Source organism: Glandiceps talaboti, chromosome 23 (assembly GCF_964340395.1).
Source record: "Glandiceps talaboti chromosome 23, keGlaTala1.1, whole genome shotgun sequence".
NCBI classification, from domain to species: domain Eukaryota; kingdom Metazoa; phylum Hemichordata; class Enteropneusta; family Spengelidae; genus Glandiceps; species Glandiceps talaboti.
This window is the reverse complement of record NC_135571.1, coordinates 14,510,471-14,654,649: the sequence shown is the minus strand read 5'-3', so window position 1 is coordinate 14,654,649 and position 144,179 is coordinate 14,510,471. Positions and strand designations below refer to the sequence as shown.

The following is a 144,179-nucleotide window of genomic DNA, read 5'->3' as shown; positions in this document are numbered from 1 at the left end:
AGTAATAGATTCCTGTGTATGGTTCTAGTAATAGATTCCTGTGTATGGTTCTAGTAATAGATTCCTGTGTATGGTTCTAGTAATAGATTCCCGTATTGTGGTTCTAGTAATAGATTCCTGTGTGTGGTTCTAGTAATAGATTCCTGTGTATGGTTCTAGTAATAGATTCCTGTGTATGGTTCTAGTAATAGATTCCTGTGTGTGGTTCTAGTAATAGATTCCTGTGTATGGTTCTAGTAATAGATTCCTGTGTGTGGTTCTAGTAATAGATTCCTGTGTGGGTTCTAGTAATAGATTCCTGTGTTGTGGTTCTAGTAATAGATTCCTGTGTGTGGTTCTAGTAATAGATTCCTGTGTATGGTTCTAGTAATAGATTCCTGTGTGTGGTTCTAGTAATAGATTCCTGTGTGGTTCTAGTAATAGATTCCCGTATTGTGGTTCTAGTAATAGATTCCTGTGTGTGGTTCTAGTAATAGATTCCTGTGTATGGTTCTAGTAATAGATTCCTGTGTGTGGTTCTAGTAATAGATTCTTGTGTGTGGTTTTAGTAATAGATTCCCGTATTGTGGTTCTAGTAATAGATTCCCGTGTTGTGGTTCTAGTAATAGATTCCTGTGTGTGGTTCTAGTAATAGATTCCTGTGTGTGGTTCTAGTAATAGATTCCCGTATTGTGGTTCTAGTAATAGATTCCCGTATTGTGGTTCTAGTAATAGATTCCTGTGTATGGTTCTAGTAATAGATTCCCGTATTGTGGTTCTAGTAATAGATTCCTGTGTATGGTTCTAGTAATAGATTCCCGTATTGTGGTTCTAGTAATAGATTCCTGTGTGTGGTTCTAGTAATAGATTCCCGTATTGTGGTTCTAGTAATAGATTCCCGTATTGTGGTTCTAGTAATAGATTCCTGTGTGTGGTTCTAGTAATAGATTCCTGTGTGTGGTTCTAGTAATAGATTCCTGTGTGTGGTTCTAGTAATAGATTCCCGTATTGTGGTTCTAGTAATAGATTCCCGTATTGTGGTTCTAGTAATAGATTCCTGTGTATGGTTCTAGTAATAGATTCCCGTATTGTGGTTCTAGTAATAGATTCCTGTGTGTGGTTCTAGTAATAGATTCCCGTATTGTGGTTCTAGTAATAGATTCCCGTATTGTGGTTCTAGTAATAGATTCCCGTATTGTGGTTCTAGTAATAGATTCCTATGTGTGGGTTCTAGTAATAGATTCCTGTGTATGGTTCTAGTAATAGATTCCTGTGTGTGGTTCTAGTAATAGATTCCTGTGTATGGTTCTAGTAATAGATTCATGTGTGTGGTTCTAGTAATAGATTCCTGTGTATGGTTCTAGTAATAGATTCCCGTGTTGTGGTTCTAGTAATAGATTCCTGTGTATGGTTCTAGTAATAGATTCCTGTGTGTGGTTCTAGTAATAGATTCCTGTGTATGGTTCTAGTAATAGATTCATGTGTGTGGTTCTAGTAATAGATTCCTGTGTATGGTTCTAGTAATAGATTCCCGTGTTGTGGTTCTAGTAATAGATTCCTGTGTATGGTTCTAGTAATAGATTCCTGTGTGTGGTTCTAGTAATAGATTCCCGTATTGTGGTTCTAGTAATAGATTCCTGTGTGTGGTTCTAGTAATAGATTCCCATGTTGTGGTAACAGTAGAGGTTCCTGACAAGACATTTGCAGCAACAATGGGTACCAAGGCCTCTTGGCCCACACTGGTGTTATGACTATGGAATTAGCCTGGTCTGCATGCATCTTTTTAAGACATCTGGATATTAGAGGTGGTGGTGGAAACATGTATATGTTTTTGTTTGTTCATGCTAGAGAGAATGCATTTGTTGCTAATGCCTGTGGATCTCTTCTCCATGACCATAGAGATGGTGCAATAAAGTGTAAATTTTATCAAAAGAATACAATAATCATTGTCTAAAACAACTATAATCTAATATTACATGATAATGTAGTGGTTGCTATGGTAACTTACCAGAAATCTCAAGGACCTTAATGTGAAACCTGGTGTCCTTGTAATATGGTCTACCAGTCTACCAGGTGTTGCTATGACGATGTCAGCCTGACTCATGTATCCATTACAGCTACAGAAGAATAAACAGAAATATTCATGTTACAATGTAACATATGAAATGTTACAATGTATCTATATGTTACAATCAGGTAGATATATAATGTTACAATGTATCTATATATACACCAGTATACATGTAGTATTACAATGTATCAAGTATATAATGTACATGTATCTATATGATACATGTTCTTACTCTGCAAGGCTGACTGACTGTGTAGGCTACTGGTAGTCTAGAGATGATACCGTGGTAACCAGAGCTGTATGCCATTCCAAATCTCCAGGCCATATGAAATGTGAATGGTAAGTGGAGCCCCAAACCTCCAGGCCATATGAAATGTGAATGGTAAGTGGAGCCCCAAACCTCCAGGCCATATGAAATGTGAATGGTAAGTTGAGCCCCAAATCTCCAGGCCATATGAAATGTGAATGGTAAGTGGAGCCCCAAACCTCCCAGCCATATGAAATGTGAATGGTAAGTGGAGCCCCAAACCTCCAAGCCATATGAAATGTGAATGGTAAGTGGAGCCCCAAACCTCCAAGCCATATGAAATGTGAATGGTAAGTGGAGCCCCAAATCTCCAGGCCATATGAAATGTGAATGGTAAGTGGAGCCCCAAATCTCCAGGCCATATGAAATGTGAATGGTAAGTGGAGCCCCAAATCTCCAGGCCATATGAAATGTAAATGGTAAGTGGAGCCCCAAATCTCCAGGCCATGTGAAATGTGAATGGTAAGTGGAGCCCCAAATCTCCAGGCCATATGAAATGTAAATGGTAAGTGGAGCCCCAAATCTCCAGGCCATATGAAATGTGAATGGTAAGTGGAGCCCCAAATCTCCAGGCCATATGAAATGTGAATGGTAAGTGGAGCCCCAAATCTCCAGGCCATATGAAATGTAAATGGTAAGTGGAGCCCAAATCTCCAGGCCATATTAAATGCGTTGTATGAAAGTTTTGTAAAGAAGGACCACAATAATATTATGTTTTGGTATGAAATGTCTCAATTGAAATAAGATACCGACTTTTTTCCTTATTTCAAAATTAACCATATTAGCATGATTTGACAAATTATGATGTCTGTGCCAGTGACTCCCACACACAAATTATGTCTGTTGCCAGTGACTCCCACACACAAATTATGATGTCTGTTGCCAGTGACTCCCACACACATTATGATGTCTGTTGCCAGTGACTCCCACACACAAATTATGATGTCTGTTGCCAGTGACTCCCACACACAAATTATGATGTCTGTTGCCAGTGACTCCCACACACAATGTAATATAACTTCAGCTTCATCAATTAATTACCGTTATTCCTTATTTCAAAATTAACCATATTTGCATGATTTGACAAATTATGATGTCTGTTACCAGTGACTCCCACACACAAATTATGATGTCTGTTGCCAGTGACTCCAACACACAAATTATGATGTCTGTTACCAGTGACTCCCACACACAAATTATGATGTCTGTTGCCAGTGACTCCCACACACAAATTATGTCTGTTACCAGTGACTCCCACACACAAATTATGATGTCTGTTGCCAGTGACTCCCACACACAAATTATGATGTCTGTTACCAGTGACTCCCACACACAAATTATGATGTCTGTTACCAGTGACTCCCACACACAAATTATGATGTCTGTTGCCAGTGACTCCCACACACAGTGTAATATAACTTCAGCTTCATCAATGAATTACTGTTATTTACGTGGAGGGTACAACAAAGGAATATTTCATGTTTTCTGTTTAAAGAAGATATACTTTGTGCTGACCTATATAGTCTAGTGATGTTACCATGATAGTACAGAAATACATAGTCTAGATATGTTACTATGGTAAACATAGACCTGTATGCTTATTGGGTCTAGAAATGTTACCATGGTAACGATAGACCTGTATGCTTATTGGGTCTAGAAATGTTATCATGGTAACCATAGAACTATAACTCATAATTAAACTTTAAATAATAAGCACTTACTATTTACTTGTCACCAGTGCTGTCTGTTCTTGAGTAAATGATTTGTTAGCACCTATTAATACCACCTTCAGATCAGTACCTTTACAGTAAATGTTGAACACTTGGTATATTTGCATTGCTAGATCTCTGGTTGGTAGAACTGCTAGGGCTCTCACATGGCATACAACACGACCCATTAGTGCCTACAATGTAATAAACCACACATCACCCATCAGTATCTACAATGTAATAAACCACACATCACCCATCAGTGCCTACAATGTAATAAACCACACATCACCCATCAGTGCCTATAATGTAATAAACCACACATCACCTATCAGTATCTACAATGTAATAAACCACACATCACCTATCAGTGCCTACAATGTAATAAACCACACATCACCTATCAGTGCCTACAATGTAATAAACCACACATCACCCATCAGTGTCTACAATGTAATAAACCACACATCACCTATCAGTATCTACAATGTAATAAACCACACATCACCTATCAGTGCCTACAATGTAATAAACCACACATCACCCATCAGTTCCTATAATGTAATAAACCACACATCACCTATCAGTATCTATAATGTAATAAACCACACATCACCTATCAGTATCTATAATGTAATAAACCACACATCACCTATCAGTATCTACAATGTAATAAACCACACATCACCTATCAGTATCTACAATGTAATAAACCACACATCACCTATCAGTGCCTACAATGTAATAAACCACACATCACCTATCAGTATCTACAATGTAATAAACCACACATCACCTATCAGTGCCTACAATGTAATAAACCACACATCACCCATCAGTTCCTATAATGTAATAAACCACACATCACCTATCAGTATCTATAATGTAATAAACCACACATCACCTATCAGTATCTATAATGTAATAAACCACACATCACCTATCAGTATCTACAATGTAATAAACCACACATCACCCATCAGTGCCTATAATGTAATAAACCACACATCACCTATCAGTGTCTATAATGTAATAAACCACACATCACCCATCAGTATCTACAATGTAATAAACCACACATCACCCATCAGTATCTACAATGTAATAAACCACACATCACCCATCAGTGCCTATAATGTAATAAACCACACATCACCTATCAGTGTCTATAATGTAATAAACCACACATCACCCATCAGTATCTACAATGTAATAAACCACACATCACCTATCAGTGCCTACAATGTAATAAACCACACATCACCCATCAGTTCCTATAATGTAATAAACCACACATCACCTATCAGTATCTATAATGTAATAAACCACACATCACCTATCAGTGCCTACAATGTAATAAACCACACATCACCCATCAGTTCCTATAATGTAATAAACCACACATCACCTATCAGTATCTATAATGTAATAAACCACACATCACCTATCAGTATCTATAATGTAATAAACCACACATCACCTATCAGTATCTACAATGTAATAAACCACACATCACCTATCAGTATCTACAATGTAATAAACCACACATCACCTATCAGTGCCTACAATGTAATAAACCACACATCACCTATCAGTATCTACAATGTAATAAACCACACATCACCTATCAGTGCCTACAATGTAATAAACCACACATCACCTATCAGTGCCTACAATGTAATAAACCACACATCACCCATCAGTTCCTATAATGTAATAAACCACACATCACCTATCAGTATCTATAATGTAATAAACCACACATCACCTATCAGTATCTATAATGTAATAAACCACACATCACCTATCAGTATCTACAATGTAATAAACCACACATCACCCATCAGTGCCTATAATGTAATAAACCACACATCACCTATCAGTGTCTATAATGTAATAAACCACACATCACCCATCAGTATCTACAATGTAATAAACCACACATCACCCATCAGTATCTACAATGTAATAAACCACACATCACCCATCAGTGCCTATAATGTAATAAACCACACATCACCTATCAGTGTCTATAATGTAATAAACCACACATCACCCATCAGTATCTACAATGTAATAAACCACACATCACCTATCAGTGCCTACAATGTAATAAACCACACATCACCCATCAGTTCCTATAATGTAATAAACCACACATCACCTATCAGTATCTATAATGTAATAAACCACACATCACCTATCAGTATCTATAATGTAATAAACCACACATCACCTATCAGTATCTACAATGTAATAAACCACACATCACCCATCAGTGCCTATAATGTAATAAACCACACATCACCCATCAGTGCCTATAATGTAATAAACCACACATCACCTATCAGTATCTACAATGTAATAAACCACACATCACCCATCAGTATCTACAATGTAATAAACCACACATCACCCATCAGTATCTATAATGTAATAAACCACACATCACCTATCAGTGCCTATAATGTAATAAACCACACATCACCTATCAGTGCCTATAATGTAATAAACCACACATCACCTATCAGTGCCTATAATGTAATAAACCACACATCACCCATCAGTATCTACAATGTAATAAACCACACATCACCTATCAGTGCCTATAATGTAATAAACCACACATCACCTATCAGTTTCTACAATGTAATAAACCACACATCACCCATCACCCATCAGTGTCTACAATGTAATAAACCACACAGGTTGAGTTTTTGAACAATATTGAACAATTTTTACATCATTCTTTTTACCTCTGAAACTCTTTTGAATAATTGTTTTATTTTTTATGTTTTCATTTGTATGTATTCCAATTCTCCAAACAGTTTGCTTTTTTCACTGTAGGATAAACCTGTGTCTTCTTTGGTTTATGTATTTTTGAAGATGGATGGACAGTACTTTATTTCATTTTATGTGAAGTGCCTCTCAACAATAATACACATATGTTTTTGAATTGGGCTTTATACAAATTTTGACTTCATCTTATTTAAACTTTAGGGTACATGTACCTGAATAACAGGAATAACAAAAGCCAATGTCTTGCCACTACCAGTTGGTGCCGAGACACACAGATCACTTGGTCTGAATCCAGCCACACCACATTGTAGACCATTACGAACACTTGACAAAATAGCAGGGATGACTTGGTGCTGGACTAAGAAACAAATAAAGATTAATATTAATTGAATATTGGATTGGTACATTATAGTTGTACAGATATACAGTATAGTTACATTATAGTTGTACAGATATACAGTATAGTTACATTATAGTTGTACAGATATACAGTATTGGTACATTATAGTTGTACAGATATACAGTACTGGTACATTATAATTGTACAGATATACAGTACTGGTACATTATAGTTGTACAGATATACAGTATTGGTACATTATAGTTGTACAGATATACAGTATTGGTACATTATAGTTGTACAGATATACAGTATTGGTCCATTATAGTTGTACAGATATACAGTATTGGTACATTATAATTGTACAGATATACAGTACTGGTACATTATAGTTGTACAGATATACAGTATTGGTACATTATAGTTGTACAGATATACAGTACTGGTACATTATAATTGTACAGATATACAGTATTGGTACATTATAATTGTACAGATATACAGTATTGGTACATTATAGTTGTACAGATATACAGTATTGGTACATTATAATTGTACAGATATACAGTATTGGTACATTATAGTTGTACAGATATACAGTATTGGTACATTATAGTTGTACAGATATACAGTATTGGTACATTATAGTTGTACAGATATACAGTATTGGTACATTATAGTTGTACAGATATACAGTATTGGTACATTATAGTTGTACAGATATACAGTACTGGTACATTATAATTGTACAGATATACAGTACTGGTACATTATAGTTGTACAGATATACAGTATTGGTACATTATAGTTGTACAGATATACAGTATTGGTACATTATAGTTGTACACATATACAGTATTGGTACATTATAGTTGTACAGATATACAGTATTGGTACATTATAGTTGTACAGATATACAGTATTGGTACATTATAATTGTACAGATATACAGTATTGGTACATTATAGTTGTACAGATATACAGTATTGGTGCATTATAGTTGTACACATATACAGTATTGGTACATTATAGTTGTACAGATATACAGTATTGGTACATTATAGTTGTACAGATATACAGTACTGGTACATTATAGTTGTACAGATATACAGTATTGGTACATTATAGTTGTACAGATATACAGTATTGGTACATTATAGTTGTACAGATATACAGTATTGGTACATTATAGTTGTACAGATATACAGTATTGGTACATTATAGTTGTACAGATATACAGTACTGGTACATTATAGTTGTACAGATATACAGTATTGGTACATTATAGTTGTACAGATATACAGTATTGGTACATTATAGTTGTACAGATATACAGTATTGGTACATTATAGTTGTACAGATATACAGTATTGGTACATTATAGTTGTACAGATATACAGTACTGGTACATTATAGTTGTACAGATATACAGTATTGGTACATTATAGTTGTACAGATATACAGTATTGGTACATTATAGTTGTACAGATATACAGTATTGGTACATTATAGTTGTACACATATACAGTATTGGTACATTATAGTTGTACAGATATACAGTATTGGTACATTATAGTTGTACAGATATACAGTATTGGTACATTATAGTTGTACAGATATACAGTACTGGTACATTATAGTTGTACAGATATACAGTATTGGTACATTATAGTTGTACAGATATACAGTATTGGTACATTATAGTTGTACAGATATACAGTACTGGTACATTATAGTTGTACAGATATACAGTATTGGTACATTAAAGTTGTACAGATATACAGTATTGGTACATTATAGTTGTACAGATATACAGTATTGGTACATTATTAAAAGTTGTACAGATATACAGTATTGGTGCATTATAGCTGTACAGATATACAGTATTGGTACATTATAGTTGTACAGATATACAGTATTGGTACATTATAGTTGTACAGATATACAGTATTGGTACATTATAGTTGTACAGATATACAGTATTGGTACATTATAGTTGTACAGATTTTTGTGTGCACATTTAACACATCATATGAAATAAGATAAGTGAGAACTTACCTGGAAAGAAGTGAGTGATCCCCATTTCTTGTAGCCTACTTTGGAGTTGTTTGTCAATCTGTGGTAGATCTTCAATCTTGCATTTGTTCTGATTCATGTCATTGTTAATGATTGATGGATGACTCAACCAATCAGGAAGGACTCTATGAACCTGTAACAGACATTAGTCAATCAGAAGGACTCTATGAACCTGTAACAGACATTAGCCAATCAGAAGGACTCTATGAACCTGTAACAGACATTAGCCAATCAGAAGGTCTCTATTAACATGTATTGGTATAGCAATTCTGAATTCAAGTTATAAGAGTAGTAAAGTTTCTTGACCCTAGAGTTGATGTCGGCAATTTTATGTAAGGTGATTGGATAACGATCACACTTGAAAGATGGCAGTTGAAGAACTGCTGTTCTCACGCTCAAACACGTTCCATGCTTATAGTAGTAACATAGAGGGATGGGACACAGCATTGAATATAAAAATCAGGATGCTTGAAATTGACCATGTGATCCATGAATTTTCTTTCCAAGGTCATTACCACCTCCTGCCCGCTTGTGGTGGTGAGATATGTGTTCAGCGTAGACTGTTTTTGTCTCAATGCATGTTGTAGTACATTGTGGAGTTTACGGGACATTGCAAGAGATTCCTGAAAGGCTCATTATAGGGATGAATCTCCGAAACATTCTTTTGCAAGGGAAATAAACAAAAACAAAATTGGTGACATCTTGCTTAAATCAAAATTTTCTGCTGAAGAGTTGAAAGCTGACCATTCTACAGATATTTATCATGTATCACATAAATATCATGGTACCATGGCAGAACTTATCTTCGGGAATTACAAGTATTGTCTTCATGTTGTTTATGTCTTTATTTAAATATTATTTCACTGTTGATATACACAATATTTGTTACTTCATGCCCTTGCTCAATATACATACAGGTATTGTCACATGCAGAAAATACAGCCAACTGTGAAAAGCCTGTATACATGTACATCAATTTATCAGCAGTGAATTCAAACCTGCAGCAATGTATACAATAATGTAGCAACACCACTGCTGACAGGCCTGTGGTTACAGCTGTTACAACCCTGTACAGTGCTGATACAGACTTGTACCACAGGAATGTTACAGGGTGACAGTCTGCACAGGACTGGTTCGACAAACAAATTTATACTTGTTGTGTACTGTAAACTTACTTGATCTGTCTTTGGCAGTTTTCTGTCACCTAATATTGTAAAGCCCACTACATCAGAGTCTTCATTATCTTTTGCATCATCTTCATCACCACTTTCAATTTCTGCTTGACTTATATTATTTTTTGTTGCCCCTCCCTTCTCTTCATCCCCACTATTACTTTCATCATCACTTGGTATTACAATATCTTTTAGATTTTCCTCATGTGAATCTTCATTATTTACATCACAAGCCTTGTCCACTTTGCTCTTGGTATCCTTTCTACACTTTTTGTGTTTTTTCCCATCTTTCATTTTACATTTACTGATATCTGTATTTGATGGAAGTTCATTTGAATCATTACTTTGTGAATGTTTATTCTCTTTTAGTGTGCTACTCTTGTTGTGTTCCTCTTGTATTAAATCTTCCTCATTATCCACATCAAGGTTTACTTGCTTCATTCTCCTAGACTGTTTTTGTCTCTCTTTCTTTCCTACATTTATTTCTTGATCTTCTTTCAAATCTTCTTCTTCACCCATAACAATTTCTTTCGTCCTCTTTTGTTTTTTTCTTTTCTTTGGAAGTGTACTGTCAGAATTATCCTTCCCATCTATCATTGCACTGTTCACATCTTGAGAGTCTTTATGTTGATTTCGTCTCTTTAGTTGTCTTGTCTTCACCTTGTCATACAGAGTTGATAAATGTGTTTCTTGCATAGTAGTCTCATCTTCAACATCATCGTCACCTCCCATATATCTATATATATAACAGATAGCATATAAAATACTTTCAGATCAAAGGAACACATTACAACTTGAAATGATATAATGTCCTCTGTTTGAGAATCAATTTTCACCACAACTGAACTGAACTCGCATTGTCAGAGGTTGAGTATTTTTTTCTTAATTCTTAATAGAGTTCGATAATCAACACCCCAGTTTAAAACTCTTGCCCACAAAAATTTAATTCGGCCCCTTTTAGATCGTAATCTATACTCTCATTTGCATAAGGTTGACCATTCCATGAACTGGGCAAAGTTACATGCACATTTCATGAATTGGGTAGTTTCACAGATTGGGTGTAACATATGTACATACATGTTTGTACCTTATACAACTGGTTGTACCACAGAGACCAACAAGATCAATAAAAGCAAGGATATACAGTAGATGTATATTTGAAGGATTTGGCAGCACAATCTTATAAGCAGCTGTGGACATGGAGAAGTAAATGACACAAGTATGCAAATCTTACAGCTTACAGCTGTTTTCCGTAGACCGAGCCAGATGAATTAAATAAACAATCAAGATCAGTGAGCCTAATCACAAGGTTTTAGGTTGAGATAGACACCATAATGATAACACACAAACATCACTTACACCTTGTGGACCCTTTATTTTGCATGAGAAATGAAATAATAGGTTTCCATTTGGTGTTTCTAAGATAAAATGGAAGCATTTGAAGAGTCCTGTGTGATTTATTTATTGGGAGATGTTCAGCAACAGAAATATCGTGGCCCGGGGTATCATTGGTGGTGGCAATAGCTGTTTCAGTGAGGAACGGCTAACACCACCGCAGTGGCAGTAGTCTCTCCAGTGAGGGCAGGCTACCGACACCAGGGTAGCAGTAGTCTCTCCAGTGAGGGCTGGCTACCAACACCAGAGTGGTACTACTACTAGATTTGGCCTTCAGAAATACATTTTTATCAGACATGAGTCACTATTTGCTATCTCAAGTGACTTTTACTACAAATTATTATTTTTGATTTTTATTACAGGGTACTAACTATAGTGACTTTTTACAAGTGGTTCTTGTTTATCATTAGTGATTTTTATTACATGGGACTATCTATAGTGAATTTATTACAAATGATTATCGTAGAACACGTGTACATTGTATACGACATGCCACTCACGACCAAACACCAAGAACGCACACACAGTGTCAGTGTGACAGCTGGCCATCTTGTACCGTGATAGATCCATGCTTCGAATACGTACGTACGCTCAATAATAGATCCATGGTACGCTAGTTCAAGACGAACTAAAATTCGCAGAATAAATACTACTTCGAATGAAAACACCAACAATGGTCCTCCTAAGTGAGAACATGTGCATCGTAGATTTCTTTCATGATTAAGATACAGTGGTATGAATCATAGATGTGGGAGAATCCAAAACGTTAACACATGAATCGAGTTTGATAATTGATAACAGTGCTGATGACTCTTAAAAGTCTTCTGATTGCCAGACTCAGAGTGGGGCAATCTTACCTGCTTATCGAAAACAACGCCATTTCAATGGTCTTGCTTTTAAAGTCTGTGACCGTACTATGCAGTGAGAGTTATCCAACCAAATAGTTGCTAGCACGCGTGTGTGAGGAAAGTCATGGAGGCAGCCATTGGTCAGTGCGCCCTCACCGCGTTATATGCTTCCATCCTCGTTCACAGAATATAGTATAGTATAGCATATTTTATTTGACAAGAAATAATGTAAGAAATGCATTATCTATTGTCAAAAACATACCGAAACAATAATAACAAAGATAATAGATAATTATAAATATAAATATATAAATAAAACACTAAACTACAGTATTGAATACAAAGATAATAATAATAATAATAATAATAATAATAATAATAATAATAATAATAATAAATTCTTATCAGCGCATTACGCAACAGCCTCAATGCGCTTTACAATACTGAGAAAAAAAAGGAGGAAAAAAAAGAGAAAAAAAAAGCAAAAAAAAAAAGCACAAACTTGATTTGCATAGAAATCAAAACCAAAACCAAAAACTTGACGTTCACTATTGATTATAATGAATTAGGGAGTGTCCAGATTTTACTTCCAGGGGGACCCCGGAGGATTTCCCCTTTTCCTTGTGTAAATTTTTCATGCCCCCTCCCTACAAAAGCTTGGGAAAAATTGACGGACCCCCTGCAAGTTCTCGATTTTTTTCCATGCCCCCCCCCTACACTTACATACACAAACACACTATACATACCAGTACCGTAGCCGGGGGGGGGCAGCTGCCCCCTGAAATTTTGGAAAAAAAGAAAGAAAATAAATCTACTTTTGAATGCATAGCGATGTTATTAAAATCGTTATTCACGTGACGATTCCTAGCATTCACTAATTAAAGTCAAAAGTGACGGTATACTGACACCTCGCTAATTATGTATCTCTATTGTACGCTGGCTTAACTTTGAATAAAAATGTGTCTAGTTAAAAATTGTAACTTTTTCGCAGCAAATTAGAAATTCTTTGTGCGGGAAAGTACAAAAGAAGTGCGCACATTTACTGTGCATTTTCCGCGAGTCACAGTAGTCTTGAAAGTCTCCTTCATTTGAAGATAGCAAGTCGCAATTATAATGTCAGCGAGTGAAACTCAAAAGAAAAGACGGAGAAAGTCGTTCAACGAGAGGTTGCCTGCTATGTTGCATGCAGTGACTCCGAAATGCGCTCGATCTCATTTACATCTTGTTCCTTATATTGAAACATTTCATACTGATAAAGCGGCAGATCTCTTTTTGGAATATTTGGAGGCCTGAAAAACTATTAATAAAACTAGGTGCGCAGTTTAACATCCACTCTTTGAAGATATTTCAATAATTGTGTTCGACGTTGTCTTTAATTAAAATGTTGTTTGATATTTATCTCATTGCACACTGACACTAGCGTTATTCCGCAATTCATTTTGAATCGCCAATTTGCTATGGAAAGAATGGCCCTGAATTTGTAAACAGAGCTGTACCTTCGACATCAAAATCCAAACTTCAATTTCCATTATAATGATAATGACGAAGAGAATTCACTGAGTTCACCTTGGGTTCCGACATAAACGAGGCCATAACAGTTTTGGGAGTTGGGTAAAGAAAATGATTATTTTGTTGTGTTACTTATTTGAGAAAGCACCATCTATTTGTTCACTTTGAATGTGGCATCTTTTCGGCAACTACTTTGGAAGATGTGACATTAGGTCAGAAAAAATGAAAAAGCTGTTCGACCTACCCATATATTTTTTCTGGTGATGGGCAATATATCCTCATGTGGGCTTCACATTTTTTTTTCAAAATTAAGGATATTTCTTTGTATTTTCTGAATAGTACATGTAACAATATACATTTGAGTCTATTCCAAATTATATAATATCTTATACAGTGGTTTACTTGGTTCCGATAATGCATACAAGCATGAATTGAGATTAAATTCAGCTGTTGCATATCCAATGTGCACTAAAAAGAATTGAACAAAAGACCATTGGAGTGGGGTGAGCAGTCACTGGGCCATCACAAGTCTGAAAGTCTTGAAATGTTTTGCTCTTTATTCGGGATTTTTTTTGAACCAAATTAAACTTTAGGAGAAGTCATTTACCAAGTACACATCCGCAAAATATCTTTCAGCTTTGCCACAACAAAATACACTTCCAGATAATATGTACTGGATAGCATAATTGTTTCAATTTTAGTATCTTATTGCCATATTCCAGCATTATAAGACTTTAAATTATGTCTATAGTTTGATATTTTATGCTTCTAAATGGCCTCCTACACTGTCTTATTTTCAATTTTTTTTTTACCTTTGGAGTTCTCTCCTTCCAATCAGTAGTATTAAATCAAGGTGATAATTGTCTCTCTCCCAAAACAAGATGGAAGGTGGCTGGCTAAGTACCGCCCTGTATAGAATAGAGCTAATTAGAGACATCTCCTTATGCATGTGAAATCCACATCTTGTGTAAAGTAATCTCGTTCGGGGTATTATTAATATTGTAGTTGGCTATCACTGATATTTTTATGCATCATTGTATCAAATGATTTTATATCTCCACTGCAGTGTAGGTGACAGAAGGGGTGGTTAAAATAATGCTTGAGTTTCATTTGGCGGGGCTTAACATTTTTTGAGAAGAGAGGGTGAGAGGAACTACACCATTTGTTTAACCGTAAATTGTGTACATTTCCTAACTGTAGCTATGCAGACAAATTGCATGAGATAGTATCAAGATGACTGAATAAGTTCTATCTAAACTCGACCTGAAATATTTTGCTGTCATTATATATGGTTTATTTTATCCTTGTCAAGCATTGTGAAAAAATGAAATCGACCTACTTACCCAATGTGATGGGTTAGGTTACCCGTTGACCAGCATTTTTGTATTTTTTCTGGCCTTACATATGATATTCAATTGCGTATTTAAAATTAAAATATATATTATGTAAATTGCATGCACATTTATGTAAATTAGCACCTTTCTAAATTTTTAATGCATGATTGCACCAAGACAAAGTTCTGCCCCCCCCCCCCCGGTCAGGTTACGGCCCTGCAAATAGTCGCTTCAAAATGAATTGCGGAATAACGTTAGTGTCAGTGCAATGAGATAATTATATCAAACAACATTTTAACCAAAGACAACGTCGAACACAATTGAAAGTGGATTTTCAAAGAGTGGATCTTAAATTGCGTACCTAGTTTAATAGTTTTTCAGGGCCACGAAATATTCCAAAAGGAGATCTGCCGTTTTATCAGTAAATGTTATAATATAAGGAACAAGATGTAAATGAGATCGAGCGTACCTTCGAAGTCACTGCATGCAACAAGGGAGTCGAGGGACCTCACGTTGAACGACTTTTTCCGTCTTTTTTTTTGAGTTTCACTCTGACATTATTGCGACTTGCTGTCTTCAAATGAAGGAGACTTTCAAGACTACTGTTAATCGCGGAAAATGCACAGTGTACGTGCGCACTTCTCTTGTACTTTCCCACACAGAGAATTTTTAATTTGCTACACTGCAAAAAATTACAATTTTTAACTGGTCACATTTTTATTCAAAGTTAAGCCAGCGTACAATAGAGATATAAGATACATATTAGCGAGGAGTCAGTGTACAGTCACTTTTGACTTTAATTAGTGAACCATCAATTTAAATCGAGCTTGCTAGGAATCGTCACGTGAATAACGATTTTAATAACATCGCTATGTATTCAAAAAGTTGTTTTTCTCTCTTTTTTCCCCTAAAAATCTCGGTGGGGGCAGCTGCCCCCCCCTATCCCCCGCAGGCTACAGTACTGACAAAGGCTGTCCATGTGTTACCATGACTTTTCTTTTCTGAGGTGAAAGTACATTATACAAGGTTACTGCATTCTCCATTCCTTAATCTGTTTCGTACTGAGATAATTGGGAACTTTTTTCCTTTAAAAAAATAATCTTTCAAACATGTTACAGTCCTTTAGCTCAAATATTTTTGAAGTAGGCATATGATAACAACATGTCTTTAGATATTCATGTCTGAAAATATTTTGTCATTGTTTTTCAAACTATTTCTCTATTTTTGAGGATACATAGACTTGGAGGCTCCTAATTTTTATCTCAAGACAAACACCTCTCTGATACACCAAAAGAAAATTACTGCCATTACTTGATTAATACACTACATGTAACTGTTTTTACATGATCAGCTGTCCAACTGAGTCTTTGATTTCTGTTCATTAGTGTATTATTTCCTTGATGTGTGTAGTTGTCTTCTTAATTACAGTTGCAAATATTGATGCGCATGCTATTTAATGAATGTACTAGTTCAGTCCCCTAACTGTACAATAAAAACTGACAAATTGAACAGAATGGCATTGAATAACGCTATAAAATGCAGTCTTGTATCATGTTCTTGTTTCAAGTTGATTTAGTTAAATATACTGTCAAGAGAAAGTGAATGTATATGAAACTCTAACAAGCCAAGCCACATTTTCAAGTCACAGAATATTCCATCAAGTGATATATTGGTATTGATATTTACATAGTGCATGTAGTATATCTGTGTATTGTCTTTTTTCGAAGATTTTTGTAAAACCCCGAAGTGTCGAAGTGTGTTCATTTACATTTTTGACTTCAATGTGGTAGCTCTCCTTGCAGATCTTGTGTATATGAAAATGTCATTTTCACCACCATCACTGTTATCATCATCAGAACCAATCTCTCCTTCAACTATATCTAAGTTTGAACTATCTGTATCATCATTCTCACTGTCATTATCACTGTCTTCAAATGACACATCACTCTCACTATCTCCTATCTTTATATTGATAATATAAATGGCATCTTACAACGTTAACTTTATCTCTTGCGCATTAATTATCAAATGTTTTTTTCAGCACACACTGCTACATTTCATCTATTCTTTTTCTTTCCCTCATTGAAGCAAGTGTCTTCCTCCGGAAACGCACAAAAAAACAGGAACATTACAAAAAGCGTTCTCTCGTCGAAGTCATAGCCATGTTGACAATGGTACAGTGCTGACATGACTGAGGGCACTGTTTTTATCCCAGCCTGGATGGAATTCGAAACAAAAAGCAAATGCAAACCAAAAGTTAATCCGGGATTAATTTGTTTACTGGGACAAGGTCATGGCCAAGATTTTCAGTGAATGTGAACCAAGTAATCTTCACACCAAGGGAAAAACCGTGTTTCCAGTCTGTTCTCTATAGTGGTCTGACTCTGAGATGAACTATAATATTAGCTCCATTAGAGGACTGCTAATCCTGCACGTCAAACACTGAGTAAACATTTTGACAGCTAAAGGGCATTAAAGTACTATTATAACTTTTAGCTGTCAAAATGTTGACTTGGTATTTGACATGTACAGGATTAGCAGTCCTCTACCGGAGCTAATATTAAAGTTTGTGTAGCGGGTTAATTTTAACATTTATGTTTACTAAAAGCAGATTGATTTCGCTATGTCTTCCTACCTAGATATTGTAACATGATAAATCTGGAAATAATTAATAACATCTCAAGTCGGCGATTGTTGGAGTCTTTGTCCATAAAATTTCGATCGTTACAAAAATTGCAATTTTCGACGTATAAATGATGACGTCATCATATTTTGCATACGAAAAAAAATCGCACCAAATTTCAAAAGAACATTATATAGTGAAGGACTGGTGTTAATTTCATAGTGTTGGGGAGACGCTATCTTGATTTTTAATGAATTCCTTGTGTGAATTGCTGCTGAAGTCTTATCAGTGTTGGATAGTGTAAGACAAAGGGGGATTTAGAAGGTGTGAATTGGGTTGACCTTTGTAGGTCAAGTAAAACCAGTCCAGGAAAGTCAGAAACCATATGTCTGGACATGGAAGTATAGAAGGGGTCTTAAGAATGAAATGCAAGAGACTATATGGCCCGGACCAAAACAGTTTGCCAAAATTACGAGGAGAACTTAATTACGGAGAAAAAGAGTTGTGGCGAGTAGTATTAAAATAAGTCATACTACTGCACCATGAATGGAATAGTGACTGCACAGTAGGGAGGGCACAACTATTACCATTCAAAAGAAACGGTAAACATTTTTAAAAAAGAAGAATTTTACACAAGTATTCATATGAGCATGGAGGTATAAGGGGAGAATGTTGTATGGCTTATTTGTTTCGCCGTGAACACTGCATGCTGTGTGTGTGTCCATCCGAATGTGTACACTTTTATCTCAGTATTATCATCACCTAGTCTGGCAAGGGGTGAGACAGTGTGTACTTTATCTTAATCTAGTCTAGCAAGGGTGAGATGGACTAATCCTGCTATCCTGTAAACTTGTCGGGCATAAGTACAATAGACACAATAAATATATTTTAGTAGATGGTAAATCCGTCTGCTACAAGAATTGGTTAAATGAAGGGATACACTATATAAAAGACTTGTTAGTTGAACAGGGTAAATTTCTGACGTATGAAAATTTCATAAACAAATATGGAGTTTCTACTGATTTTGTTACTTACGTAGGTCTTATTCATGCTATACCTAAAAGTTGGAAAGATCTTATTCTTGATGGTAGCTATGTATCAGAAACGAATGTTAGAGAACGAATTGCCGTCAGTGTCGGAAAAGGTAAAACAAAGGACTTCTATAAACTTTTACTGGACAAAAAATTCAGTCGCTCTATTTCGGAGGAGACATTTAGCAGTATGGACTATGTTAAAGAAAACGACAATATTATAGACTGGAAACAAGTCTGGGCTCTACCCTACAAAATTACAAATGAAGAAAAACTTCGTGTTTTCCAATTTAAGGTCCTCCATCGTATTTTGGCCACTAATGTTTATCTCTTCCGAATTAGGATACGAAATAATCACGACTGTAATAGTTGTGGTCAACAAGAAACCCTTGAACACCTTTTCTGGCACTGCGAGATTGCAAAGCTCTTTTGGAAAGAGCTAGAATCTCTTTTAAAAGGAAAGTAACAAATTATTATGTTAAGTTATCTTGTAAGTCAGTGATGTTTGGCCTTCCGAGTAGTATGACTGCGCTGAACCATTTAATCCTCCTCGGCAAATATCAATTGTACGCTAGCCGCTATACAAGAGTTAGACTAACTATACATCATTTTATTCAGAAAGTTAAGGAAGTGGTGATAATTGAACAAAAAGTCATGAGGGACAAAAACTTTAAATTAAAATGGAATAGATTTATGCCTCTAGTTTTATGAACATGTGAACTCGCACATCTGTTGTGTTTGTCTTTATGTCTGCTTTGCTTGTCTTTTGTCATAGTCCTTTTTTCCCTTTGTCTGTGATTGTTTTCATTGTGATGTATATTTAAATTACAAATAATAAAAAAGTATTAAAAGATTAAAAAAATGTACAATAGACACCGGTGGAAAGATAAACAACGCGGCTCCACCTTCTATTGTATACTTATCTGAATATCTCTACTCAATACATGCTGTATCATATGACATGGAAGTATAGCCCACATACTTCCATGGGTATGGTATGTACTTTATCTAAATATATCTACTCATTACATGCTGTGTGATATGATATGTACTTCATCTAAATATCTCTACTTATTACACGCTGTATGATATGATATGTACTTTATCTAAATATCTCTACTCATTACATGCTGTATGATATGATATGATATGTACTTTATCTAAATATCTCTACTCATTACATGCTGTGTGATATGATATGTACTTTATCTAAATATCTCTACTCATTACATGCTGTGTGATATGATATGTACTTTATCTAAATATCTCTACTCATTACATGCTGTGTGATATCATGGAAGTAGTTCTACTTCCATGGTGATATGATACGTACTTTATCTAAATATCTCTACTTATTACATGCTGTGTGATATGATATGTACTTTATCTAAATATATCTTCTCAGTTTTATCATCACTTGCGTTTAACTTATTTATTAATGATATTGGCAAAACGTTAGGGAGTGGTATATAATGATAACGGTCTTGATGGAGGTTCACTGAACCTATTGCATTTGTTTTTTACTGACGGTTTGTCTATTCCAAGTGACTCTAGCACTGGCGGACAGAAAAAGAGGCAAATTATTGACATTATGTCAGGTGGTATTGTGACAGTCAGCTTACAGTATCTCATGTTAACTACCTTGGCATTACATTCTCAAGTTCAGGACTGTGGTCGAAAGCAGATGGATATCTGGCAACTCAGGGGAAAAATGGCATTTTTCAAAGGTTAAAAGTCACTACACCAATACAAAAATACAAATGTTAACATTGGTATGAAAATTTTCGATTGTAAAATTCTCTCTGTTCTGATGTATGGCAGCGATATATGGGATTCCATGATGGAAACGAAATAAAAAGGGTCCATTGTTTCTACTGTTAATATGTATAGTACGTATACTAGTAATCTTGCTGTGCTTGGTCAACTTGGGAGACAGAATTTGTCATCACTTAATTAAGTTTCTTCGTAATAATAAGTTCAAACTCTTAAGGAGTGAGAATACAACATATGTGAAACAGTGTTATAATTACCAATTAGAGATGGCTGACAAAAGATATAAATGTTGGGCATTTAAGATTAAACATTTCCTGTTCAAATTTGGTGTTTGGATTGCCCTGGACTGTGTACATTAACGATGGTCTGATGGCCTAATAAAATTACTACTATTGTTATGGTGAATTACCCTGACTACCTCTAGACTGACTAGCACCTTAGACTCAAGTAGAGTCTGACAAAACACAGGTTTATATTTGCAGGGAATATTTATCCTGACAAATCACAGCAAATAATCTTCCAGTTTAAGTACTAATTCTGTGTTATGTTTCTCTAAGGTACATAAATAGCACGGAAGATTACCTTTAGTTTGAACTGTGGCTGCAGGTAATGCGTCTATCGTTGTTAGTGTTTCCGTAAAGGAAATGTGACAGTTTAAATACGTTGATCGTTTTCATAGCGTTATCACCAAACTAATTGGTGAATATCGTAATCTCTACTATATATCTAGCTCTCCAACAGTCTATATATCTTTATTAGGGATGATGATGCTGATGATGATGATGATGATGGTGGTGATGATGATGATGATGATGATGATGATGATGATGATGATGATGATGATGATGATGATGATGATTCCTTGTACTAGGTACATTTCCCGACTTATTGCCAATGCATAACTGTCACGACATGTTGTCAATGCATAACTGTCACGACATGTTGTCAATGCATAACTGTCACGACATGTTTCCAATGCATAACTGCCACGACATGTTGCCAATGCATAACTGTCACGACATGTTTCCAATGCATAACTGCCACATGTTGCCAATGCATAACTGTCACGACATGTTGCCAATGCATAACTGTCACGTCATATTGCCAATGCATAACTGTCACGACATAATTCCAATGCATAACTGTGACGACATGTTGCCAATGCATAACTGTCACGACATGTTACCAATGTATAACTGTCACGACATGTCTCAAATACATAACTGTCATGACATGTTGCCAATGCATAACTGTGATGACATAATTCCAATGCATAACTGTCACGACATAATCCAATGCATAACTGTCACGCATAACTGTCACGACATAATTCCAATGCATAACTGTCATGACATGTTGCCAATGCATAACTGTAATGTTGCCAATGCATAACTGTCACATGTTGCCAATGTATAACTGTCATATTGCCAATGCATAACTGTCACATGTTGCCAATGCATAACTGTCATGTTGCCAATGCATAATTGTCACGACATGTTGCCAATGCATAACTGTCATGTTGCCAATGCATAACTGTCACGACATGTTGCCAATGCATAACTGTCACATGTTGCCAATGCATAACTGTCATATTGCCAATGCATAACTGTCACGACATGTTTCCAATGCATAACTGTCACGACATGTTGCCAAAGCATAACTGTCACGACATGTTGCCAATGCATAACTGTCACATGTTGCCAATGCATAACTGTCATATTGCCAATGCATAACTGTCACCACATGTTGCCAATGCATAACTGTCACGACATGTTGCCAAAGCATAACTGTCACCACATGTTGCCAATGCATAACTGTCACATGTTGCCAAAGCATAACTGTCACGACATGTTGCCAATGCATAACTGTCACATCTTTCCAATGCATAACTGTCACCACATGTTGCCAATGCATAACTGTCACCACATGTTGCCAATGCATAACTGTCATGTTGCCAATGCATAACTGTTACGACATGTTGCCAATGCATAACTGTCATATTGCCAATGCATAACTGTTACGACATGTTGCCAATGCATAACTGTCATGTTGCCAATGCATAACTGTGACGATATGTTGCCAATGCATAACTGTCACGACATGTTGCCAATGCATAACTGTCATGTTGCCAATGCATAACTGTCACGACATGTTGCCAATGCATAACTGTCATGACATGTTGCCAATGCATAACTGTCATGACATGTTGCCAATGCATAACTGTCACATGTTGCCAATGCATTACTGTCACGACATGTTGCCAATGCATAACTGTCACATGTTGCCAATGCATTACTGTCACGACATGTTGTCAATGCATAACTGTCATGTTGCCAATGCATAACTGTCACATGTTGCCAATGCATAACTGTCATGACATGTTGCCAATGCATAACTGTCATGACATGGTGCCAATGCATAACTGTCATGACATGTTGCCAATGCATAACTGTCATGTTGCCAATGCATAACTGTCACATGTTGCCAATGCATAACTGTCACGACATGTTGCCAATGCATAACTGTCACATGTTGCCAATGCATAACTGTCATGACATGTTGCCAATGCATAACTGTCATGTTGCCAATGCATAACTGTCATATTGCCAATGCATAACTGTCACGACATGTTGCCAATGCATAACTGTCACATGTTGCCAATGCATAACTGTCATATTGCCAATGCATAACTGTCACATATTGTCAATGCATAACTGTCACGACATGTTGCCAATGCATAACTCTAATGTTGCCAATGCATAACTGTCATGTTGCCAATGCATAACTGTCATGTTGCCAATGCATAACTGTCACATGTTGCCAATGCATAACTGTCACATGTTGCCCATGCATAACTGTCACATGTTGCCAATGCATAACTGTCACATGTTGCCAATGCATAACTGTCACATGTTGCCAATGCATAACTGTCACATGTTGCCCATGCATAACTGTCACGACATTAAAATTTATAAACTGAAAGATGCTAATTCATTAGTACAATCCCAGAATCTCCTCCCAGCGTGAAAGAAGGACGATGACTTTGAAAATGTGTTCATTTCAGAAAATTCAACTTCAAACTCTGGAAAAAATGACGTTCCTTTCTTTAAAACTAAATAAAACAAATATGGAGGCTCCTTACCTTATCATGATGTATATGAAATGAAGATAAATTTGAATCCAATTAATATAAAAGTGACGTCTGCCAACAAAAATTACAAAACAATTGTGTTTTGATAATATTGTTTTAGTAATTAGGATCATCAATCGATAATTACATATATAAACAATTGATTCCAATCCAAGATAAAATGAAAGTATATCAAAACAGTCACGGCAATGAACATTTATGGGGAATAATCCAGCCAGGAATCAGCAGTTGGAGATCAGTCTAATGATATTTGAGAATAAACCACCATGATTTCTGCCACAGACAAATTGATACGTCTACCTTTGCCACTTACTAATTTCCAGAGCTTATTACGGCTCCTGGTTTGACATGTTTACACGACACTGTCATCTTAAGAAAGACGTCAAGGGGGTGGCAGCCATATGATAGAATATCTGACGCTTCAGCTTTGATTCGGGGTTGGCGGTTCAAAGTCGGTTTTATCCACAACATGCATAATACATGAAATCTGACAGTTTCTATGACAACAGATCAAATTGACAGTTAGTCTCTTGATGTGAACGTTACTGTGTAATATAATTAATAGGCCTACCATCCTACACCACTAAGGCTGGTATTGCCAACTGCAGCAAACAATACACGGTAGTTGAAGTAATCCGATCGCGTTTGTCATCGTCATCATGCCAAGTCTCTGTGGTGTATCGATTGAAGATTGAAGGGCCAGCTATAGTTGCCGTGACTGAGCGTACAGTACGAACAACCGTCTGCTATACGTAGTAATGCCACTATTTATGGATGATACAATTGTACCAGGCAGCTTTTATCACGTCAGAGTTTAACGCGTCAGTGTAACAACAGTTACATCAATATTATCTTCAATGGCTTAAAACCTGATTGCTGTCAAATCATTTGGATTGTGTGTACCTTTAGACAGTCTGTTAGGACCTGATGTATACTTATTTACTAGCTAAGCTATGTCAACGTCCAGCCATAGGTACATACTTTGTGGCAGCCTTGTTTTATTCATATGTTACTGGGCACCAGGTAAGATTATTTGAACTTTTCATTTCTCTATATTCCCTAACACACTTACCGGGGATCGTATATCGGGGTGACAACACAGAGTCACCGATGGATCACGTGCCGGTTTTTGACTACCCCTGTCCGTCATGTCTAATAACAACATATGGTATGTAGTAAAAAGCGTCATCTCATCAAACAAAGCATCGCATTTTTAAATGTGATTTTGAAAAAAAAGAAGAGTTTTTGTTTTTGAAAGGTTTTACGAGTACAAGGTGCTATACAATAAAAGCTCTGATAAAGAGGCAAATAGAATTTCCGAATTATTAAATGCGGTCTGTTATTATAAAGATAGGCTTGCAATCATTCAGGTTAACTAAATCAGAACACAAGATACTTGACAAAATTGTAACAACAACAACAACAACAACAACAACAACAACAACAACTGGTGGGATTATGACGATATTAACAAATCATAGAGTCTTACACTTTAATATCGAGAGTAAGCGTAAGTAAATTGTCGAAATCTTAAATACACAATGTTGTATGTTGTCAAATGCCAGAGTTTCGGGCAACATATGTCTTTAAGAGTGGACGACTTTGTACCACTCACCTCGAATAATATTGCAAATTATAATACCAATCCTCATAACATTTTACAAAGACGATTTCACGAGTAATACACTCCTTATAACTTAAATTTTATCAGTACGTAATGATAAATGGGAATTGCCAAGGTGACATCGTCGGAAATGTTATCATTTGAAGATGTAGAGTCGAAGTTGTCGATAACAAAATGAAAATCGTTCCATTTACAACAACACATTACCTTGTGTTATCGATATAAAAATCACCCCGATAGAGTACGCGCGCACGTTGCTTTCGCTTGGTTTGAAATGTGCAGGCAAGTATTGCTCTCTATTCTTTCAAATGCTAAGAATGGGCTGTTAGTGTCAATTCAAGTATGCAATATATTACACCACAGGCGTGCCAATTCGTATAAAGATGGGGATTTGGTTATCATAGATCACTCATGTCCAATGTCATTCTGATAGCATCTATTCAATAGTAAAGCATCTATTCAATAGTAAAGCATCTGTTACAATTGTGTTTGGTAATCCTATAAAGACTATTACACTGATTTCCAGGAACAGTAAAAGCTATTTTCTGCACAATTTGATGATTGTGTTTTATGAGTTGAAAGTGATGTCGTTTATATTTCGGACGGTGCTGTAAAGAGGGCTGAAAACATAACAATGTCGCCTAATGTTGTTTTTGTTAAGTAGCGAAAGTATTACTTGTCTAGTATTACACAACCAGTCCGTATTTGAAACAAACGTATTGAATAGACCTGTTGCTGGTTCCAAGATGCCTTGCGCGTTTCTCCGTATAACGCCATGTATCCTGTACGCATGTAGCGGGGTTTGAGCTCGCTACTCAGGGGGATGGGTGTTACCTAACCATAGTCTTGGTTTACCAATGAACCCCCCCCCCCCCTTTCCGTCATCTATGGCGTGGTCTTTGTTCTATAAAGTCGCTCACATTTAAAGCGGCCAACAAGTCCATTATTTTAGGATGAAAGTGTTATTATTTCAAATGTAAGAAAAAAAATTAACCGCAAACGTAACAACACAAGCAACGTCATCTCACGCATTGCATCTTGGAACCGGAAAATCAACTAGTGCGTGAATGTGATATTATCATGATAACTATAGATGTCACTGAAACCAACACCCACTCATTTTCACTTGTCAGTACAAATTGTACATTAAAATCTACAGTAAGTTTTCCCGCCAAAGTTTGTCAAATATTCATTATTGTTGTCTAACGTAATGACCTTATACTCAATTGATTTAGACAAACATAATAACTTTGAAGATTATATCAATAAAGCATAACTGGGTTTCAAATGATCTTAATTTTATAAATACTTTCATAAATAAATAGCTTGATAACATTCGATAGCATATTAGTTTGACATGTGATTTGGATTCTAGCTTGATAACAATCGATAGCATATTAGCTTGACATGTGATTTGGATTCTAGCTTGATAACATTCGATAGCATATTAGCTTGACATGTGATTTGGATTCTAGCTTGATAACACTCGATAGCATATTATTATCCTTCACCACCAGTGGGATGGAGGTTAGATATCCTTCACCACCAGTGGGATGGAGGGCAGATATCCTTCACCACCAGTGGGATGGAGGGCAGATATCATTCATCACCAGTGGGATGGATGGCAGATATCCTTCACCACCATTAGGATGGATGGCAGATATCCTTCACCACCAGTGGGATGGAGGGCAGATATCCTTCACCACCAGTGGGATGGAGGTTAGATATCCTTCACCACCAGTGGGATGGATGGCAGATATCCTTCACCACCAGTGTGATGGAGGTTAGATATCCTTCATCATCAGTGGGATGGAGGACAGATATCCTTCACCACCAGTGGGACGGAGGTTAGATATCCCTCACCACCAGTGGGATGGAGGTTAGATATCCCTCACCACCAGTGGGACGGAGGTTAGATATCCCTCACCACCAGTGGGGTGGATGGCAGATATCCTTCACCACCAGTGGGATAGAGGGCAGATATCCCTCACCACCAGTGGGATGGAGGTTAGATATCCCTCACCACCAGTGGGGTGGATGGCAGATATCATTCACCACCAGTGGGATGGAGGGCAGATATCCTTCACCACCCGTAGGATGGGTGGCAGATATCCTTCATCACCAGTGGGATGGAGGGCAGATATCCTTCACCACCTGTAGGACGGAGGGCAGATATCCTTCACCACCAGTGGGATGGAGGGCAGATATCCTTCACCCCCAGTGGGATGGAGGGCAGATATCCTTCACCACCAGTGGGATGGAGGGCAGATAACCTTCACCACCAGTGGGATGGATGGCAGATATCCTCCACCCCCAGTGGGATGGAGGGCAGATATCCTTCACAACCAGTGGGATGGATGGCAGATATCCTTCACCACCAGTGGGATGGATGGCAGATATCCTTCACCACCAGTGGGATGGATGGCAGATTTCCTTCACCACCAGTGGGACGGAGGGCAGATATCCTTCACCACCAGTGGGATGGAGGGCAGATATCCTTCACCACCTGTAGGATGGAAGTTAGATATCCTTCACCACCAGTGGGATGGAGGGCAGATATCCTTCACCACCAGTGAGATGGATGGCAGATATCCTTCACCACCAGTGGGATGGAGGGCAGATATCCTTCACCCCCAGTGGGATGGAGGGCAGACATCCTTCACCACCATTGGGATGGGTGGCAGATATCCTTCACCATCAGTGGGATGGAAGTCAGATATCCTTCACCACCAGTGGAATGGAGGGCAGATATCCTTCACCACCAGTGGGATGGAGGGCAGATATCCTTCACCACCAGTGGGATGGAGGGCAGATATCCTTCACCACCAGTGGTATGGAGGGCAGATATCATTCATCACCAGTGGGATGGATGGCAGATATCCTTCACCACCATTAGGATGGATGGCAGATATCCTTCACCCCCAGTGGGATGGATGGCAGATATCCTTCACCACCAGTGGGATGGATGGCAGATATCCTTCACCACCAGTGGGATGGAGGGCAGATATCCTTCACCACCTGTAGGATGGAAGTTAGATATCCTTCACCACCAGTGGGATGGAGGGCAGATATCCTTCACCACCAGTGGGATGGAGGGCAGATATCCTTCACCACCAGTGGGCTGGAGGGCAGATATCCTTCACCACCAGTGGGATGGAGGGCAGATATTCTTCACCCCCAGTGGGATGGAGGGCAGATATCCTTCACCACCATTGGGATGGATGGCAGATATCCTTCACCACCAGTGGGATGGAAGTCAGATATCCTTCACCACCAGTGGAATGGAGGGCAGATATCCTTCACCACCAGTGGGATGGAGGGCAGATATCCTTCACCACCAGTGGGGGGAGGGCAGATATCCTTCACCACCAGTGGGATGGAAGTCAGATATCCTTCACCACCAGCTAAACATCATGTTTAGTCAAACAACATATAATTAATGAAAACCACAAATTTGCAAGTTGGCTGCATCTGTATATAAGTAGTAAATTGTGATTTAAAGTGAAATTCATCAATAATGTTAGATTAGATAGCAATTGTATATGACAAGTGTAATAATGATTTATTGCTAATAATAATACCTCTTTTTATCTGTATTCACACAGTCTTTATTAACTCTGTCTTCTGGATTTCCAACAATATAGGAATATATATATATATATATATATATATATATATATATATATATATATATATATATATATATATATATATATATATATATATATATATATATATATATATATATATATATATTCCTAAATGATATATATATATATATATATATATATATATATATACATATAGTTTTGTATATATATGTATATATATATACACACACACACACACACACACACACATATATATATATATATATATACACATATATAGTTTTATATATATATATATATATATATATATATATATATATATATATATATATATATATATATATATATATATACATACACACACATATATATGAAAGAATATAATGGAACTATAAATATATATGTAACATCAAAAATGTGTTATACAAATTATAACATTTCACTTAGCCATAGAAACCTGAGGGGTATACAAATATTTGTTGCGAATTCCATGGCCGCTTACAATCTACATTGATGACTTCAAGAATTAAAGATTCGATACGTCAAGTCTGTCATCATACCAACAATCCACTCCCCACACACAGTTACTAAGACTTTGATATCGTCTTTATGTTGTACCAATGTGCTTAGAATACACTATACCAATGTCTTTAGAAAACACTGTATCAATGTGTTTAGAGTACACTGTATCAATGTGTTTAGAATACACTGTACCAATGTGTTTAGAATACACTGTACCAATGTGTTTAGAATACACTGTACCAATGTGTTTAGAATACACTGTACCAATGTGTTTAGAATACACTGTATCAATGAGTTTAGAATACACTGTACCAATGTGTTTAGAATACACTATACCAATGTGTTTAGAATACACTGTACCAATGTGTGTAGAATACACTGTACCAATGTGTGTAGAATACACTGTACCAATGTGTTTAGAATACACTATACCAATGTGTTTAGAATACACTGTACCATTGTGTTTAGAGTACACTGTACCAATGTGTTTAGAGTACACTGTATCAATGTGTTTAGAATACACTGCACCAATGTGTTTAGAGTACACTGTATCAATGTGTTTAGAATACACTATACCAATGTGTTTAGAATACACTGTATGAATGTGTTTAGAGTACACTGTATCAATGTGTTTAGAATACACTGTACCAATGTGTTTAGAATACACTGTATCAATGTGTTTAGAATACACTGTACCATTGTGATTAGAGTACACTGTACCAATGTATTTAGAGTACACTGTATCAATGTGTTTAGAATACACTGTACCAATGTGTTTAGAGTACACTGTATCAATGTGTGTAGAATACACTGTATCAATGTGTTTAGAGTACACTGTACCAATGTGTTTAGAATACACTGTATCAATGTGTTTAGAATACACTATATCAATGTGTTTAGAGTACACTGTACCAATGTGTTTAGAATACACTGTGCCAATGTGTTTAGAATACACTGTACCAATGTGTATAGAATACACTATATCAATGTGTTTAGAATACACTGTATCAATGTGTATAGAATACACCGTACCAATGTGTATAGAGTACACTGTATCAATGTGTTTAGAATACACTGTATCAATGTGTTTAGAATACACTGTACCAATGTGTTTAGAATACACTATATCAATGTGTTTAGAATACACTGTATCAATGTGTTTAGAATACACCGTACCAATGTGTATAGAATACACTGTATCAATGTGTTTAGAGTACACTGTATCAATGTGTTTAGAATACACTGTACCAATGTGTTTAGAGTACACTGTGCCAATGTGTATCAATGTTTTTAGAATACACTGTATCAATGTGTTTAGAGTACACTGTATCAATGTGTTTAGAATACACTATACCAATGTGTTTAGAATACACTGTACCAATGTGTTTAGAATACACTGTATCAATGTGTTTAGAGTACACTGTGCCAATGTGTTTAGAATACACTGTATCAATGTGTTTAGAATACACTGTATCAATGTGTATAGAATACCACCCCTTCTGTCGCCTTCACTACAGTGGAGATATAAAATCATATGGTACAATGATGACGTGATAGCCAACTACAATAATACTCCGAATGAGAGTACTTTACACAGGATGTGAATTTCACATGCATAAGGAGATGTCTCTAATTAGCTCTAACCTACACAAGGAGGTACTTAGCCAGCAATCTTCCATCTTGTTTTGGGAGAAAAACAATTATCACCTTGATTGCTACTGGTTGGAAAGAGACAACTCCAAAGGTGAGAAAGAATTGAAAATAAGACAGTGTAGGAGGCCATTTAGAGGCATAAAATATCAAACCATAGACACAATTTAAAGTCTTACAATACTTGAATATGGTAATAAAATACCAGAATTGAAATAATTATGCTATGCATTACATATTATCTGGAAGTGTATTTTGTTGTGGCAACGCTGAAAGATATTTTGCGGATGTGCACTTGGTAAATGACTTCTCCTAAAGTTTAATATGGTTCAAAAAAAAATCCCAAATAAAGAGCAAAACATTTCAAGACTTTCAGACTTTTGATGGCTCTATGACTGTTCAGTCCACTCCAATGGTCGTAAACTTTGGCTCATTTCTTTTTAGTGCACATTGGATATACAACAGCTTAATTTAATCTCAATTCATGCTTGTATGCGTCATCGGAACCAAGTAAACCACTGTATAAGATATTATATAGTTTGGAATAGACTCAAATGTATATTGTTACATGTAATATTCAGAAAATATAAAGAAATATCTTTAATTTTGAAAACAAATGCGAAGCCTGCATGAGGATATATTGCCCATCACCAGACAAAAATTGGGTAGGTTGAACAGCTTTTTCATTTTTTCTGGCCTAATGTCGTATCTTTCAAAGTAGTTGCCGAAAAGATGTCACATTCAAAGTGAAAAAAATGGATGGTGCTTTCTCAAATAAGTAACACAACAAAATAATCATTTTCTTTACCCAACTCCCAAAACTTTTATGGCCTCGTTTATGTCGGAACCCAAGGTGAATTCTTCTTGTCATTATCATTATAATGGAAATTGAAGTTTGGATTTTGATTTCAGCACATATCTAGCTATACGTGCGTGTTTGTCGTTGCAGCACATATCTAGCTATAGGAGTGTGTTTGTCGTTTGCAAACAGTGATAACAAACTGTGTTCAACCGTTTATTCTCGTGCAGACTGTGACAATTTCCAAGAGGATCTGAATAAAGTAACTGCGTGGGCTGAAAACTGGCAAATGTCTTTTAATGTGGATACATGTAAAGTTATGCTAGTTCGTCAAGTCAGTCACATAGTTACGCCATGAATGACAAACCACTGCATTCAGTAGCAGAAAAAAGGGATTTGGGTGTATTGATTCAGAACTCACTGGAAACCAGTCATCATTGTGCAGCTGCAGCTAAAGAAGCAAACAGGTCTCTGGGTATCACCAAACGGAACATTTCACACAAATCTCAATTCGTCATCATGAAGTTTATCATTGTTTAAACTCTTCAGTCAGACTACACATCGACTGTGCTGTCCAGTTTTGGAACCCACACTATAAGAAGAACATTGACCTTCTCGAGAAAATTCAAAGAAAAGCAACAAGGATGATACCAGAACTGAGAAATTTAAGTTACACAGAGAGACTGAAGGCAGAAGAAAGGAGGAGAGGAGATTTCATTCAAGTGTTTCATTTCATCAAGAGATTTGACAAAATTAAACCCAGACTATTACTCAAGCATAACCAAACCAACAGGACAAGAGAACACTCTTAAAAACGTGCAAAATCTACAGTCAATATGGATATCAGAAAGTATTTGTTTTCACATCGCGTCATATCTCAATGAAACAATTTACCAGAGGATATATCATACATGCCAAAACTGTTGTGGGCTGTAAATTTAAACTTGACCAGTACATGAGCACTACAAGGGATTATATGAGACTTTGAGGCTTTCTTCCCTGTCTTGTCATTTACAACCATGACAATCACGTTAAAAATCATGTTTCAGCACACATCTAGCTATACGTGTCTGTTTGCCGTTTCAACACTCTTCTCGCTATAGGAGTGTGTTTGTCGTTTAGCACACATCTAGCTATACGTGTGTGTTTGCCATTTCAACACTCTTCTCGCTATAGGAGTGTGTTTATCGTTTCACACATCTAGCTATATGTGTATGTTTGTCTTTTCAGCACACATCATTGATCGAGTATAGATATTGTAGTATACAACACAGTTAGTAATCAATGCCTCCATTGCCGTGTTTCCCAAATGCTAGGCAGGATAGATTTTGTTATGTGTCTCAGAGCTAACCTCATTCCATTTAGGATTGGTAAAGTTCGTTATGAACATTTATATATCTATAGTAGCAGATAACAATTATATATCTATAGTAGCGGACAACAATTATATATCTATAGTAGACAGTTAACCATTATATATCTATAGTAGAAAGTTAACCATTATATATCTATAGTAGACAGTTATCAGAAGACAGTTCACAATTATATGTATAAAATAGACAGTTAACAATTACATGTCTATACTATAGATTCAATCGTAATACATCCATAGAAGACAGTCAATGGTTCTATGTCTATACTATAGATTTAACCGTAATACATCCATAGAAGACAGTCAGTGGTTCTATGTCTATACTATAGATTTAACCGTAATACATCCATAGAAGACAGTCAATGGTTCTATGTCTATACAATAGATTTAACCGTAATACATCCATAGAAGACAGTCAGTGGTTCTATGTCTATACTATAGATTTAACCGTAATACATCCATAGAAGACAGTCAATGGTTCTATGTCTATACTATAGATTTAACCGTAATACATCCATAGAAGACAGTCAGTGGTTCTATGTCTATACTATAGATTTAACCGTAATACATCCATAGAAGACAGTCAATGGTTCTATGTCTATACTATAGATTCAATCGTAATACATCCATAGAAGACAGTCAATGGTTCTATATCTATACTATAGATTTAACCGTAATACATCCATAGAAGACAGTCAATGGTTCTATGTCTATACTATAGATTTAACTGTAATACATCCATAAAAGACAGTCAGTGGTTCTATATCTATACTATAGATTTAACCGTAATACATCCATAGAAAACAGTCAGTGGTTCTATGTCTATACTATAGATTTAACTGTAATACATCCATAGAAGACAGTCAGTGGTTCTATGTCTATACTATAGATTCAATCGTAATACATCCATAGAAGACAGTCAATGGTTCTATATCTATATTATAGATTTAACCGTAATACATCCATAGAAGACAGTCAGTGGTTCTATGTCTATATTATAGATTTAACCGTAATACATCCATAGAAGACAGTCAGTGGTTCTATGTCTATACTATAGATTTAACCGTAATACATCCATAGAAGACAGTCAGTGGTTCTATGTCTATACTATAGATTTAACTGTAATACATCCATAGAAGACAGTCAGTGGTTCTATGTCTATACTATAGATTTAACCGTAATACATCCATAGAAGACAGTCAGTGGTTCTATGTCTATACTATAGATTTAACCGTAATACATCCATAGAAGACAGTCAGTGGTTCTATGTCTATACTATAGATATAACCGTAATACATCCATAGAAGACAGTCAGTGGTTCTATGTCTATACTATAGATTTAACCGTAATACATCCATAGAAGACAGTCAGTGGTTCTATGTCTATACTATAGATTTGACCGTAATACATCCATAGAAGACAGTCAATGGTTCTATGTCTATACTATAGATTTAACTGTAATACATCCATAGAAGACAGTCAGTGGTTCTATGTCTATACTATAGATTTAACCGTAATACATCCATAGAAGACAGTCAGTGGTTCTATGTCTATACTATAGATTTAACCGTAATACATCCATAGAAGACAGTCAATGGTTCTATGTCTATACTATAGATTTAACTGTAATACATCCATAGAAGACAGTCAATGGTTCTATGTCTATACTATAGATTTAACCGTAATACATCCATAGAAGACAGTCAATGGTTCTATGTCTATACTATAGATTTAATCGTAATACATCCATAGAAGACAGTTAACAGTTATTTATCGATAGAAAGTTAATGATTAGGGCGTAATACGTAGCCATTTTTACTATGTTCAACAAGTTGGGCGTGATACGTAGCCATATTTACTACGTTCAACAATTAGGGTGTATTATGTAGCCATAGTTACCTAGCCTTCTACATTAGAAGAAGGGGGTACATGTAATTTTAATTTTTCTCTGGGATTCAAATTCGTTTGCATCCGCCTTTATGATTGTATATATTGGTAATTGAAAACGTTTTTGTCTGAGCCCGTTCTCGTAAGAAAGCAAAATTCTGCTAAGCTAGGCTAATTGGACACTATCAATCATTTGGCTTTTATGAAATGCCATCTGTTCCACAAGCACAAACTATATCTTAATAATAATAATAATGATAATAGTAATGATGATGATGATGATGATGATGATGATGATGATGATGACGACGACGACAGAGTTAGTGATGAAACCACTGTCGTCGTATGTGACTATCTACCTCTCTGAGGCGAGTGACTATCATGAGAAAGTGTTTGTGTATGCCTTAATATCTCTCTCTCTCTCTCTCTCTCTCTCTCTCTCTCTCTCTCTCTCTCTCTCTCTCTCTCTCTCTCTCTCTCTCTCTCTCTCTCTCTCTCTCTCTCTCTCTCTCTCTCTCTCTCTCTCTCTCTCTCTCTCTCTCTCTCTCTCTCTCTCTCTCTCTCTCTCTCTCTCTCTCTCTCTCTCTCTCTCTCTCTCTCTGTCTCTCTCGTAGAATTGACTCCATGAACAAAATTGTTCACTTAATTTACCTACCATATATTTAATTATGGTGCAGTCGATAGCCAGGCGAAATAAAGGGTTGTCTTCATTATGAATCCACACTACAGTTGACAGATGTAAATGCTACAGTAGTAATATGTGAGTCAATCCATATATGTATATTTATAAAGTTGTTTCATATAATGCTATCTGAATTTATTAGGTTTTAAAACTCATGGGAGTCAAGTTGTAATGTGACAGTTATGCTTTCAATGCGGTAATATCTTTACACACCTGGCTATTGATGACATAACAGGGAAAAATGATCATCTATTACTTGAACAGTATCATAATGTATGACTTGAGGCTTTGTCAGTGTTCAAGATCGCATTGCTAGCACGATAAAAGAGGCAAACAGACATAAGATGACGAAAGGTCTCATTCTATTTGGTTTATAATTCCCTTTTTTCAAAGTGTGATATATTGTTTATATGCTTCATCAATGACCCAGAATTAGAGCGGTTACTACACCTAGTATAACACGCAGAAGACCAAGTAAACAACCTCGCTTTCAGTGTGCACGTCACTTCCGTTGTAATTGTGTCACCCACTTTAATGACATGCTGTCATCGTCAGCATTGTAATTGCAGTTACAGTGGTGCTGATTACTTTTATTAGCCCCTTAGATATATCCATTTCACCTCACTTATTAGGACATCATTATAATTTGCTGACATCTTTTAGACAAACAGTCAGCACACTTGCGACTTCAATTTTTTTTATTTCAAAGCGTGACTTCGTATTTCATCTCTTTTGTGACGTTATAACACCGGTAAGTCTGCTGAACTTTGATCTGCAATCTTCCGTATACATTCCAGTCATCTAGACGAAGCAGGTGTTTTGTCAAATTTGAAATTGAAGTTTTTCTTCATATACTCATTCAAGAATTTCGTCTTGTAGTATTAAAGTCTAAATGTTCAGTGTACAGTGGGACTTTGTACCGTTGTTACCATGGTTGCCTAATGATACATCTATAGATAACAACATCTTATTGTGTTTTTTCCTTCGGTAAGGAAGGAGATACTTTAGGGGGATAAAAGTCTGTGTGTGTGTGTGTGTGTGTGTGTCTGTCTGTCTGTCTGTCTGTCTGTCTGTCTGTCTGTCTGTCTGTCTGACTGTTTGTGTCATCGTTTTGTCCAAAACGGCTGGCTCAATTTAAACGAAATTCGGCACACGTGTTCCTTATGGTAATGGCACGTACTGATTCGGTTTTGGTAAACGTCCCATGAATATTAATGAACAATTTACGTAATTAATGGTTTTCGGTAATTAGGCAAAATCTTACGAATGCACGCTTCCAATTCATAATAACTTGGTACTTACATTTGCGACACCAAAGTGCATCTGTCCTGAAAATATTATCGATTTCGCTTTTAGTTTTAATAAGTGATTAAATACACTCTCACATATTTATCAAGTGTAATAATCTATCATTTATACAAAAATGTATGTGGTCAATTCAAAATATGGAAAATAGACAAAGCCTACGAAGAAAATTGCCCAACACTATCATTCACTGTCTACATAAAAATCTATATTTCTATTCAGCAGTCTGTGTGTACCTCTGGGTTTCTATGTTGATTTGTAACGGTATTCCCAGCCTCGTACGACAAAGAGACAACTATAAAAAGTTCCAATTATCAGTTGAGAATATAAAGGTTGTGTTGGGATTTAGACACACTTTATGTCATAGACATTGTATAAAAAGCAAGGGAATTCATATGACCATGTTCTTTACAGACAGGCGAGAAGAAAATCCTGTTGCAAATGTGCCACCATTGTTTGTGCTTGGAATGGGCCTCGAGGAGCATGACCTGGGGTGGTCTTGTGGATATCAGTTGATTTAAATTAGTTATTCAAATAGATCTGCCTAACGAGATTGTTCAAAACGACAAGGTACAGCTCAGAAATAAATCGTCGCCTTTCTTTTGGTTTTGAAGTCAATTGCGCCTGGTAAATATGTGAGTTCTAAGCATGTTTGTCCTAGCGAGGTGGATTTTTAAGTGATCAGAAGTCAAATTATGGCATTTTTTAGGACATAAAATATACTACTCGCATTTGGTAGGGATCAGTCTCGACCCTTTGGGAGTAATATGGAAATGTAAGAAAACATATATTAATGCCAATAAATGATGATTGAGAGACAAGATGTGTCATTAAAGAAGGGGGGCAAGCTCCATGTGCAGGCGTCATAGCGAACAGTCATGTTGTGAAGCCAATCGCCTGTCTGAGTGGCCTCACATCATGGAAGGCGTGGTACCCAAGTGTTGTCAGTCACCAGCAGGGGGCATATACTGCAACCAGGGCGGATGGTTATTTGTTTTCGTTAACAAAATTAAGTGAGCCTGAGTGCCCTGTGATGTGACTGCCTCTCATAGCCCTGATCAACCACAATTACTTGTCTTTGACAACTGTCACTTGATTCCATATTTTGCCATTTTTACTTTCTCTCTAGGATTTTATCCATTGTTTACCATAACCCTCACTTCATCTGCCACGTTTGTGTGACTATATCCAGTCAGCCCTTTTGTATAATGTGACTTCTGCCACACTAGCCTTTAATTATTATCATCCACTATCATTTCTAACTGACAATTACCACTGGACTCCATGTCTGGTCATTTTCACTTCCCCCTTGCACTTTCTGTGGAAAAAAACCCGACCCTCTGTCTCCCACCTTTTCACATTTATTGTCAACCCATGCGATGTGCTCTTTGACCCCTTTCACTTCGCCCTATTTCGCATCAACATTCCCGCCAGTGTTCCCTCAAGTTGACACCTTGTCCACTCCCAACTTAGCTTCGCCTGTCCCTTTTCTTTACCCTATCCCAAAGCCATTCCCTAACCCCAATCTTGTCAGCCATTTTCCAAATCTAACCCCAACCCTATCCGCCACTTTGTGCCATGTGACCCCCCCCTCCTAGCCCTAAATATCCACTGTCACAGTTCACTGCTTCCAGTATCCGCCAACCTCCACATTTTATCACCACACTGTACACACACTCATCAGCCCTATTCATTCACAAACTTCGAGGTTGAGGTGAATTAAGTCTAGAACTTTATTTAGAATCCTAACCCTGACCCCTGCCCTAACTGATGTGGCAGCACTTGGATGCCAAATTCTCCATAAATGCAAAATTAGGCTATATAATGAGTGAAAGTATAATGTGACCCTCCCCTTGTCCAATTTTCTAAAATATGGTCCTTCCCCAAGAACCCATTTGTTCCCTTGGAATTACTGAATAGAAAGCTCCCTAACACACACAAGGAAGGAAGTTTCTTCCTTGTCTGTGCCTAACTGCTCGTCCATGGACAACCCCCAAGCATCGTGGTTTAAAGGTCAAATTATAAACACACAGGCTAAAGTACAATACAGCGTAAATATCAATGAAGGAATGCATGTCTGTCAGCACTAAGATATCTCGTTAATCAATTATGCCATTTGAAATAATAAAGCATACATCAACACACAGTGATTTGTCAAAATATGTCTATCGCAAAACATAAGGCATTTGATAATTAACTGATACAACTCGTACTCATCTTTTAAATCATATCAATTTTGTAATATTATATATCCCATAGGTTTGGATTTCATCAAACCATGCTATACATTGGATGTTACTAGATTCAATATATCACAAACCTTCAGCATGTCACTGCGATAGCCTAAGGCACCGTATCTTATTTAAGTTATTATATGGTTGAAGATTAAAGACGTTCTTGTAACGGAGTCAGTGCCAACAGCGACTGAAGGTGTTATAAAGTGATATATATATATATATATATATATATATATATATATATATATATATATATATATATATATATATATATATATATATATATATATATATATATATATATATATATATATATATATATATACATACATACATACATATGGACTTAATTCAAAAGAATAAGGATGTAATAAGAGTTTCATGCTTTGCAGCGATCTTCAGACGACTAAATTGGGATTGTCAAGGTCGATACATAATTATACAGTTAATGTTTGTATGTGTATATTGACAAGATGGTCGAACTAAACTATTCCTTACGGGGGTTTATTTCTATAGTTGGCGCGAGTATTTGCCTTCATGGCAACAATTCGAGACCAGCTCGGATTTTTTGTTCAGTAGCATACTCTTTTCAGCATTGATTATACAAGGTTTCTCAGTTGAACATAGGTTACAACGTCTTGTCTCACTTGTATAAGCAGCTGCTTGGGTGATGATATCTCACTTGATATTATATGGCTGGTTTCTTTCCTTCAAATTCCAAACTTGTCTGGATAGCTCTGTGCTATACTGTCGCTTCTTATAAGTAAATGTGTGTTTGTGGTTTGAGAATCATTGTTTAAATGTGTTCTCTGTTAACCCAAAGTATAGTTTTGTGTTGTTGTTATCTGGTCTGACTTGTGCCCTGTATATTACGTTGGTTGATAGGCAGTAGCCGTTGAGTGGACACTATTTGCGATCTCTACAGCTGCATGATTTATTGGGTTTTTGTGCAAGGTCTGCACTGACTGACTTGTGTGTTTTCACAATACTCGCCATGTTAGGCATGCAACTGTATCTTAACTTCAGATTTCCTTTGTTGAAGATCTTATGTACAGGTAAAGTATTTACATAATTCTTCAAAAGAATACACAAACAATACCTTGCAGGAAATCTTATAGTGACTAGTGAACACGTTTCTCTTGGTCACCTGTGACAAACGTTCACGTAATATCTAATTTGTTATGGTACCTACATCTCATTCTCCAAATCTTGTAAAATCCTAGTATCGAGCTTACACTACAATATTTGGAAATGCATTTGGAATTACTTCTATTTAGACCAGCTTTGATCAAACCATTTGTGACTTTATGATGTACATTTCCGAGACTTCATATGACAATAACTATTATTTCTGAACGAAAGCCTGTGATGTTTATTTCTAGTGAGAGTGGAAAATATTTGTCGAACTTCTTCTGAAAACACCATGGAATGTGTGCATCTAAGGGTATGGACACTTCCAACTAATAGTGCATGTTTGTCTGGTCGTTTATGCTGATGTTTGAAAGTTCTCATATCGGCATCACGCATTTCAGGTTTTAAAATATACTTAAATGTCTCCTTGCGAGGATATCTATTCGAGATTTTATCGAAGATTAAATAAACTATTCTATTGTGTCTTTGTTGGTATAGTTTCTGAAACTTCGTACATCCATTCATAATGCAGATGTGAGATACTGTTTCGGTGGGATGATTGCATATTTTACATGATTTAGTGTAAGATTCTGGATAGTATAGGGTCATAAGACTTTTGCACTGTAGGAGCGGTAAACGACCTCTCGCGACAAATGATCTCAGATTATCGTCAATCTTGTGATTATTGAGGTAAATGGACGATACACCATGATTTACTTTCCCTGACAGTGACACTCGAATCACTCTTCCCTGTGAATATTTCGCCTTAAACTCGGATTCATATTGCTGCAGCAGCTGCTATTCAAATGTTGTATATAATTTGCCAGGTGAATCGAATGTTATTGACACTTCCTCGTCTACTGATATTTCATAGATGTAATAATAATAATAATAATAATAATAATAATAATAATAATAATAATAATAATAATAATAATAATAATAATAATAGTAAACTTTATTGAAACCTTATCAATATTGCCAGATATCAGTACAACACAATAAAGTATAAAGAAAAATACTTTTATTAACCACACACAAAAAAGAGTAATTTCACAATGTGAAAATCAACACAGCATATTGGTTATACAGATAGTGATGAGCCTCTGAGGCCAGATGTAGTCAGAGGACCTGAAAAGTAGTAAATGTAATTGTCGAATGTATATCACGAGGCAGCTGGTATATTTTTGTTCAAATGATATTCTCGAATTTTGAATCCATGTTGAATAAATTTGTTTATTTCAACTAATGTATTTTTGTCTTTTACTTTAAGAATCTTTAAGAGATTCTCATTATCCGTGCTTGTACTAGAATATATATTTAATTTGTTAAAGAGTTCTTTCCTTTCATTTTGATATCCTGTACAGCGTAATAAGAAATGCTCCTCGTCTTCTATTTCACCTTGTTTACATACAGGACATGTCCTGCTTGATAAGGTGGTGTTTGTGTATCTTCCAGTTTCTATATGTAAAATATGTGCACTAATTCTAAGTTTTGTCATTGCTGATCTGTATTGTGGGTTTTTAATGTCTTCTATAAAATAGTTTTCAAAGTTCATATCCGTTTTAATTTGTCTATATGTACGTAATTTATTTTTATGTTGTTTGTCCTTGTTGTCCTTCACTGTGTCCATTATATTTTTGTGGAGAAACAACTTCAACTTTTCTTTAAATCTAGCAATTAGGTTTTCAATGTTGGAGTGGTTTGGTTCAGCTATCCAGACCTTATCCATACTCAAAAGTTTTAATGTTTGCTTCATTCCTGTGGCCCATGATTGTATTCCACTGGACTCCAGATTTTTACTCAGACAGTAAGCTTCCTTAGTTAGGTAGTTTCTGCTTTCTGTAAGATCTTTAGCCTATATTTTTGTATTTATCCTCTTCTTTAATCCTTCTGGCCAATTTCCTTCAAGATATTGGCCAGAAGCAACGACTCTTGGATCCGGTAAATCAACTAACCCTCAGCTTTTTTGGCCACATTGCCAGACGACAAGGCAACTGCCCAGAGAATTAACATACATACATACTGAGAATTAACCTTCAGGGTAAAATCGAAGGCTCCAGCAGACCAGGACGCCCGAGGAGCAGATGGATAGACAGGGTCATGAACCTGGTGGGACAACCACTTTCATTCCTGTACAATACAGCTGCTGACCGGAATAGGTGGCACGCCATCCACAGGATCACGAGCTGTCAGACATAACGGATGCGTACCTACTACTACTCTTAATCAAGGAGATGTGTTGACGCGTGCATATTTCATAGAGATTGACCCAAATTGACTTTGGCCAATTAACTTTGGAGGACTGCATTGCAATGTTGTCGGTGTTGTCGATAACATACCATGCAAAATTCGGACTATTATCGTCGTGTTGAACAGGTATAGCTTTTCGTTTCGCCATATGTAACATGAGTGAATATCGTGCTGCTGTAATTATTGTAATAATAATGTTAACATTGTTCGTAATGTTTGACTATTTCTAATGATATCATATACATACTAGAGTAGATATTGTGAACGTCATAAGGTTTATATAATGTTTTATGTTATGTTGTTAACTTAGTGTACATGACTTGTACATATTGTCCAACTATATGGATCATCCTATGTTATGTCATTTATTAATACAGATAATATAAGTTTTAATACATCGGGGGGGGGGGGGGTTTATCACCATGGTGATAAAACGGATATATGTTGACTCAGCCATTAATTTTATGTTGGTTTGATACACTTTACGATGGATGTCCTTTGTGACTTAGTATCATCACACATGATTACTCAAGAAACAACAATCTATCATTTAAATTGAACTTTGAATTTCCTCTCCATTAAACGAAGCTTTATAACCATGCTAAGTATACGAGGTAGTTAATTGACAACCATGCTAAGTATACGAGGTAGTTAATTGACAACTATGCTAAGTATACGAGGTAGTTAATTGACAACCATGCTAAGTATACGAGGTAGTTAATTGACAACTATGCTAAGTATACGAGGTAGTTAATTGACAACCATGCTAAGTATACGAGGTAGTTAATTGACAACCATGCTAAGTATACGAGGTAGTTAATTGACAACCATGCTAAGTGTATGAGGTAGTTGATTGACAACCATGCTAAGTATACGAGGTAGTTAATTGACAACTATGCTAAGTATACGAGGTAGTTGATTGACAACCATGCTAAGTATACAAGGTAGTTGATTGACAACCATGCTAAGTATACGAGGTAGTTGATTGACAACCATGCTAAGTATACGAGGTAGTTAATTGACAACTATGCTAAGTATACGGGGTAGTTGATTGACAACCATGCTAAGTATACGAGGTAGTTGATTGACAACCATGCTAAGTATACGAGGTAGTTGATTGACAACCATGCTAAGTATACGAGGTAGTTGATTGACAACCATGCTAAGTATACGAGGTAGTTAATTGACAACTATGCTAAGTATACGAGGTAGTTAATTGACAACTATGCTAAGTATACGAGGTAGTTAATTGACAACCATGCTAAGTATACGAGGCAGTTACTTGACAACCATGCTTAGTACACGAGATAACCATCAGATAACCATGCTTAGTACACGAGGTAACCAACTGATAACCATACTTAGTACACGAAGTAATCAACTGATAACCATGCTTAGTACACGAGGTAACCAACTGATAACCATACTTAGTACACGAGGTAACCAACTGATAACCATGCTTAGTACACGAGGTAACCAACTGATAACCATGCTTAGTACACGAGGTAACCAACTGATAACCATGCTTAGTACACGAGGTAACCAACTGATAACCATGCTTAGTACACGAGGTAACCAACTGATAACCATGCTTAGTACACGAGGTAACCAACTGATAACCATGCTTAGTACACGAGGTAACCAACTGATAACCATGCTTAGTACACGAGGTAACCAACTGATAACCATGCTTAGTACACGAGGTAACCAACTGATAACCATGCTTAGTACACGAGGTAACCAACTGATAACCATGCTTAGTACACGAAGTAACCAACTGATAACCATGCTTAGTACACGAAGTAACCAACTGATAACCATGCTTAGTACACGAGGTAACCAACTGATAACCATGCTTAGTACACGAGGTAACCAACTGATAACCATGCTTAGTACACGAGGTAACCAACTGATAACCATACTTAGTACACGAAGTAACCAACTGATAACCATGCTTAGTACACGAGGTAACCAACTGATAACCATGCTTAGTACACGAAGTAACCAACTGATAACCATACTTAGTACACGAGGTAACCATCTGATAACCATGCTTAGTACACGAGGTAACCAACTGATAACCATGCTTAGTACACGAGGTAACCATCTGATAACCATGCTTAGTACACGAGGTAACCATCTGATAACCATGCTTAGTACACGAGGTAACCAACTGATAACCATGCTTAGTACACGAAGTAACCATCTAATAACCATGCTTAGTACACGAGGTAACCATCTAATAACCATATTTAGTACACGAGGTAACCAACTGATAACCATACTTAGTACACGAGGTAACCATCTAATAACCATATTTAGTACACGAGGTAACCAACTGATAACCATACTTAGTACACGAAGTAACCAACTGATAACCATGCTTAGTACTCGAGATAACCATCTGATAACCATGCTTAGTACACGAGGTAACCAACTGATAACCATACTTAGTACACGAAGTAACCAACTGATAACCATGCTTAGTACACGAGGTAACCAACTGATAACCATACTTAGTACACGAAGTAACCAACTGATAACCATACTTAGTACACGAAGTAACCAACTGATAACCATACTTAGTACACGAGGTAACCAACTGATAACCATGATTAGTACACAACCGATAACCATGTAGGACACAAGATAACCATTTGGTAACTAAGTTTAGTACACAGGGTAAGTAACTGATAACCATACTAAGTAATCGAGGTTGTCAGTATCAAGTTCACTGTAAATATCAACTTTAGTATGAAACGGCTCGTAGTGACGTAATTTAACGAAAACTTGGACTTAAGCGTTGTAACTGTAAAGATGATAATATGTATTTCGTCAGACTATACAGAGTTCCACTATTTAGCAATTTAAAACAGTTGTCAGAGTGTGAAAGGTTAAATGGTAAGTTAGTCAGTACGACACTATCGTCTTGTGAGGTCACATATCCAATCAAATCATCTAAATCGCATTCTAGCAGGCATTAGCTTCGAACGAAATTGCTTATTTTCAGTAAAATAAGGCTCAGATGTCCAGGGTTAACACGACATACATATATAATGATAGCATATTCATGTTCACGGTTAGCACGACATACACAACATACGATAGCCTATTCATGTTCAGGGTTAATGCGACATTCATATCCAATGATAGCCCACACATGTCCGATAAACCAATTTGTTTTTCGCAGTGCCCCACCCCCTCAGCACACAAAACATTTCTTGCCTGCTTCGAAATGAACCTCAGGAATTTTCGTAGTTCCCCCGACCGTCCTGTCGAGTGCTACACAGAAATGTCATTTGTACAATTATGTGGAACCCTCTCGCATTCTGGAGATGTACAATTGTACGGAACACTACATTACAGTAATAATGGCAATCTATTTCAAAGTCGATATTCAATAAGCAGTATCTTTACAAATAGATGTTGGTTTTCCAATGAGAAATCTTACATTTGACTGTAACCTATACGTGGAGGTAGCGACCACGTTTTTCCCCCACTCCTTATTTGAAAACAAACAACTTACATCACTATGGTGGTTGGTGGGGAGGGGGTGTCTCCCACATTGGACACTTTTTTGAAAATAATGACATGTGGGAGGCCATTTATAGGGATAAAATACCCCATATACGTCTGTGAAATCCATAGAATATATAAATAAATATGTAGACCCATACATTTCACATTCTCTTAGCTATCAACTGCCTCGAATATAAATATATGGTAGGTAAATGACTGAATCAGATGCAAACAAATGTGTGCAAACGTACAAGGTAAGCAACTACTCCTTAGGGACTGGTCAGTTTCTTCGGCGGGGGGGGGGTGGATTGGTAGGGGGTCACCCTATTTTTGAAATTGGCAGTCATGCTGTTTTGAAAATTGTGTTCATTGTGTTTTGGATTGTGATGGAAGAAAAAATCCCTTTCTACAATGGCATATAGCCTTGTCTGAAATGTGGTACATGTAAATATTTGTTCTTGTCCCTGTTTCTTACATCAATTTTCATTATTACTTCACGTAAGACTTCAAACATAACTATACATATACATATACATATACATATACATATATTACCTAGCTACCACACTAGTTACAGAACATGTCATGTAAGTAATTAATGCCCCTATACCAATGACAATGTTACAGGCCCACTTTTATGTGACATTGGAAACTCATTTAAAACTTGCATTTACGTTAGCTTTTCGAAGCTTGGAAATATTATCTCAAAGGCTATGAATAACCAAAAAATTGCATTAATAGAAACAAAAAATCCTCCAGATCTGCCAGGGGAAAACCCCAAGGAATCCCTTACCCCCAGAGGTCACTCGTGCATTCAACCAACCAACAATCAATGGTATTAAGCTTTTCTTAAACACTTTCACCCTATGCTAATGAGATGATATTGTCTTTTAAAGATGTGAAATGTTTGCCAAAATAGTCTAAAATTGCCTTAAAATTCCAAATCTCCCCTACCAATGATACTACCATTAGATGTGTTGACCTTTATCATAATGGTGCCATTTAACTTTGGAGGTTATTGCTTGAAAGGGCCTGAATAGCCTAAAATTGGCTTTAAGAGTAATAAAACCTCCAGGACATCTGGGGGGAGACCCCCTAGGACCCCCCCCCCACATGAGGTGTACAGTCCAGTGTCAAGCTCTTCCACTCTTACTGTCAAGATGCTATCAAACTATATTTCAAAAATATTTCAACCCTATGTAGTTGTTTTTACATGTTTGTACTATCTTGTAAAGCTTGGAAAGTATGGTCTGAAAGTGTCTGAATGGTCTCAAAATTGACTTTTCAGAGTAAAAAAAATCCAGGACTTCTAGGGGGAGACCCCATGAGAGGTGTACCCCGGTACATATTCTCTTCGCAAGTCTTCCCGTACCTTTCACTGTCAAGATGCTATTTAACTCTTTTAGGAATATATTTACCCTGTGTAGTCAATAATCATATGATAGCTCTAGTCCTTTCCCGGGATCTTGTAAAGTATTTGCAAGATGGTCAAGCAGTCCACACAGAGTCACGATCAAAATTACCTATCATGTGAATATGATATGGGGGGGGGGATCACCATGTTTTAGAATTAAGTGACGGGGGGGGGGTCAGCATGTTTTCGGTTTTACAGATAGGGGGTCAGTGACTTTTTGTTGGCGCAATGGAAGAATCCACCGACCGACCCCCCCCCCCCGCTGGAGAAACTGACTGGTCCCTTATGTCCAATTTTGTTTGAGACAATAATTTTCTCCAGAGATATCTTGTTATTAAATAGATAAATGAATAAATAAATCACCTGCCTCATAAGAAATGCATGCCGTCCGCAACTAATTTGGCAAATGTACATTCTAAAAGACCAGGGGTTTCATTTGGTGAAACCATGTGCAAAATATTTTAGCCCCTTTCTAACCATTAGAATTTTCAAGTGTCCCTCTGTCTTCACACCACAAAATGTTTTCGTGGCCCTATTTGTCCTTTGGCACCCTGTCGTCAATTCTGCTAGTTCCTAACCGTGCTTTATATCTCGTAAGGGGATGTTATGTTACACTTCTGTCTGTCTGTCTGTCTGTCTGTCTGTCTGTCTGTCTGTCTGTTTGACTGCCTGCCTGCCTGCGTGTCTGTTTGACTGACTGCCTGCCTGCCTGTCTGTCTGTCTGTCTGTCTGTCTGTCTGTCTGTCTGTCTGTCTGTCTGTCTGCCGAGTTTGTGTTATGGTGTATGTGGGCAAGATATCTTTAAACCAGATTTAAATTGAATGCCTTCCGTAAGGAATTTCATGATTTATGCAAGAAATTTAGCTCTATATCTGTGATTCGTCAAGTCCCAATGAAAGTTAGTTGTCAAAAATGTTGTTGAAATACCCGCCACGCCTCCTATTCTCAGCACAGGAAAGGTTGCCATCCTCGACGTCACTCGGCTTTCGTGATCCCCTACATACCCGGGATATGGCATGTGCATGTTGAACTTCCTTCTGTCCCACCACGAGTTTACACATCACTACTCAAGGTTTTGTTGAGTGGTGCACCCTCACTGTACACTAATTATATAGAGGTCAATGTATAGGTCACCATTATTGATACATTGTCGCGAAAATTTCTTTGTAGGCTAGGCGCGGCTTCGTCTATTTTCCATATTTTGACCACACACATGATTTGGGTATAAATTATAGATTATTACACTTGATAAATATGTGAGAGTGTATTTATATCCTGAGATACAGAGCTAGATAAATGATTATGTACAAGCCTTGCAACAAACAGCGGTAGTTTGTTATCGAGAGAAATCGGAAAAGAACACGGTAAAAAGGAGACGGTTCGAGGTCAATATAATACTTCCTAAACTTCTAATCGAAAATCTAATAAGACATGATTTCTCTTTATTCATCTGCGCATTAGTGTGTGAAATTTGAAAATGATAAGTCCATATTTGACGAAATTGAAACGATGATAAATATTTCACCCGTTTGTGAACTCTGCGCTCATTGTAAACCTATTTTAAGGCCAAGAAAAACAAATGTTTTCTGGTGAGTTTGATTCAAGTTAAATACCCTGCCTCGGTCTTCTTTTTTCTTGTGTTTGTCCAGCCAATGCAGAGTGCAGATCCACGGGAAACACAAAATAAGGTTGGCACATACGAAACCCCTGAAAACAAAGTCTTTCTCAGTGTAGAACTATGTAGAGCACGAGTATAAAGTTGGCCTCAGATTCAGATTCAGGTAGCGTCAGATTGAGCGTCAGATAGCCTCAGATCCGAATACACTCGACGGCAGTGAAGCAGAATCCTTCCCTGTAGTCTCAACGGTATTATTTCAGGTTTGAGTCCGTCGAGTGTCTTCAGATCTGAGGCCACATGATGCTCAATATAACGTTCATAAGATAAAGCTACCTGAATCTGAATCTGAATTTGACGCCAACTTTATACTCGTTTGATCGATTAATTACTCAAATTGGTCATTATTATAATATTCATCGGATTATCATCAAAACCTAATCAGTTCTGGCCATTACCCTACAGAACGTGTCTATGAAATTTCGTTTGAATTGATGCAGCCGTTTTTTCGGAAATGGTGACACTGACACACACACACACACACACACACACACACACACACACACACACACACACACACACACACACACACACACGTACAGACACACATACTTCATCACTATATTAAGACCTTCCTTACGGAAGGTAAAAACTACTGCGACGATTCTAATGAAACTTGCTACACATACTGACGAGAAATTATAAGATTCTGGTAAACATCTAAGAAATAATAATTAGTCATTTGCATAAATTATGGTTTAGTAATTAGACTATACTTTACGAAATTATACTTTGAATTATACTTTTGCAACATTTGATACATACATCAACCGTTAGAAATCACACATGTCCTATAAACCCAGGTTGTACTGTTAATGGGTAATTTGAATAATTAATGATTTCCATTAATTATGCCTTATCTTAAGAATACACATTTCAAATGTCATGTAATTTGGCACATACATCATCCATAACAAATCACACATATCCTATAATGCCTGGTAGCATAATTTTCTAGTTATGACTAATTTGCATTATTAATGATTTTTCGGCAATTAGGTTATAGCTTTAGAAAACGAACTTCAACTATAGCAATTCAAACGTGTTTGATGTCGTTTTTAATTTAATTTCTAACTATGATATGTAATTTGCAAAAATAAATTTTTTGTGAATTAGGCAATACCTTTAGAATGCAATGTTTAAATTTCAGATTATCTAGTACATGCACGTTTGGCAAAGAAGTGAATATGTCCTTGCAAGCTTGTTCATATAGGTGATCATCTTAACGGTCCTTTCGCATAACCAATGATTTTGCATTTAAACAATGTGTGCAGGAGCAGAAATATATGATTTTGTCCTTATGGGAGGCATTCAAACAATGGGAGGCATTCAAATCACATTTACAAAATGAACCAACACTGGTTAAGTATGAGAACAGTGTGGTGTAGTCTGCTATTAACGAAGTGTATACAAGTACTAGTATGTACAAAGAATGTATATCTAATATTGTAGGTGTTTAACTCGTATGGTACCTTGAACACGTTTTAAAAATAAACCCAACCTGTTCTCACAGTAGAATATGAAGTATTAACAATTATGTAGAAGACTGTAATTCTTCGTTTTGTGATTTTTTTGCGAATCGAAAATGTAAGCCCATCAAACCATATACTCGATTTTGTCTACAGTAGCAAAGAAAGACATGTTTCTGCTAACTACAAGAAATCGGGGAGTGGGAATAGGTCACATTTGAAAACAATATTGAATAAACCGATTAACTATCAAGAACAGTGACTTAATCATACAGTTTGTGGACAACTGAGTATTTTGACAAACGTATTAAATGATAATGTATAAAATCGTTTTGTACTAAGCTGACCTGACCTTGAAACATTAATAGTATTGCACTGAGCAATCACATACTATTGACGCTCAAGACACCCAATCACAAGATTAGATGTGAGAAGTTATAGAACCTTCATAGTATAAAGGCATAAATCATCGCAGGTGCAAAACCAGCAATACAATTCTATGTATAATGATGCTAGTCAGCCTCGTCCTGTTCACTATAATAGGACCTATGCTGATAAGTACATTTCCACGTTTATCCACACCTGTTACATGGCCTTAATTGCATTAGTTGTGTTGCAAAGTGATGTAGCATATTATATAGATTACGGGTAGGTGATGGATCTTTCAGATTCAGCTCTGTGCCCTTGACAATGAGTAATGGCAGTTACTCAGATAAATCACATCGAATTTGTTTAAGACGGAACACGAAGCACGGTGCAATATAGTCAATGCTGCACAGTACTGGCCATAATCAACGATACACACTAATGAATAATAAACTACTAGATAACAAACTGCTTACACCGTGCAGCAATTACAAGAATCGATATCACATAGGTATAAACACAATTCTTCTTTTTTTGACCATCAGGCTATCTAGCTTTTAACCTTCTTGTGCCAGAAGATGACACTGTCTTGGTTGATATATAATAGGATATGACATAGAAAATGTAAATGACATGCTGTAATAACAGTTGGATCTATCTATATTAACATTAACAAAAATTGTTATTCAATTAATAGAAGATATATGATGTACATACACGATACGTTTATAGGTAGGTAGGTAGGTAGGTAGGTAGGTAAGTAGGTAGGTATGTAGGTAGGTAGACCAGAGTACGATATATAAACTCGGCTTGTGAATTGTTGGATCAACTCGCACAGGAAGTCAAAGTTTAACACGTCACTTATATTGTTATCTGTTCATTGTACACTACCATGTTACATCAAACACAAAACAGGGAGTTCATTGTACACTACCATATTACTATCAAACACAAAACAGGGAGTTCATTGTACACTACCATATTACTATCAAACACAAAACAGGGAGTTCATTGTACACTACCATATTACTATCAAACACAAAACAGGGAGTTCATTGTACACTACCACATTACTATCAAACACAAAACAGGGAGTTCATTGTACACTACCATATTACTATCAAACACAAAACAGGGAGTTCATTGTACACTACGTATACCATGTTACTATCAAACACAAAACAGGGAGTTCATTGTACACTACCATATTACTATCAAACACAAAACGGAGTTCATTGTACACTACCATATTACTATCAAACACAAAACGGAGTTCATTGTACACTACCATGTTATTATCAAACACAAAACACTAATTGCACAGATTAAATATAATATTTGCTGCTTACATTTCTTATCATTTAGTACGTCAATAATGTTACTTCTTTTCAAGTTTGGTCTTCATTCAATCCAAACATGTGCTGAAATTGTCAAAGACAAGAACCGTGTATAATTATGGATTACACTATTGTGGTCGTAAACTTTACACCGGTAACAGGAAAATCCGGATTGTTTGCAGGTCGGATACCAATTCGAGAAAAAATGGGATCATTACTTTATAAGTCACGTTTGGCCTTGTAATGACAAAGGAAATGTGAGCTGTGAATTTGTCAACACATACTTGATTAAGTCAAAAGTACACCATTCCTACACCTGTGTTATTTAGAAATCGCTCAAACCTCAAAAGTCTCCCCACCAATTTAGCGATATCCCTGTTTTTACTTCATTTACAGTGATGCAGATTATGTTAATGCAAGATAAACTCGTTAGCGTTCTATTGTGTTTGATTGTTGATATTTTAAAGTATCTCTACTCAGACAGAGTCATGATGCCGCTCTACGGCAATAATTTATGTAAATACAAAACAACCATACCGCTTTGAAAATTGCAATAAGTATGTACCATTTCTTCTGAAGATGGAGATAGATTTCAGCTTTTCAGAAACTTGGCTTAAGTGCTTATTTGTTGGTTGCTGCCAGAACCCCTTTATGTTAATTGATTTCATCGTTCTAGTGGATGTAATTGAAACAATGAAGTATTACATGATAATTACTTTCCCTGAGGACTACACATGACACTTAATACATATCATGGCATAGTTTGATATCTACAAAGGTTATTGTCTCATGATCATTTAATCCCTGGAAGCGAATGAATGGAAGAATGTTGTAAAGGTAAAGCCAATGTAGTAGTTAAAGCCTTTAGGGTGCTTGCTACAATGAGTATATGGAACAGCTTAATAGCGAAAAAAATGAACGAATGTGGGTCTTCGTTTATGTAGAGCTAACATAATCGTCTACAGTGCAAACACTACACTCGTATTATCAGCACTGTGTATAGAACTGAAATTTGTCAATATCTACAAAATAAATACCATACTCTTATTGCCAACACTAGTTGGCACGAAAGCATAAAATGGGTTAACTTTGACGAAGACCATTCTCTACAATTGTGTACTCTTTTTGAACAAGAATTGACATTTCTTTAACAGCTGTGCTTTGACCTTCAATATTTATTATCGAGCGGTGCTTTTCAAAATCGACGGTGTGGATGAACTGTCATACTAATCTCATAAACGTCAGTAAAAAACCCAATCGTTTGTACAGTTTTTACAAAGTTTCCGACCTTCAGACGTCATGAATATTTAAATTTTGTTAGTATAAGATATAACATTAACCGAATGGGTCACGTGACAGAATACAGAGTGTGAGGATTAATATCAGCTTACCTTGGAGTAAACCACGTGAATATCAATTAACGCTGTAATTTATGTATTTATGCCAAACTAAGGACACATCTTGACTTGACTAACGGCTTCATTTGTACACGAGCATTTGAACACTCTCTTCACGGCTGGTTATATGTCTTGAATTCTGAGTTATGGGTTTTTATAAATATCTTAGTATTGGCCAACATTCATTTTATCTTGACAACAGAATCAAATGATATATGACACAACAGCGTCTTTACAAGTTCTTGAGTTATAATTGAACATTGTGATAGGGATGAATACAAGCTGCTAGGGATTAAACCAATAGTAAAGATGGAGTAGCGATTAAAGGGTTTACAAATTAGAAGCTGTAACGTAGTCACAGAGTGCCTGCTACAACAGGCTAACGCCCCCAGTTGACCTCAGCCTGTGGTACACTATAAAACTGATCCTATAAACCTTAAAATATCAAACATAATCACACTACTTTTGACAATAACTGATGTGTGCATGTATTCATATAAGAAAGTAAGGTACAGCTTTATAACTCCGATAACCTAACCTGTACTGGTACTTTTACTGTACATGTAATGACATATACCCATAGATAAACTGAAAGCCGTACACTTGAATGCCATGATGACAGCCATACACCTGAATGCCATAATAACAGCCATACACTGTAATGCCATGATGACAGCCTTACACTGGAATGCCATGATAACAGCCTTACACTGTAATGCCATGATAGCAGCCATACACTTGAATGTCATGATAACAGCCATACACTGTGATGCCATAATAACAGCCATACACTGTAATGCCATGATAACACTTGAATGCCATGATAGCAGCCATACACTTGAATACCATGATAACAGCCATACACTGGAACGCCATGATGACAGTTGTACACTGGAATGGACTACCGTACACTGGAATGCCATGCTGAGTTGTATACTTGAATGCTATGATGAGAGTGGTGCAATTTAATTCCATGGTGTGATCAGTTGTACACTGGAATACTATGCTCAAAGTAGAACACTGTTCGGTGATTATGCAAATTCATTACAATTTGATGATAACAAGTGCTATTACTGTTACTGTTATTTGTTGTTATTACAAGGTACACGTGCTATTACTGGTATACATTGTTGATGTAAATATTAGTTAATTTCAAGTGAGTTATTAGCATAATTAATGATCATCTAATTTTGTGCATTCATTGGTGATAACCAATGAGCACGTATTCAATATAATCTGATGATGTAGTGTGTAATTCTATTGAATGATGTCTATATAAACGTCTCTCATTGATCTAAGTAATTTGGTAATATCTTACGAATGCAAGTTTTAAACCATCATTTATAATTTGGTACATACATTGGTGATAACAAAACGGACGTGTTCTATAAAACATGATCAATATAAATGATTCATTTCCATAATTATTTTACCAATTGTACAAGGATATGGGGATATCTTGTCTGCTAGCTCATAATTTTGTATTCTGAGTGTTTGTAGGAACAAGAATCTACAGACATACAGATTACATGGTGACAATGGTTGATTCTGATCTTAGAAGATAAGACATGATGGATGGGGCGATGATATCAATTGAAGTAGATTAATTTAATGAGTAAATATCGGAGTAATTTAATGTATATTACAAAATAGGAGAAAAGGATGGAGAAGTTCAGTGGTAGGAAATCCAGATAGATGATAGAGAACAAACAGGTATTTCTCCGTATGGTATAGTAATGGCGACCACTTACAAATTATAAACGGTACAGATCAATGTAAGAGTATACATCTGTAGTTAATTTTGGTTCTGTATCACAGGAAGACCATGTCAATACTTCAAAATCGGTAACAATTTACTCCTAACAAGACTTATTCATTGCCAAGAGGTTCTTTTTTCCTTCTTTTTCCATGACGAACATGTTGTGAATCATTTGAGTCCAATATGTATCTATAGGCGCCTTTCTAATATTGCTTGACAAAGATTGTGGTTGCTATGGTTTCGATCGGACTGATGGTTTGCAACTGCGAGGAAATCGTGTTTGATGCATTTGCAAACTATCAGACATAGGTGTAGAACGCTAAAGGTAACAGAATTTGCTGCGTAGACAGCAACGCAATAGCAAAAACCAGCTGCACTGAAAACAAATAATGTAGTAGTAGTAGTAGTAGTTGTAGTATTAGTAGTAGTAGTAGTAGTAGTAGTAGCAGTAGTAGTAGTAGTAGTAGTAGTAGTAGTTGTAGTAGTAGTAGTAGTTGTAGTAGTAGTAGTAGTAGTTGTAGTAGTAGTAGTAGTAGTAGTAGTAGTTGTAGTAGTAGTAGTAGTTGTAGTAGTAGTAGTAGTAGTAGTAGTAGTAGTAGTAGTAGTAGTAGTAGTAGTAGTAGCAGCAGCAGCAGCAGTAGTAGTAGTGGTAGTAGTAGTGGTGGTAGTAGTAGTAGTAGTAGCAGCAGCAGCAGTAGTAGTAGTAGTAGTAGTAGTAGAAGTTGTAGTAGTTGTAGTAGTAGTAGTAGTAGTAGTAGTTGTGCGATCATCATCATGTTGTCTGATATATATGAGTGAAACTCCGAGTTACAACCAAGAAAGAGTTCCAGAACCACCAAAACTATTGCGCTCTGCCACTGCGGTATAGAGCACTGTCTTAGCAGATTGATACTCACCGATATATATATATATATATATATATATATATATATATATATATATATATATATATATATATATATATATATATATATATATATATATATATATATATATATATATATGATGTAAGCCATACATAATGAAAATTGTAATCAACACCACTACGATCGATGCAATGTAAAAACATGATTGTCGGCACATTAAAATACTACTTTAAAACATTCTAAACTGAAACTGGGTAGATCGAAAACCTGTTGTTATGTTGTGTTATTCGCAAGTTTTTATAGCCACACAAATACTTTCAATAGAGAAACCATTGATTTGGTTGTTACACCGCTTCCTTCTAAACCACTGAAAAGCGCCGGTCGTAAATCATGGTGTAATGCTTGCAAATTACAATGTAGGCTCAATATGAGTATATGTATTGCAATCCCCGTCCTATGATAATGTATTCTGTAAACGTACTTGTCATGACTTGAAGGAGGTCAGAGGTCAAGATTTAAGCCAGGCTCAGTCACCTTGTGCTTACCTATGACAACATGAGCATGATTTATGTGTAAGTACAGGTTGGCTTGGATAACAAAAACTTATCTGTGATCTCCCAAAGCGTTTTTGAAAATGAACGATTGCAGTGATACGTTTGAATGCAACTGTCACTACAAACCCCATTGTACACACTTAGGAGAGAACTAGACTATGTTGTGATCGTTCATCGTGTGTTGACCACATCAACATGAAAGAGTCATATATCAGGTGCGATGCATTAACTGCAGAGTGTGAAGAATACAATGAATTCCTTGACGTAGCAAAGTGAACAGGATTGATCACAAAGATTGTATAGAATGACCTGTGACCCAAACATAATTATACATGACATTGTATAGAATGACCTGTTACCCATACATAATTATACATGACATTGTATAGAATGACCTGTGACCCATACATAATTATACATGACATTGTATAGAATGACCTGTTACCCATACATAATTATACATGACATTGTATAGAATGACCTGTGACCCATACATAATTATACATGACATTGTATAGAATGACATGTGACCCATACATAATTATACATGACATTGTATAGAATAACCTGTGACCCATACATAATTATACATGACATTGTATAGAATGACCTGTGACCCATACATAATTATACATGACATTGTATAGAATGACCTGTGACCCATACATAATTATACATGACATTGTATAGAATAACCTGTGACCCATACATAATTATACATGACATGGTATAGAATGACCTGTGACCCATACATAATTATACATGACATTGTATAGAATGACCTGTTACCCATACATAATTATACATGACATTGTATAGAATAACCTGTGACCCATACATAATTATACATGGCATTGTATAGAATGACCTGTGACCCATACATAATTATACATGACATTGTATAGAATGACCTGTGACCCATACATAATTATACCTGACATTGTATAGAATGACCTGTGACCCATTCATAATTATACATGACATGGTATAGAATGACCTGTTACCCATACATAATTATACATGACATGGTATAGAATGACCTGTGACCCATACATAATTATACATGGCATTGTATAGAATGACATGTGACCCATACATAATTATACATGGCATTGTATAGAATGACCTGTGACCCATACATAATTATACATGACATGGTATAGAATGACCTGTGACCCATACATAATTATACATGACATGGTATAGAATGACCTGTGACCCATACATAATTATACATGGCATTGTATAGAATGACCTGTGACCCATACATAATTATACCTGACATTGTATAGAATGACCTGTGACCCATACATAATTATACCTGACATTGTATAGAATGACCTGTTACCCATACATAATTATACATGACATTGTATAGAATGACCTGTGACCCATACATAATTATACCTGACATTGTATAGAATGACCTGTGACCCATACATAATTATACCTGACATTGTATAGAATGACCTGTGACCCATACATAATTATACCTGACATTGTATAGAATGACCTGTTACCCATACATAATTATACATGACATTGTAAAGCTCATTGATACGCAACCCAACACAGACATCGAAGAAGATGTTGATGACTAGACAAATGAAATGTTCTGTTCCACACACAGTTCACAGTCATGTGTAAAAGTACTAAGTTGCCGTCGGGGGTGGTGAGTGGACGCTCTCGGGATAAAGCTCGTGATAGGGGGAAGCCCTCAACTTGGCAGCTCGAGGTACACAGAATAGAAAGTTGGCACACACTGGATAAAACTCACACTTGGTTTGAGGTTCCATTTATCATGAATTTATTGCCTAAGGAGAAAGCACCTTTATACATCTAGATATATTAAAGTTACTAGAAACCTAATTCATACCTAAATAAGTTACAGTATCGGGTTGAACAGTTCCGCAGCACGCCAGCATTTCATGAATCTTCAGGATCATGACTTCAAGTGTCCGTGACAAGGGCTTCATCGACAAAATCAACCACGAACATCGTCGAAATCTCACTTTATATACCGTAGCTAACCTATTCCTAAGAAGAGCAAGATTGAACTTGAATTTCTAACTTTATGAACGTTAAGACATGTCTCCTACATTAGGACGCTTTACTCAATACCATTTCTATAGACCAGTATCATGTGGCGCCATCATGGCTAGAGTTAGCTTCCGATTGTATCTAATTTTCAAGCAAGTTCGAACAAACAAGTTTCCAAGATGGTAGTTGGAACGAGATTATCAAATATTGTACGATGGCTACATACTGGTGTAATAGAAATGATAGAATTATAACACATGTACCATTTTCGATGGTGAGCGTACAATAAGAAAGAGGGTTCAGAAATTCTTTATACGGGACTCCACAACATACTACAGCATATACAGTGTAGATCCACCACAGACAAAATCTGGAAGTGCAATGTTCACGGACTGTTTACATTGCCCTTATATACTGGGCTATATGTCAATCTAATATGCTAATATTCTGCAAACTTATTTGCATTTAACGAAAACAACTCAGCCACCTGGTATATGATAATTCACTACCAACTGATTTAGGGACCGGTCAGTTTCTCCAGTCGGGGAGGGGGGTGGGCGGTCGGTGGATTCTTCCATTGGGCTGACAAAAAGCCACTGAGCCTCCCCCTATCTGTAAAACCGAAAACAAGCTGAACCCCCCATCACTTAATTCTAAAACATGATGACCCCCCCCCCCCCCATATATCATATTCACATGACTTCTAAGTGCATGTGTATATATTTGTGCGAGTGGGTTTATTTGATGTAGACACAGGAGACAGTGTTTGCTATTTGAATGCTTACTACGGTATGATACTTTATTCACATATGTACAGATGGATATAAGGATCAGTTACACTTTGATGTTTAAGTCATCAGGACCACTTGGTGGTTGAATGTTTATTTGTGGATACTACAATGACATGTATTTTTAAACCGTGACTCCTAACTTCTTGACTAAATACTTCATAAGATCCCGGGATAGCACTGTAATTATTGACTACACAAGGTAAATGTATTCGGAAAGGATTTTAACAGTATATTGACAGTGAAAGGTAGGGGGAAGACATGAGGAGGGAATATATACACCTCTCGTGGGGGTCCAAGGGGGTCTCCCCCTAGAAGCCCTGGAGGAGTTTTACTCTTAAAAGTCAATCTTGAGACTATTCAGACACTTTCAGACAATAATTTCCAAGCTTTACAAGACAGCACCAACATGTAAAAAGCAACTACATAAGGTTGAAATATAGTTTGATAGCATCTTGACAGTAAAAGGTAAGGGGAAGAGCTTGAGACTGGGATATGTCCATCTCTTTTGGGGGAGGGGAGGGGTCCTAGGGGCCGGGGGTCTCCCCTAGAAGCACTGGAGGATTTTTACTCTTATAGCCAATTTTTAGGCTATTCAGACCCTTTCAAGCAATAACTTAATCCATGCTTTACAAGACAGCACCATCAAGTATCAGAAACTATTCTTTATAATTTACATAGGGTTGAAATATGTTCTTAAAAAGTTAAATGGCATCATTATATACATGTAGTAAAGGTCAGCACATCTATAATGGTAGTATCATTGGTAGGGGAGATTTGGAGTTTTAAGGCAATTTTAGACTATCATGGCAAACATTTCACATCTTTAAAAGACAATATCATCTCACATTAGCATAGGGTGAAATATTTAAGAACGGTTAAATACCATTATGACAGTAAAACGGTTGTTGGTGCATCTGACTGTTGGTTGAATGCATGAGTGACTTTTGGGGGTGAGGGAGTCCTCGGCAGATCTGGGTTTTTTTCTAATAAGGCAATGTTTAGGTTATTCATAGCCTTTGAGGTAACATTTCCAAGCTTTCTAAAGCTAACGTAAATGTAAGTTTTAAATGAGATTCCCATGTCACATAAACATGGGCCCGTACCATTAACATTGGCATAGTGGCATTAATATTGCATGTATAGTAAAGTCACCGGTATGTTAGAGAACTCTATTCTGTACAACGTCTACAGAATAGAGCAGTACGCGTTATTAAAGGCTTGAGGAAATTTGATAGCGTATCCCAATTCACTAATTGAGTTGAATGGCTTCCTGTTAAGGCGAGAGTGGAATTCAAAATCATTTTGCTTGTTTATAAAGCTCTGAACGGCAAGGCTCCCGTGTACATTGCAGATATGCTTGAGGGGGTTTGCAACTCCAGTTATAACCTAAGAACAAATAGCAGTCACAATCTCGTAGTTCCACGGTCTTATAATAAATTAAATGATAGGGCTTTTGCCGTATGTGGTCCGAGACTATGGAATTCCATTCCACAAGAGTTGAAATGTTTAGATGAAATGGAACAATTTAAAAGAGGGTTGAAGACATACCTGTTTAAAGTTTCTTACAACTTGTAACTGTTGATTTTAGCCATATGTTTCTGTTTTAAACACTTTTAGGAATGGTTTTAATATGCTATTGATGTGTATTATTATTACTATTATTTTTTTTTACAGTATTTCTTAAATGTCTCTTTTAACTTATCAAATGTCTCTTTTAACTTATTGTGCAGCGCTTTTGAATATTTTCTTTTAAATAGAGGAAGCGCTTTAGAAATGAAATAAATGTTCAATGTTAAATGGTCATACCTAGTGTATAATAGAAACTGGAATCTGATGAGATGTGGTGATCTGTAGTTTCAATAATATGTAGTATCCGAAATAGAAAGTGTATCAATCCATTTTGACAAGTTCATACTGACGAGTAGAACAATTTAGATTAACTTGTTTTATAAACTCTCTATGAATATTACCATTACGAAACCTTCAAGTTCACCTTCCCCCAAAGTGGAAACATTGATTGTGAAACAGCCAAGCATTTACATGACATGTTCTGTAACTAGTGTGGCAGCTAGGCTATACATGTATATGTATATGTATAGTTATGTTTTAACTCTTACGTGAAGTAATATTAAAGAATTGATGTAAAAAACAGGGACAAGAACAAATATATACATGAACAAAAGTTCAGACTATATGCCATTGTAAAAAAGGATTTTTTTCTTCCATCTCTATCCAAAACTCAATGAAACCCCCCCCCCCATCAACAATTTTCAAAACAGCATGACCCCCTACTTCTAATTTCAAAAAAACATGGTGCCCCCCCCCCCTGCCAATCCACCGCCCCCCCCCCCCCCGGTCGAAGAAACCGACCGGTCCCTTAGATACAAAGTAAACACTCGGTGATTGACATGCACATGTTTTGATTAGGGGTCAAGGGTCAATTCTAAGTCAATGCCCAGGTCAACATAACCGAACTCACTATAACCGAACTGACTGCCTATAACCGAACTCACTATAACCGAAATGTGTGTGTCTCTAACCGAACTGTCTATAACCGAACTGACCGTGTCTATAACCGAACTGTCTATAACCGAACTGACTGAGTCTATAACCGAACTCACTATAACCGAAATGTATGTGTCTATAACCGAACTGTCTATAACCGAACTGTCTATAACCGAACTGACCGTGTCTATTACCGAACTGTCTATGACCAAACTGACTGTGTCTAGCACCGAACTGTCTATAACCGAAATGTATGTGTCTATAACTGAACTGTCTATAACCGAACTGTCTATAACCGAACTGAATGTGCCCATAACCGAACTGACTATAACCGAACTGAATGTGCCCATAACCGAACTCACTATAACCGAACTGAATGTGCCCATAACCGAACTCACTATAACTGAAATGACTGTCTATAACCGAACTGAATGTGCCCATAATCGAAATGTATGTAGCTATAACCGAACTGTCCATAACCGAAATGTATATAACCGAAATGTCTGTGTCTATAACAGAACTGACTGTCTATAACCGAACTGTCTATAACCGAAATGTATGTGTCTATAACCGAACTGTCTATAACTGAACTGACCGTGTCTATAACCGAACTGTCTATAACCGAAATGTATATAACCGAAATGTCTGTGTCTATAACAGAACTGACTGTCTATAACCGAACTGTCTATAACCGAAATGTAGGTGTCTAGAACCGAACTGACTATAACCGAACTGTCTATAACCGAAATGTATGTGTCTATAACCGAACTGTCTATAACCGAAATGTATGTGTCTATAACCGAACTGTCTATAACCGAACTGACCGTGTCTATAACCGAACTGTCTATAACCGAAATGTAGGTGTCTGGAACCGAACTGTCTAAAACCGAAATGTATGTGTCTATAACTGAACTGTCTATAACCGAAATATATGTGTCTAGAACCGAAATGTCTAAAACCAAAATGTATGTCTATAACTGAACTGACTATAACCGAAACGTATGTGTCTATAACCGAACTGTCTAGAGCCAAAATGTATATGTCTAGAACCGAACTGTCTATAACCGAACTGTCTAGAACAGAACTGACTATAACCGAACTGTCTATAACCGAACTTCTATAACCGTGATGTATGTGTCTAGAACAGAACTGTCTATAACCGAACTGACTGAGTATATAACCGAACTGACTATAACCGAACTGACTGTGTCTATAACCAAACTGTCTATAACCGAAATACTGTCTATAACCGAACTGTCTATAACCGAACTGTCTATAACCGAACTGACTGTGTCTAGAACCGAACTGTCTAGAAATGAAATGTATGTGTCTATAACCGGACTGTCTATAACCAAACTGAATTTGTCTAGAACCGAACTGTCTATAACCGAAATGTATGTGTCTATAACCAAACTGACTGTGTCTAACACTGTTCAAATGTCATTTACTTGTCATGACAATGTATACTAGAAGATTACAAACTAATTAACACCATATTGAAAACAGCATCATTAGCTTCCATATCACTTTCACTAAGTTTAATTTCACAATAACCTTCAAACCCTGTTTTCAAAAACAATATATTTTAAATGTTTGGCGCACACTTATATGATGTATGTCGAGTCATTACTAGACGTACTTAAGCGAAAAGAATAACAAATTGATTCTCAATTTTAAAGTGTAGAGAATATTACCAATAGTTACACCTTGTAGAACATTAATGTTAATGCCCAATAGACTGCATGACGTCACCAAACCAAAAAGTAAGGTTGTCCATTGTGTATTCATAGTATTAGTCACAATGTCTTATCGTGGTGATGACTTCGATGCTTAGGACTATAAATATTTTAGTACACTCAGGATGGACAGGAATGTTATCAACTAAAGCATCGCAGTCAAGTGGGATTCACACATACCAATAGCTCTATCACCCTACATTGTAGCTTTAATGTATTCAACCCAATTCTGTGTTGAATTAGTTGTTGATTAACTTAGAACATGTGTTGTGGACACGGCTGTGATTTGACACACAACTCTCGCTTCAAGTTAAATCCTACATAATTAAAAAAAATACTGTCCAGTAATCTTATCATATCTTCGCAATAGACAGACACAGACACAGACACAGACACATACATACATACATACATACATACATACATACAGACAGACAGACAGACAGACAGACAGACAGACAGACAGACAGACAGACAGACAGACACACACACACACACACACACACATATATATATATATATATATATATATATATATATATATATATATATAATTATATATATTATCACGCTTCGAGCGATCTTCAGACGGTCGAAGCGTGAAACTCTGAGTAATGACTTATTACATCCTTATTCCTTAGTGTTTGCATCCAGCACTGTTCTCTCCAGCGAGAAACTTACATTCATATGAATATATATATATTATCATTATCATTATTATTATTATTATAAATAATTACCCTTGCATTTCTTTAATTCATTTTAGGGCGTATATTCTATTTATGTCGATAGGTTTTTGTACGTTACGTGTTGTTGCTTCATGGGCGCTCTCTTTCATTTTCTATTAAACTTTTCCGTTTCTGTTTAATTCAATTCAAGCTTTTTGGAAAAGCCGCCAATGTGCAGAACGAGTAGGACCATTTGTAACATTTAAAGAAGGAATACGAGTCGTCGAAATTCCAGCTGGTTTTCCATATGCTAAAATAACTCAGATGCTTATTCATTGTGTAAAGTAATGACAATAAACAATATATTAACTCTATAAATTAAAAATGTTCTCGAATAATTAACTCTCTCTTGGGGACCAATAAACTCTCTCTTGGGGACCCATATCGAGTGATTACAAAAAAAAACTATAGTGTCTCATTCGTACTGTCAGTTCTGCTTATTTCAACCTCTGTTTGTGAATAACTCAGCCGGGCAGTAAATGACAATGTTTTCATCACCCATCTTCCATCTGACCTTTTGATTACATTAGGTTCATCAGGTTTTCTGTTATGGGTCAGAAGTGACTTTAATTTGTATGTCAGTACCGTACTTCGGCATTGGACCATTAACTGTCAATCGACAGATTGGATAGTGTATAGCACCAAGTTCAAAAGTCCTGGTTGTAAACTATAGCATGTTGCTTTGTCATCTACGATGTATTCTCTTAAATAGTATATGGAACTATTGACGTGTATGTACAACACTATTTTCTTCTGGTAATTACGAATACCTCTATGTCTCTATTGGTGACACATTCAAAGTGACTTTTAGTCTTAAATTCACAACAAATTCAATACAATATCACGAAGGCTAATCAATATTGTGGATGACATGTATATGGCCATTCCTTGTAATGTTAGCTGCAAAACAATTATTGTATTGTGTACTGTTAATAATCATAACAAGACTATAGTCAGTTGCAGAGACAATAATAGATGTGTTATAGTAGATATGGTATAGTAGATGTGGTAAGAATAGAATGAGAGAGGTTAATACTTTTCGTATGATAAATATTTACCTGTGGTTTGAACTAGTAGCTACCGGTATTTGTTATCTCAGACCTTAGTTTGTGAAATCAAAGACAAGTAGTTACTTGTCTGTGGTAAAATCTATGCTTACTCTTGTATACTTTCAAACAGTGTTATATTATACATTGCCTCTCAAACTAATCAACTTTTAATAAGTGATACAGTAGAATTCTACCACTGGAAGTAATTGAAAATGACACAAACTAGAGTACGTACACGTATTGAATTATAAATGACACATGGCACTTTTGTTACAATGGTTTCCTATCTAGTATCCTCTCAATCACTGTACGTCACACACACACACACACTGTCTCAGTCACAATTCACAGGATACTAGTACACATAGCTATATGCCCCCCCCCCCACACACACTGTGTCTAAGTTACACATTGCAGGATGCTAGTTTATAACTATATATCACACACACTGTCTAAGTTATACATTGCATGATGCTAGTATATAACTATATAATACACACACACACACACACACACACACACACACCACTGTCTAAGTTATACATTGCAGGGTACTACTATATAGCTATTTAACAATGTGTTCACCTTTTACCTTATCTCAGGATAATAACAAACAAAATGATATCTGACTTTGCTTTACCTGCAGGCGTCGTTGTTCTGTGCCTCCTTGGAAAAGGTTATGTGTAACGTCACTTAAGATAATTATTTCATTGTACGTTACTTGGGAACTTTCATCACTTGAAAGGTTGAAAACATATCACGTGACCGTTCGTTGACGATACAGGAGTTCATAATGTAATTACGGGTGTATAAGACGCACAGGACTAATTGAAATTTAAATGGTGACACATCGTACAGTTTTCGTCGAGGGTAACGAGTAGATCAAATCTACGTATACAAATTTAGACCCTCCCCTGTTACCGGGTTAACAGCAAAACTGAATAATTTGATGTATATGTAAATAAAGCATTTCGACTTTAGGGCTGATTTTTTTTGTCGTTACAAAATCCTAATTATTAGTACATGGTCACAGATGGTTAATGCGAAAGATTTAGACAATTAACAACATTCAATCATAAAATACGCTGCCATTTGTTGCTAGTTTTTCAATTGTGATAAAGAATAAGTAGATACTCGTACTGAACAATATCCACTAATGATCGTAAATATCGAAGGAAGAAGCCATTTAGTAAAGTCGTGAGTCCTGTATGATTATTTGAGGGATGATTGAGATAGTATACCCTGCCTACGTTATTGAACACATGACACATGTCTTAGTTCAATTCTAGGGCCACTCTACGTAACACAGGTTCATATATGGTATGTATCACCACAGAACCTGGTCTTTAACAGACAGGTTATATAGTATTGAGCGCATGTGACATGTGAATCCTAATTGAGATCACACAAAAGACCCAGTCAGGAGACACAAGAAAAATCTATGTCAAACGGACGGCCGAGTCTATGTCACGTTTGTACGACACACACAACACCTGAGAAGTGTCTGTGTCACACACAACCCTGACACAGAAATTAACCAGGTGTGTGTCTGTGTCTGATTCACCGTGACTCAAAATTAACCAGGCTTGTTTCACCATGACATAGAAATTAACCAGGTGTGTGTCTGTGTCTGATTCACCGTGACTCAAAATTAACCAGGCATGTTTCACCATGACATAGAAATTAACCAGGTGTGTTTAACCATGACATAGAAATTAACCAGGCATGTTTCACCATGACACAGAAATTAACCAGGCATGTTTCACCATGACACAGAAATTAACCAGGTGTGTTTAACCATGACACAGAAATTAACCAGGCATATTTCACCATGACATAGAAATTAACCAGGCATGTTTCACCATGACACAGAAATTAACCAGGTGTGTTTAACCATGACATAGAAATTAACCAGGCATGTTTCACCATGACACAGAAATTAACCAGGTGTGTTTGACCATGACACAGAAATTAACCAGGCATGTTTCACCATGACATAGAAATTAACCAGGTGTGTTTAACCATGACATAGAAATAACCAGGTGTGTTTAACCATGACATAGAAATTAACCAGGTGTGTTTAACCATGACATAGAAATTAACCAGGTGTGTTTAACCATGACATAGAAATTAACCAGGTGTGTTTAACCATGACATAGAAATTAACCAGGTGTGTTTAACCATGACATAGAAATAACCAGGTGTGTTTAACCATGACATAGAAATAACCAGGTGTGTTTAACCATGACACAGAAATTAACCAGGTGTGTTTAACACTGAAATTAATCAGATATGTTTCACACAGAAATTAATCAGGTATGTTTCACACAGAAATTAATCAGGTATGTTTCAATCGGATATTAATCAGGTATGTTTAACACACAAATTAATCAGGTATGTTTAACACAGAAATTAATCAGGTATGTTTAACACAGAAATTAATCAGGTATGTTTCACACAGAAATTAATCAGGTATGTTTAACATAGAAATTAATCAGGTATGTTTAACACAGAAATTAATCAGGTATGTTTAACACAGACATTAATCAGGTATGTTTAACACAGAAGTTAATCAGTTATGTTTCAAACGGAAATTAATCAGGTATGTTTAACATAGAAATTAATCAGGTATGTTTAACACAGAAATTAATCAGGTATGTTTAACACAGAAATTAATCAGGTATGTTTAACATAGAAATTAATCAGGTATGTTGAACATAGAAATTAATCAGGTATGTTTCAAACGGAAATTGATCAGGTATGTTTCAAACGGCAATTAATCAGGTATGTTTCAAACGGCAATTAATCAGGTATGTTTAACATATAAATTAATAAAGTATGTTTCACACAGAAATTAACCAGGTGTGTTTAACACTGAAATTAATCAGATATGTTTCACACAGAAATTAATCAGGTATGTTTCACACAGAAATTAATCAGGTATGTTTCAAACGGAAATTAATCAGGTATGTTTAACACAGAAATTAATCAGGTATGTTTAGCATAGAAATTAATCAGGTATGTTTAACACAGAAATTAATCAGGTATGTTTAACATAGAAATTAATCAGGTATGTTTCAAACGGAAATTAATCAGGTATGTTTAACACAGAAATTAATCAGGTATGTTTCAAACGGAAATTAATCAGGTAAGTTTAACACAGAAATTAATCAGGTATGTTTCACACGGAAATTAATCAGGTATGTTTAACACAGAAATTAATCAGGTATGTTTCACACGGAAATTAATCAGGTATGTTTAACACAGAAATTAATCAGGTGTTTTTTCACCTGGACAAATAAATTAAACAAATGTGTTTCACACAGAAGTTAACCAGGTGTGGTTCATACAAATCTAGGTTTGTTTCATAAATGTATTAAACAGGTTAGTTTCACAGAGAAGTTAACCAGGTCCTAAATGTCTTCTGTGTCCTACAGAAGATAACGTCCTTGTCACACAAACAAGCAAGAGACATGTTATGTGCACATGATTCATGTTTTGTGGCTGATATGAGATGCAACATGTGTCCCAAACAGAATCTGGCCCATATCCAACAGGGGAATATTGGCACTGAAACACCTCTCTTTTGCACAGATATAACCTGGTGTTGTCACAAAACCTGTTTTAAGATTCTTGGTCCATGTCACAGGGGGGAGTGTCACATATATATCGAGGAAAGTGAGGTCTGCATCATACAGTGTTCTGATTTAAAGCTTATATCACAAAGGTCTCACCTTACAACGGAAGAAAGTTACCTTATACATACGACACATGGGACCTACTATATGTATATATTACCAACAACACATGCTGCTCTGAAACTCTCAGCGATTCACATGAAAATACGTTCTGCATTATGTCAGTCTATTACGGTTAATACAATTTGTTTGTGATTTGATGGTAACGTTATTTATGACGCTTAACATAACCTATTCAGTGATCTTGAATATTTCGACCAATTATCGGTAATTAGACAATGTCTTAGGAATACAAGCATCTATTTTATTTTATAATTTGGTGCATATGTCATAACAATTTCCGTGTGTCTTACAATGCTTGTCGGTGTAGTTTTAGATTGAGTAATTTGGATAATTAATGGTTATTGGCAATAAGGCAATTTGTAAGAATTTACTCTTCAATTTTTTATAAAATATAGTACATACTGAAAATGACAAAGTACACGTTCAGATGTAACTTTTTATTTTGAGTAATAGTCATAATTGACGATTTATTGGTATTTAGACAAAGCTACAAATTTCATATACATTGATGATGACAAAACACACACGTCCTCTAACGCCTGATGGCGTGCCTTTTGATTTTAATAAGTAATTTGCATAATTAACGATTGGCAATTAAACAATTTCTTAAGGATGGCGTCGTCACTTCACAAACTGTGAACTATTTCAGTTACTGCTTAGAGATTTTCTAGACAAAATTGGAAATATTTTGCGAAACTTACGTTTCATTTTAACCAACATAAGCTACCAGGAATGAGCTAAGATGAAGTTGATTGACCTCTGATGAGCCTTAAGATGATATGATATATGATATGATATGATATATGATATGATATGATATGATATGATATGATATGATATGATATGATATGATATGATATGATATGATGTGATGTGATGTGATGTGATGTGATGTGATGTAATCTTATATAATATGATATGATATGATATGATATGATATGATATGATATGATATGATATGATATGATATGATATGATATGATATGATATGATATGATATGATATGATAGGATATGATATGATATGATAGGATATGATATGATATATGATATGATACGAAATATGATGATATATACGATATGATATGATTTGATGTTATGTGATATGATATATTTAAGCAATAACCCCCGCCGAAGGCGGGTATACACGAGATTTTGGTACAATTCGCGACATATAGCACGAGCCGAATGGCGAGTGCTATATGGAGCGAATTGTACCAAATTCGAGTGTATACCCGCCTTCGGAGGGAGTTATTGCTATTATATTATATCAAAATGTGTGTCTATTTCTTCTAAATGTGATTCTGTGGTTATTTATATGCCCGAAAAGGTGAATTCGCACGTACAGAAAAAGATCGTCGGTAATACATCGTCGGGAACGAGCATATTTTAATGAGTGGATACGTTCATGTAGCCCCCACACACACTGCATGAACACAAACCATACACTGCATTGCAATGCATTGCATTGCATTGATAAATTACTTTATTTACATCATATAATGCATAACGAAAACGCATTGAAAACTAGCAACAAAGAAAACGGGGCAAGAGGTCAAAGAAAGTAACAATTTTGTTTGGATATTTACATAAGAACAATACAATCTTGTACACTGCTAAAAATAGATATCTCGGCATTGAATCAGTTGAATCGTAGAAAGCGCGAGACAGTAAGTCAGAGACGCGACGTTACACAGTCTACTTTAATTTAATGGATAACAAATTGAACATTGACTGAACCTGAAAATGTACAGTTTTGAAATAATCCTGACGCACCTTGACTGATGGTTAAAAGTTAAATCGGTGTTGCTTGATTCAACGCGTAACGAGAGTAGGACGCTGAGACGGCTCGTTGCATGGGGAGAACTTGTACCTTATCAGTGATGTTGAAGCCACTGATCGATCGTTGCTTTCGATCGCAAGGTCATCAGTGGAATTATTTGGACTACTGTAACCCAAACTATTGTACTGGATACCTGACACACCTTTACTCTGGGGAAGTGTTAACTTATTGGTATAAGAACGAACACATTCAGCTTGTATGTACTATTCATATGCTAGTTTAGGGGCCCATTTTACCACTGCCAGCCGTGGTAAAATGGGATTTTACCACAGTTATTATCCAATCAGAATGGCGCATAGTAGCATGATATAATATAATACATGATATATGGTAATGTGACATGATAATGTGATTTGATGCTATGTGATATGAATCACGGCATATATCCACATTGAACCATTTCTACATTAGTTTTATGCACATAGGATAGTGAGCGTGTAATTGATTGATTGATTGATTGATTGATTGATTGATTGATTGATTGATTGATTGATTGATTGATTGATTGATTGATTGATTGATTTTTTGGGTGATATAAAACGTTTTTTTCCTTCTGTCCCTGGCTAGTTTTCTCTCTATCAGCTATATATATTTCTCTCTTTATTGACTAAATATAGAGATCTTATCAACTTTTCTCTCATCTAAATTAAAACACCAGTAATGTCATAATTACCAAGGTATCAGTTACTACGACAGTTTGCTTTATCTCTTATCTTCTTGTACATTATCACACCAAACAAACACTCAATGATGTACAAACTTTTATACTAGTTTACCCATTACAAAGAAAACCGTGCTAGAGTTTGAGTTCTTGTAACTTTAAAGTTGCCGAGATATATATCTTATTACATGACATGGATAGTCCGAAGGAAAGCGTAGTTGTGAAAACCATTAGACATATTCTTTCTTACTTGACTGAAATACATCATGCATGTCAGGTGGGACACAATTTATATTTTAAAGGTCGAAGCTTGATATGACAAACATAATTCTTTGATTTCATCACTGCTGTTACGTCATCAGACATAAATGTTTTATGTCATTCGTCACTGCTGTTTGGTGATACAATCTCACTAGTTTGGAGGCCTTAGAGAGAAAACAATTTGAAGAGATTTTCGAGGAGATCTGCTCGAAGATAATATACCCGCATGTGAAGTATGCATATACAACAAAATAATGACAGAGCGGGAGCGTGGGTCATTATTTGCGACATATATCCTAATTTCACCTTCAGTGAATATATATCTAGAAGGCCCCGGAATGAGTCTTTTCAAATGCCATTATAATTATATGAAAAGCGTTGGAAATAAACCGCATTGTTACTATTCTTATACCCTAGGACGTTTTTATATCAAATATGTAGATCCTGGTATTGGCGGAAATTGTGGGAACGAGGCTGTACACCGAAATTCCACTCTTTTAATAATTAAATAATGTTTGTTTGAATACTAACAATCCTATGTAGGGTAGTTAGTTAGTTTCCATATTTTGACAAATGAAAAAACAACAACATTTAACCAGCTAGCTATGTCTTTCGACCCGTAACCCCGCCGGCCAGTTATGTCTTTCTACCCGTAACTTGGCTAGCCAGCAAGATATGTCTTTCTACCTGTAACCCGGCCAACCAGCTATGTCTTACTACCTGTAACCCGGCCAACCAGCTATGTCTTTCTATGATCTGTAACCCGGCCAGCCAGTTATGTCTTTCTACCTGTAACCCGGCCAACCAGCTATGTCTTACTACCCGTAACCCAGCCAGCTATGTCTTTCTACCCGTAACTTGGCTAGCCAGCCAGTTATGTCTTTCTACCCGTAAACTTACCAATGGCCAGCCAGTTATGTCTTTCTATCTGTAACCCGGCCAGCCAGTTATGTCTTTCTACCCGTAACCCAGCCAGCCAGCTATGTCTTTCGACCCGTAACCAGGCCTGCCAGCTATTAACCATGCCAACCAACCACGTTTTTCTACCTGCAACCCGGCCAGCCAGCTACTGTAACCCGGCCAGCCAGCTACTATAACCGGCCAGCCAGCTACTATAACCCGGCCAGCCAGCTACTGTAACCCGGCCAGCCAGCTACTATAACCCGGTCAGCCAGCTACTGTAACCCGGCCAGCCAGCTACTGTAACCCGGCCAGCCAGCTACTATAACCCGACCAGCCAGCTACTATAACCCGGCCAGCAAGCTACTGTAACCCGGCCAGCCAGCTACAGTAACCCGGCCAGCCAGCTACTGTAACCCGGCCAGCCAGCTACAGTAACCCGGCCAGCCAGCTACTGTAACCCGGCCAGCCAGCTACTATAACCCGACCAGCTAGCTACTATAACCCGACCAGCTAGCTACTTTAACCCGACCAGCTAGCTTGTCCTTCAGAACAAGCAATAATGACATCGATTAGAATCAGGATGACATTACCTCCTTTGTAATTGAAAACATTTATCGGTAAACATCGTCAACCATGTTCAATTCATTATTGCCAACCTTGGATTTGTAATCGCTTTAGTCAAAATTCACGTCGTGATAACATCAGAGTATCGTCTTGGGATAGTATTATTATCATTACAATCTATGGATAGCAGATACCAAAAGAGTAATGTCTAACAATAAATTCAACGCTGACTGATGACATATTCAAATACAGAGATAGTGTGTCCTTATAGCTGACTGATGACATATTCAAATACAGAGATAGTGTGTCCTTAAAGCTGACTGATGACATATTCAAATACAGAGATAGTGTGTCCTTAAAGCAGGCACATACACCATTAATATACTTCTTAATTGGTAGAAGTGATTACATCTAAAGATTACGTAGAATGGGATTTAAGCTGTACATGTTATTTATGGCCTGGAATCGCAGTATTCTAAATCTTACGTCATTGTAAAATTACAATTCTTGAGTCTTATTCTTAAATTGTTGCATTTTCAGACTTTCAATTGTATTACGTAGTATCAGCGACGGAGTGATGATTGACGATTCATAGCCCAGGATTACATGAGATAATCAACCTATACAATGAACTTTGACGGCTAACATACTCTAAATCTAGGTTGACAATCTCTACTCACAGGACCAGACGTTATCCCTGTAAGCCAAGGATACCATTCCTATAATAGTCGCTTCAACATTAATTTACAAAATTGTTATGCCATTTCGTGATCTGACATATTATTTTATTATACTACAAATACGTATTCTTTCAAATAACTAGACTACTCAACAGTCTGAGCATGTAATATCTGACTAAACCACTAACGTAACTCATATTCCTCACTTCAATGTATTTTTAACCAAATCTAAACTGAATGCCTTCAAGAAGGTTTGTTGTTCCTATATAGCCTTTGTTATCAACAACATATATACCAGATATTATGACATTTGAAGCATGTATTGATATGGTATAGGTCAAGTGTGTTTGTTATCATTGATATGGTATAGGTCAAGTGTGTTTGTTATCATTGATATGGTATAGGTCAAGTGTGTTTGTTATCATTGATATGGTATAGGTCAAGTGTGTTTGTTATCATTGATATGGTATAGGTCAAGTGTGTTTGTTATCATTGATATGGTGTAGGTCAAGTGTGTTTGTTATCATTGATATGGTATAGGTCAAGTGTGTTTGTTATCATTGATATGGTATAGGTCAAGTGTGTTTGTTATCATTGATATGGTATAGGTCAAGTGTGTTTGTTATCATTGATATGGTATAGGTCAAGTGTGTTTGTTATCATTGATATGATGTAGGTCAAGTGTGTTTGTTATCATTGATATGGTGTAGGTCAAGTGTGTTTGTTATCATTGATATGGTATAGGTCAAGTGTGTTTGTTATCATTGATATGATGTAGGTCAAGTGTGTTTGTTATCATTGATATGGTATAGGCCAAGTGTGTTTGTTATCATTGATATGGTATAGGTCAAGTGTGTTTGTTATCATTGATATGGTATAGGTCAAGTGTGTTTGTTATCATTGATATGGTATAGGTCAAGTGTGTTTGTTATCATTGATATGGTATAGGTCAAGTGTGTTTGTTATCATTGATATGGTATAGGTCAAGTGTGTTTGTTATCATTGATATGGTATAGGTCAAGTGTGTTTGTTATCATTGATGCATTTAGCTACTATATCAGACACATGCATTTTGTTATCACTGACACTGATGAATACACCATATAATATGATATTTGAAGAATGCATCGAACAATGGTGAATAATTAGTAAAGTCATTAATTATGGAAATGAGTCATTACGATTAAAAACAAGGTTTATATGATAAGTATACGTTGTCGTAGTTAGCATATGTACAAAATCATAAAATGTGCATTCCTAAGATATTGCCTAATTACCAAATATAACTGATAATGCAACGTACTCATCAAAATTAAAAGCTTCATCAACAAGCTTTATAGTGCTGGTATGATCAATGTATGTTTCCAATTATATGAAGCTTGAAATTTACATTTTTCATGTATTTCCTAATTACGTCAAATCATTATGCAAATATACTAAAAGTAATTAAAATTAATAGCTATAATCAATAAGTTTTACAAGACACATGCACTTTGGTATTCTTTATGTATGTACCAAATTCTAATTTATTGAATTTGTAGTTTGTATTCATGATATATAGTCTAATTACAGGCAATTTTTTATGCAAATGGATCATTAATATTCATAGAATGATCAATTCTGCTCATTAACATAATGAGCAAGTTTCATTCGTAGTTTCATGCAGTAGTTTTCGGAGACACATATACAAGAACAGACAGATAAAAGCATAACATAACCTTCTCTTACAAAAGGCAAAAACAAATGTTACATCATTGTATCATTTGCACATTCTTTCTAATTATGCAAGTGACGTTTCTCTGTAATACCATTTGCACATTGGCATTTTACGTCATAGATTGAGAGCTAGACTACATGGTATAGACTACAAAGTCACCTGTACTATGGTATAGACTATGGAATCACGTGTACTATAGTATAGACTACAAAATCACCTGTACTGTGGTATAGACTATGGAATCACCTGTACTATGGTATAGACTATGGAATCATGTTTACAATGGTATAGACTATGGAATCACCTGTACTATACTATAGACTATGGAATCACCTGTACTATAGTATAGACTATGGAATCACGTTTACAATGGTATAGACTATGGAATCACCTGTACTATACTATAGACTATGGAATCACCTGTACTATGGTATAGACTATGGAATCACATGTACTATGGTATAGACTACAAAATCACCTGTACTATGGTATAGACTATGGAATCACCAGTACTATAGTATAGACTATGGAATCACGTTTACAATGGTATAGACTATGGAATCACCTGTACTATGGTATAGACTATGGAATCACCTGTACTATAATATAGACTATGGAATCACCTGTACTATAGTATAGACTATGGAATCACCTGTACTATGGTATAGACTATGGAATCACCTGTACTATGGTATAGACTATGGAATCACCTGTACTATAGTATAGACTATGGAATCACCTGTACTATGGTATAGACTATGGAATCACCTGTACTATAGTATAGACTATGGAATCACCTGTACTATGGTATAGACTATGGAATCACCTGTACTATAGTATAGACTATGGAATCACCTGTAAAATGGTATAGACTATGGAATCACCTGTACTATGGTATAGACTATGGAATCACCTGTACTATGGTATAGACTATGGAATCACCTGTACTATGGTATAGACTATGGAATCACGTTTACAATGGTATAGACTATGGAATCACGTGTACTATGGTATAGACTACAAAATCACCTGTACTATGGTATAGACTATGGAATCACCTGTACTATAGTATAGACTACGGAATCACCTTTACTGTGGTATAGACTACAAAGTCACCTGTACTATGGTATAGACTATGGAATCACGTTTACTATGGTATAGACTACACAGTCACCTGTACTATAGTATAGACTACGGAATCACCTTTACTATGGTATAGACTACAAAGTCACCTGTACTATGGTATAGACTATGGAATCACGTTTACAATGGTATAGACTATGGAATCATCTGTACTATGGTATAGACTACAAAATCACCTGTACTATGGTATAGACTATGGAATCACCTGTACTATAGTATAGACTATGGAATCACGTTTACAATGGTATAGACTATGGAATCACCTGTACTATGGTATAGACTATGGAATCACCTGTACTATGGTATAGACTACAAAATCACCTGTACTATGGTATAGACTATGGAATCACCTGTACTATGGTATAGACTATGGAATCACCTGTACTATGGTATAGACTACAAAGTCACCTGTACTATGGTATAGACTATAGAATCACCTGTACTATGGTATAGACTACGGAATCACCTTTACTATGGTATAGACTACAAAGTCACCTGTACTATGGTATAGACTATGGAATCACCTGTACTATGGTATAGACTATGGAATCACTTGTACTATAGTATAGACTACAAAATCACCTGTACTATGTTATAGACTATGGAATCACCTGTACTATAGTATAGACTATGGAATCACGTTTACAATGGAATAGACTATGGAATCACCTGTACTATGGTATAGACTATGGAATCACCTGTACTATAGTATAGACTATGGAATCACCTGTACTATGGTATAGACTATGGAATCACCTGTACTATAGTATAGACTATGGAATCACGTTTACAATGGTATAGACTATGGAATCACCTGTACAATGGTATAGACTATGGAATCACCTGTACTATGGTATAGACTATGGAATCACCTGTACTATGGTATAGACTATGGAATCACCTGTACTATAGTATAGACTATGGAATCACGTTTACAATGGTATAGACTATGGAATCACCTGTACTATGGTATAGACTATGGAATCACCTGTACTATGGTATAGACTATGGAATCACCTGTACTATAGTATAGACTATGGAATCACCTGTACTATGGTATAGACTATGGAATCACCTGTACTATAGTATAGACTATGGAATCACCTGTACTATGGTATAGACTATGGAATCACCTGTACTATAGTATAGACTATGGAATCACCTGTAAAATGGTATAGACTATGGAATCACCTGTACTATGGTATAGACTATGGAATCACCTGTACTATGGTATAGACTATGGAATCACCTGTACTATGGTATAGACTATGGAATCACGTTTACAATGGTATAGACTATGGAATCACGTGTACTATGGTATAGACTACAAAATCACCTGTACTATGGTATAGACTATGGAATCACCTGTACTATAGTATAGACTACGGAATCACCTTTACTGTGGTATAGACTACAAAGTCACCTGTACTATGGTATAGACTATGGAATCACGTTTACTATGGTATAGACTACACAGTCACCTGTACTATAGTATAGACTACGGAATCACCTTTACTATGGTATAGACTACAAAGTCACCTGTACTATGGTATAGACTATGGAATCACGTTTACAATGGTATAGACTATGGAATCATCTGTACTATGGTATAGACTACAAAATCACCTGTACTATGGTATAGACTATGGAATCACCTGTACTATAGTATAGACTATGGAATCACGTTTACAATGGTATAGACTATGGAATCACCTGTACTATGGTATAGACTATGGAATCACCTGTACTATGGTATAGACTACAAAATCACCTGTACTATGGTATAGACTATGGAATCACCTGTACTATGGTATAGACTATGGAATCACCTGTACTATGGTATAGACTACAAAGTCACCTGTACTATGGTATAGACTATAGAATCACCTGTACTATGGTATAGACTACGGAATCACCTTTACTATGGTATAGACTACAAAGTCACCTGTACTATGGTATAGACTATGGAATCACCTGTACTATGGTATAGACTATGGAATCACTTGTACTATAGTATAGACTACAAAATCACCTGTACTATGTTATAGACTATGGAATCACCTGTACTATAGTATAGACTATGGAATCACGTTTACAATGGAATAGACTATGGAATCACCTGTACTATGGTATAGACTATGGAATCACCTGTACTATAGTATAGACTATGGAATCACCTGTACTATGGTATAGACTATGGAATCACCTGTACTATAGTATAGACTATGGAATCACGTTTACAATGGTATAGACTATGGAATCACCTGTACAATGGTATAGACTATGGAATCACCTGTACTATGGTATAGACTATGGAATCACCTGTACTATGGTATAGACTATGGAATCACCTGTACTATAGTATAGACTATGGAATCACGTTTACAATGGTATAGACTATGGAATCACCTGTACTATGGTATAGACTATGGAATCACCTGTACTATGGTATAGACTATGGAATCATCTGTACTATGGTATAGACTATGGAATCACCTGTACTATGGTATAGACTATGGAATCACCTGTACTATAGTATAGACTATGGAATCACGTTTACAATGGTATAGACTATGGAATCACCTGTACTATGGTATAGACTATGGAATCACCTGTACCATGGTATAGACTATGGAATCACCTGTACTATAGTATAGACTATGGAATCACCTGTACTATGGTATAGACTACAAAATCACCTGTACTATAATATAGACTACAAAATCACCTTTACTATAGTATAAACTATGGAATCACGTTTACAATGGTATAGACTACAGAATACAGAGTTTCGTAAATGTGAAATAAGCTAGTCACGTGATCAAAGACAAAATTCACAAAGAGTAATGATTGTCAGTGATCTGTGACACCATTATCCAAGCAAAAACAGCTGAGTGTTTTCAGAAAGTCGTTATGAATCGAAATGAAGTATCATGTAGGTAGATGACGAGAATTTTGATCCAAAGGGAATATAGTAATATGTCTCTTTGTAATTATTTTAGGAAACAACTTCCTATGTACCAGTTAGGGATTTCATCTCATTTTGGCAGAAGTGATTTTTGCATAATATATCTGTGACATATATAATAAGTTCTTTAGTTTAACAGATAACAACCCTGTGTATCATCATAACGAATAGGCAATGTTATTTGCATTCAACTGTAATCTTACACCGCAATAATTAATGTGCAATGTAAACTTGGTATGTTTATATTATTTATTACAGTTACTCCCCGTGCGTTAGAGTGTGTACTTAATAATAACATAGGCTGCTTGAAATTATAGCAATGATCCTGTAGGGTCAATGGAGTAACTAAGACTAGATTATTTATGGTTATCAACAATGTGGCAGATTGTTTACACACAAGATTGACTCATGTTTATAAATGAAATGATACATTTCCCATAATGCACAATTCAAAATGGCTAGTTTGCAAGTCGCCAATTACGGCAAAGGCGCAGAAGTTCAGAGTGTGTTATATTTTGACTTCGAGTGATTGCACACATACATACAACAAAGTGAGTTTGTGGGATACATCAAGACATCTACTGGTCAGTGTGTCATCCTTACAATACAGCCATTCTTGGACTAAGACTGTGAATAACAATGACCCGTTGTTAACACAAAGTAACGTCCTTTATAGGTAATTGCATAACCAAGCTCACTTAATAGAGGGACTAATCTCCTATCCTATCACTAATTTATGTATGTATGTATGTATGTATGTATGTATGTATGTATGTATGTATGTATGTATGTATGTATGTATGTATGTGTGTGTGTGTGTGTGTGTGTGTGTATGTATGTATGTATGTATGTATGTATGTATGTATGTATGTATGTATGTATGCATGCATGCATGCATGCATGCATGTATGTATGTATGTATGTATGTATGTATGTATGTATGTGTGTGTGTGTGTGTGTGTATGTATGTATGTATGTATTCATGTATGTATTTATTTATTTATTTATTTATTTATTTATTTATTTATTTATTTATTTATTTACTTGTTTATTTTATTTCAAATTTCATACATACACGTCGTATTCATTAAAACATTCACCACATGGTAAATATTTGTAAAAAGAATTCAGTGAATCTCTGGCCAGGGATATTTACATGTACTAGGTCAGTACAAGGGCAAATGACTGAATAGCCTAGCAGCTCAGTTGTCTATGCATGCAAAACATTGCATTTGACGAACGTAAATCAAAACAGCAAAGTAAGCTGTCGTTGGTGCTACATGAGGACAGATCCAAGAAGCTGCCATTTAGTGTATGTAAAGCCTGGGGATTATGGCACGAGTCAAATACTTAATTAGAGGGCTGTCCAATCAATGTCCATGCCATTTATCTTACAGTTCAAGAATAATAATAAATGTATCATCATTGATCAGTGTTGTTTTAGTAGACTAGATGTCTTAAGACGTCGTTGACATAGACACCACCATAGCTCTTATTCTTTCAAAACCCGACATATTTACCTCAGAATTGGAACAAAATTATAGGTATTTCATAAGTAAATATCGACCAAATATCACAAAAGTAGGTTACGATGTGTTTTATTTCTGAATTCAATTATGATATTCATCTAGATTTAATGCGATCAGATTTTGAAATAAATTTCGTCAGTATTCTTTCAAAGGTCACTTTGACTCTACCTCAGTCAGACAACCACTAGTGGTAAAGTACACTAAACCTATGTTACATAATGACAGACAACCACTAGTGCTAAAGTACACTAAATATATGTTACAAAATGACAGACAACCACTAGTGGTAAAGTACACTAAACCTATGTCACAAAATGACAGATAACCGCTAGTGGTAAAGTACACTAAATCTATGTTACAAAATGACAGATAACCGCTAGTGCTAAAGTACACTAAACCTATGTTACATAATGACAGACAACCACTAGTGCTAAAGTACACTAAATCTATGTTACAAAATGACAGACAACCACTAGTGCTATAGTACACTAAACCTATGTTACATAATGACAGACAACCACTAGTGGTAAAGTACACTAAACCTATGTTACAAAATGACAGACAACCACTAGTGGTAAAGTACACTAAATCTATGTTACATAATGACAGACAACCACTAGTGCTAAAATACACTAAATCTATGTTACAAAATGACAGATAACCGCTAGTGCTAAAGTACACTAAACCTATGTTACATAATGACAGATAACCGCTAGTGGTAAAGTACACTAAATCTATGTTACAAAATGACAGATAACCACTAGTGGTAAAGTACACTAAACCTATGTTACATAATGACAGACAACCACTAGTGCTAAAATACACTAAACCTATGTTACAAAATGACAGACAACCACTAGTGCTAAAGTACACTAAACCTATGTTACATAATGACAGACAACCACTAGTGCTAAAGTACACTAAACATATGTTACAAAATGACAGACAACCACTAGTGCTAAAGTACACTAAACCTATGTTACAAAATGACAGACAACCACTAGTGCTAAAGTACACTAAATCTATGTTACATAATGACAGACAACCACTAGTGCTAAAGTACACTAAACTGATGTTGCAATATGACAATTTGATTTCTATGGAAAAATACAAGTACCTGCGGCTTTTCCTACAACTTAGGAAAAACGATGCGTGTGAATATTTACAATCATAGTCTGAAACCTTAGTTGCTAGAATACTGTTATTGGCAATCAATATAATACACTGGTCTCCATATAAGGCCGATGGAGCTGAACATAACATATTTCATTGACTCAGAGGAAGCCAAACATGTATTTTACAATATTCCATTTTCCAACGTTTTGAAAAGCTGTAAAAAAAAAGTCGGTTTAACTTGTTGTATGTTAAGATGAGAAGACGACAATATAAACATATTGAATAGTCTCAGTATTAAATTATTGAATTCATTGTTTTTTTCTGTTTTAAGGAACCCTCGCCGTTTCCATATTCGGTTTCAATTACCCATCGCTCGCTTTTTCCATATTTGGTTTCAAGGACCTCTCGCTGTTTTCATATATGTTAGAATTTTGGGAAATGAGAGTAGTCCATCCACGTGATGTGAAGCACTAAGAAACATATATGAGACACGGTATTGCAATAGCAATATTCAACGTTTGAAATTGAACATATAGGGTGAAACATTACATATCATTAAATTTTCCCTGCAGGCAATATCAGTTATTTTCATAGTTCAGCTCATAGAAACGAAATGGTTAGGTTATGATATGAATATGGCGGGATAGGGGTATGTGTTTACTATATCTGAATGATTCTATGGCTCCGAGGTTAAACTTTACATTGTATGGGGATATTGATAGCTTTATGTCTATTCCCATCTATGGAGGTTACACTTTACATTGTCTGGGGATATTGATAGCTTTATGTCTATTCCCATCTATGGAGGTTAAACTTTACATTGTATGGGGATATTGATAGCTTTATGTCTATTCCCATCTATGGAGGTTAAACTTTACATTGTATGGGAATATTGATAGCTTTGTGTCTATTCCCATCTATGGAGGTTAAACTTTACATTGTATGGGGATATTGATAGCTTTATGTCTATTCCCTTCTATGGACATTATTATATCATGGTCTAACATTTATCCAGTTCAGATCTGCTACAGGTTAATTCTAACAGAAACACAACTGAATTACATTGAAAGGCGATTCTTAGACGAACATGCAATTTGTATAGACACAGCAAAAGATAACCATTGATTTAGTTTAGAAACATTAAATGGAATCTGTATAGCTTTATATTTCTGTAAACGCTTTGCAGTAACATATACGTCCAATGGGCGGGCTTATCATATCAATTAGCATATTGTTTTTCTTATTTTAAACTAACTAAGCATTTAACTACCTTACTAACTAACTAGCCAATTCACCAACTCACTCACTCACTCACTCACTCACCCACTCACCCACGTGTCTATTCACTAAATGTAAACGTATCTACACACTATTACATTTTGTAGCAAGTGGAAACATTTTAGTCATGCAAGGTTATATATTTGACATTGGATGTATAATCCTTATGTGTGTTGTTAGTTGAGCAATTCATCATAACACACATTAAGCAGACACTTCCATTCATTCATTCATTCATTCATTTATTCATGACTTGTATAGATTCATTTTAATCATTCAAACATTTGATCGATTTTCTGTGCATTCATTAATTCTTTCTTTTGATCATTTCTTCCTTCAATTCATCACTCAATTATTCACTGTTTTGTTGAAAGATGGTTGTCTTTCCTCGTTGATCAAGTACTTTAACAAGATAACTCACTTTCCAACTGTGTTTCATTTATCGTTGTGCACTAGTTGTAACATATACGTGTATTTCCTGTCAATTATGTCAGCGAATCCCAGCTTAGGAAGGTCTATTGTCCGGAACGTTTCATTTATTACGTTACTTATTCATCCTTTTAAACAGGTTCTTACTTCAACATTGTCAATATATATTACCTGCGTAGTGCACTAGACCAAAGTTTGCTATTAACACAGGCAAGGATAAACCGTCTACTTGTAATACAGTGGATATTCCATTGCTAAGTGTTCTAGTCCTTTTTTATAAAAACCTTCCACTTGTGTAACTGTATTTACATATATTTCTGAACTAACTATCAATTTCCTTGACATCTCCCTTAGAATTGATGGTGATGATATAGCTACATCTCTTTATACTAAACCTACTGATTCACATTCATATTTGCAGTATGGTTCATCACATCCTAATAGGTGTAAAGATTCCATTCCCTATTCACAATTACTTCGTTTACGTCGTATTTGTAGTAGTGATTTGGATTTCAGAGAAAGGGCTGCTGAATTTTGCACGTACTTCCATCAACGTGGTTATCCAGTGTCGGTTACCAATGCAGCTTTACTTAAGGTGTTATCTTTATCTAGGGAAGCTTGTATCAAATCACATGATCAGAAAAGTAACAACGATCGTCCCATATTGACTCTTACATACCATCCCTTTTCCACAAGGGTTAAGAACATTAAATGCAATCATTTTAATATCTTACGCTCTAATAGGGTTACCAATTCATTGTTTCCTGAAGTACCTTTAACAGCTTGGCGTCGTGATACCAGTCTTAGAGATATGGTGGTCCATACAGAACAACATGGATTGGAAGTTAATGCTGGTTCATTTCCATGCAATCGTACTCGATGCGGTACATGTCGTTTCATTATTAATACTAATCATGTTTTTGGCCCTAAGAACAGTGTGGCTGTTACAAGTAGATTTACTTGTATTAGTACTAACGTAGTGTATTGCATTACATGCCAGAAATGTGGGTTTTTTTATATATAGGTTCGACTGTACATGTACGTCGTCTTGGTGATAGTTTCGTAGAACATCTCCGTCTGACCTGACAAAAACATCGAAACTATCCCGTGTATTTTATTACTAACGATCATAGTGTATCAGATACGTCTATTTCAGGAATTTGTAAGGTTTCTGGCGATGAGAATCAATTGAGGTTGAAGGAAGAGGAAATCGTTTTCCGTCTCGGAACGCTGGAACCCCTTGGAATTAATAGATTATTCAAATCATGTCCGGTCTAATTACGCTTATTTTATATTTCAGGCGTATTAGGTTCTTTTTGGTGCGTGCGAATTTTAGAACATATAACTGTTAATCTCGCGCGGTTGTTGTCAACTAATTTTGTTTGTTAGGCATATCCTCTATCTAGCCAAGTGTAAAGACGTCCATTTTCTCAAATGATTAAGCAAGAGATATAACTGAATCTCATCAGTCGGTAAGGTTCAACTGCTTAGCAAACTCTTGTCAACCCAGTCTACTTATTTTTTTCAGATATGTGCGAACTATTCTGCGAAGGTAGCAGTTCTAAACTGTCTACGATTATTGCTCTTCATCTTTCGTTGTTTGTGCAATAAAAACAAACCTAATTGATATAGGTACTTCAACAGTGTATGTGGCACTATATACTGTTGACTTAACACAATAACGTGTTATCACTTTATCAGAAACGTAAATTACACTCCAAAGATACACAACAGATGCTCTATTGATAGGAAGGGAAGGGAAATATCATACAAGAGAATTTACGCAGACTGTTATTATCTATTAAGAAAACCTGAATGTAGCAAATCATTTATATGATTGGATATACTGTCAATGGACTGACGATAATGTCATCAGAGAGCAAGTTTTATTTGTTAATTAACAGCTTACAATATAAGAACTCTACACTCTACCTGATGATAGGGATGACCATTGCAGGAATTTACAACAATTCACTACAAATGGTACAGACTATACCAATTAAGGAAACATCAACAACTTACGTTTGACCAGTTCAATAGTTTATAGTGGAACACAACATATCATAAATAATGTTATGTTGTGATATGTATGAGGTAGGGATGGATGGCAGTGTTGTGATATGTATAAGGTAGCAATGGGTGGCAGTGTTGTGATATGTATAAGGTGGGAATGGATGGCGGCATTGTGATATGTATAAGGTAGGAATGGATGGCAGAGTTGTGATATGTATAAGGTGGCAATGGATTGTGATATGTACTGGGTATGAATGGATGGCAGAGTTGTGATATGTATAAGGTGGCAATGGATTGTGATATGTACTGGGTATGAATGGATGGCAGAGTTGTGATATGTATAAGGTGGCAATGGATTGTGATATGTACTGGGTATGAATGGATGGCAGAGTTGTGATATGTATAAGGTGGCAATGGATTGTGATATGTACTGGGTATGAATGGATGGCAGAGTTGTGATATGTATAAGGTGGCAATGGATTGTGATATGTACTGGGTATGAATGGATGGCAGAGTTGTGATGTGTATAAGGTGGCAATGGATTGTGATATGTACTGGGTATGAATGGATGGCAGAGTTGTGATATGTATAAGGTGGCAATGGATTGTGATATGTACTGGGTATGAATGGATGGCAGTGTTGTGATGTGTATAAGGTGGGAATGGATTGTGATATGTACTGGGTATGAATGGATGGCAGTGTTGTGATGTGTATAAGGTGGCAATGGATTGTGATATGTACTGGGTATGAATGGATGGCAGTGTTGTGATGTGTATAAGGTGGGAATGGATTGTGATATGTACTGGGTATGAATGGATGGCAGTGTTGTGATGTGTATAAGGTGGCAATGGATTGTGATATGTACTGGGTATGAATGGATGGCAGTGTTGTGATGTGTATAAGGTGGCAATGGATTGTGATATGTACTGGGTATGAATGGATGACAGAGTTGTGATATGTATAAGGTGGCAATGGATTGTGATATGTACTGGGTATGAATGGATGGCAGTGCTGTGATGTGTATAAGGTGGCAATGGATTGTGATATGTACTGGGTATGAATGGATGGCTGCTGTAAATGCTATCTTTGGTTATACAGGTTTCATGTGTGTAATGTTTAATGCATGACGTACTTTTTGCTGCGAGACACATACCGGTATTGTCAACCCCTGTGATGTATTGAAACATTGGCTTGTTGTTATGCATCTCACGATACAACGTTACGATCTACATCACCATGCTTTCATATCATAATTTTATTGCCATGGTGATGTAAATCCTTGTCATTAATCACAGTAAACCTTAAATCAGACACTGCTCTACACTACCATCTCCCACAACATGTCAATAACTTAAAATCACACACTGCTCTACACTACCATCTCCCACAACATGTCAATAACTTAAAATCACACACTTCGCAGACATTTAGTTTTAATTAAAGATTAACAGTTTGACTAATTGGTAGATGGTGTGGTGTTTGATGGCATCACCATATGTATGCTGACAAGAGATTGACAACAGATAGTAGTACATTGATATTTTGTAGCTCAACACTTTTTATGATAACATTTGGCGGCAAAGTTGCTGGTACTATAGACTGTCCTAATATGCACATCGATATGGATTCCAGGAAGTAGACATTTCAACATTATATTAATTTGTTCAGAAACCTTTGTCAATAAAATATGTATTTTACTCTCAATCCAAAGACATAGTTTTATTCATCGTGATACATTTGTGATAGAATTATGCGGAAGAATGCCAATATATAAGATTTAGGTGTTGCAGACACTCATGCTTGAACCTGTGCTTCGTGATGGTATTACTAATTTGACATTAAAAATGGAAGTATTATAATAGTCGTAGTAGTACAGTCTCTACACAAAGCCATTGCGTTTTTATTGCGCAATATTATGTCCTTCGGCAGATCCGTTGTGTAATTGCATGTGCGTAAGTGAAAAGTGCGAGTCCTTTCTTTATTAAAATCTAATTTTGCTGAAATATACATTAAATCTGGTACACGTATTTCCTTTGGCTGTTAAAAAGTTCATGCCGTAAGCATTGTCTCTGTGTTGGGTATATGATGTTTTTACACGATCCTTTAACAGCCATGACAATTGACACTGGTTAGATGGCCTTATGTACCGTACGTAAGCAGCTGTCAATCACTTTTCCCCATACAAGGAATGCTTGTAGCTCGTTGGTAACTATGCAACAACATAAATTGTCGAATTATGAAATGAGTTCTCGTTTGATAAAGCTGTTGAGGGAGGGTTAAAACCTACTGTTGATTAGCCGAAGCGTACCACGTTTACAAATACCGTTTTTAATCATTATTTGGAGTCTAGAATCGTTCGTCACACCTGCACGCGACATCATATGTTCTTGGCACGTACGCCTCCTGACTGATTAGCTTGAAGTGAGTGAAGTAGATTTCTGCTGCGTGTGTGTAGCATAAACTACTTCTGATGCCAACTGGCTTACTACATAAACTACCCCCCCCCCTCCATTGACACAAGAGCGATAACGAGACTTCATGGTTTAGCCATATGCTACTATGCAATACACGACCAAAGCTAAAAATGATGGCTTATTATTCCAGTAGCATTGAGAATATGAACATAATACCAATCTCATGCTTTTCTGTATGATATTGTTAACCTTTTACTTACAATTCTGTCTGTCTGTCTGTCTGTCTGTCTGTCTGTCTGTCTGTCTGTCTGTCTGTCTGTCATCCATCCATCCATTATGAAATTGAATTTAAAAGAATATATTTTGACAGGTAAATATCAAAATAGCATTCACTAACATTCATAATAACACACACATACATACATACATACATACATACATACATACATACATACAGACAACAGACAGTCAGACAGACAGACAGACAGACAGACAAACAGGTAGGCAGACAGACAGACAGACAAACAGACAGACAGACACACACACACATACACACATACACACATACATACATACACCCCCCCACACACACACACAGACAGACAGACAGACAGACACAGACAGACAGACAGACAGACACACACACACACACACACACACACACACACACACACACACACATTAATATGACATACCTATCAAAAGAATGGATTACAATCCACACTTAATAGCCATTCATCACAGATAATGTACTTACGTATATCACAAATCAAGGACTTATAAGGTCTTTTCAATTAACTTAAATTCATAGTTTATTCGCTAATGTAAATTCATAGTTTATTCGCTAATGTAAATATATCCCTTACGGAAATGGTCTATAGTATTCTTATAGGATTCCTATAGGACTGATCGTTCCTATAGGACTGTCCTAAAAGATTCCTTTAGGACTATCCTAATTCCTATAGGAATTGTAAAGTATTCCTTTAAGAATGGGGCCAAAATACTATAACATCTTATAGGAATAATCTTATAGGAATGCTTTAGGAACTTTCCGTGAGGGATAAAATACATCGGAAATCTGTAACATCCACATAAGTTGATTGACACTACCACAGACATATCAGTAACCAGTAATGATATATAATTATATGATGTCAACACATAAAAATATGATGAGATGGAACTTTTGAGATTTAGATTTTGACAAATAGTGTAGACAAACGAACTACGATGAGTGAGAGATTAGCAGCATGTTTGACCACCATCTAGGAATATGTGTATAGTACATACATGTATATACATTTAATAAACTCAGAAGAACTTTAGAGGTGTGAAACAGTGAGTATTAATGAGAAAGTTTCTGCATGTTTCTGCAATATGTGAATAAAAACCATGAACTTGAGATTAGACATGATAAATAAACAGTGGATATAGTTACAGGTCAAGTAGGTAGTAGGTCAAGGTAGCATCTCAGTGAATGTTATCATAGGGAACAATCAAACGCCTTCTTTGAATTTTAATCCCTGGGCTATTTGATATACTTAACGAATGTAGTATTACTATTTACATAGATTGGCAACAATAAGTCTGATGGCATGATATTAAGGTTTGTTTACTGTAGATAAGTCATCTGTGATTCAGACCGACTATCTTTGACATAATCTTAATCCATTTACTATTTTGATTCAATGGCAACGGGTTTACTGATGATTGTGTTGTACCAATCGTAATTACAGACATTAATTGTGTTGTACCAATCGTAATTACAGACATTAATTGTGTTGTACCAATCGTAATTACAGACATTAATTGTGTTGTACCAATCGTAATGACAGACATTAATTGTGTTGTACCAATCGTAATTACAGACATTAATTGTGTTGTACCAATCGTAATGACAGACATTAATTGTGTTGTGCTAATCGTAATTACAGACATTAATTGTGTTGTACCAATCGTAATGTCAGACATTAATTGTGTTATACCAATCGTAATTACAGACATTAATTGTGTTGTACCAATCGTAATGACAGACATTAATTGTGTTGTACCAATCGTAATTACAGACATTAATTGTTTTGTACCAATCGTAATGACAGACATTAATTGTGTTGTACCAATCGTAATTACAGACATTAATTGTGTTGTACCAATCGTAATGACAGACATTAATTGTGTTGTGCTAATCGTAATTACAGACATTAATTGTGTTGTACCAATCGTAATGTCAGACATTAATTGTGTTATACCAATCGTAATTACAGACATTAATTGTGTTGTACCAATCGGAATTACAGACATTAATTGTGTTGTACCAATCGTAATGACAGACATTAATCGTGTTGTACCAATCGTAATGACAGACATTAATCGTGTTGTACCAATCGTAATGACATACATTAATCGTGTTGTACCAATCGTAATGACAGACATTAATTGTGTTGTACCAATCGTAATTACAGACATTAATTGTGTTGTACCAATCGTAATGTCAGACATTAATTGTGTTATACCAATCGTAATTACAGACATTAATTGTGTTGTACCAATCGTAATGACAGACATTAATTGTGTTGTACCAATCGCAATGACAGACATTAATTGTGTTGTACCAATCGTAATGACAGACATTAATTGTGTTGCACCAATCGTAATGACAGACATTAATTGTGTTGCACCAATCGTAATGACAGACATTAATTGTGTTGTACCAATCGTAATTACAGACATTAATTGTGTTGTACCAATCGTAATGACAGACATTAATTGTGTTGTACCAATCGTAATGACAGACATTAATTGTGTTGTACCAATCGTAATAACAGACATTAATTGTGTTGTACCAATCGTAATTACAGACATTAATTGTGTTGTACCAATCGTAATTACAGACATTAATTGTGTTGTACCAATCACAATTAATTATCAAGTACATAAGTACTTGATAAGTGTACGGTTATGTTAGGTTAGTACTTGATAAGTGTACAGTTATGTTAGGTTAGTACTTGATAAGTGTACAGTTATGTTAGGTTAGTACTTGGTTAATGTACGGTTATGTTAGGTTATTACTTGATAAGTATACAGTTATGTTAGGTTAGTACTTGATAAGTGTACAGTTATGTTAGGTTAGTACTTGATAAGTGGACGGTTATGTTAGGTTAGTACTTGATAAGTGTACAGTTATGTTAGGTTAGTACTTGATAAGTGTACAGTTATGTTAGGTTAGTACTTGATAATTATACTTGAATGTGTTCAATTTTATCTTTATTCGAACACTGCATGACTGTACCATGTTGAAACGAAACAGCATTCCCTCCTTCATGACTGTGTGTATATATTTACTAAGTCTTCTACGACTGAACACATACTTATGTCAATGTTCTTATAATGTATGTCTAAAGTAAGGCACTTAAACATGTCTATATAGGACCATACATAGAAAGTCGTAAAAAAAACAGTGTGAGAAATTGAACTATTTGGAATGTTATGAATCACGACAACTGCCTGAATAATTTGCTAGATGAACTTGAATATGAGTGTCATGGTCTTGGGTTAGAGAGTTACGAGAAAGCTTTCATCTAATGACATTTGACTTAGGCACTTTTATAATATGGTGTTCTAATTTACAAAATCCTACGTTTTTAAACAGATTGCTATTTGACCTTGAAGGTGAAGGTCAGATCACTTTTATTAACATCTGCTAGGTTCAGACGCTTAGGTGGTGCACGGTGTCTCTGGACACAACGATTCCAGTTACACTGCAAACTCCTGTTCGGCCATGAAGGTTAAGGTTAGGTGAAGATCTTATAACAAAACTTGATACTGATTATAGATATAGATATAGATATAGACACTTGAATCACAGAGTCTATGTATTCAGCTTCTTGAGTTATAAGTGAAAATGGTAAGTCTTTTATTAAATATGGCCGCTTTCGACAATCCTGAAATAAATCGACTTGCTTATGCGCCATTAATTTGTTACATTTAAACCAGGTTTGGTTGAAATTGAGAGTTGTGAGTGTTCGAAATAGAGCTGTCCATAGACAGACGATCACAGATGACTAGTCGAACTGCCTAGGTGTTTTCATTAGCTCATTGGGGATTTGCCTATTATGGACAATGCACTCATATAAAACATATACCACATTTGTTTAAATAGACAAACAGCTCAAAGTGTATTTAAATGGGAAACAGATATTGTGAGCAATGTGTTTTGATAAAAGGTCATTCCATATGTACGTACTACATACAACACTACAACGACGTGTGTATCAGACTATATACGTAAATTACACGTCATCTGATTACGAATACATTGTATCGATCTTCTCGAGCTGAGTCATAACCGCAATAATACAGATTATATCTGTTATCTTTGGCTGCAGATTTCCACAAGGCATTGATATAGAAAAAAATATACAGTTTCACAATGTTTGCTTCAATTTCAAGGCATGTGTCACGTAACAATGATATATAGCCTGCCGTGGTGATTAATTGGTAGTGATACCATAGTAAAAACATACCAGGGGTAAAAATGAGAAGAAAAATACAAAGAATATGTCTCCTTAAGTTTGTTGTTTATCTACATAACAGTATAATATAAAGAATATGTCTCCTTAAGTTTGTTGTTTATCTACATAACAGTATAATATAAAGAAAATGTCTCCTTAAGTTTGTTGTTTCTCTACATAACAGTATAATATAAGAACTGTCACCAATTCGTATTAATAACGCAAAGGTTGTTTTTGCAATTCTGTTCAATATAAGACTACATAGTTTATACTAAATACAGTATTTTAATTCAAAAAAAGTATTTTTTTTTTGCAAGCAAACGACAGTTATTGGATTTTTTATGTGCAAATGTCAAAGGAAGCTATATTTAACACTGACGGAAATCAATCAAGAAAGCAAGCAGAGTGGACACCATAGCTTCAATCTCAATTCAAGTCAATTAAGCCAGTCTTCCTGCCAAGGGACACGTTCGTTTTACATGTACTATCTATATCACGTTTTACCTTCCTTGATTGTATATGTACACCGACCATTTACAACTGCATAGGGTGTTTGTTTTATTTGCTGCTATAAAAAGAATGTCTCTGTTTTCACACGAAATGCTTGTAAATCAATACTATTTATTGATTTCGAGTACAATTATTAAGTTTCATAATTGCATCACGTTCATTTTTAATGTCTCTACCTTAATGGCAATATCAAAAGGTAGAATTGTGGATTGATGTATATATTTGAAAGGTAGAATAAATAAATGACCAAGTAGGAGACTCCTATACTACTTCCGTTGATGCCATATGTTACTCGTTGCGCTCATTAAAGACGCCATTATGTATAGAACAGGCAGACATCAACGATTACTTTTCCACAAAATGCAGTTCCCCCCCCCCTCTCTCTCTCTCTCTCTCTCTCTCTCTCTCTTTCTCTCTTTCTCTCTCCCCCCCTCTCTCTCTCTCTCTAGCTCTCTCTCTCTTTCTCTCTTTCTTTCTCTCTCCCTCCCTCTCTCTCTCTTTCTCTCTCCCACCCTCTCTCTCTCTCTCTCTCTCTCTCTCTCTCTCTCTCTCTCTCTCTCTCTCTCTCTCTCTCTCTCTCTCTCTCTCTCTCTCTCTCTCTCTCTCTCAATGAATACCGATTCTTAAATTATATTGTTAAAGTTGCACAGTCTGTAGCTGAAAGCCTATACCATATCAAATATAAAGTTACATGACACCAGTAAAATATGTATCAATAAAATTAATGTTAGTTACGACAGTGTAATATTCATGGTGTACAAAAGAACGCAATAGCATTCACAACATCATAAAGGTATTTTCATACTAGAGCCTCAACCGCTTACTACGCACGATTCAACAGATTACAGCGGTTTCAATATGACAAGAATATTTCACTATGAATCAAAAGTAACAACCAAAATACAGACTATCTCTTTTAAGAGTAGATGTTTCGGAATTTCTTTTAATGTTAATTTGTGTAATAATAACTTAAACCTGTTCATTTAATATTTATAAAACAGTGACTACTTTTTACAATTTTTCAGACTCAGTATGAATATATTTCAAAATGTTAATGTCTTGTAAAGTATCGACTTACATTAAAGTTACACATGGTTTAGTAGTCATGACGACAATGTGTACCTGTCTCTAAGCTTACATTCATGGTGTAGTAGTCATGACAATGTGTATCTGTCTCTAAGCTTACATTCATAGTGTAGTAGTCATTACAATGTGTATCTGTCTCTAAGCCTACATTCATGGTGTAGTAGTCATTACAATGTGTATCTGTCTCTAAGCTTACATTCATAGTGTGGTAGTCACGACAGTGTGTACCTGTCTCTAAGCTTACATTCATAGTGTAGTAGTCATGACATGTACATTGTGTATCTGTCTCTAAGCTTACATTCATGGTGTAGTAGTCATTACAATGTGTACCTGTCTCTAAGCTTACATTCATAGTGTAGTAGCCATTACATGTACATTGTGTATCTGTCTCTAAGCTTACATTCATAGTGAGTAGTCATTACAATGTGTACCTGTCTCTAAGCTTACATTCATGGTGTGGTAGTCATGACAATGTGTACCTGTCTCTGAGCTTACATACATGGTTTAGTGGTCATGACAGTGTGTACCTGTCTCTGAGCTTACATTCATAGTGTAGTAATCATTACAATGTGTACCTGTCTCTAAGCTTACATTCATGGTGTGGTAATCATGACAATGTGTACCTGTCTCTAAGCCTACATTCATGGTGTAGTAATCATTACAATGTGTACCTGTCTCTAAGCTTACATTCATAGTGTAGTAATCATTACAATGTGTATCTGTCTCTAAGCTTACATTCATGGTGTAGTAGTCATTACAATGTGTACCTGTCTCTAAGCCTACATTCATAGTGTAGTAGTCACGACAATGTGTACCTGTCTCTAAGCTTACATTCATAGTGTAGTAGTCATTACAATGTGTACCTGTCTCTAAGCTTACATTCATAGTGTAGTAGTCATTACAATGTGTATCTGTCTCTAAGCTTACATTCATAGTGTAGTAGTCATTACAATGTGTACCTGTCTCTAAGCTTACATTCATAGTGTAGTAGTCATTACAATGTGTACCTGTCTCTAAGCTTACATTCATAGTGTAGTAGTCATTACAATGTGTACCTGTCTCTAAGCTTACATTCATAGTGTAGTAGTCATGACAATGTATATCTGTCTCTAAGCTTACATTCATAGTGTAGTAGTCATTACAATGTGTATCTGTCTCTAAGCTTACATTCATAGTGTAGTAGTCATTACAATGTGTACCTGTCTCTAAGCTTACATTCATAGTGTAATAGTCACGACAATGTGTACCTGTCTCTAAGCTTACATTCATAGTGTAGTAGTCATTACAATGTGTACCTGTCTCTAAGCTTACATTCATAGTGTAGTAGTCATATAATGTGTATCTGTCTCTAAGCTTACATTCATAGTGTAGTAGTCATTACAATGTGTACCTGTCTCTAAGCTTACATTCATAGTGTAGTAGTCATTACAATGTGTACCTGTCTCTAAGCTTACATTCATAGTGTAGTAGTCATTACAATGTGTACCTGTCTCTAAGCTTACATTCATAGTGTAGTAGTCATGACAATGTATATCTGTCTCTAAGCTTACATTCATAGTGTAGTAGTCATTACAATGTGTATCTGTCTCTAAGCTTACATTCATAGTGTAGTAGTCATTACAATGTGTACCTGTCTCTAAGCTTACATTCATAGTGTAGTAGTCATGACAATGTATACCTGTCTCTAAGCTTACATTCATAGTTTAGTGGTCATTACAATGTGTACCTGTCTCTAAGCTTACATTCATAGTGTAGTAGTCATTACAATGTGTACCTGTCTCTAAGCTTACATTCATAGTGAGTAGTCATTACAATGTGTACCTGTCTCTAAGCTTACATTCATGGTGTGGTAGTCACGACAATGTGTACCTGTCTCTGAGCTTACATTCATAGTGTAGTAGTCATTACAATGTGTACCTGTCTCTAAGCTTACATTCATAGTGTAGTAGTCATTACAATGTGTACCTGTCTCTGAGCTTACATTCATAGTGTAGTAGTCATTACAATGTGTACCTGTCTCTAAGCTTACATTCATAGTGTAATAGTCACGACAATGTGTACCTGTCTCTAAGCTTACATTCATAGTGTAGTAGTCATTACAATGTGTATCTGTCTCTAAGCTTACATTCATAGTGAGTAGTCATTACAATGTGTACCTGTCTCTAAGCTTACATTCATAGTGTAGTAGTCATTACAATGTGTACCTGTCTCTAAGCTTACATTCATAGTGTAGTAATCATTACAATGTGTGCCTGTCTCTAAGCTTACATTCATAGTGTAGTAATCATTACAATGTGTATCTGTCTCTAAGCTTACATTCATGGTGTGGTAGTCATGATAATGTGTACCTGTCTCTAAGCTTACATTCATAGTGTAGTAGTCATTACAATGTGTACCTGTCTCTAAGCTTACATTCATAGTGTAGTAGTCATTACAATGTGTACCTGTCTCTAAGCTTACATTCATAGTGTAGTAGTCATTACAATGTGTACCTGTCTCTAAGCTTACATTCATAGTGTAGTAGTCATTACAATGTGTGCCTGTCTCTACCAAGCTTACATTCATAGTGTAGTAGTCATTACAATGTGTACCTGTCTCTAAGCTTACATTCATAGTGTAGTAGTCATTACAATGTGTATCTGTCTCTAAGCTTACATACATGGTTTAGTGGTCATTACAATGTGTACCTGTCTCTAAGCTTACATTCATAGTGTAGTAGTGTCATTACAATGTGTATCTGTCTCTGAGCTTACATTCATAGTGTAGTAGTCATTACAATGTGTATCTGTCTCTAAGCTTACATACATGGTGTAGTAGTCATTACAATGTGTATCTGTCTCTAAGCTTACATTCATAGTGTAGTAGTCATGACAATGTGTACCTGTCTCTAAGCTTACATTCATAGTGTGGTAGTCATTACAATGTGTATCTGTCTCTGAGCTTACATACATGGTTTAGTAGTCATTATAATGTGTATCTGTCTCTAAGCTTACATTCATAGTGTAGTAGTCACGACAATGTGTACATGTCTCTAAACTTACCATGTTTTAGTAGTAATGACAATGTGTACATGTCTCTAAGCTTACATATATGGTTAACCATGACAATGTGCACCTGTCATTAAATTTACATTCATAGTGTAGTAGTCATGACGACAATGTCTGCCTGTCTCTAAGCTTACATACATGGGTTAGTACTCACGACATTGTGTACCTGTCTGTAAGCTTTCATTCATGGTTTAGTAGTCATTACAATGTGTACATGTCTCTAAGCTTACATTCATGGTTTTGTAGTAGTAGTGACAATGTGTATCTGTCTCTACGGTGATACATATTCACTAAAATACCAAATAAGGGCATGCTATATATTCACTAAAATACCAAATAAGGGCATGCTTATTTCTCTTCTATACAATACATCAATTTAGCCGATTGCCAATTATCTTTCCTTTATCAAAGGGGTTAGTTAAACATTTAATTTGATTTGGCCATCATACATTGAATTTAAGTACTGAAATTTCAGTGCTGCAATTTCATTTGGAGATGCTTGAAAAGAGCAAAATGACAGTGTTGAACAGTGAACATAATATTTCTGGAATGTAACATCATTTTGCAGACGCTATCTGTGATAGCTGAAGTTGACATTAATGCTAGAAATAGTAAGGCATAGTGTAATTTATTTATAACAGTGTCCATTTGGCATTGTTCGGTTTGTTTACATACATTGGGGAACTCCATATTCCATTTAACAGCTGAGTATGGTCACTTGAGACTTACTTCAATGGGTTATTCCTCGCACTTTGTGAGATCACTTTTGTTCGTTCTAATTCCAAACCTGTCAAACATCAGCACACAAATCGTTTCTTTTTTATAGAAAAGATGTCTCTGCTAATATTTCAGATAGCGAACTGGTAAACTCAGGCTATGAAAACAAATATTTCGTATAGCAGAATGCTTAAAGTTCGGCTATTAAAACAAGCATTTCCTAAAGCAGACCCAGTCTGCTTAACTTCAGCTATTAAAACATTCAAATATTTCCTAAAGCAGCCTGCTTAACTCGAGGTATTAAAACCCAACATCTCATTTTACTGTCGGGTAATTTTTATCGGAAGAGAAGTCGACGGCACTTACACTGCTTTAATGTAATTGTAAAATGAGATACATGCTGGTATTGTGTTTCCCCGGTGAATCTACATGATGACAATATACATTTGTATGAAGGTAGCCAAATTAGAAAATCTCGTTACTCTAAGTACCTCTGTTGCTTGTGAGAAACCACTGATTAGAATTATGTATTGCAGAATGCAGAATATATGTCTATTGTCGAATCAATAGATTCAGTAACGTGGGTATCGTTAAAGAAGTGTAAAGAACTAGCTTAAAATATAACGTTGGGACAACTACTAGAGAAGGCTGCATTTCACGTTTTCCAACACCAACAATCAAAGTTAGGAATAAATACTATTATAATATTATTTGTTGATGTAGGACAAATTACATGTGTATTAATTCATCCGTAATTATAACTGATATTACCACGCCTTGAAAATATTTATGGATCTTTTATCAATGACAATGTTGCAAAATCAGATCTGTTATTACAGTGGCCTAGTGGTTACTGGCTATTCTACTACTATACTATCGTGGTTCATGATGAAGTGCCCTTCGTTGTTGTTGTTGTTGTTGTTGTTGTTGTTGTTGTTGTTGTTGTTGTTGTTGTTGTTGTTGTTGTTGCTGCTGCTGCTGTTGTTGTTGTTGCTGCTGCTGCTGCTGTTGTTGTTGTAGTTATTGTAGTAGTAGTAGTAGTAGTAGTAGTAGTAGTAGTAGTAGTAGTAGTAGTAGTAGTAGTAGTTGTTGTTGTTGTTGTTGTTGTTGTTGTTGTTGTTGTTGTTGTTGTAACAGGTGTTCAACTTCATGAATTGTATTGTAACATTGATAGCCTCGGCCAATGACATTTTAGACATACACATGAATGGACGACACGTGTTTCTAGGTACAGATACTGATTGCGATCTCCATACAATACTATATACGTGCTTATATCTTTTCGATGGCAAATTTAACAATTGAAAAGTTCACGTGTTTATTAGTGCGACGTCTATTTATCTTCCTCTAAGCTGTGAAACTACACAATATTTCAAACTCCATCAAGACTATATATATACACACACAGTATTTCAAACTCCATCAAGACTGTATATATATACACACAGTGTTCACAAGGTTCTATAACAACGTCTTTTGACATGCAAAACGCATTGAGTATAACTTCATATGTCTTTGCGAGTTTCTTTTCCGATAATAATTTGTTGGAAATTATAGCTAAGCCATAACAATATTGAACACAAATGAAAACAAGGAATCTTGATCCCTTAGACTAGACTCATCCCATTTATTACCTGTGTCTTGTTGATTATATTGCTGTTGCTACGGAGTGTAGTAGTAATGCCCCATTGTTATATTGCTATGCTACGGAGTGTAGTAGTAATGCCCCATTGTTATATTGCTGTTGCTACGGAGTGTAGTAGTAATTATTATTATTATTATTATTTAAACTTTATTACAGACCCATGGTCCAGAGAAGAACAAAAATATACCACAAGACAGCATAATTTTTACATAACAGACAAATACAAACAGAAAATATTACAACAGGTATTATTTTAAAAGGAAAAAAAAAATCAATCAATGCCCCATTGTTATATTGCTGTGATACGGAGTGTAGTAGCAATGCCCCACTGTTATATTGCTATGCTACAGAGTGTAGTAGTAATGCCCCGTTGTTATATTGCTATGCTATGGAGTGTAGTAGTAATGCCCCATTGTTATATTGATATGCTACGGAGTGTAGTAGTAATGCCCCATTGTTATATTGCTATGCTACGGAGTGTAGTAGTAATGCCCCATTGTTATATTGCTATGCTACGGAGTGTAGTAGTAATGCCCCATTGTTATTTTGCTATGCTATGGAGTGTAGTAGTAATGCCCCATTGTTATATTGCAATGCTACGGAGTGTAGTAGTAATGCCCCGTTGTTATATTGCTATGCTACGGAGTGTAGTAGTAATGCCCCATTGTTATATTGCTATGCTACGGAGTGTAGTAGCAATGCCACATTTTTGGAGACATTGAACACTATGTAACGATATAGAACAGTAAATGATTAATAGGCGTGAAATGAATAGGAACTGTCGAGGATTCGATAAAATACAGATGAGATGTGAAAAAAACCAGCTGTCTATCACAAAGCATAGAAAAAGTATGTCAACCGCAACTATGGGTTACAAAATAAAACACTACCAGATTTAAACTGAACGCCTCCCGTAATGGAATCACTAAATATGCAAATAACTTATTAAACTAAAAAATGACGCCAATGGCGTTGGAGTACAATTGTAGAGTAAATGATTAATAAGCGTGAAATGAATAGCAACTGTCATGTCTGCATTCTATCTTATTAACATCACTGTCGGTAAACGTACTTCTCATGACAGTGCCAATTATACCATAGCAAACAATCAGTTCCATCTTCCGTTAAAGTTCAAAGGTCAAGTATAAAAAGAAATTCAGCACTCAACCTAGGTTTTAGTTTGACAGGTGATATAAGATCGACCAAATACATATATAATATTTCTGTGATATAGTCTATTGTATGCAATCATACTTCTCGTGGTAAATTTTAAACAAACTACATAACTATACAATGTCTAGGAGTGAGCTACTTTGAGAACGTGCTCTAAATAGCATAATTTTAGAACTATGTGTACAATGCATACATATGAACAATATGATTGCATTATTGGTGAATTCATTTAGTAATTAGGTGTCGAATGAGGATGTTTTCTACTCGAATGTGTTGTCAATGGTAATAACTCATCCTTTCACAGAGATGATAGTCTGATAGGCATGATTATCATCTTTAATGTATCGCCACAAATCTTCATTATCGATAATATTTTAGTATAAGACCATGAATCCATAGCCTTCAACTATTACGATGGAATGTGAATTATTAAGATGACGAACTGATATGTACGTGGAATGAGGGGACTCATATTCCCCAAAACGTTGTGAAAATAATGAATGTGTTTGTATTTTGATAAGTGAGTGTGTGTGTGTGTGTGTGTGAATGTATGTAAAATGTATGTATGTATGTATGTATGTATGTATGTATGTATGTATGTATGTATGTATGTAGGAAAAAAATGCATAAGGAACTAATAAACCAGTCCGTATATATAGCTGTTAAATCCGACGTTTCGAATAAATATTCTTTTTCAAAGGAAAAATTGGCGAGACAGAGAAATGCCAGGTGAAAACCCGAACATTTCTAAATATAAATAATAATAATTTCTAAATATAAATATGTATGTATGTATGTACGTACGTACGTACGTATGTATGTATGTATGTTACGTACGTACGTAGGTATGTATGTATGTATGTATGTATGTATGTATGTATGTATGTATGTATGTATGTATGTATGTATGTATGTATGTACTATGTATGTATGTATGTATGTATTTTTTATGTATGTATGTATGTATGTATGTATGTATGTATGTATGTATGTATGTATGTATGTATGTATGTACTATGTATGTATGTATGTATGTATGTATGTATTTTTTATGTATGTATGTATGTATGTATGTATGTATGTATGTATGTATGTACTATGTATGTATGTATGTATGTATTTTTTATGTATGTATGTATGTATGTATGTATGTATGTATGTATGTATGTATGTATGTATGTATGTATGTATGTATGTATGTATGTATTTTTTATGTATGCTGGTGTATGTGAAGGAGTACAAAAGAAATGAGTAAAACAGTCCTGATCAATAAGTGTGCACGTACGTACGTATAGTGTGTGTGTTTAATAATTATAACATAAAGTTTTGTAGCTATAACATATATTATAACAAATACAAAATTAGTATCATATAGTAGGTAATAGACATAGTCACTAGTATTATATGATAGGTATAGACATAGTCACTAGTATTATATGATAGGCATAGACATAGTCACTAGTATAATATGATAGGCATAGACATAGTCACTAGTATAATGTGATAGGTATAGACATAGTCACTAGTATAATATGATAGGTATAGACATAGTCACTAGTATTATATGATAGGTATAGACATAGTCACTAGTATCATATGATAGGTATAGACATAGTCACTAGTATCATACGATATGTATAGACATAGTCACTAGTATCATATGATAGGTATAGACATAGTCACTAGTATCATATGGTAGGTATAGACATAGTCACTAGTATCATATGATAGGTATAGACATAGTCACTAGTATCATATGATAGGTATAGACATAGTCACTAGTATCATATGATAGGTATAGACATAGTCACTAGTATCATATGATAGGTATAGACATAGTCACTAGTATCATATGATAGGTAATAGACATAGTCACTAGTATAATATGGTAGGTATAGACATAGTCACTAGTATAATATGATAGGTATAGACATAGTCACTAGTATCATATGATAGGTATAGACATAGTCACTAGTATTATATGATAGGTATAGACATAGTCACTAGTATCATATGATAGGCATAGACATAGTCACTAGTATCATATGATAGGTATAGACATAGTCACTAGTATCATATGGTAGGTATAGACATAGTCACTAGTATCATATGATAGGTATAGACATAGTCACTAGTATCATATGATAGGTATAGACATAGTCACTAGTATCATATTGTTAGGATATTGCAGTCTGTCCTATGATAATGCAATGGATATTTTGTCGTCCAACATGCACGTATAAGCGGTGTATTAGTCTTCGTGATTGATTTACGATGGATTACATTGGATTTGTATTTTTACAGTTCATGGTACTACAGATGGCAATTGATAAATGTTTAGGGTGAGATCCTGTGAAATGCATGATATGCTTTGCAGTGACTGAAAGTGTGGTCACCATTCTACTAAAGTATTCATTCTCCTAAAAGTCTAATGTGGGTAGAAACCAAAGCTATGCTAGCTGGAGTACACTGGAATCTGATTTGATGGAAAGCATCTAAGAGGAAGTCACTCCTTTGATAATACAATCTAGAAGGTATTATGGGTGACCCTACTTTTTTATTTTCTTATTAGTTTTTCATAGCAACTATAGGTCGATCGGTGGATTTAAGAAAAAGTAAAAATATAGTTAAAAAGTCATTTTCATGTTTCTCTGCCGCTCCTTTAGTAGTATGAACAATGAGGCTTCTGGACCAGATATTATGCAATCTCCCCTCAGCCCCCAAATCTCCCCAGCCTAACACCCAACCCTCTCAAACACACAGACAGCATTTGCACAGTGACACAATAAAGGTCATTTAAGGGCACTGTTAACACCACACTTAAATGTCAGTTACCAATGGCACTGGAGGTCAAAGGTCAATAGGAGGTCAATGGTGCATTTGAAAAATATATGTTTTATTCAAGAACATACAAAATCCATAAGACTCATCATGTGTGATGCAAAAAAAAAAATTACATGTACATAGAGCGCACGGCTGTGCAGTGGTGACACAAGTATCACGGTTGAAAATTCTCGTGATACAAACACGTTAGAAATTTAGATGGAAAACAATTACTTTTAAAATTATGAGTCTAAAGCAAAGCAATAGTTGGATTGCCATATATCGAATTACTTCTACCTAACACATATTTCCATCTAAAACACCCTATGCACTTTACAAAGTATTGAATTGCATGTACAGAGAACACACACATCATATATATACACCCTTACAAAGTATTGAATTGCATGTACAGAGAACACACACATCATATATATACACCCTTACAAAGTATTGAATTGCATGTACAGAGAACACACACATCATATATATACTCACCCTTACAAAGTATTGAATTGCATGTACAGAGAACACACACATCATATATATACACCCTTACAAAGTATTGAATTGCATGTACAGAGAACACACACACATCATATATATACACCCTTACAAAGTATTGAATTGCATGTACAGAGAACACACACATCATATATATACACCCTTACAAAGTATTGAATTGCATGTACAGAGAACACACACACATCATATATATACACCCTTACAAAGTATTGAATTGCATGTACAGAGAACACACACATCATATATATACACCCTTACAAAGTATTGAATTGCATGTACAGAGAACACACACATCATATATATACACCCTTACAAAGTATTGAATTGCCTTATTTGAATACTAAACGTACACTTACACTTACAGACAGTAACGGTAAAATCGTGAAGGACATGATAAATAACTCGCAGAGCTAATGAGACTAGTTGTAGGTATAGAATGCCGAAAAATCTGGATATATATACTACCCCCAAACATTTACCATCATATGTATCTAAAAAGGATAGCTCCTCATATTCGTCAATGCATGTAGGACTTGTCGCTAAGCTTGCTATGAGTCAAATACTGTTTGTTATAGTTACAACAGGTTGTGAAATAAATATTAATAGTAACATGGTAAATACCCTTTCCTCTGTTTGTTGTTGTTACAACATGTTATAGCTACCTTTACTACTTCATTACCTGCCCAGAGGTAAGACAATGACTTATTTATAAAAGGTGTGTTCAATAGCCATTGTTGTACTGACTTAGTTATAAAAGGTGTGTTCAATAGCCATTGTTGTACTGACTTAGTTATAAAAGGTGTGTTCAATAGCCATTGTTGTACTGACTTAGTTATAAAACGTGTGTTCAATAGCCATTTTTGTACTGACTTAGTCATAAAAGGTGTGTTCAATAGCCATTGTTGTACTGGGTAAATATAAGTGGGTGGTTCATGAAGTCAAAGAGTTCTTACAGTTAATATAGTTGGCATGTTTGCCCACTGTTGTAAACATCTTGAATAGAGATGTGAATACTACACATTTCCATCTAAACTTAAACAGGTAGTCATTGTGATATTGCATACTGATTAGAATTCATCATTTCAAAAGTAATGGTTTCTATGTTGACATTGAAACTAGTGGGGTTCAATTGTGTGGTAAAGGTTTCTGTATCAATACTTAAAAAACGTGTATGTGTCCCATTACTAGAAATTTTAATTCAATTCTAGTGTGACTTTTGGTGGTACACATAATTTTATAGTATCTAACAATGGATCAAACTCTCCTTCTGTGTCTAACTTTATAAAGTCGATGGTAATGGTGCCCTGGCCAGATGTTTATGATATTGTTGGTCGTTTTTGGTGTGACGTCCAGCCTCAGGCTCAAGTACAGCTTCATTAGTCCCCACCAGACGAAGTCTGGGATGGGGACTTATGGATTGGGTTCTGTCCGTCCGTCTGTCCGGAGCCGTTTCTTGGTGATGCCTGGACCGATGTTTTTTCAAACCTGGTACAGAGGCAACATACTTTGACATACATATGCACGTCAATTTGTTTCATGATACAATCCAATATGGCCACCTGACAGCCATTTTGTTTGCGAATTTTCCCTGTCCAAAGCCATAACTCAGACATGCTTGAACATATCTCAATCAAAGTTGGTATTAGGACAGTGTTCTATGACATACATGTGCATATTCATTGTTGTCATGATACGATCCAATATGGCTGCTGGTAGCCATTTTGTTTGCGAATATTCCATGTCCAAAGCCATAAGTCAGACATGCTTGAACAGATCTCATTCAATGTTGGAATTAGCACAGTGTTTTATGACATATATAATGCATATCCATTTTCATCGTGATACAATCCGATATGGCTGCCTGGCAGCCATTTTGTTGGCGCAGTTTTCATGTTCCTTAAAACCCAATCATAGCGGGGAATATGTCATTCTCAATGACTTGTTGTTTAGTGGTTTTAACTCAAGTATTTTTTCCTGTATGTCACAGTATAAATGAATTGTTCCAGTAGTGACCCAGTAATGGCAATACCTCTTCCCTAAATTTATAATGTGTTTAAGTGTTTGTTGTTTAACAATAGCATGCAAATGGGAGATGCGAATATGGAGAGGAATGGCAATATGGTTGCATCCTCGAGTATGAATTTTGAGTCCAATTTCAGCCGCTGCACAAGGGGAACGTTTTCCACAACACCACTATTAACCACTTCAAATTTCAAGGTCTCTATAAGATACCAGAGACTCATGTCACCTATTAGTATTCTGCTGAGTTTCAAAATCCTCTTCAAAACGTCCACTTTCCTGTACATTATGGAACAATAAGCTCCCTTTTGTCGCTAATGCTATTTTGCAAAATCATTGCGATCTCTTTATTTTGATTGAGACATGGTTTAGCGCAGTTGATGACACAGTGAAAGGCCGCTTTACCTCTACACTTAGCGGGTATGATATCTACCAAATACAACGGGCACGTCGTAAAGGTGGTGGAACTGCAGTCATTAATCTAACGTGAAACTAAAGTTGAATAAGACTTCTGACTTTAGAACATTTGAATTACTGGATGCTAATGTTCATCAGTCATCTGCGGTGATTCGCCTAATTGTCATTTACAGGCCCCCTTATTCACAATGCGGATTGAAGTGGACTGTGTCGGATTTCCTTAAGGAGTTTTCATCCTTTATGGAAGGCATCATTCATACGAAGGGTCACCTCATTATTGTAGGCGACTTTAACATTCACGTCGATGACTCTGACGATCATGATGCTTCTAAGTTCATCTAACTTCTACATCTTCTCGGATAAGAGCAGCATGTCAAAGTACCAACGCATGACAAGGGTCATACATTAGATATTATCATCACAAGGGTTTCTGATCGTTGTATATCTCAAATCACCAATGACTGGCTTCTATCTACCTTACTATCATGCATCTTTACATTTTAACACTTTTATCTCTGGTCCATCTACATCCACAATCACTCGCAAATCAAGGAAACTCAACAGCATCAATATGGATGAACTTCAATGCAAGTTGTCATTGTCCTTCTCCCTGCCCCCAACAGTCGACCAGAATGCCAGTGACCTTAAGCTTGTTACAAATTACAATCTTTTACTCAGCTCACTTGTAGATGAACGTGCTCCCATGCCAATCAAAACTGTCCTCATTGACCATAGGCTCCATGGTACACTGCGCAGCTTCTGGAGGAACCAAAAATGTACGTGCTCGACTCGAGAGGAAGTGGATAAGTTGGGGAGGGGGGGGGGTCTTACTGTTCACAAAGAAATCTACAAAGAGGCTCACACTGCCTGTGGCAAAAAAAAAATGAAAATTGCTAGGGCTGCCTACCATCAGGACCGTATCAATAAGGCTGACCAAAAGTCACTTTCCTTGTGTAATTGAGGCATAAAGAAAACTATAACAAGTACTCTTCCAGACATTGACATCTCACTATTACCAGAATGATGCTTTTGCAGACTTTTTTCAGTCCAAAATTAGGAACATTCGTCAACACCTACCTTTGGTTGCACCTTCTAAGACACAAACATCGAGTTTCAAATTTGGTTCATTTACTGGTGTGTTCATTGAATATGTATTCAAACTCATTTCCACATTGCCATTGCATGTACCATGTCAGACCATGTGGGTAATTTGTGTAAATTGGCCTCATATGCTCTCTGGAAGATTAGTAAAATTAGGAATTTGCTTGATCAAAAGTCAGCTCAGAAACGTATTATTTTTGTCACTTTACCTCTTGATTATTGTAATAGTTTACTGTTTGTCCTCCCAGTATATGAGATTCGGAAACCTCAAATGATTCAGAATTCTGCAGCTTGTTTAATTACTAGAGAGAAGTTCGATCATCTAAAATAATTATTCAGCAATAATTTAGTATTTCCAAATAGATTGTACATGTTTTGTTTTCACATAATAGTTGAAACAAATGAAATCCGCCATCAACATGTTCACCACTGTCATGTTGTCCTGGTCAAAATCAACGTGTATAAATTACAGAAACAACTAGAAGACTAAAAAGTATGGAAAGCCACAGCTGACTTAAGTGTGCAATTACTATTATTGTATGTGCAAATACTATGTTATTATGTGCATTAAATATTTTATTATGTGCAAATCTTAAGTTATTATGTGCATACTGTATTATTATAAGTACAGTTACTATTATTATATGCGCTAACACTATGTTATTATGTGCATTAAATATTTTATTATGTGCAAATCTTAAGTTATTATGTGCATACTGTATTATTATAAGTACAGATATTATTATTATATGTGCTAACACTATGTTATTATGTGCATTAAATATTTTATTATGTGCAAATCTTAAGTTATTATGTGCATACTGTATTATTATATGTACAGTTACTATTATTATATGCGCTAACACTATGTTATTATGTGCATTTAATAGTTTATTATGTGCATACTGTATTATTATATGTACAGTTACTATTATTATATGCGCTAACACTATGTTATTATGTGCAAATCTTAAGTTATTATGTGCATATTGTATTATTATATGTACAGTTACTATTATTATATGCGGTAACACTACGTCGTTATGTGCATACAGTAGTTTATTAAGGGCTTTCGTTAAGATCCCCCGCTAGAGGGCACACTTTCTCGCCGATTCAAACACGCACGCGCAGACTCGAGTTGCTGTTGTGTTATCCTTTTGTGAGCACGTCCCGCCGTCGTCTGTCATGGAGTCCCACGTCTGTTCTGTCAGATTTAGGTCTGTCAGCTTTCACAGCACGTTTCTTGACAGAGGGAGTCACTTTCTCTCATGTGCTCGACATGACTGAGGAAAATTTAATAAGTTTTCCTTTCCTTTTCTGACCCAAGAAAACATATTTCAGGATTTTTGTTGCAATATCTCAATGACACAGTCAATATCTGAAGGGGACTATTTGGTTTCTGTAAATTAAGACAATTTAAAAAACAAGACAGGAGTCAATAGACTAGTGTTAAAATCTAGTGTTTTTCTTTCAATATAAATCTCTTATAAAGATGTACAAATAAATCTTTCTCAAGTTGAGAATGAAAATTGAGGAACAACAAATATAACGAAATACAAAAAATAATATCTTCCCTGAGAACTTACAGGAATTGACTGATTCAAAGAAAAGCAAGTTTAGTACTGATCAGAGTTGATTTTGGAACTGTTCTATAATTTAAAGTTGTAATTTAACGTAGACAGACGTCTTTCATACTAACTGCTAATTCTTCTACTTGCACAGAACAAGTTATTTAGAGGTACAGTTGTGAACCATTGTGACGTGGTATAAGTATGAACAACGCATTCAAACTTAATGATTAATTAAAAAAAAATTGCACTGCTACTCCATTTGAAAAAAAAATTGATGCAGGACTGACAGTAGAAAAAAAAATTGCTGTCACTCTGACTGGGAAAAAAAATTGCTCCCATACCTACTTCCTCCATACCCCCCCCCCCCCAGAAATCAAACGGTTCTCCCCTTAGTTACGGTGGATCTCGATCTAGACGTCACTAGGCGATCTAGTTGCCGCACGAGTTGGACCCCCTGTCAGCTCCCAGGCCCGGCCCGCCCCAAAGCTTCCCGGCACCGACTTCTTAAATCAAGTCGGTCATACCCAATCTTCTGACACCAAAACTTATTAAATTTTCCTCAGTCATGTCGAGCACATGAGAGAAAGTGACTCCCTCTGTCAAGAAACGTGCTGTGAAAGCTGACAGACCTAAATCTGACAGAACAGACGTGGGACTCCATGACAGACGACGACGGGACGTGCTCACAAAAGGATAACACAACAGCAACTCGAGTCTGCGCGTGCGTGTTTGAATCGGCGAGAAAGTGTGCCCTCTAGCGGGGGATCTTAACGAAAGCCCTTAATAAACTACTGTATGCACATAACGACGTAGTGTTACCGCATATAATAATAGTAACTGTACATATAATAATACAGTATGCACATAATAACTTAAGATTTGCACATAATAACATAGTGTTAGCGCATATAATAATAGTAATTGTACATATAATAATACAGTATGCACATAATAACTTAAGATTTGCACATAATAAAATATTTAATGCACATAATAACATAGTGTTAGCGCATATAATAATAGTAACTGTACATATAATAATACAGTATGCACATAATAACTTAAGATTTGCACATAATAAACTATTTAATGCACATAATAACATAGTGTTAGCACATATAATAATAGTAACTGTACATATAATAATACAGTATGCACATAATAACTTAAGATTTGCACATAATAACATAGTGTTAGCGCATATAATAATAGTAACTGTACATATAATAATACAGTATGCACATAATAACTTAAGATTTGCACATAATAAAATATTTAATGCACATAATAACATAGTGTTAGCGCATATAATAATAGTAACTGTACATATAATAATACAGTATGCACATAATAACTTAAGATTTGCACATAATAAACTACTTAATGCACATAATAACATAGTGTTTGCACATACAATAATAGTAACTGTACATAAACTATTCAATGCACATAATAACATAGTGTTTGCACATACAATAATAATAACTGTACATAATAAACTATTAAATGCACATACTAACATAGTGTTTGCACATACAATAATAGTAACTGTACATAATAAACTATTAAATGCACATACTAACATAGTGTTTGCACATACAATAATAGTAACTGTACATAATAAACTATTTAATGCACATAATAACATAGTGTTTGCACATATAGTAATAGTAACTGTACATAGAATAATACAGTATGCACATAATAATTTAAGGTAAGCACATAATAAACTATTGAATGCACATAATAACATAGTATTTGCACATACAATAATAGTAATTGCACACTTAAGTCAGTTGTGGCTTTCCATAAAAAAGCGTGAGAACTGGTAAATACAATTTCAAGTTGAAATGATGTTTTACAGAGACTGTAAAATGTTTTACAGTTGCAATTAGAGTTTGTTGTGTTTACCGATGCCATGTAGGACAGGTAATTCATTTTCCCATTTCGCATAAAGAAATTTCATTTTGAGGGGGAGGAGGTTAAACTAAAATGAAGAAATTACGTTTCCTGTGCGTCAGTTTTAAAATGACATGACCCCTTACATTTTACTGTGCCATGTCCAGTTTCCTGTATGAACACAAGAAGCTAATCCCTCTGTTTACTAATCATTCACACCTATTAACTCTGGAGGAAGAAAAACCAATGTGAACTTAGTAAAAAGGAACCAGCCTGTGGACTTTAATGGTTTTAATACAACATGCTGCGTAGAGCTCCGGTAGACTAGTGGTGACTGACAATAAGCGATGCTATTGTACTCGTCAAAGATGTACTTGTGTCAATCCTCTTCGTGTCATTTCTCAGGTGGAAGATACAGTACTCATTTAGATGGCACAACTTGGTGGCTGACTCAGCTTTTGGGAAGATATTAACACATTCAACCTGTTTGAAGAAGTGATAGCTCCGTAATTCTGAGACAATGGTGAGTATGTTCTGGTACATACCCTCAAAGTTAAGCAAGCCACCTGGGTTTACCTTGAGAATATGCTGATTGCTCCTCTGAAGCATACACCATTCTATTTCAACTGTGAACCCAAACAAACCTTTGTGTCGATGCAGCAACTTTTGGATGTTTGTATTGAACATTCTTAATAACTTAAATGATGGATCTACAAGTATATGTTTTCAATAACGGAGCAAAGTACCAAAGATGGGCGGCCTACAAAGTAGTGGTGTTGGGAGAGCAGGTAACATGGCAGGTGTTGAGCGGATTATTGACTCGATCAGGACCTACATATGGGCAGTCCTGTAGGCACAGGCCCAAACAAGAACATGTATGGTGGGAAACGGTATATTTTTCAACATGCCAAATTAGTTTCTGGCCAGTGTGGAATATGCCATTTCATCCCCATTGAACCTTCCTTCAACAATTTGGCGTTATCAGGATGTATTGCAGTATTCTGGCTCTAAGGTGGCTCTACATAGCTCTGAGCGACTTGCTGTTGCTCATCAGCTAGGCTGTCAGCTTCAACAACGAGATTGTCATCACCACAGAAGACCAGACGTTGGGTGCCAATAGCAAGATTATGTAGCTGACACCACACCAAACAGCACTGCTGAAACAGGAGAAACAAGCTTAGTGGAGCCCCAGCCAGCTGGTCCCATCATCCCAACAGTTTCCATGACAGTCCCAACAGTTCCTGTCATCCCAACCTCCAAGCCATCACAGGTCTTGGCCAAGCACTCTCTGGTTTCTGTTGGAACCATGGAATACAAATGATGAAAACTGCTTTCGCTTCTTAAAAGCAAACAAGAAACAAGGAGAATTCTCACCACTGCAAGGACAAGAGCCCACATATTTTCACCCTGACACCCAGCCGTGTTTCCCAGAAAACTGATCAGCCAGCTCACAATAGAGCCAATAATGCCTGGGAGTGCAGCAACTGCCAGCCTGGGAGTATGGGTGTTCAACGAATTGTTCACTATCCACTATTAGTTCATAAAATTTCCACTCACAGAGTCAAAAAATAACAACCAAGTAATTTTTGACTGTGAGTAGAGATTTTCATTTGTAACTATGAACCCAGAGACTATGAATATTCATTCTCGCATAATCTGTTCCTATAGACTATAGTGGTCTGAGACTGAATGTATTCATTCCACCATAGAAATACATATCCATAGATTGTAGATAATATGGGTGAATGAATCAATAAATCTACATTATCTGCAATCTCTAAGAGATCACAGTCCTCTCCTTCCTCTCTGCACGATTCACTAAATTCTGAATCACATAATCCAAAGTCAGATTCATCGTCTGTGGCAACAGCTGATGTAGCTTTCCAACTCTTAGCGAACGTAGACCCACAAATTCATCATAGCAGAAAGTTTTGTCGCATAACTATCCCTCTTGAAAACTGTGTATTTGCTTTATTTCAATTTCCATCCACACAGTGACACGGAGCGGTTTCGTCTTCCTTCAGTCTTTACAAATATGTACTGAAGCCCCCCCCCCCCATAAAGCCCTACCCGTATTCCCTACCGTGGTGTATTGAGTATCGTCTCTGACTGTTTGTGTAAGAAATCTGACCATGATGAAGAGAACTATGGCTAAACATGTCTTACAGTGCGAGTTTGTTTGACGTGGGAACGTGATATGGTAACTATACTGTATTGTGTCATCCACTATGTACCCGTGTTTGGCATGATGCAATAATTTTCCAGATACAGCAATGGCAACAAAAATGCTACATTTCTAAGAGTATTACAACATGACAGGTTGAAAGCAATCAGATTACGCATTTTTTACAAAAAATAACCTATCGTACTGAAGATATTTTACGAAGTGTACCTGCCTTCTTTATTAGTTAAAACTCCATTTTCAGAGTAGTTTATATGTTTTCCGTCAGTTTGTTTTGATCATGGCCACACACATGGGGAACTCCGGTAAATTGATCGGGAAACCAGCTAACATTTATCGGCTTTAATACCAGCCTTTAAAAAACAGTGTCTGTTTCGTCTTGTGCTTCGGAAGCTCATTGCCGCCTTCTAAATATCGCCACATACTTTATAAATACAACGTGGAACTGTCTCAAACACGTTAAAAGTTTCATACACTTCGAACAGTAAACTTTACAACAATGATTAAATGATTGAGTATGATATCGTGGCGGAAAAAGACGCATGCGCTGAATGCGTAAAATGAGTCTGAATGTCTAAGACGTTCTGATTAGACAAGACAAAAATAATTAGAGAAATTCAGCCAATCATGTGTTTGCTAACATAATTTCATAAAGTAAATGCTGTATGCTACGTCATATGTAGACGTGATATCAACATTGACAACAACACGTAGCGAGCTAGCTCTGTGTTGCTTGACTTGAACGAGATGTCCGAGAGTAAAATAGGTAACACAAGATCAGATTCATGTAGGTTAAATTGGATATATCTTTGAATAAATGTTATTATTTACTCCAAATTTCAATTGGTCATAAGGACCGATACGTTGTTGTAATTCTGAAAAACTGTCGGTCCGAACGGAAATCTGTTGGTCTCGGGCCGAAGGACCGGCGTTAATTTCGCACGCTGGTGTGTACGTTCATTTGGTGACAGTAAAATACACCATGTTTGTACATTCATTTGGTGACAGTAAAATACACCATGTGTATGGACGTTCATTTGGTGACAGTAAAATACACCATGTGTGTACGTTCATTTGGTGACAGTAAAATACACAATGTTTGTACATTCATTTGGTGACAGTAAAATACACCGTGTGTGTACGTTCATTTGGTGATAGTAAAATACACCATGTGTATGTACGTTCATTTGGTAACAGTAAAATACACCATGTTTGTACATTCATTTGGTGACAGTAAAATACACCATGTGTATGTACGTTCAATTGGTGACAGTAAAATACACCATGTGTGTACGTTCATTTGGTGACAGTAAAATACACCATGCGTGTACGTTCATTTGGTGATAGTAAAATACACCATGTGTATGTACGTTCATTTGGTAACAGTAAAATACACCATGTGTATGTACGTTCGTTTGGTGACAGTAAAATACACCATGTTTGTACATTCATGTGGTGACAGTAAAATACACCATGTGTATGTACGTTCATTTGGTAACAGTAAAATACACCATGTGTATGTACGTTCATTTGGTGACAGTAAAATACACCATGTGTATGTATTTCATTTGGTGACAGTAAAATACACCATGTGTATGTACGTTCATTTGGTGACAGTAAAATACACCATGTGTATGTATTTCATTTGGTGACAGTAGAATACACCATGTGTGTATGTTCATTTGGTGACAGTAAAATACACCATGTGTATGTACGTTCATTTGGTGACAGTAAAATACACCATGTGTATGTATTTCATTTGGTAACAGTAGAATACACCATGTGTATGTACGTTCATTTGGTGACAGTAAAATACACCATGTTTGTACGTTCATTTGGTGACAGTAAAATACACCATGTGTATGTACGTTCATTTGGTAACCATAAAATACACCATGTGTATGTACGTTCATTTGGTGACAGTAAAATACACCATGTGTATGTACGTTCATTTGGTGACAGTAAAATACACCATGTGTATGTATTTCATTTGGTGACAGTAGAATACACCATGTGTGTATGTTCATTTGGTGACAGTAAAATACACCATGTGTATGTACGTTCATTTGGTGACAGTAAAATACACCATGTGTATGTATTTCATTTGGTAACAGTAGAATACACCATGTGTATGTACGTTCATTTGGTGACAGTAAAATACACCATGTTTGTACGTTCATTTGGTGACAGTAAAATACACCATGTGTATGTACGTTCATTTGGTGACAGTAAAATACACCATGTTTGTACATTCATTTGGTGACAGTAAAATACACCATGTGTATGTACGTTCATTTGGTGACAGTAAAATACACCATGTGTATGTATGTTCATTTGGTGACAGTAAAATACACCATGTGTATGTACGTTCATTTGGTAACAGTAAAATACACCATGTGTGTACGTTCATTTGGTGACAGTAAAATACACCATGTTTGTACATTCATTTGGTGATAGTAAAATACACCATGTGTATGTACGTTCATTTGGTGACAGTAAAATACACCATGTGTGTACGTTCATTTGGTGACAGTAAAATACACCATGTGTGTACGTTCATTTGGTGACAGTAAAATACACCATGTGTATGTTCGTTCATTTGGTGACAGTAAAATACACCATGTGTGTACGTTCATTTGGTGATAGTAAAATACACCATGTGTGTACCATGAAGTTCTACAATGCAATTAAACATGTGTAACTATGTAAAGTATTATAGTTGTATACATATGAGTTTAGAGTAGTACTGTGTCCATTTATTATCGTTGATTATCAATTCTATGTTTAGAAGTCTAACCTATAATAACCCACCCTATTAGAGCAATGCGAAATTGTTTTCTGTGAGGGACTTTTTATAATGTCATCATATGGCACATGCATCTCTCAGACACAGAATTAGAGTAACTTAACCACTACCACAAAAGTGTAAGAATTCTGTGTAATGCTTCTACTTTGTACATTGGACGCTCTGTTTTGTACTAAATGGATTTCTTTAACGTGCATTGGAAACTCGAAATGAGATTATCGTAAAATATCCAGGCATCAAGGACAAAGTATCTCGCACTGAATCTTGAATTGTCTGTATAAACTCATTATTTGACCAGGTTTTACCATAATTATCTTACTATATCAATGTCCTGATAGGGATTCTACCATGATCATTCTCTAATGTAGACAACAGACGATATCATGGCTCATAAAAGAAAGGCAGTTATAACTTGACCTCGTTTATCTCCTCTAAACCTATTTTCCAATCATATTTTTTTGATTGTCAAAGGTAACATTTTATGTTTTGATCGTTTTGAGGGTGGAGGGGATCTTCTTAAATCATAAAAGTGGATAAATCGTTAGCGCGCTTTGTTACAGTCTTAGGGTGGATAGATTATTAGGGACTTTGTTAGGTTTATTGTTAAAGTTTAACAATGGAGAGATCGTTAATGATTTTGTTGATGTCTGAAAATGGATAGATCTTTGTAAAGTTTTTTTTTGTTAGGGACCGGTCATTTTTAACAGGGGTGTGTTCTGGAGTTGGCCATAAGTTTCTCAAGCTAACTCCGACCCGACCCCCCTCCCCACCACCACCACCACCACCACCACCACCACCACCACCGCTATAGAGCATGTACAATTTTGTTATCTGAAATCTATGGGACATACGTGTATATCATTCCCAGTACACAGCATAAATCTGACAAATTCATTACATGCACTTAATCCAACATAAATTTGGTAAATATTGACAAAAAGAAACATGATTAATTTGTAATGCTATTTACGGCAAATGTTCGTGGTATTACACAGTATAGAATCAAATACAATGCTCTGTGCAGTGTATTAATACCAACTGTACATCATTTTTACCTCCCGTAAGGGTACGGGAGGTTTTAAAGGGGAAGGTGTGTCTGTGTGTCTGTCCGTCTGTCTGTCTGTCTGTCTGTCTGTCTGTGTGTCTGTGTCATCATTTCTAAAAATCGGCTGGCTCAATTGTAATGACATTTGGGATATATAATCTTTAGGGTAATAGCTAGACCTGATAAGGTTTTGAGCCAGATATGTTAATGTTTAATTAGAGAAATTTGCATATTAATGAAATCAACTAATTACGCAATATCTTAGACTGCATACTTCAATTTCAATATAATTTAGTATATTCATTCAACATAACAACATACATTTGTCCTATAAAATTCGTTGATGTATCTTACGGCGTTAATGAATAATTTGCATAATTAATTATTTTTGGTAATTAGGCTATATCTTAAGAATACATACTTCAAATTCAACATAATTTAGTACATACGTTAACCATAAGAAAACACATACGTCCTATCAAGTTTGTTGATGCACTGTACAGTGTTAATGAATAATTTGCATAATTAATGATTTTCGGTAATTAGGCTATATCTTAAGAATACATACTTCAATTCCAATATAATTCAGTACACACGTTAACCATAACAATCACATATGTCCTGTAAAGCTTGTTGGTGTACCTTTCAGTGTTAATGAATAATTTGCATAATTAATGATTTTCGGTAATTAGGCTATATCTTAAGACTGCATACTTCAATTTCAATACAATTTAGTACATACGTTAATCATAACAAAGCATATATGTCCTATAAAATCTTTTATATAGCTTAGTTTTAATGAAAAATTTGCATAATTAATGATTTTAGGTAACTAGGTTGTATCTTAAAAATGCAAGCTTCAAATTTCGCATAATGTGATACGTACATCATAATAATACGCACCTGTCCTATGAAGTTTGTTGCTACAACTTTTTCCTTTAATGAGTATTTTGAATAATGAATGGTATTTAGTAATTAAGCAGTATCATAGACTCTTACATACATTAACCTAAGAAAGCACGCTTGTCCAAAAAACAAAGCCTGTTACCATAGTTTTTTAGTTTAATTTATTTACATAATTAGTGATTTCCTTACGGGAGGCATTCAGTTTAAATCTGGTCAGTTTTTGTATGACTCTTTTTAATACATTCAGATATAGGCAATACATAACACGTCTAAAATTTCATGAAGTGCCCCTCCCCATTTCAAGTATTGTTGTTGTTGTTGTTGTTGTTGTTGTTGTTGTTGTTGTTGTTGTTGTTGTTGTTGTTGTTGATGTTTTTAAAAAGCTTCATAGTGGACAGAGTGTTGAGGGTTTTTGGTTAAAGTCTACAATTGTATCATATCTTTCAGATCAGCAAAGCTTGTATGTAGTGAAGGATAACTGCATATGAGACGATGTATGTGGTATGAACTGGAACGTAGACTTTATTTATCAAAGCCCTGAGTTCGGCCAGACGGCCTCCCTCCAAGGCCAGAGCCTGCATTTGACTGCCTTAAATTTTACAAATAACTTTACAGGAAAACTTGGAATGTCTATTGTCTAAACATGACTATATGTAAATACGTGAATGACGCTTATGTCCGCGAATTTGAAACAAAAGGGCACCTTGAGGACAATTGTTTTTCAGACATGCTATCTTTTAAAATACTAAACATGTAGAGTCATGACGATTGTATAGATCAATTGGGATTTTGTTAAAGTCTAAACGTTGGAAATAATTTATCTGAGAAATTGTCAAGGATGGTAAGACTGGAGTATGAACGGACTGTCCATCATTTTGAATTTCTATAGACAGCTTTAAACTCTAGAGAGTAGATAAGGAATGTGCATGTACACTGTACTACTACAATGCTGAAAGGTTCCACACAGATGACGATTGCATTTTAATTTTTTCTTATATATCTGTGGTACTTTCTATAGCTTACAAACTAAAGCTAAACAAGTTAACACACTTACGCTATGGTAGTTGGTGTCCCTGGGTAATTTTAAATCTCTGGATAATATTCATCCGGGTCTTATTCGAGGTTACCACTCATATAGCAACACTGATTTGACATTGGATGACAGTACACAGTGATGTTTTGAATATATCTCCTGTGTGCATCTCAGCTATATGTAGTCATTTGTTCTCCTATGGTAGATAAATGTTTAATGAGACGACATATTCACGACCTAATCGTTCACAGTGGAATGATCAAAGATGTATAAATGAGCAAACTCTACACTTCCCTCGAATAATATATCACATACAGAGGTCCAACTAATACGTCCAGGTGGCGTGTTAAAACCTTTTATCGTAACTTGACACAATAAGCTGTAGTCTTCAAACTTGCTAAGCATAATTGATGTTTATAAAAGATATTTATTATCAGGTTTTTGACATTGTGTGCAGCATGTGTCAATCAAGGTGGCAGTTCTTGTTATTTTCATATTGATCGTGTTGGCCTACGTCAAGGAAGTCAATTTCTATAGAATTACTAATTAGGTAATTGTAAGAACGTGGCTTTCATAAACTCGATGCACCCCAAAACGTGGCTTTCATAAACTCGATGCATCCCCAAAAAACTCTTTCATTACGCTAAGAGCACTAAACAATATTTTTGTACATAATAAGCGTTGTCTTTCTATATAACTAATCTTGTTAGCCAATAAGCGTTGTCTTTCTATGTAACTAATCTTGTTAGCCAATAAGCGTTGTCTTTCTATGTAACTAATCTTGTTAGCCAATAAGCATTGTCTTTCTATGTAACTAAACTTGTTGGCCAATAAGCGTTGTCTTTCTATGTAACTAATCTTGTTGGCCAATAAGCGCTGTCTTTCTATATAACTAATCTTGTTAGCCAATACGCGTTGTCTTTCTATATAAATAACCTTGTCAGCCAATAAGCGTTGTCTTTCTATATAACTAATCTTGTCAGCCAATACGCGTTGTCTTTCTATGTAACTAATCTTGTTGGCCAATAAGCGCTGTCTTTCTATATAACTAATCTTGTTAGCCAATACGCGTTGTCTTTCTATATAACTAACCTTGTCAGCCAATAAGCGTTGTCTTTCTATATAACTAATCTTGTCAGCCAATAAGCGTTGTCTTTCTAAATAACTAATCTTGTCGGCCCATAAGCGTTGTCTTTCTATATAACTAAATTTGTTAGCCAATAAGCGTTGTCTTTCTACATCACTGAAATCTAGTTAGCCAATAAGCATGCATTGCCTTTCTATATCAGTGCAACCTTCTTAGCCAATAACCCTAGACATTTCCAATCATTATGAGCAAATCGTCATTAATCATGTTGAAACCTAGTCCTGTTTTTGACGAAGGAAGGGTATGAACAAATGTAACCTACTCTGTTATGTATCGTGATGTTATTATTTGGTGAACGGTCGTCCACGAGTAAATAGCATGTAAACATGCCATTCACATCAGGATCTACATTAAAAAAAGATATACGATGTACCGTAACTTTTGTACAACACCCCTCTACCTATTATATTGCACACAGACACATAAGATTTGAACATTGAAAGATGTTCCGTAATGTTGGATAAAACCTGCCTTCTTTTCAGACATACAGGTTCTGTGCAGTAACAGAGATTGGATACATTGTAATTTGTATACATAATAGTATCCTTGACTATAAACTATTCTCTGCCCATACATGTATACATATAGTATCCTTGACTATAAACTGTTCTCTGCCCATACATGTATACATAATAGTATCCTTGACTATAAACTGTTCTCTGCCCATACATGTATACATATAGTATCCTTGACTATAAACTGTTCTCTGCCCTACATGTATACATATAGTATCCTTGACTATAAACTGTTCTCTGCCCATACATGTATACATATAGTATCCTTGACTATAAACTGTTCTCTGCCCATACATGTACATAATAGTATCCTTGACTATAAACTGTTCTCTGCCCATACATATACATATAGTATCCTTGACTATAAACTATTCTCTGCCCATACATGTATACATATAGTATCCTTGACTATAAACTGTTCTCTGCCCATACATGTATACATAATAGTATCCTTGACTATAAACTGTTCTCTGCCCATACATGTACATAATAGTATCCTTGACTATAAACTGTTCTCTGCCCATACATGTACATATAGTATCCTTGACTATAAACTGTTCTCTGCCCATACATGTACATAATAGTATCCTTGACTATAAACTATTCTCTGCCCATACATGTATACATATAGTATCCTTGACTATAAACTTGTCTCTGCCCATACATGTATACATAATAGTATCCTTGACTATAAACTGTTCTCTGCCCATACATGTATACATACAGTATCCTTGTTGAGACATTATGTACCTAGAGAACTTAGGATTATAAAATGTCTACAGGTTTGTAGGTAGGTTGGCCATATCACTGTTAATGTATTCATTAGTTTTTATCCTTCAAATTCTGCATTATGTAGAGACTTCATACTAATCTCACTGATGATGTGATCTTTCGACAGGTGTAACTTGTAACGACGACGAAGAACGCTTACAAAACGATCTATTCAAAGAATACAAACGTCTTGTATGTCCAACACCAAATAGCTCCACTCCACTGATTGTTCAATTTGGTGTATCGCTCACTCACCTTCTTGATGTGGTAAGTCGTGCAGCTTCTCCTTGCGGCACTATCCTGGTTATTTGTAACATTTATGGGGCCTTCAGTAATTACCTTCCTAAAGAGAATAAGGGGGCCTTCAGTAATTACCTTCCTAAAGAGAATAAGGGGGCCTTCAGTAATACCTTCCTGAAGAGAATAAGGAAAAAAGACAGAGGCTTGGTGGCACAACAGGAAATTCATCATTTATTGGAACTCCACCACTCAAGTTAGTACAGAACTATAAATTTTCAAGTCCATGGGTAAGAAGAATAAACAATAACATAAATAATACAATGACTTAATGCCAAGTGAGAACTTAAAAGCGTTTTTAACTGGTTTGTGTGAAAGGTACCTTTTACTAACAGTAGAAGGAGAGATAACCATAATGTAGTTACTGGTTGAAAGGTAAAGGGTGGGGAAAACGAACAAGACTACACAGTCGATGAGAAAGTATTCTGGTAATTGACGCATGCGAGATGGATAGAGGTCAGAGCAGGTCACAGCTGGGAATTAACATTTCATGAAATATTTACAACCAATTACCCTCATAAAGAGAATAGGGACCAAAAACAGAGGTTTGGCTGCAAAACCGGAAGTTCATGATTTATTGGAACTCCATCAAACCAAGGGCGGCCAAACCAAATGAGAAATACAAAATATTAATGATAATATAATATTAATTTTCTTTTTTTTAAAAAAAAAAAAAAACTAATTTTAAACATTTAAAGGCAAGGTAGTTTCAGAACCTTGAAAGACCAAATGTCCCTAAGTCTGGCAACAGTTTGGATCTATTATAATGTCTTTGTCGTTTCGAGAGGAATTTTTGAAACTAACTGTTTTGTTGTCTGCAAGAATTTCTATGTCTGTATTGCATTGGTGTAAATTTAATTCAAGATGAACGGGTATTGTTACGTGAAACTGTGTGATGATAGGTGTGGATTGATATATTCATGGGTCTCCGTTGCTTCATTGAATGGTGCATACATACATTTTCAGTTTAGCAGAAAATACATGTGTCCAAGCAATTGGGACTGTGTCGAAGTCAGTGTAATTAAGTGAACCCAAAATAGGTTTTATGTATCAACATCATCACGGATTATTATATCACAGTTCCAAGCCACGATTTTAGTCTAGCGTTGCCATCGTCTCACAAATGTACAGTGTACCATCGAGTCATTGACGCCATCTTGCCTGCATATAACCTTTGGTCTCATGTCTATAGTGATTTCATTGTATTCTGATGGAATTCAACATTATACAGGGATTTTTCTTACTGAAATGTATACTCAATAGACACAAAGGGAGATCTAAATATATAGTATATAGTATATGTATACTCAATAGACCCAAAGGGAGATCTAAATATATAGTATATAGTATATGTATACTCAATAACGTTTCGGATTTGGTCTGATCTTGGAATAATCGTACAGAATAATTACTCCAAGGTCTGATTGAAACGCTAGCGCAGGCAGTGACAGGGGACGGCCGCTGAGGGCAGCCTTCCGCTTTGTCTTAAATTCATATACTAGAAATCAAATTGTGATTTGAAAGTCAGACATATATTACGAACTAAGTTTTGTCGAGCTTTCAAACTTTATTTTATCGTTATCAATGTACCAAGCAACTTACACACGAATCTAATTAACAATCAACAAGATATTGCTTAATTAGTCGATTTCATTGATATGCAAATTTACCTAATTAACATGAACAGATCTCGTTAAAAACTAATCAGTTCCAGCCATTATTCCTAACAGTACATGTACCAAATTTGATGACACAAACAGAAACACAGATAGACGGACGGACGGACGGACGGACGGACGGACGGACGGACGGACGGACGGACGGACGGACGGACGGACGGACAGACAGACAGACAGACAGACAGACAGACAGACAGACAGACAGACAGACAGACAGACAGACAGACAGACAGACAGACAGACAGACAGACAGACAGACAGACAGACAGACTGACTGACTGACTGACACACAGACACACAGACAGTCATCGGCTTGCAAATCAGAGGATGAAGGAATTACATGTACCAAGTGAAGACAACAGTACTTTATTTGGTATAGCATTTACAGAAGGTATTGTCTACCCTTGCAAGTCAATGGGAAAGCCAAGGGCAAAGTCAATGATTTATGTCGTACAAGCATTTGAGCTTGAAATAATGATGAAACCTAGAAACTATCACATGTCGAGTAATTTGTTCCAACTCTCACAACTTTTGAGCAAACATGATGAACTATTTTCTGACGGATCGATGACTTCATTTTGTAAACGGGGTGCTACTTGTTCTTCGAATGATTTAGATGACACACTAAATCATTCGAAGTACATGTATGAATAGAGACAATAATACAAGTATTTCAATACTGAGTTCAGTGATCAACAAATAGTTCATGCCGTATGTGATTTGAATTATAATAAGATGAAGTTGTTATTCTTGTGTACAAAATTGTATTTCATATACTGTACTTCGTAATGGTATGATCCATATACCTGAAGTACATAATGTATCCATAGCAATCATTGACAGAAATCTAACATTTTAGTTTCTAACTCCTGTAGATTAAGTTTTAGTTTTTCTTACACAACCAATGCAAGCCATGTTTACAAGTGTAATTATACCAGACTAAATTACACTGACAAGTAGAGCTTTGATGTTGTGGTAAATGTTAAAGGTTTAGTTTGTAGTTTTACATAAGTTAGAATCCAAAACTATAACTTTTACCTAAAAATCAAAGCTCTACTTATCAGTGAATTTTTGGGCTTGATTTGGTCTCTAAATTTGTTGTCGCCTGAAATATTTGATTTTGAGGTATATATTAATTGTTTGGTTCGTTATAAAGTTATGGTTTCTATATTTTTTTTATTTTATGACAAACATTGATGTTTTCATTCATTTGGAACAGTTTCTACATTTGTTGTTGCAGTAAAAGTTATAATTATGAAGTAAACATTAAAGATTGCAATTGGTTTGTATTTAAAATGTACTGTTTCTATAGACTAGGAAGTTGAGCTGTGATTTGTTCAAAGTTTTTTTGCATTTCTTTGTTACACTGATCTTAAAATGTCGATGTTGAGTAAACTTCTGTGGCTTCATCAAAACTTCAGTTGCTCTGTGTATGTCTTAGTACCTAACTGTGCATGTGTGTGTTGCTGTTGTGTCACTCAGTTGGAATGACCGGTCAGCATTGATAAGGATCTCATATCCAGTTACTTCTAATGTTGTTTTGTTTGCCCAGTAAAGTGTATAAGGTAATACTGTAGAATGATAGTAATACCTAAAGAGGAGGCAAAAATCAGAACTTCTGTCACAAACTTGACATTGGTTTCATTAATGAAATACATATGGACTTTGGAAGTGTGTTTGTGTTTGTGTTTGTGTTTGTGTTTGTGTTTGTGTTTGTGTTTGTGTTTGTGTTTGTGTTTGTGTTTGTGTTTGTGTTTACATGTTTTTTATACTATACAGTTTCATTGTGTTGTCTAATTTTATCACCAGGATGTCAGGAATCAAATCATTAGCTGCAGTTTGTGGATATATCAGGTATGTAAATAACAACACCGTTGACATATATATCATACATTCATACAGTCATACAGTGTTGGCAGTAACAGTATATCCTCATATTTATAGACGCGGTGACGAATACAAATCTATAGCTATCACGTGATTTGATATTACCTATGGGATCCTACTACACCAAAGGGATTTTATCACACATTATGTGTCTCTATGACGAACACGCAATTCAACAAACACGAGTGGCGTACTTTGCAATGTGATGGTGTTTGTATCGTAACATTGTGAATGATTTTATGGTGACGGGGATATGGGAATTGGGTTTACTCTCATAACATTGTGAATGATTTTATGGTGACGGGGATGGGAATTGGGTTTACTCTCACCTGTGACTGACCTTTCCAACTAAGTATAACTGTGACAAGGTCATCCACACCAAACAATGTCTTACTAGAGGCGCACACCTCGGCAAACAGCTAGCATTTCTCCTTAAAGTGAGTGCCTCCAAGAGTTTGAATTTGATCGCCGTTGCGAAATGCCCATGGCTTCAGCAAACCCTTCAATACAACGGAAATCCGTAATCAGCTCACCACCAAAATATAATCAATCAGTCTTGTCGCAGATGCAGTATGCAACAAATAGAAAGAGACCTATTAACCTGATATCGACATTGTCAATTGATATAGTTAGAGGGCCTAATAACCTGATATCAAATATACCACGGTACTTGTATAATATCCTATACGCCAATTAACGGTTTTGAATATACCATGGAACTATCTGTAAGCTATGCATAATTACAAACAATTACATTGAAATACATCATTTCAAATGTTTGTATTTGTTATCAGCACTGTTATTTTGTCAGATGATAAATGTTTGTATTTGTTATCAGCATTGTTATTTTGTCAGATGATAACTATGTACTTGTTATCAGCACTGTTATTTTGTCAGATGATAACTGTGTATTTGTTATCAGCACTGTTATTTTGTCAGATGATAACTATGTACTTGTTATCAGCACTGTTATTTTGTCAGATGATAACTGTGTATTTGTTATCAGCACTTATTTTGTCAGATGACAACTGTGTATTTGTTATCAGCACTTATTTTGTCAGATGATAACTGTGTATTTGTTATCAGCACTGTTATTTTGTCAGATGATAAATATGTGTATTTGTTATCAGCACTTATTTTGTCAGATGATAAATATGTGTTCTTTTGTTGTTGTAGGAATGGAAGGATTATCGGTTGACTTGGAATGCAAGTGATTATGGCAATAAAACGTCATTAGTAATACCTTTGAAAAAACTTTGGTATTCAGACATGGCACTTTATAAGAGGTAAAAGTCTTCCCTTGTATGTCAATATATTATTTTGTTGCTATGTAACTACTACAAATAATTTGTTGCTATGTAGCTACTAACATAATTTTGTTGCTACGTAGCTATTAATATTATTTTGTTTCTATGTAGCTATTAATATAATTTTGTTGCTAGACGCATGTAGCTACTACATATTATTTTGTTGCTATGTATCTACTACATACTATTTTGTTGCTATGTAGCTACTACATATTATTTTGTTGCTGTGTAGCTACTACATATTATTTTGTTGCTATGTAGCTGCTACATATAATTTGGACCGTTTCTAATCTTGTGTTAATTATCTATTCGGTTTCTTCTAGCGCAGACTTACAACGTCAACAGTACCCCAAAGTAACGGACCCTACAATAACTTGTCGTGTGTTCAGTAACGGAGTAGTTGTTGCAGTGACTCCTGGAATATATAAACTTCCGTGTGTTATGAATATGGAACATTTTCCATTTGACAAGCAATACTGTACCATGAAATTTGGAACCTGGGCATATGTGAATTCTGAACTTGATGTGGTCCTTATGAATGATCACGTGACCATCGAGAATTACATAGAAAATAGAGAGTGGACAATATCCAATTCAACAGCATGGAAAGATCAAGAGTATTATCAGGAAATCGATGACGCCTTTCCAATCGCTTACTTTGATATTGTTTTGGCGCGAAAACCGACCTATTACGTCATCAACCTGATCGTTCCTTGTTTAATGTTGTCTGTACTTACCCTTGTTGTGTTTTATCTACCTCCTGATTGTGGTGAGAAGATATCTTTAAGTATATCTATTCTGTTGGCTTTTCATGTATTCAACCTACTTGTGGCTGATATTATGCCCCCAACATCTTCACCAATTCCCATGATTTCTCGATACCTACTCTTCAATATGACCTTAGTTGTGTTATCTGTTATCATGACGGCCTTTGTACTGAATATACAAAGAGGACCAGTGTCCAAGAGACCAGTTCCTCGTTGGGTAAGGACAGTTTTCGTCAGAATCGCTCCAAAATTTCTGTGTATGCATCCTAAGAGGATAAAGGGGGATAAACCGACGATGTCATCCGATAAAGATGAAGTTGATTTTGAAGGACTCACAAGTGTGTTACGTAGACGTAAGAGAGATCAGGATTACAAAAGTTATGTTAAAGGGAAAGACACGCGCCCTCACGGTGGCAAAGCAATCTGGCTGCCGAGGACAAAACTTGCAAAGGAAACAAACCCTGAAGATGTTCCGTTGAAGCGTTTTTCTGGTAACTCAAACAATGTTAACGTTCCCAATTTATATGCGAAAGATCGTTCATACGAAAGCAATGCAATCTCAGCAAACATTTCACAAAAGAAACGGAGCAGCAACTTGAGGCACACATCACGATCAAATTCAAGTGACTTTGAGAGACATGTTAGTAACTGTTTGCAAGTTATTCTCAAGTCGATGGAAGAAAAGTCAGCGGATGACGCGGTAAGTATAATAAAAACAACTGTTGAATATGTCAGAAAAATTATGTGCATAACAGTTGAAAGTATTAGAGAGAGTAGACAGACATTGCAGTTGAAAATATTAGAGAGAGTAGACAGACATACCAGTTGAAAGTATTAGAGAGAGTAGACAGACATACCAGTTGAAAGTATTAGAGAGAGTAGACAGACATACCAGTTGAAAGTATTAGAGAGAGTTGACAGACATTGCAGTTGAAAATATTAGAGAGAGTAGACAGACATTGCAGTTGAAAATATTAGAGAGAGTAGACAGACATACCAGTTGAAAGTATTAGAGAGAGTAGACAGACATACCAGTTGAAAGTATTAGAGAGAGTTGACAGACATTGCAGTTGAAAATATTAGAGAGAGTAGACAGACATACCAGTTGAAAGTATTAGAGAGAGTAGACAGACATACCAGTTGAAAGTATTAGAGAGAGTTGACAGACATACCAGTTGAAAGTATTAGAGAGAGTTGACAGACATTGCAGTTGAAAATATTAGAGTTGACAGACATACCAGTTGAAAGTATTAGAGAGAGTTGACAGACATACCAGTTGAAAGTATTAGAGAGAGTAGACAGACATTGCAGTTGAAAATATTAGAGTTGACAGACATACCAGTTGAAAGTATTAGAGAGAGTTGACAGACATTGCAGTTGAAAATATTAGAGTTGACAGACATACCAGTTGAACGTATTAGAGAGAGTTGACAGACATACCAGTTGAAAGTATTAGAGAGAGTTGACAGACATACCAGTTGAAAGTATTAGAGAGAGTTGACAGACATACCAGTTGAAAGTATTAGAGAGAGTTGACAGACATACCAGTTGAAAGTATTAGAGAGAGTTGACAGACATTGTAGTTGAAAATATTAGAGAGTTGACAGACATACCAGTTGAAAGTATTAGAGAGAGTTGACAGACATACTGGTTGATATGATAAGAGAGGGTTGACAGACATAGCAGTAGATATGATTAGAGTTGACCGACATACCAGTTGACATGATTGGAACGACTCGTGTATATAATCCATATTATCTGTTCAAACATATCTTGACTTGTGCATGGTTTAACATCGCAATTAAAAAACAGAAAAGAGACAAAAGGTGGACGGGAAATGTAAGGGATTATATTCAACAAACTATAATTTAAGAAATCGTTATATCTCAATATTTAAATCATCAAATTCATCCACATCATCAGTACTAATTATAATAAATTGTTGTCTATATTTTCATCTCAGATAAAAGAAGAATGGAAATTTGTGGCGATCGTGTTCGACAGGATTTTATTAGTTTTCTTTTCAGTTGTATGTTTAATGGGTACAATAGGAATTCTCTTTTCGGCTCCCTTAGATTCCTTATTTCCAAAAGGTATAGATCAGAACTTTCCACAATAGTTATGTCGATGTTACAGTATTGTTTTGTGAACACAATATGTAATGTGATTTTCCAGTACCTTTTTACTCCAGAAAGAAATTATAGTTGTACTTTCTGTTTGATACCAATATAATACTTAACTAATCTACAATAATAAGTGATTTGAGGGCAATACTATAAGGTGAAACCAACTATTACTTTTTGAAATGAAAGTATACATACCTTATACATTATATGCAAGAATGCATGTTCTACTATGAAGGTTAGCTTTGTTGAAACACTAAGACTGCAATCAATTTTCTAGACTTGGTTTAAGAGAGGACGAAATACTCATTTCAATAGAGTGTGTGGCTTTCAGTTTTCCATTTTGTAAATTACTATTCACTTTATATAAACAATTAATACCAACAAAATTACGAGTCAATGTTTATGGTTTATGCAAATTCACTTATTGGGTCCTACGTTCAGCGACAGGCTTTAGTGAAGCTCGGTGTGAGACAGTAAAATTCAATGAAAAAAAGGAGAACAGAAGATACAGTAATTTACCTTGGAGGTAGTTAATTTATTATTATTCAGATTATTATTATTATTATTATTATTTAATTCTTAAAGATACACGCTAAACTACGTCTCAGTGCATTGTACAATAAATGTCAAAGCAGAAAGAACACAAATTGCTGGTTAAAAGTTTTTTCAAATAGGAAGGATAAACATTTGAGAAGACAGTCAGTGGATTAAAACAAATCACTCATTAAATAGCATCACACATTAAAATAGAATATTAACTGTCCTACAGAGAACCTGGCAACCGAGTTCTAAGATACCTCAAACAGTTTATTCTAATTGCATGCTTCGCTAGTGGCAACAAGTCCAACAAGGTCAACATACATCTTTTATATATTCAAATGTAACTGAACGCTGATCTTAATATGCAGACCTCGATACACAGAGGTCTATTCAAATTGCATGGTTCGCTAGCCACAACACAGCCAATGTGTCAACAACTGTTATTCAAAGGTAATGACATCGAGCGATGTAAAACGTCACAATATATATAGCCAATCATTATGAACTATAAAATAAGCCCCGCCCACGCTCTTCACAAGACTCTGGAAGTAGAAGTGGAACATATGCATAATTGCATATATTATTGGTTTCTTACACCAATACTGGGTTTAGTTTTCAAGATGAACAGATCTGACCACACTTTCAAACTAGCAGAGTTGGTCGGTACGCTGAGATCACATGATATTTACCTCATCAACTCCGAGATAGGTGTTTCCAATAATTATGCAAATACCATAACTAGCACCCGTACCTGGACAACCTTTGGGTTGATGTTGTCTACCCTTGTTCTACTTCTACTTCCAGAGTCTCGTGAAGAGCGTGGGTGGGGTTTATTTTATAGTTCATAATGATTGGCTATTCATATTGTGACGTATTACATCGATTGACGTCGTTGCTTTTGAATATAAGAGATGTTGACGCGAAGGCCGTGTTGTGACTAGCGAACCATGCAATTTGAATAGACCTCTGTGTATGTGGTGGTCGTGTTGTTGCTAGCGAATCATGCAATTTGAATAGACCTCTGTGTGTGTGGAGGTATCTTCTACCTCCAAGGTAAATTACTGCATCATCTGTTATTTGCAAATGTATTTGTATTTTCTTTTTTCACAAGTCAGCCCACAGTAAATTGGTACAAATCACTAGGGACTCGTTTAGTGATACTTGTATTATTTTTAACGGAAATGACAAACTAAAAAAATCAAACCTGTCCTTAAATAGATTTAAAGCTATTGTTGATCACAGTCTAAATATATACAACCGTTAATATATACACCCTATATAGTCAGTTACTATATACAACCTATATAGTCAGTTAATATATACACCCTGTCTAGTCAGTTAATATATACATACTGTCTAATCAGTTTATATATACATACTGTCTAGTCAGTTGATATATACAACCTGTCTAATCAGTTTATATATACAACCTGTCTAGTCAGTTATATATACACCCTATCTAGTCAGTTAATATATACAACCTGTCTAGTCAGTTAATATATACAACCTGTCTAGTCAGTTAATATATACAACCTGTCTAGTCAGTTAATATATACAACCTGTCTAGTCAGTTAATATATACAACCTGTCTAGTCAGTTATATATACACCCTATCTAGTCAGTTAATATATACAACCTGTCTAGTCAGTTAATATATACAACCTGTCTAGTCAGTTAATATATACAACCTGTCTAGTCAGTTAATATATACAACCTGTCTAGTCAGTTAATATATACAACCTGTCTAGACAGTTAATATATACACCCTATCTAGTCAGTTTATATATACAACTTGTCTAGTCAGTTAATATATACAACCTGTCTATTCAGTTAATATATACAACCTGTCTAGACAGTTAATATATACACCCTATCTAGTCAGTTAATATATACAACCTATCTAGTCAGTTAATATATACAACCTATCTAGTCAGTTAATATATACAACCTGTCTAGTCAGTTAATATATACAACCTGTCTAGTCAGTTAATATATACAACCTGTCTAGTCAGTTAATATATACAACCTATCTAGTCAGTTAATATATACAACCTGTCTAGTCAGTTAATATATACAACCTGTCTAGTCAGTTAATATATATACAACCTGTCTAGTCAGTTAATATATACAACCTATCTAGTCAGTTAATATATACAACCTATCTAGTCAGTTAATATATACAACCTGTCTAGTCAGTTAATATATATACAACCTGTCTAGTCAGTTAATATATACAACCTGTCTAGTCAGTTAATATATATACAACCTATCTAGTCAGTTAATATATACAACCTGCCTAGTCAGTTAATATATACAACCTGTCTAGTCAGTTAATATATACAACCTGTCTAGTCAGTTAATATATACCACCTGTCTAGTCAGTAAATATATACAACCTGTCTAGTCAGTTAATATATACAACCTGTCTAGTCAGTTAATATATACAACCTGCCTAGTCAGTTAATATATACAACCTGTCTAGTCAGTTAATATATACAACCTGTCTAGACAGTTAATATATACACCCTATCTAGTCAGTTTATATATACAAGATGTCTAGTCAGTTAATATATACAAGATGTCTAATCAGTTAATATATACAACCTGTCTAGTCAGTTAATATATACAACCTGTCTAGTCAGTTAATATATACAAGATGTCTAGTCAGTTAATATATACAACCTGTCTAGTCAGTTAATATATACAACCTGTCTAGTCAGTTAATATATACAACCTGTCTAGTCAGTTAATATATACAACCTGTCTAGTCAGTTAATATATACAACCTGTCTAGTCAGTTAATATATACAACCTGTCTAGTCAGTTAATATATACAACCTGTCTAGTCAGTTAATATATACAAGATGTCTAATCAGTTAATATATACAACCTGTCTAGTCAGTTAATATATACAACCTGTCTAGTCAGTTAATATATATACAACCTGTCTAGTCAGTTAATATATACAACCTGTCTAGTCAGTTAATATATACAACCTGTCTAGTCAGTTAATATATACAACCTGTCTAGTCAGTTAATATATACAGCCTGTCTAGTCAGTTAATATATACAACCTGTCTAGTCAGTTAATATATACAACCTGTCTAGTCAGTTAATATATACAACCTGTCTAGTCAGTTAATATATATACAGCCTGTCTAGACAGTTAATATATACAACATGTCTAGTCAGTTAATATATACAACCTGTCTAGTCAGTTAATATATACAACATGTCTAGTCAGTTAATATATACAACCTGTCTAGTCAGTTAATATATACAACATGTCTAGTCAGTTAATATATACAACATGTCTAGTCAGTTAATATATACAACCTGTCTAGTCAGTTAATATATACAACATGTCTAGACAGTTAATATATACAACCTGTCTAGTCAGTTAATATATACAACATGTCTAGTCAGTTAATATATACAACCTGTCTAGTCAGTTAATATATACATCCTGTCTAGTCAGTTAATATATACAACCTGTCTAGTCAGTTAATATATACACCCTATCTAGTCAGTTAATATATACAACCTATCTAGTCAGTTAATATATACAACCTGTCTAGTCAGTTAATATATACATCCTGTCTAGTCAGTTAATATATACAACCTGTCTAGTCAGTTAATATATACAACCTGTCTAGTCAGTTAATATATACAACCTGTCTAGTCAGTTAATATATACAACCTGTCTAGTCAGTTAATATATACAACCTGTCTAGTCAGTTAATATATACAACCTGTCTAGTCAGTTAATATATACAACCTGTCTAGTCAGTTAATATATACAACCTGTCTAGTCAGTTAATATATACATCCTGTCTAGTCAGTTAATATATACAACCTGTCTAGTCAGTTAATATACACCCTATCTAGTACGTTAATATATACAGCCTGTCTAGACAGTTAATATATATACAACCTGTCTAGTCAGTTAATATATACAACCTGTCTAATCAGTTAATATATACAAGATGTCTAATCAGTTAATATATACAACCTATCTAGTCAGTTAATATATACAACCTGTCTAGTCAGTTAATATATACATCCTGTCTAGTCAGTTAATATATAAAACCTATCTAGTCAGTTAATATATACATCCTGTCTAGACAGTTAATATATATACAACCTGTCTAGTCATTTAATATATACAACCTGTCTAGTCAGTTAATATATACAACCTGCCTAGTTAGTTAACCCCCACTATTAATTATACTTAATATCCCTTTATTTGTCCATATTATTAGGTTTTATTACAATGTTGAATACATAAATAGTGGCCTTCTTGAATATTGGACTGTCCAGTCTTTTGCAATAACGAATATCTGACTTAAGCAATTTCTCTTACTTTCATCTATATACCATAGGGACCTATCTCTATATTTATGACAGGGTTCCATCTCTATATGACAGGATTCCATCTCTATAGTTTTAATGACTCATTTGCATAATTAATGATTCTCAATAGTTAGGCTTAAGAATGCACACTTCAAAATAAATATAATTTAGCACATACCTCAGAAGAAAGGCACGTGTCCTGTAAATCTTTTTAATGTAGCTTTTTAGTTTTAATGAATCATTTGCATAATTAATGACTTTCAGTAACTAGGCTATACATCAAGAATGCAAGCTTCAAATTCCATATAATTTGGTATGTACATTTATGATACCGGGAGCACATGCCTCATAAAGTTTACTAATGTAACTGTAATATGGTTGAGGAGTAGGTAGTTGTTGTTCTACTCTGGACCTTAAACTATCAAGTGTTACCAAACAGTCAGTTACACAGGAAGGGAGGGACGACAAATCTCACACCATACAGCATACAGCAAAGACTCTAGCACAACAGCTTTTCAGTGGAAGGAGACTTGATTTGTTATTCTACATGAACTTAAAATCTAAATCTAACATTTCACATGAAAACACAAGTATTTAAACCTAGTAAGAATCTATAACACCTCCCTAAAGAGTTGGCATGCTACTCATTGGATAGTCATCATCACATGATTACTCCAGGTATTATGATTGGATCCGCATATTAAGTTATGTAAATCTGCCCTAGTGTTAATATCTAATATCGCTATCATTTGGGATGTTTTGTCAAGACATCCCCTATGACGTCACACAAGGTTCATTCACCGGTTGAGTACACTTCCCATGTACCAAGGGATTATAATTACTTAACTCTATAAACATCAATTAACTTCTAATATTTTGTAACAACTTTTAAATACTTTGTAATATGCAGATTTAAATTTTCAGTTCTTATCCATCTATGAAAAGATTACTAATAACTATTTTTGATGAAACAAAGATAATAAAATAAGTGTTAAGTGTTCATATCAATGTCTACTATATCTGACCACACAGTGATTTACTAGTTCATCTTCATAAGAATGGCGATGCACTCCAAGTAAGAGAAAGTGTAACAGTCCTTGAACAGTGTACACAGCGTTGTTGGTCTCCAGACAGTCTATCGTTGTTAACTGGAAAGAAGAACTTGGTTTTGAAGAAAAGTGAATGTTGCACACCATGAATTCTATAAACAGGACACAGCAGAGAATTATGGCAAGCTGTTCAGGCTAAAAGTATTATTTTTATTTTAGCTATATTATTTTATATTTTTCGTAGTTACAAAATAATTTTAACTAATTTTAACTGTTTATGTGTAGTTTTTCGATGGAATCCACACTTTTATTCAATGTTAACATTATTTAATTCAAACAAGTTTTCATTTATTTGAGATTATTGTTTTATTTTCCGTCCAACCAGAATGTTTTTTTAAGGATTATATGTAATTGAGAGTCAAAATATGTTTTTTTGTTAAAATTTTATATTTTTTAGTTTTTTTTAGTTTTATCCCAACTTAAGTAATATCTGACCTTGGTCAGAAAATAATATATCACAATAATATGTGTCACACACACACACACACACACACACACACACACACACACACACACACACACACACACACACAAAGTTGTACATCTTCGGACCACTTGATTTCCATACAGGGGTGTGGAGTGACTCAAATGACTGACTTCCGGTAGGCCTAACACGTTGGTCGCTGTACACTCACGTGGACATTTGCTCACAAGGAAAGCCCTTGTATTTAGGGACTGGCCATTATCTCCGACCGGGGGATGGGAGAAGTCATAACATATTTTTACTTCAATCTCTAGGCTGACCATAGCATTTCACGCAATATACCGGTACATGTACAGCTAAGTACAGCTAACTCCACTTTAAAGGGACCAAGCTGAAATTTACAGCTTAGTACTGGTAACTGTACTTTATAGGGGCCAAGCTGAAATTTACAGCTTAGTACAGCTAACTGTACTTTATAGGGATTAAGCTGAAATTTACAGCTTAGTACAGCTAACACTACTTTATAGGGACTAAGCTGAAATCTACAGCTTAGTACAGCTAACACTACTTTAAAGGGACCAAGCTGAAATTTACAGCTTAGTACAGCTAACTGTACTTTAAAGGGACCAAGCTGAAATCTACAGCTTAGTACAGCTAACACTACTTTAAAGGGACCAAGCTGAAATCTACAGCTTAGTACAGCTAACACTACTTTAAAGGGACCAAGCTGAAATTTACAGCTTAGTACAGCTAACTGTACTTTAAAGGGACCAAGCTGAAATTTACAGCTTAGTACAGCTAACACTACTTTAAAGGGACCAAGCTGAAATTTACAGCTTAGTACAGCTAACTGTACTTTATAGGGACCAAGCTGAAATTTACAGCTTAGTACAGCTAACACTACTTTATAGGGACTAAGCTGAAATCTACAGCTTAGTACAGCTAACACTACTTTATAGGGGACCAAGCTGAAATTTACAGCTTAGTACAGGTAACTGTACTTTAAAGGGACCAAGCTGATATGTACAGCTTAGTACAGCTAACACTACTTTATGGGGACCAAGCTGAAATTTACAGCTTAGTACAGCTAACACAACTTTATAGGGGACCAAGCTGAAATTTACAGCTTAGTACAGCTAACTACTTTATAGGGACCAAGCTGAAATTTACAGCTTAGTACAGCTAACTACTTTATAGGGACTAAGCTGATATGTACAGCTTAGTACAGCTAACACTACTTTATAGGGGACCAAGCTGAAATTATAGTAGGCCCTAGCAGTAGTCTATGTTACTGAAGATTATGTTATCATCACTTAAAGTTGTCAACTAAATGATTCGATGATGAGGTAGGTAATCCTTACCATACATCCATCCATCCATTCTCCCTTCTCCTTTGCTCTCTTTCCCTTCCAATTCTCTTTTCCTTTGTTCTCTTTCTCTTTGATATTCTATTCTACTTGCCTTAATCTCTCTTTCATATACGAACTTTGCCCACTCTATATCAGGACATGAATAGGTTTGCAAACGTAGCTCATGGTCAAACTTTTCTAACTGAAATGTCTTTTCAGCCTCCCATTCCCAAAATTCATGCTCTCTTTGCTCTACTACTCATTATTTTCATTTTTTCAAATTCAAATAACTGCTCAGCACTTAATTGTGGACCAGTAGGGGTGACAATTCTCCCCACCCACTGCTAGGACTCTCGAATCTGTCACACTCCCTCTTCCATCAGGTTAAATCATCCTTAACGGAAGACAAACTTGGCACTGTATCTAGACAAAGAGAAGAAATGAATTGGGAAGGGCGTTTAGAGACTTCTCTCTAAGATCTAATAATTTACTGACCTAATAATTAGAAAGTACGAACCATGAAAAATAAAAGGTCGAAATATTCATGGAAATAAACCGATAATCATCATTCGACATGCGTTCGTAGGTTGTCTTCCCTGGTTGCTTTTAAAGTGAAAGTGAAGAACGGTAATTGTGCTACTTATATTCTGTTTTAATTTCATGGATTTGACAAGACATTTTTGTGGCAATCTTTATTTGTCAGAGGTGAACTCGTGAGTAAAAGTAGTAAAACATAGTTATACGTGTACTTGGAATTCAACAAACTTTGGTGATTTTCGCCAGAAGGTAGTCGAGCAGCACAGTTACGCAACCATATCATACCATTACTTGTACTTACTCTTTGTCATGTTAGTTTCCGTAAGTCGACATCCGTCGAAGACGTTAACTATTGTCAATGAATTACTTAGTGGGTTTTCACCTTTAGAAGCACTAATTTAGCCAGGAGCATTCTAGAACAATCAGCTGAGTAAATTTCACTGGTGACAATTTCCTCATGCCAATTCCTCTCCTGTGCGGGCAAATTTTGATGAGATTTTGGTCATTTGCGGCCGTGAGCCAAGTATCTAGCGCGTTTGATAGTTTTGGCCAAGAGTGAATATTTCCTCATGTGTGCACCTGAATGTGAGCATTCTTCTCCAAGAGCGCATGCTTTGTGATAACATAATTACAAAATGTTTGCCCCAGTCTAAAAACACAAGTGAATAAACTTCTACGTCAATAACTACGGTATTATCATAGTTTTAGAAAACTCTCAACCTGATAACATTGTGACATCATTAGCTGACGTTGTACAAGTTGGTATGCAAATTAATGTTATGAGATGTCCATTGAAATATTGAAGTGTCAGTTTCAACAAGTTCAACCATCTTTAACGGAAAAGAAACTATGCAGTGTATCAAAACAAAAGAGTTGAAATGTTTGGGGTGAAATTTACCAAAAATTATTTATATTTGGTTTGTATATGACAAGAGCTATATATTGGTAGAACTGCCCAATACACACCGGTGCATTTACAATTATGAAATAGCCAAACGAAAAACAATAATTAGAATATAAAACGTATTGTTAATTGTTCCGGGAATCAACAGGACAGTACAATAAAGCTATTTTGAAAAGTTTAATTTTTGAAACGAATGCGATATTTCGATCCATCTTCTAAAAATGAAATCATGGTCCTGGTCAAAACGTCGCATTCGTTTCTAATTTAACTTTCCAAAGTATCTGTATTTACTATACTATACGCTGGAGACTTCTCTAACGTCTGTGATTGTACTGTTTTAATAATTAGAAAGTACTATCCCTCAACTTAAAATGTTGAAATATTTGCGGCAATTAACGATTATTCCTCATTTTGACTTGCATTTACCAGTTATCTACCCTGACTACTTTCAAAGGAAGCCTTTAAAAACTGTTTTAACCGAGAGTATTACTGGTATTGATGTTTTGTGTTTGCTCAACGGATTAGACAGGACATTTTATGATAATCTTTATTTTTTGCCGCAGGTGAAACTGGAGAGGATAAGTAGTATAACAAAGTTATACTTCGAATTCGACAAGCATGGAATCCCCCCCCCCCCCAGTAGGTTGTCGAGCAGCACAGTTACGCAACCTTTTACCGTTGTCATGATAATTTCGATACGTCCACTTTCGTTGGAGACAAATATGTCAATTGATTAATGACCTTTTCGTTGGTCATTTCGATTTATCCGCTTCTTACCTCGAAATGTGTAATACATACAGATGCCATTCAACTATATACCCCGCATTATCAATCTGATCTTTATACCTATCATACTATTTACACAAAGGATTCTGGGAATACTGGCATCTAAACTGGGCATGTGAGGGACTCTGGGAGTATAGGTTTCTAAGGGACCGGTCAGTTTCTCCAGCCGGGGGGGGGGGGGGGCGGTGGATTCTTAAATCGGACCGACAAAAAGTCACTGACCCCCCTATCTGTAAAACCAAAAACAGGCTGACCCCCCCCCCCCCTATCACTTAATTCTAAAACATGATGACCCCCCCCCCCCATATATAATATTCGCATGACAGGTATTTTTTGATCGTGACTCAGTGTGGTCTGCTTGACTTTCTTGCATCTACTTTATAAGATCCTGGGTTAGCACTATCATAATTGTAATTATTGACTACACAGGGTAAATATATTCCAAAAGGAGTTTAATATCATCTTGACAGTGAAAGATAGGAAAGCTTGAGAAGGGAATATGTACATCTATCTGTTATGGGGGTCCTAGGGGGTCTCTCCCTAGAAGCCCAGGAGGTTTTTAACTCTGAAAAGTCAATTTTGAGACTATTCAGACATTTTCAGAAAATAATTTCCAAGCTTTACAAGACAGCACCAACATGTAAAATGCAACTACATAAGGTTGAAATATTTTTGAAATATAGTTTGATAGGATCTTGACAGTAAGAGGTAGGGGGAAGATCTTGAGACTAGGATGTGTACACCTCGTGGGGGGGTCCTAGGGGTCTCCCCCTAGAAGCCCTGGAGGTTTTTAACTCTGAAAAGTCAATTTTGAGACTATTCAGACCCTTTCAGACAATAATTTCCAAGCCTTACAAGACAACACCAACATGTTAAAAGCAACTACATAGGGTTGATATACTTTTGAAATATACTTTGATAGCATCTTGACAGTAAGAGGGGAAGAGCTTGAGACTGGGATATGTCCACCTCATGTGAGGGGTCTGAGGGGGTCTCCCTCTAGAAACCCTGGAGGATTTTTACTCTTAAAGCCAATATTTAGGCCATTCAGACCCTTTCAAGCAATAACTTAATCCATGCTTTACAAGACAGCAAGTATCAGAAACTATTCTTTATAACTTACACTAAGGGTTGAAATATGTTCATAAAAAGTTTAAATGGCATCATTATATACATGTAGTAAAGGTCAGCACATCTATAATGGTAGTATCATTGGTAGGGGAGATTTGGAGTTTAAGGCAATTTTAGACTATCTTGGCAAACGTTTCAGATCTTGAAAAGACAATATCATATCAAATTAGAATAGGGTGAAAATATTTAAGAAAAGTTTAATACCATTATGACAGTAAAAAGGTTGTTGGTGCATCTGATTGTTGGTTGAATGTATGAGTTACCTCTGGGGGTGAGGGAGTCCTTGGGGTTTTCCCCTTGGCAGATCTGGAGTTTTATGCTTGAGATACTAGGGCAATGTTTAGGTTATTCATAACCTTTGAGGTAATATTTCCAAGCTTCGAAAAGCTAACGTAAAACGTTTTTAAATGAGTTTCTCATATCACATAAAATGGACACGTAACATTAGTATATAGGGGCATTAATATTGCATGTATAATAAAGTCACCGGTATGTTAGAGAACTTTAGGTGGTCATACCTAGTGTATAATAGTAACTGGAATCTGATGAGATGTGGTGATTTGTAGTGTCAATAGCATGACGAGTAGAACAATTTAGATTAACTTCATTTTTAAACTATCTATGAAAATTACCATTACAAAACCTTCAAGATCACTTTTGCCCCAAACTGCAATATAAGTAAAGCATTGATTGTGAAACAGCCAAACACTTACATGACATGTTCTGTAACTAGTGTGGTAGCTAGGTAATACATGTACATGTATATGAATATGTATAGTTAGGTTTGAACTAATAAGTAATGTTAAAGAATTCATGTAAGAAACAGGGACAAGAACAAATATTGACATGTACCACATTTCAGACAAGGCTATATGCCATTGTAGAAAGGATTTTTTTCTTCCATCACAATCTAAAACACAATGACTCCCCCCCCCCCACTTCCACAATTTTCAAAACAGCATGACCCCCCCCCCCTACTGCCAATTTCAAAAACAGGGTGACCCCCTACCAATCCACCGCCCCCCCCCCCCACAGGCCGAAGAAACTGATCGGTCCCTAACCTGGACTGTCCACATAACAAAGGACTCCAGTTTATGACAAAGCATTAAACTGTAGTGTTCATATTGGGTATACCCCAACATGAAGGACTCTGGGATTATTGGCTTCTAAACTGTGACCGTTTACACACAAATTCTGGGAGTATTGGCCTCTCAACTAATGCATTATTCAAGATCAATTTATGTGTTGCAAATTACTCTCAAACTCGACCAGTAGCATTTACACTACTATTCTGTATATCTTTATTTATATTTTATATCTGTTTCATGCCATGGTTAGTTCAGTTCTTGGGAAAGAAAAAAGCCATACACTTTGACCGCTAGTGGCGCTCTTATGAAGTAGAATTTCAATCTCTTGTGACGAACACAAGTTTCAAAGTTTTGCAGAGAAAATAAACAATGATAGTTTAGATCGCATGAGGGCGGAGTGGCATAAATCTGATAGTTTATGACAAAGCATTACACTGTAAATTGTCTCAGACTAATCAGATGTACTTACACTTAATGTGTACCTACTCGATAATGTTGTTATCTTTGCAAAATATAGTGGCTTTTGACTATTGTCAAGGCGGACGTGGTCGTAATTGCTTAGGTCAGTTGTGGCAATATGTCTGCAGATATTTATATTTTTATACCCAAATTGCATATCACTCCATATCCTCCCTCATGGCCAGCATCATAACCTGATTAATCGTAAGAGTAATAAGACTGAACCTTTTCTCTTTCACGATTGAGTACTGAGATTGGCGGATGTATATTAATTATACTTTGGGTAAATGTTTCCAGAGGTATTGCAGGTGTC

General features: G+C 35.8%; 2 protein-coding genes across 2 annotated transcripts in view; one reads left to right on the top strand and one right to left on the bottom strand.

Annotated features, from left to right (window-relative positions):
• The window catches only part of LOC144452893 (ATP-dependent RNA helicase DDX51-like), a 32,011-nt gene extending 19,178 nt beyond the window's left edge, over positions 1 to 12,833 (bottom strand). The window contains exons 1-6 of the mRNA XM_078144096.1: positions 12,706 to 12,833; positions 10,457 to 11,189; positions 9,264 to 9,414; positions 7,078 to 7,223; positions 4,079 to 4,260; positions 1,988 to 2,096 (exon numbers count right to left, since the gene is read on the bottom strand). Coding sequence (XP_078000222.1) covers positions 1,988 to 2,096; positions 4,079 to 4,260; positions 7,078 to 7,223; positions 9,264 to 9,414; positions 10,457 to 11,189; positions 12,706 to 12,728 — 1,344 coding nt within the window. The 5' untranslated portion in view covers positions 12,729 to 12,833. The remainder of the gene's footprint in view (positions 1 to 1,987; positions 2,097 to 4,078; positions 4,261 to 7,077; positions 7,224 to 9,263; positions 9,415 to 10,456; positions 11,190 to 12,705) is intronic.
• A 19,844-nt stretch (positions 12,834 to 32,677) lies between these two features.
• Positions 32,678 to 131,179, top strand: LOC144452786 (neuronal acetylcholine receptor subunit alpha-3-like). Its single transcript, XM_078143940.1, has 5 exons — positions 32,678 to 32,798; positions 123,251 to 123,390; positions 128,163 to 128,272; positions 128,617 to 129,760; positions 131,024 to 131,179. Exons 1-5 carry the CDS (start codon positions 32,678 to 32,680, stop codon positions 131,177 to 131,179), a joined length of 1,671 nt encoding a protein of 556 aa, XP_078000066.1.
• Positions 131,180 to 144,179: the final 13,000 nt, after the last annotated feature.

Excerpts from the sequence above, each read along its gene's own strand:
- LOC144452786 (XM_078143940.1), top strand. The coding sequence starts at position 32,678 with ATGAATGACAAACCACTGCATTCAGTAGCAGAAAAAAGGGATTTGGGT. Across the intron at positions 32,799-123,250 it reads AGAAGCAAACAGGTCTCTGG|GTGTAACTTGTAACGACGAC; the intron begins GTATCACCAAAC and ends ATCTTTCGACAG. Across the intron at positions 123,391-128,162 it reads TCACTCACCTTCTTGATGTG|GAATGGAAGGATTATCGGTT; the intron begins GTAAGTCGTGCA and ends TTGTTGTTGTAG.